The sequence below is a fragment of the Lycium barbarum genome, chromosome 11 (genome assembly GCF_019175385.1).
Source record: "Lycium barbarum isolate Lr01 chromosome 11, ASM1917538v2, whole genome shotgun sequence".
NCBI lineage: Eukaryota > Viridiplantae > Streptophyta > Magnoliopsida > Solanales > Solanaceae > Lycium > Lycium barbarum.
In genome coordinates this window covers 17,951,519-18,095,697 of record NC_083347.1, presented here as the reverse complement: position 1 = coordinate 18,095,697, position 144,179 = coordinate 17,951,519, and the positions used below count along the sequence as shown (strand labels likewise).

The following is a 144,179-nucleotide window of genomic DNA, read 5'->3' as shown; positions in this document are numbered from 1 at the left end:
TCTTTAAGTATCAATTTCCCTGGATAGATTGCAATGTCAAATCTAGCTTAAATAAGGCAATCTCAAGTGAAAGCTTCGAGAACAATGGTTACCCTGTGTATTCATTTTGTTTCCTTTTTCAGGTTTATTTTTTGTCACCCCAGCCCCAATTATGAGACGAGACAATTAAAAGATTAGAGAAATCAATCTTTTTAATCATGTGGAGGATAATATGTTCTCAACACGGGATTTAAGTGTGTACCAACGTACGACTCTATATATTGTAAAATTGCATTTTGCTCTATGTTTACCCCGAATTCGGATAATCAATTAAATTTGTAAGTAGATATAGGATATGTGCTTGAGTCTTGATGTGTGTTAGACAGAGAAAATAGATATGTGAGAGTTCTTCAACAAAAACGGCTAATGATGACAATTTGCTATGAATATAAACGTTTATAAATAATGTTGAATACTTGATGGAAGAAACACAATATAAATGGAAACGAATATCCTTGGCCGGATCAGATATTGAGAGAGATTGTTATATGAGCTCTTTTACTATAAAATGTTCTTGAAAAGTAAGGGAATCAACCCTTACAAAGGAGGGGGATGTGCTCTATTTATAGTGTGACCTCCATGGGTTCCATACAATGTGAACTAATAAAATAATAGTAATAAGAACAACTCTGAACAGATTTGGTGGGATTAGACTGACGGCGCCGTCTGACACACGCATGGTGGGTAGTTGACCATGACAGGACGCTATTGGCACGTGGCTCGCATGCAACGGCAACACGGACCAACGGCTATGCGTACCAACAGCTATACGGACCAACGGCCACGAATGCTCGGGTCACCGGACCTAGCCGTTTCAACGACGAAGAAGGCAGATCAGTTGGCGCCCCCGCTTAGCTCCGGTTCAAGCGTTACCCCGGTCAAGGGCGAATAGTATCCGGCACATTCTCATTCCTTACTCCCGCCAGTTCCTCGTTCCACCGATTTACCTCATATCCGATTTTTACCGTATACACTCTATCGAAAATCTTTTCCTAAGGCTTAATTAGTTTAGTTTGATTTGTACCAAAAAGTCCTAAAGTTTTCTAGTTACTACTTTTACCGTACCATGTTGTGATTATACATAAAATTCTGGACCAGAAGAAATCTTATCATCAAAAAAGAGAAACAAGAGTAGGTCTTTGGTGCTACGTAAACAACCAAAAATTCTGACGTGGATTTATTTGACAAAAGGTCATCAAGTAGACAGTCTCATGATTAAGAGATCGCAATTTAAATAACAGTGCATGGATTTAATTAAATATCAATGAATTTTTATTCCACAATAACTATGTAAAATGAAAATTTTAATATTTTAAAAAGTGGCTAATATTTTATGTTGAAAAAAAATCTTGAAGGATTTGTTACGAAGGGAGTCGGCGGAGAAGATATATTACACTTCAAACAAAAGCAATTTTCTAGTTTCTTTTTCCCCGTTTACTTTGTAGAGTATAAAGAAATAATTAGTAGAAAAATGAAAAGGGGAAAAAAAAAAAAAGGAAGAGGCTTGAAAATGCAGCAATAATGCATGGGGTTGCCGGTAATGGAAGTAGCATCCGTAGTACATGCAGCCATGTACCCAGTTTACTTTACTGAGAATTTGCCCTTCCAATCATCTTCTACTTCTGTTTCCCAAAAACTCCTTGATTTTGTCTTCACACAGATAAATTACGGCAGATTTTAGTGGTCCCGTTTTATATACATAAATAATGCATCAAATCAACAAGTGCAACATATATTAGTATTTTATAATCGTTTTTCAACTTAATTATGACTTTTGAGTGATTAATATTTTGTGTATCAATTTATTTGTTAATCATGATAAACTCACATACTTCATTAATATATTACATTTTATAAGACATTATTTTCTTCTTAATTTGTTTAAAATAATATTTCCTCCGGTCCATAATATTATTTGGTGTTTTTATCTTTTCATTTTAATTCAAAATAAGTGATATTTTACATAATTAATTTTTTTTTTCAAACTTATCTTTATTTACACATCTGGAAGAAGAAATCTTTCTCAATTATAATTATTTCCTATGAGTACATTAAATTGATACCCTTACTATTTCTTCAACGACATTTGATCAAATAGGAGTATGTTGAATCCAACAGATGTTTCATTTAGAATATAATAGTGCTTTGCTGCTTTGCTTAGTATAAGTGTAATTATCGTACACCTCAATTTATTATGTTCTTTATACTTAACTTATCAACTTAGAAAAATGCAAACTTAAGTAAAATAATTTATTTCTCAATTTCTAGGAATAAATAGTTTCTTAATGAGTGTGTCAAAGACAAAAATACCAAATAATATGGGCCGGTGAGAATAACACTCTTTTATATTTAATTAATTTTTATTCTATTTTTATATTATTCTTAATAATGTTTTTTTTTTATTTCCGTAAAAATGTAATGGTATGAAAAAGCCATGTATTTGCCATTTTTTCTTTTGCTCAATCAAACGCCCACATGTAAAATCAGAGTTTATTGCATGCACCAAGTTTGGGTAGATCTTCTCCGTTATATTACCCTTATTAATAAGCCGTTTCGATTTTTCACTTGGAGCCTGTTTGGCTTATTTTTTGGGATAGTCTAACTTATTTTTTTTTTGGCTTATAAGCTGAAAAGCTGTTTTCAGCTTATAAGCTGTTTTAGATAAGCTAAGTCAAATGGGACCCAATTATTTTTTTAAACTTATTTTAAACACAAAATCACTTTAAGCTGACCAGCCAAACACTCAAAAAAGCTGAAAACAACTTATAACCAACTTATAAGTCAATCCAAACGGGCTCTTGAACCCAAACTTCACTTGTCAAGGTAGAAAAGTCAAAATTTCATAAACAAAGATTTTGCATCCGCATTTACCATTTCACCCCTAGACTTTGTTTACTGTTTCATTGAATTCTTTGTTTCCAAATAGGGGGGTCACACACCCCACCTTTCTCCTATATATATTTCTGTCATTTCCCTTTCTTCAACAGAACTTCTAATCATCATTCCACAAAATTTTCTTCATCTCTCTAATTGTTCCCTTCATTTTGTTTTCTGATTTTAATCTAAAAAAACCATGCCAGAGGCTCCTTCTACTTTGTCAGATGATGGAAGTTTTGACGAAAACAAGAAAAAACTTCTTCAATTCTTTGAATACATCACTACTGATGCAGATGAAGTTCAAAAAAAGGTTCTTAATGAGATACTTTCTCGTAATATTGGTGTTGAGTACTTACAAAGGCATGGCCTTAATGGAAATACTGACTATGAAAATTTCAAAGAAATCATGCCCGTTGTCACCTATGAAGATCTCAAACCTGATATTGATCGTATTGCTGATGGTGATCGTTCATCCATCCTTTGTTCTCAACCAATTTCCGAGTTCTTGACAAGGTTAGTCCATCAATTACGTTGGTTTTGTTTTATCAAAGATACAGCTTGCAAGTATAGATATATGTTGATTGGACTAATTCTGAACTCACTGACTGATAAAAAATTCTAGATTCGCCTTGCATTAAGCATGTACCAAATGTATCTAGTTGCACTACTTGATGAGTTAAATTTGATAGTGGATATAAAGAAAGTTATCTTTCTCTATGCAATAATTGTTTTTAGACAAGTTTGTTAATGCACCAATTTTATTTTATTTTATTTTTTAATTTATAGTTCGGGCACGTCCGGGGGAGAGAGGAAATTGATGCCAACAGTTGAAGAAGAGCTAGGGAGAAGGTCATTGTTGTACAGCCTTTTAATGCCAGTGATGGATCAATTTGTGCCAGATTTGGAAAAGGGCAAAGGAATGTACTTTTTGTTCATAAAATCAGAAGCCAAAACTCCAGGTGGTTTATTAGCTCGTCCAGTTCTAACAAGTTACTATAAAAGTTCGTATTTCAAGAAAAGGCCTTATGATCCTTACACAAATTATACAAGCCCAGATGAAACAATTCTTTGTCTAGATTCATATCAAAGCATGTACTCTCAAATGCTTTGTGGCCTTTGCCAAAATACTCAAGTTTTTCGTGTTGGGGCTGTTTTTGCTTCTGGTTTTATCCGTGCTATTCGTTTCCTGGAAAAGCACTGGCCTCTTCTTTGCGACGATATTAGAACTGGAACGCTAAATTCCCAAATAACAGACCCTTTGGTGCGTGAAGCTGTGATGAAAATTCTCAAACCGAATCCCAAGCTTGCAGAATTTATTGAAACTGAATGTAGGAAAGAATCAGGGAAAGGGATTATTCCTAGATTATGGCCTAATACAAAGTACATCGATGTAATTGTGACAGGAACTATGTCACAATATATTCCGACTCTTAATTATTATGGCAGTGATCTACCACTTGTTTGTACCATGTATGCTTCTTCTGAGTGCTACTTTGGTATAAATCTTAATCCTCTTTGTAAACCTAGTGAAGTTGCTTATACCCTCATACCTACCATGGGCTTTTTCGAGTTCTTGCCCGTTGCTCGTGAGGATGAAGGGCCAGAAAAATCTAAACCATATAACAAAAATGATTTGGTAGATCTTGTTGACGTCAAACTTGGACAAGAATATGAGCTCGTGGTAACCACTTATGCAGGTAATATTACTCTCCCTGGTCCACTTTATATGACACTATCGCTCTTTAGAGTGTGAAAGAAACTTTTTGTTTAACCACTATTAGTTCAAGTACTTTTTATGTATGTAATTCCGATTTATAGTATTTTTTATGTAATGTTACATGTGAATTTTTTTCAGGATTGTATCGTTATCGTGTTGGTGACATACTGAAAGTTGCTGGATTCAAGAACAAGGCGCCCCAATTTCATTTCGTGTGCAGAAAAAATGTGGCATTAAGCATCGACTCTGACAAAACAGATGAAGTCGAGCTACATGACGCTGTTGTAAAAGCATCGACTCATCTGTTACCATTCGAAGCATCTCTAACGGAATACACAAGTTATGCTGACACAACAACAATTCCAGGACACTACGTTTTGTACTGGGAAATTAACCAAAGCTCTGAAACATTAATCCCAACATTAGTGTTCGAAGATTGTTGTCTCACGATTGAAGAATCATTAAACAGTGTTTATCGACAGTGTCGCGTTTCGGATAAATCAATTGGTCCCCTGGAAATAAAGGTAGTTGAAAATGGTACATTTGATAAGCTTATGGATTATGCTATTAGCAATGGTGCTTCAATTAATCAGTACAAAGCACCTAGGTGTGTTAAGTATGCTCCAATTATTGAGTTATTGAACGCAAGAGTTGTTTCAAGTTATTTTAGCCCAAAATGTCCTAAATGGGTTCCAGGTCAGAAGCAATGGTGCTCAAGCTAAGAGAAGTGCACAGAATTAAACTTAATTAGAAGTTAGATTAGGGAATTTAATTTCTACTGTATTGTCCAGTTTACTACTGTTTCTTTTGTTTCTTTTTTTGTGTGGGTGTTTTGTTGTTCATGTACAGAATGTAAGTTGTCTTTTATTTTTCCATGTACTTAGTATCACTAAATTCCAACAATAAGCAACATGGGGGTTGGAATTATTGGAATTCCCATCCGATTACAAACAAGTCTTAGACATTTGTGTGGGTTTAAATCATCTCATTAAGAGTAATGAGAGTTTTAAAGCTAAACTATCTCTAAATATAGAAAGATGACATTGTTTTCTAGACAAACTGAAAAACGTGTCACTTAAATTGAAATAGACGGGGTACCAAAAATTCAAATTGATCCATCATGTTCTGAATTGATTCGTATTCCATCGATGAATTTGTTTATACTACATATAAGAGAATTAAAGAAAGTAGCATCAGCAGTCGTATGTGAAATAAAATTTATTGTGGACTTAGATTTAGATTTATAGCATAGTTTGTAATTTAAAGCATGTGCAAGCACAATTGTTGCTGCATACATGTTACTCTTTCGACTGAATTAATACTCTACTACCTTAAATTAGTTGTCCAGTGACTTCTTCTTGTTATTCCTTATGATGTTGCCGCCCCGATGATTTGGTCGGTCTTCATTTGATATTTTTTGTCTTTCTTGACTTGATCTTGTATTTAAAGAGGGTTTTTTTCATCTTTGCATTAATTAGGCTAGAAGTTTTTTTTTAGGGAACACTTTATTCTTCATTGCGAGACTTTTGTGTGCAAATGTAGATTTAATTAAGTCCCAATATGAGTACCGGACCACAGATGGAAAACCCCAAAAAAAATATTACTCCTCTGTCCCAAAAAGATTGTCCTCCTTTTCTTTTTAGTCTGTCCCAAAAAGATTGTCCCCTTTCTATATTTAGAAACAATTTAACTTTATGAGATGATTTACAGTCATATAAATATCTAAGGCTTACTTTGGACTACACATTTCAAAAGTAGTCTTTTATTTCTTAAACTTTGTGTCAAGTCAAAAGAGGACAATCTTTTTGGAACGGAAGGAGTATCTTTTTTGTTCTTCTTTTACCTTAAAAGTAAAGCTAATTCTTCGATAGAGTAAATTCGGTTAAAACTCCATCTGAAATCTCCGATTTTCAACAAGATTAACATTTGTCTGAAAGTAGTGAACTTTTTGTAGTGTTTCCCCCATTTTGAACTCTTTTGTATACATCTATACTAGAATATATATACCAGACATGAAAGAGAGATGAGGAAATCAGCTAATTAACGTTTAATTGGTATAAATAAACTAATTTGAGAATGCCATTTAATTTGGATTGGGCTCCTCTGCATTTTCCCAAATTCTATCTTAGATTAGAGACACATGGCATGAGTTAAAATTAATGATTAAGATTTAATTGACTAAAGCAAGACCCTAATCATGATTTACATAATTAATAACTTATCCATAAATATATTAAACTTATATTCTCTCTCTTCCTATTTTACTTTTCCTACACAGTAAAATATATTTTCTCCTTTACCCGATTACTTTTCCCACTTAATTTTTTTCCCTACCCAGAAATAGACCCCATTATTCAATTGGTGATATTTTTCATTTTTTTCAATTATGATGCTTACTAATTCACATAATATAGACTTCATTATTCAATTGGTAATTGTATATTTCTAAAAGAGTAGTCTATACTCCAGAAAATATCACCATTAAAGAGTAGTCATAATTGAAAAAAAATGGAATATTAAAATAGGAAGAGAGAGAAAATATTTTAATATATTTATGGATAAGTTATTAATTATATAAATCATGGTTGGAGAGTCTTGTTTTAGTCAATTAAATCTTAGCCATTAATTTTAATTCATGTCATGTGTCTCTAATCTAATGTAGAACTTGAGGAAAATGGAAAGATGGGAAATGGAGAGGAGTCCAATCCGTAATAGGAAGAGAGAAGTTTTTTTAATATATTTATGGATAAGTTATTAATTATATAAATCATGGTTAGAGAGCCTTGCTTTAGTCAATTAAATCTTAGCCATTAATTTTAATCCATGTCATATATCTCTAATCTAATGTAGAACTTGAAGAAAATGGAGAGATAGAGAAATGAAGAGGAGTCCAATCCGTTTAATTTTGACTAAATTGTCTAACCTAGCTATATTGAGAATGCAAGTTTCGTGAAACCTAATGCGACATAAAAAGCATAAGCAAACCACAGATACCTAGCTCATAAGTAGGGGTAAGTTTGGCAAAAGCTTAAAGAATACGTAGATAAGTGAGATTTCTTTTAATCTGGTAATTATCATAGGTCATGATTAACGGATTCAGTGAGCTGTGTCCATCATTTGATCAACTTTAAGATACAAACGAAACACAACATACAAAATATAAATAACAAAAATGTATATAATCCAAGGACCAGCATTACATTATATGAGGCAATAAGGACAAACACCCTTTAATTTCAAATTAGGATTATTTCAACTATAATTTCCCTCTCCTTTAATTTGCCATCTTATGAAGTGGAAGCTCTATTTGTTCCGTAAGCTAGAAGGGGACAAAAAAACAGAAAAAAGAAGAGAAAAGAGTATAGGTAAGCATTATATACAACCTACTATATATGATAGATTAGGCCCTAGATTCTGTTCCCACATGTTATTAACAAAACAAAGTCTATGCACACATATAGGTGCTTGGCACACCTTTATATATGTACATAAATTTTCTTGACATTTTTTGTATGATTATGCAATATAAAAAATATTTATACGTTGAGGTTACTTATAAAATAATTATACGTAAATGAATAAATATTAATATCCACTTTGTTCCAATTAAGTGACATTCTTTCCTTTTTAGTTAGTCGAGTCAATTTTTATATTTAGTACAGTAATAATTTTATTACTTAACTTTCTAGTTTACCTTAATGCAATCGTTTGCAACCATAAAAAAATTGTATAGTTTGTTTTAGACCACATGTTTCTCAAAAGTCTTTCTTTGATAGATTTTGTGTCAACACTATCACATAAATTAGAATGGATGAAGTAATTGGTGACCTGGTGAAAAATGACGACTAATTTTCTATCACAGATTAAACTACATCAATAGAGTGAGCAAATTTTATATTTTCTCTGTATATTATAACTTAATTGAATCTTTTTTTCTAATGTGAACTTCTTTTAGCAGTTGACATTCGAATATCTAACCTTTAAGTTTTGCTTGAACAACTTTCCTTCAACTTTTTGGGAAAATATATTGTCTGATTCCAGAAAGATATGCATAATTACATCTATTATAATTGAATCTTGATCAAAAGTCTCACATCTTTTCATGCGCCAAATAGGAGTCTAAACCAATAATACATCTTAAAGCAAAGTCTCACACTACTTAGAGCCCGTTCGAATAGGCTTATAAGTTGCTTATAAGTTGTTTTTAATTTTTTTGAGTGTTTGGCTGACCAGCTTAAAGTCATTTTGTGCTTAAAATAAGCTCAAAAAAATAATTGGGCCCATTTGACTTAACTTATCTAAAGCAGTTTATAAGCTGAAAACAGCTTATAAGCCAAAACAAAAAAATTAGACTATCCTAACTTATTTTTTTTAGCTTATAAGCTGCAAACAGCTTATAGGCATAAGCCAAGAAGTAGTTTTGAATAATCAAAACTGATTCAGTAGGTAGTCACCTAATAACTAATAGTATTTCTTAATAAGGACTTACTTGAAGTGTATGAATAATTTAGTGTATTGAATATACTTGGTGTTGTAGTTTTACCATTTCTTCACGAAATGGAAAACTAGACTATTTCTATTTTTAATCGTCTTTCAGCTGGATGGTTGATGTAACTGATCACTGCAATAATGGAACTCCCAGAGAGAAAAATAGTGGCTCAAAGCTAATTGGATTTAGTAGAATCTTAACTTCCTAAGGCCCTATTTGGACATGGTTTGAAATCATGTTTGGACATGCAATTTGGATATTTTAAGGAGTATTTTCTCTTATAGACATAAAAACCCCACAAGTTGTGAAAACTATCAAAACATTCTCAATTCTTATACAATCTTACCAAATGAGCAAGTCATAGTTCATAACAAAATTAATACGCTAATTCATAACAACCGGTTCAAAATTACTACCAGAAGACCTTTCTAAAAATACAACATCAATTGATCAAATTTTAGTTCAATAAACAAAATTAAACTATGGATCTTTTTTTACAAAATTAAAAGGTTGGTAGACATAAATAAAATTTGGTGGAAGTTAAAATGATTGGTAAATGATTGATGGGAGTAATTGTTAAAAATATCTACCACGTTATGGGTCTTTTTTTACAAAATATAAACTTATGGGTTAAATTTTATATTGAAACCATGGTTTCAAACCATGCGTAAAAAAGCATGTCCAAACGCTGGTTTGAAACCATGATTTCAAAACTCATGGCCAAACGCCTACTATGTTCACAGAGCTAGCTAATAGAATAATTGTGCTTCCAAGACAAACTAGAATCAACATGGGATCAGGGGCGGATCCACACCATTCGCGAACTCACACCTTTTATTCGAATCTTGTATTTATAATGTGAAATCCTTCAAATATATAAGAAATTTAAGCTGAGAACCCAGTAACAACAGACACTGCTAACTGGAAACCCACAAACTTCAAATCCTGGATCCGCCTCTACATGGGATAATAGAATAATATTAGCCTTCATTATCGAAAATATTCAACACCTATTATTAAGAGACGATGGAAGATAATAATTGTGCTTCCAAGACAAACTAGAATCAACATAGGATAATACTAGTATATACTTATCCATATTTAAAAAAGAAAAAAAGAAAAAAAAAAGAACGAACTGTTTAGAAATTAGTTGGGCTTTAAGCCTAGTAGAATACTACAATTTGTGCATTTTGCTAGTTCCGTAGATTCCAACAATCAGTTGTAACTTCAACGAAAATGGATTTATCTGTATGGCAACGGTAAAAATTGTAGCCCACGTAGAAATGGCAAAATCAGAAAATATGATTTGTCCCATTCATTTAAATTTGGACGTATAAAGACCCATGCATTTCTATTAGCTCAACTCAAATTGATCCACCAAAATAACTTAAAATTGACTCTTTTGAACCTTGATAAAATACATAATTTTTAAATATAATATCTGACAACGAAGAAAAGAAAGTTTTATTTATTTGTTTGGTACCAAAACTGTTACACCCCGTATTCTAGAACCAAGGTTAGACACGTATCGTTAGAGTTTTAACGAAAATTTTGAAGGTTTGATAGTTTTGCGAAAATGGTTGACAGGCCTAATTCGGGCACCTGTAACGCCTTGATTAGTTGGGAATTTGGAAAAGATCTCTAGATGAAAGTTGTAGTACGTAGAAATACCTTTCCATGCATATAAGGATCAGGCCAATCGGAGATCGTAGAAAGGAGATATGATCGTCGCAAGATGACTAATAATAAGGTGCTCAAGATTGGATAGAATCGGCTAAGTTTACGGCAGGTCTTCCTTCCAGCCCAATTTCGTGAAAATCTGTTGAGTATTTGAGAAAACTTAAAATATTAAAGTTGTGGATCTTTGAAATACCTTTACAACTGTATATTATGGATCTCAAGAGGACATGTGAGTAAAACGTTATTTACTAACCTGCGACAAGCTGTGGCGCAACCTGCGTTTCGCAGGTTCTGTCTGCGGCACAACCTGTGTTTCGCAGTTTGAGCACCAAAAATCATGCCTTGCTGTCACCATCTGCGTTGGGGCTGCGTCCAGCAGGTCACGGCTACATCCCACAGGTCGTGTCGCAGGTCGTGCTCGGCTATAAAAGTACATATTGTGAAATTTTTCAAAATAATTCATTACACTTCGTTTTTGGCCTACTTTTTGAGGAGAAAAGACCCTACAACTTCCCCAAACCTCCTAAGGTGAATTCTTCCTCAAACCCCAAGTATTTTTCCATCATATTAACAGTGAATAACACCCATAGACGGATTATTAACAAGATTCTACTCCACAATCCTAAGGTTCTCAAGAAAACCCTTCTCAAGGATTCAAGTTCATATTTTTGGGATTCTTCTCCAAAAGATTTGGAGCGATTAAGGTATGTAAGACTTTCCTATTCTAATCGATTATAGCTTTGAATGAGTGATTATCGACTTTAATTTCTTCAGAGATAAGTTAATGGGTTAGTTAGTAAGAAGCGTATGAACTATTATATGGTTTGGATTGTTGACTTAGGGTTGTTGCAATCATATGGATGATGAAGAATGATGTTAATTATATCTATTTGAGGTTGTAGAATCACCTTGAAGCAAGAGGTTGGGTAACTGGATGAAGAAACACTATTAATGAAGGTTGTAGAGCTTTATGGCCACCAAGTGTTTGATAAAATGCATAGATGACCAAAACATGAGATACTTGCTACTATTGAATCCCTTTGACTTGTATTGTTATAGATTAAGGTTGAAAAGGTTGACGAAAGTTGTATCATGCTCAAAGGTCAAAGTTAAGGTCTGTGAGGCAAACGTAACTCTCTATGTTTGGGAATGTTAATGATTCTCCCTAGGCCACGTTCTTTTACAACGTTACTAATTGTCTCAGAAATATAATTAAGCTTAGTTCCTTCAATAGTTGCAAAACTTTTATTCTCTACTTTCGTAATTCGTTCATGACTTTCATTCCGAACGTTGTGAGCTCAGTACGTAATCGATATAGACTCGTGTTTGATACCCATGAGTCTCAGTCTAGAATACTCAGCATGTTTTAAAATAGTTAAAGCTTCAGGTCTCATAATCAGTTCACGAATATATGTCTCAACGAGTCATTGCTCAGTATGTTAGTGTTGTACTTTTCAGCATGATTCTCAATTCTTTTATATAAATTGTTTAATGTTGAACACCTGTGTTTTGGGCTTGAGGCCATAGTTATGTATACGTATACTTAGGCCTGAGGCCACAGACTTGTGCACTTATATTGGGCCTGATGCCACAAATTATGATTTCAGTAAGCAGGTGATTCTTCATTTCGAACAGGAAGTATTCTTATCTTTACTTTTTTTGTTCGATCACTTCAGTTATCAAATCAGTTTCAGTTTCAGTACTTACAGTTCTTTCTTTCAGTTGCTTTACATACCAATACAATTCAAATGTACTGACGTCCCTTTTGCCCGAGGCCTGTATCTCGCGATGCAGGTAACGATTTACAGGTTGACGATTCTGCTTGCTAGGACATTCTCGTATCAGCTGCTTAGTGAGCCCCAGTCCCCTTGGGATGTTATCGTACTTTCAGTCTTTATAGTATTTCAGTCGGTGAGGTATGCCGGAGGCCTTGTCCCGATAAACAGTTAGCAGTTCAGTACTCTTTAGAGGCTTCATAGACTATAGTCCAGTCAGTCAGATGTTTAGCAGCTTTTGTGTTAGCCTTGTCGGCTACTTATTTAGACTTTCAGACTTATTCAGTATTTCCGCATTTATGATATCTCAGTCAGACTTTAGTTGAACAGCACGTGTTAAGGTTATTTCTGTATTTAGTATGTTTTGATACCAAATGTTGATTCAGCCACTAGTAGGTTTGCTCGGTCACATGCAGTCAGGCACCGAATGTCGTCTTACGCCTAGGCCATGGTTCGGGGCGTGGCATAAACAAATTATAAAAGAACAATCAAAGAAAACAAAACTTCATAAGAGTTGGACAGGTTGAATTATGACCCATTATTTAGACTGTCTCGGCCGAACTCATCTCAGTCCAAGTATCTTTTAGGCAGGGTTGGACAATGACCGTTTTATTGATTCAATCTATTTTGATTCAGCCCAAACCCGGCTTATTTACAAGATAGCTTTGAAGGTGTTTTGAACTTTTGACTTTGGTTGCATCAAATCTCAATTTTTAACTTTTTGACCTTGAAGGTTAGTCTATGAGGCAAGTGGGAGTCAAAAGTTCAAAATCATCCATTTATAAAGTCATATGATAATGTCCTGGCCCAAACCGTCTATTTGGCACCCGAACTCTAGGAAAATCAACCAAATTATGTTCAAAAACTTGGGCATAAGCTTTCTTATGGAAGTAATCAATGTGTTAAAGCATGATCACCGAGTCGGAATACACGTGAAAGTTGATTTAAACTATGATAAAGAAAATTAAGCAGTGAATACATTAAAACCAAACAACAACAATGAATTCAAATGATAATGGACCGGGGAGAAGGTGTAGGAAATTAATGACAAGAAGACTTGTACAAGTTGGCTAAATCTTTGACAAAATTCATTTATTATATTCAACAGCATAGTTCGCTTTCAATCTCTTCACTCTTTGGTAGCTAAAATCGATCAAATTAAAAAACAAATGAACATGTGGACTGTAAATGGATCAAACTCATTGAATATATGTAATTGACTCTAGCTTATGTATTATTTTCTCTATAGAAATGACTTGTTGCACGCTTTGCTGTTTTATTAAATAGCCACAGACCCTTATCCATAAATGCATGAAACCAAAATCTACTACTGTTTTCATGCATGCAATGCCCCCCTATAAATTAGACAACTTTCCTTAGTTTCTTCCAATTGTCTTTGCTATATGACAAAGTGACTCACTCGTGAACCATTCCTGTCTTGTCAATATGTTGTAGTCCTTCGTGTAGATTTGTTGTAACAGCTGTAACCAGATAGATTTTTTTTCTAATTTTTTGGAAGTTGTTGTCTCATCTTAATTTTCAATATCATGAGTAGTTTATTGGATTTTTTCAATTTTTCCTAATCCATTGACCAAGTATCAATTGTATGATCAGTGGATTATTGGGATATGATGACTGGTACTCATGGGGTGGCAAAGTTAACCCAATAGAAACTTGGCCCGCCCAATCCAGCCTATCTTGATCTGACCAAATCAGCCATTTAAAAGTTGGGCTAGTTTGGACTAAGTATGCAGTCCAAACTAACCCATGTGAATCTTTTGATAATTGTTTTTTTTTGTTTGGTAACATGGAGGTCAAAAGCTACCAATGGTAAGGTACATATTGGGAGCATATTTTAGACAAATAAGTCATGACCATGCAGTTCCAAATGTCCAACCATGAGTCCATAAATTTGGAGATAATATAGAAAAGGACAATTACCCTTTCTTTTAATCTTGAAGTTACATACCAAAGTTTACTTGAACACAATCTTAGCATTACAAGATGCCTTGGAAAACCCCATTATTTGTGATTTGATTTTTTCTCTGTGAAGAGAGTCTCTTGATTTGGAAAGCTCTGCGCACAAGAACATTTCTTGCAATACTTTTCCATGCTTCAACAAGAACTTGACTAAACTAACATCACTTTCACACTCTGAGAATCCGTGAATTTTCACTACTTTAAGATGTTGAAGGAAGGAATTCATGGCATTACTTTGTGACTCCCAAAATCGTTCTTCACCTGAGTTTGACAATTGCCATAGGTCCCTATTCCATTTCTGAAACTTGGACAAGGCAAAATGTGTGAGGCCACACATCAATGTAATGAGAAATATATATCGATGGTACTATCAATGAAATTTAATTTAACCTATTGTATCGTTGCAGGGGCTAGTCTCCAAACTTAGAACTTTGCACACATTCACCCAAACAACCAAATCAACTAGAAAATGATTTAAGCTATATACACTGACAATAGTGATTTTAACTTGTGAAAGCGGATTAGTTACTATATTTATCAAATTATTAGGAGGTTTACCTGTAATTACTTAATAATGATTGATTATGTAGATATATTTTTACAGTACAGTGCGTACAATTTAAATTCACTGTAAAATGAGGCCTTAGGGTATAACTTTAATTTATGTACGTTGTCAGTGTAATAAAATTCAATACAGGCAATCGTTAATATGGTAAGACTGAGGGCCTGTTTGGATGGGCTTCAAAAAAAGCAGCTTATAAGCTGTTTTCAGCTTATAAGCTGCTTTAAATAAACTAAGCTAAACGGGCCCAATTAATTTTTTAGACTTATTTTAAGCACAAAATGACTTTAAGCTGGCCAGCCAAACACTCAAAAAAGCTGAAAACAACTTATAAGCAACTTATAAGCCAATCCAAACAGGCTCTAAGACATGTTCAAAGTACTCGGTATCCCACAACTTATGATTTTATTTTATTTTCTTTTCATTTTTATAAAGTTAGGAAATCAGCATTTTCTCTTGGAAGATTCTTTTCAGACTTTTCACCAGTCCTTTCCCCAAATTTTTACCTTTTCAGATTTCATTTCTCATAAAAGTGACGAGCCTGTTTGGATGGCTTAAAAAAAGCAGTTTATAAATTAAAAAAAATTAGGGAAAGGACACAAATGGCCACTGGGCCATAAATAATCCATGCGCTGGTCCATCTATTTTCAAACCTAAAAATTAGCCCATAAACTATTCCCATCCGATAGCCAAAATCTGTAGCAAGCCTTTAGTCGCCACAAAAGATTTAAAAAGTAGCCACTAAAGGCTGGCCGGTCCAACAGCACCGTCGCTTTTTTTTTGAAGAAAAAAAAAATAGTCAGACTTAAGGGCTGCTACAGAAAAATCAAGCTTTTTAGTGGCAATTAAAAAAGTCGCCACTAAAGGGTAAATATCCCAAAATATGTATAACATGTGTATATTTAGTAAAAAATATCCCAAAAAACTCTGAGGCGATTTTTGTATATAATATGTATCGTTTGTGTATAAAAATATGTATCAGTACCTATCTGTAATGTATAGAAACTGTATAAAATATGAATCACTAAGGTATGTATCATTTTTGTATATAATATATATCATTTGTGTATATTATGTGTATTATAGAATAGAAAATTGTTTCATTTTTGTATAGAAAGTGTATATATAATTCCAGCATGTGTATATAAACTATATCAGTCTTGTATAGAAAGTGTATCATACATATAAAAAATGTATCATAGAAACCGTATCATTGTGGTATATAATATGTATCACTATTGTATATGTTAAAAATAAATATCATATCATTATTGCATAATAAGTGTATAATAAATGTATAATTAAGGTATAATTTATGTATAATAAATGTAAGATTAATTCCAATATATGTATATAAAATGTATAATTCTTGTATATAAAGTGTATATGTAATTCCAACATATGTATATATGTTGTAGCAGCCCTTTAGTGGCGACGTTTTTAAGTGGCCACAAAAAGTCTTTTAAAAAAAAAAAAAACGTTGGGCTGTTAGGCCGGCCAGCCTTGGCATTATTTTGGGTCGACCGAACACCTAGTGGGATTAAGCCCAAACAGTGATTAATGTGGGATTAGTTTAGCTGAGTGGACATACAGTGTCCTTTTCCCAAAAAAATAAGTTGGCTTATAAGCTGCTTTTTTTAAGCTAAGTCAAACGGGCCAACTTATTTTTTTGGCTTATTTTAAGCGAAAAATGACTTATAAGCTAGTCAGTCAAACACTCCAAAAAACTGAAAACAGCTTATGAGCTGTTTTCAACAACTTATAAGCTAAGCCAAACGGGCATATGAGCCGGTTTGGATTGGCTTATAAGTTGGTCAAACCAGCTTATAAGCCATTTTTAACTTATTTGAGTGTTTGGTAAAATAGAAAACAATTTAAATTAAGTTAAAAAGTGCTTAAATAAGCCAAAATCAAGAAGTTGTTCAACCCTAACTTATTATTTTTTTGGCTTAAAAGCCATTTTGGCTTGACCAACAACATTACCCTTATATCTCTTATATTTTCTGTTAATTCCAATACTAACCTTACTTCTAAAAACCCTTTAAGCACTTTTATCTAAACACGTAACTGCTTATTTATAAAATAATTTTCAGCACTTAAAAAGTATTTTAAGCACTTATACTTAAAAGCCACTTTTTCGAGCTAATCGGGCTCTAATTTGTCTTTTAAGACGAGTTAAAGGTTGCCTAGAGAAAAAGCTTCCTTAAATCCTACACTTATCTCAACGAAAAACATGTCTTTAACTAGAACAATTAGGCTTAATTCACCTAGATAGCCGCTGGGATGGAGCCAAAGACCAAGGTACGGGTTCGGTCAAGTCCAGCAATTTTGGTCCAAATGTATTTAACTTAAGTAATCCATTAAATATATATAAATTATTAATTTAAAACTAGTAACTGGAAAGGGCTAAAATCTTGAACTCATAGATTTCAAATCCTAATTCCGCCTCTGCTTAGCCGTATCATTTACAAGGAATTTTAGCTTCTACTGTTTTATATTCTTAACAATGTAGTTTACAAATTACTTAAGATCATAGTTTCTTTTAGACTATTTTCGTCGTTTGATTTCAAGGTCTACGTACCTCGTTACTTATATCTTATATACTCTTTTGCACCAACAATATTCAATAGTGACCATAGAAGATCGATTTAACTAAGATGGAATGTTTGCTGAATGAAAAATTGCTTACCCTTCTTTGGATGTTGTGCTCATTGGTAATCTTGAGAATGAGTGTGTTAGTTGCTGGAGAACTCCTAAACAGATTTGCTAATCCTGGAATGTTGTGTTTGTGGAACCCTGTTTGCAACTCTAACGATCTCAGTTTAGTAAAAGGACGCAGAGATATGCCTGCCAAGTGATTATTCTTCGATAGAATCTGCAAGAAAATTAGACTGTTAAAATAAAAATCTTAATTTTTCACTAATAACATGATATGCGCATAATCCCAGTAAATTGCAAATAGGCATATCATATATGATTATTTCACTAATATCAATTTTAATTCTATAATGATATAACAACAAAATTGCACCCAAAGATGATTTCTGATAGACTATGTAATAGTCTATGTAAATATTGTGAATATTCTCTTCCTTATGTATAGTAATTAGGTCCTATAATTTAGCATAGTATCATTCTGATAGGAGATACCTACTTTGTATATAATGACTTTCATACATCAATACAAATCACAGATTGATTTCCTACATAGTATCAGACTAGGTTTCTCCTAAAAACCCTAGCTTCCTAAACCCTAGCCGTCCACCTCCCTCTTCTCTCCTAACCCTAGCCGTAGCCGCCACCCCTTCCTCCTCCCTCTTCTCTCTTCAATGGCTGACAACAAAAATTTTCATTCTGCTTTAACCGTCACGAATGTGAAATCTTTAATCCCAATCACTCTAGACATAGAAACCGGTCATTATCACGAATGGGCGACACTATTCAAAGTTCTAGCCCGCGTCCACTCCGTACTTGAACACATCATACCACCAACTGACACCACTGAAATCACCGCGTACAACGCAACAAAGGCGGCTAACCTTCCGCTCTGGAAACGGCTAGATGCGGTGGTCCTTCAATGGATATACGCCACCGTATCCCATGATATTCTTACCTCTATTCTCGTGGCGGATGATGTTGCAGAGAAGGCTTGGAATCGAGTTGCTCAACTTTTCCAAGATAACAAGCACTCAAGGGCAGCGTACCTTGAAACTGAATTCACCACCACAAAAATGGCCGACTTCGGCTCGGTTATGGCCTATTATAATAGGCTCAAGTCTCTCGCGGATCAGCTTGCCAACGTGGGGTCGCCGGTGTCCGACCAACGTATGGTCTTACGCCTCCTTGCAGGCTTACCGGAGACATATGCACACTTTGTCACCACCATCCAGCAGAAGGATGTGCTGCCCTCTTTTTCTGAAGTGTGCTCCAGACTCAAGCTCGAAGACGCAGCAGCCAAGGAACGTGCCCGCGATTCCAGTCCCGCGGCTCTACTTGTTGATAATGATACTCCCTCCCCGCCACCTGGCGGCAATAATAATTCAACTAACCGTCGTGATAATAATCGTGGCAGGAATTCTAACAGGAACAAGGGAAAGGGGAACAACAACAACAATAACAACCGCGAGAAATCCGGCCGTGGCGGCGGCGGACAGACCAGCAACAGCCAGTGGCCGACGGGACAGCCACCGGCAGGGGGCTACTACTGGCCTTCCTGGCCGCCCCAGCAGTGGCCAATGCCCCCCTGCCCGTATCCGACGAGACAGCGACAGCAGCGTCCCACCACACTGCGGCCCGGCAGCGGCATTCTCAGTGCGGGTCCACGACCTCAGCAGGCCTATTCCATGCATGGTCCGACCTATTCTGGGTACACTCCGACAGACGTGAAGGCAGCCATGCACACTCTGTCCATGCATCAACCGGATGATAATTGGTACATGGACACCGGAGCGACTTCCCACATGACTGCCAACTCAGGCACTCTCACGTCTTATTTTAATTTCAGCAATAATTCTGGAATCATTGTTGGTAATGGTAGCACTATTCCAATTCGAGGCTATGGTCATACATCCCTACCCCTACCTAATCCTCAATTACGTCTCTGAAATGTCTTGCATGCTCCAAAACTCATCAAAAACCTTATTTCCGTACATAAATTCACTAAGGACAATAATGTTTCTGTTGAGTTTGATCCTCTTGGGTTTGAAGGATTTACCGACGGGGAGCCGCCTAATGAGATGTGAGAGCACCGGGGAATTGTATCCTATCATTGCCACAAAATGGACCACTCCACCATCCACCTTCATTGTCGCATCACCTAGCTTGTGGCATTCCCGACTCGGCCATCCGGGAAATGCTATCCTTAGTTCTCTTCGTAGTAATGCCTTAATTGAATGTAATAGGGCCCGAACTTCTTTTTGTACCTCTTGTCCTTTGGGGAAACATGTTAAATTGCCATTTTATGATTCATTGTCATTTACTACTATGCCGTTTGATATCATTCATAGTGATTTATGGACATCTCCTGTTTTAAGTTCTAATGGGCACCACTATTATGTTTTCTTTCTTAATGATTATAGTAATTTTCTTTGGACTTTTCCAATCTATAACAAGTCCCAAGTCTATTTAATACGGACTCAATTCGAAAGAGACATTAAAAACATTCAATGTGATAATGGGTGGGATTTCTCCAATGGGCATTTTCAATATTTTTGCGCCTCAAATGGTTTAAATTTCCGATTTTCTTGCCCCCATACCTCTCCTCAAAACAGCAAAGCGGAAAGAAAAATTAAATCCATTAACAACATAGTGCGCACTCTTCTTGTCCACTCTTCCATGCCCCCCTCTTTTTGGCATCATGCTCTCCAAATGGCCACATACCTCCTTAATGTACTTCCCACCAAAGTCCTTGGGTATAAATCACCAACGCAAGTTCTTTATCAACGAACCCCCTCCTATTCTCATCTCCGGATTTTTGGGTGTCTATGCTATCCATTTTTCCCATCTACAACTATTCATAAGTTACAAGCAAGATCCACCCCGTGTGTATTTTTGGGCTATCCGTTGAATTATAGAAGATATAAATGTTATGATTTATCCACCAACAAAATCATCATCTCAAGGCATGTCATCTTTGAGGAAACTCAATTTCCCTTCTCCAAATTACACTCACCAACCCCAACTTCTTATGATTTTTTGGACCATGGGATTTCTCCATATACCCTGCTTTTTCTATCACAACCTCCTCCACCCGTCGTTCCCTCGGTCCAACCCCTCCCCCTATTGCCGAGCAACCCCTCCCCACCGCTGCTCCACCCGTGACTGCCCAACAGCCTCCCCCCCCACTGCCCAGCAGTCCAACCCTACGGTCACTGCCCCACAGCCCCTACCCCCCACTGCCCCACCCGTGACTGCCTAGCAGCCCACCCGCATGGTCACTAGAATCCAACATGGGATTTTTAAGCCCAAACAACCGTTCAACTTAAATACTTCTAGCACTCCCTCCATCTCGCCTATCCCACGAAATCCTGTCATTGCTCTAAATGACCACAATTGGAAAGCTGCCATGGTTGATGAATATAATGCTCTAATTAGTAATAAGACGTGGGAGTTGGTTCCACGTCCCACTGATGTGAATCTTATTCGTTCTATGTGGATTTTTCGTCATAAAAAGAAATCTGATGGTTCTTTTGAGAGGCACAAAGCCCGTCTTGTCTGTGATGGCAGGTCTCAACAGGTTGGAGTTGACTGCGATGAGACTTTCAGTCCGGTTGTCAAACCGGCTACTATTCGCGTTGTCTTGAGCATTGCACTTGCACACTCTTGGCCCATTCATCAGTTGGACGTCAAGAATGTTTTCCTACACGGTAATCTTAATGAGATTGTTTATATGCATCAGCCTATTGGGTTTAAGGATCCAAAGCATCCATATCATGTCTGTCTCTTGAAGAAATCGTTGTACGGACTTAAGCAAGCTCCCCGTGCATGGTTCCAACGCTTTGCAGACTATGTCTCCACTATTGGTTTTTCACATAGCCGATCTGATCACTCTCTCTTTATTTATTGTAGAGGTTCTGACATTGCTTACATTCTGCTATATGTTGATGATATTATTCTCACAGCTTCCTCAGATGCTCTCAGAAAATCCATCATGTCTCTGCTTAGTGCCGAATTTGCTATGCAGGATTTGGGCCCTCTAAGTTATTTTCTAGGTATCGCTGTTACCCGGACTTCACACGGCATGTTTCTCTCTCAGAAAAATTATGCAGTAGATATTATAGAGCGTGCGGGTATGAATGCCTGTAAGCCAAGTCAGACACCGGTCGACACCAAAGCCAAACTTGGTGCCACGGCCGGGCCTCCTTGCGATGATCCCACCCAATATCGTAAGTTGGCCGGCGCGTTGCAGTACCTTACATTCACAAGACCAGACATCTCATATGCGATTCAACAAGTATGCCTTCACATGCATGATCCAAAGGTTGCACATATACATGCTCTTAAACGCATAGTCCGATACATTCAAGGTACTATTGAGTTTGGCCTCTATCTGTACAAATCCTCCATTGCCTCTCTTGTCTCTTATACAGATGCAGATTGGGGTGGTTTTCCAGATACTCGCTGATCCACATCAGGTTACTGTGTCTTCCTTGGCGATAATCTCCTCTCATGGTCATCCAAACGGCAACCTACTATGTCTAAGTCGAGTGCCGAGGCCGAATACCGTGGTGTCGCTAATGTCGTCTCTGAGTCCTGTTGGCTTCGCAACCTTCTTTTGGAGCTCCGTTGTCCCATCTAGACGGCTACATTGGTTTATTGTGATAATGTTAGTGCCATATACCTATCAGGTAATCCAGTTCAGCACCAACGCACTAAACATATTGAGATGGACATATATTTCGTACGTGAGAAAGTTGCCCGTGGAGAAGTTCGTGTTCTTCACGTCCCGTCCCGTTACCAGATCGCAGATATCTTCACTAAAGGTCTTCCGCGCGTGCTCTTTGATGATTTCAGGGACAGTCTAAGCGTACGACAACCTCCCGCTTCGACTGCGGGGGTGTGATAGACTATGTAATAGTCTATGTAAATATTGTAAATATTTTCTTCCTTATGTATAGTAATTATGTCCTATAATTTAGCCTAGTATCATTCTGATAGGAGATACCTACTTTGTATATAATGACTTTCATACATCAATACAAATCACGGATTGATTTCCTACAATTTCTTCACATCTGTCAAGTCTTGGTGGACAAAGTTGTTGGAAGATATCAAGTAGATGTGAAATTAGTCGAATTGCGCGCAAGCTCATCCCGACACCACGGTTATAAAAGTACATACATACATATATATATATATATATATATATATATATATATATATATATATATATATATATATATATATATATATATATATATTAGATCATGGGAGATTAGAGCTCATATCTTGATAGGGACAAAATCAGGGCTCAAATCTCACTAAGGATAACACAAATTAGGTGATTGCATTTGCCTAAATCTTGATGGAGTGAGTTATTCAAGTACTATGCTAGTCGAAAATTGACAAACATCATGTAAACAAAAAACTGCCACACATCGATCCATAAAACTTAGAAGAGATCGATTTCTCACTAAATAAAAACATGAAAGTTGGTAAATCAAGTAAATAGTACCTCAACACTTTGGTTTTCAAGAACTAAAGAATGTGAATGTGAGAGCCCCGACAAGAAATCACTCATGCTCCGAAGCTTCATTGCACCAAGATCCTCCAAAAGAACAAAAAAACCAACCAATGCCTCAATTAACGAAGTTAAATTCTCCAAACAACTTTGATCCGTAATAGTATTATTCAACCATATTATCCTTTTAAGTCTCGGACAAACAATCTTAACCTCAGTACCACTGGTGTACGAATCGAAACAACTCTTGACTCTCAATTTCTCCAATTTCGGACCCGTGATGTCTAAATGCTCCAATTGAAAACAATTCTCGAGAATTAATTCTTCGAGTACACGACAACTTACGTGTAAGTACATTAACCCACTGCAACCATCAAGATTCAATTTCTGAAGCAACGGGAAAGATGTATCCGTGAATAAATCGTGTAGCGAAGGTTGCTCGTACATAATGATGCACGAAAGTGACAATGAGAACAAATTTTTGAAACCATTTTTCATTATTGACGAAGGTGGTAACCTGAACCCTGGATATTTAGACTTTAATTTAAAAACCCTTAAAGAGTCACTGTTAATAGCACTTCGAGGGAAATTAAAATAGTCATTGGTCGCAACTTCGACGTCGAGTTCTTGGACATTGTGCTTGACAGCGCCACGAATCAAGGCATTTAATCGTGAGAAACTCAAATTTGCACGAAAACGAAGGACCCTAATTCCTGAATTTTTATCGTGAAGGGACAACACTTGATCGATGAAATCAGCTCCTCCAATACTAGTCCAATTTGTGTTTTGCAATTTTTTGTTACGACGGTTTGGGCCGACTTTTGGGGTTGAGTTAGCTGATGATGAGACGTTGATCGTGGTGAAATCGAGATCTGGGAATGCGTGCCATATTTGCCTCCATCGCTTAGAGAGTACGCTAAGTTTGGCGATGGATTTAATGGGAAGAAAGAAAAGAATGTGGTGAAGAACTGCATCAGGTAGATCACTGATCCGGTCTTCACCACATGAAAAGCTCGCGTAAATTTCATCGAGAAGCCTTTTTTTCTTAACGGATCTTGTTTCCATTAAAATGTTTTTTGTGTTCTTCATCTAATGTCACATATCTGATCACCTTTTTCTTCTACAATTTAGATGAGATGTAACAGTGTCATTGGGGTTAGTTAAGTTTAGGGTTTGAAACTTTCAAAAAGAGTAACAAAAGAGAGAAAAAAAGACTTTCAAAAGAGTGAAATACTACTAGAATTCGTGCGGGAAGAACGCTTGAGTTTGTTTCGATTCAAATTGGACATTTTTCTTTAATCTCTTATCGTCTTAGTCTATTTTAAGTAGGACTTTTAATGTACGTAAAAGAAAAAAATGATACGTACATAAGTCAGGCACGAATTGATTAATTGGAACACTGCAATAGTAATAAATTTTAATGAAAAAGCTTCCCTAGGCATTTACAATGGACAGCTTATGCATGTTCCTATTTTGTATAAGAAGAATATCAAGAAAATAGCATGACTCTGTATATAAAATACCGTTATGATCATTTCATTAAACTTTCAAAGATCTCGGATCACGCATTTACGTCTCATCTCCCCCATGGGCGCCTGTCAAGTGGGTCGGGCCAGCTCGAACCCGGCCCGGTAAACCCGGCCCACCACCGGCCCGACCAAGACCCACTAAGAGGTGTAAGGGGCTGGGCTAGGTGGGATTTATTAGGGGGCTGGGTCGGACAAGGTGGACAGCCCACCAGCCCGGCCCACCAGTAGCTCGGTTGATGGCCTACCGGGGCACAGGCCCGGCCCACTTCAAATAAAAATAAAAATAAAACAAGATATGTACTACATTTATTACTAATAATAAGTATTTTAAAAACATTGTATCCCAATAAATTAGGAGTCTCTTTTTACGGAGCACTTTAGTTTTCTTTAAAATTGTATTTTAAAGCTAGACAATCTTATTTTCTCAACAAATATACCTTTGATACATTTTCAGTATATAGTATCTATTATATTGTGATAGTACTTATCTCAAAAAATATACCTTTGATAAATCATTTAGTTCAATTTCATGCTTTTCACAAGTGTCTACGCAACACACCGGTACCCCCTCCACCCCCCACCCCCCTAATAGGCTAATACCCGTCGCTCCGAACTTGTGGAGATATATGTCACCACAATGTTGACATGTAACATGCTCCTCATTTACTCACTCAAAATGCATCCACACCCACTTGAAGTTGATCTTCGAACTCGAGGAGAAGATGGAGGTGAAGTAATGTACACTAGTTGAATAGCAAATTTAGATAAAGCGAGAATTGTGTGGAAATGAAGAAGAATGGAGGGGTATTTATAGTTTGAAAATATGACCAAAGTGCAGTTATTCATAAATTTAGGGGTTCAAATAAAATTAGCCACGACTAGTTTTTTAAATTTACAATGGCTAGCTTTTTTAATTTGATGACGACTAAACTTTTTTTTAATTTAGCAATTTTATCATTAGTTGTAAATGTTAATTTTATTATTAGTAGTAAATGTAAATGTCTATTTTTGTATTAGAACTTTAAAAAAAAAAAAGGCCCACTAACTAAAACCCGGCCCGGCCCACTTGACACCCTTAGGCACCGTAACGAATTTAATTTCATCTCCTATTTTTAAGATGAATTTATGTTATATATACTGAAATTATAAAGATATTTTCTATCATTAGTTCAATTTAACCTGCAATAACTATTTATTACTCTAGTTTTCAAGTTGAAATCAAACCAGCTAGCAATGAAATTTGACCTTCTATTGTAAGTCAACTTAACCTGATGATGTAAAAAAGTTTACAAAGAGTAAACTCTAATATAATTAGATTCCGGCACGTCATATCTCAACCTTTACAACATTAATAATGAATAAAATTTCAAAATTTATGACCTTCACACCAAATTCTTAGGGAATATGAACCTTTTGACTGTCGCGCGTATTATTTTCTAACGTATATTTGTCATTTTTTGTACAGAAAAAGGGGAAGGATAGTGGTTTCTTAGATCTTTGTTTCATGTGCTCATGCTTTTGTTGGTGCTTCTTGTGATGAAATATGAATAGCATCACGATGCTCGCATAAATCTGATTGCAACTTGACTAAGATGTAAAATTGAATCCATCAAATCATCAGTGTGAAGAATTGGAGAGGTTATGCATCAAAAAAAAAAAAATCATTAAATTTTTCAAATTACTAACTTGGTATGATGCATTTTTTTTATTAAATAACTGTTTTCTTCATGTACCACTAATATAATTCGGAAGCCAAATGAATATGTAAAACTATGTGCCTAGTCAAGAACTCAAGATGTTGCAGATATTGGATAAATGTACATACCCGACTTTCTAAAATTACATTTAAGCCCACTACCTAATTGGGCCTACAAGTAGAGGTTCGTGATTGGGCTGGCGACCCAAGAGCACGTCTCCTGTACATCTTTTTTTCTTCAAAATATTGCGTGGATTGTCCTTCATACGAATAGGTCTTTAATTTTTGTCCCTCAATTCACTGGTCTTTAATTTTTTTCCCCTACTTCTTATTTAATGAAAATGTGTGGGCTAAGTACCCTTTTCGCACCATAAATTCTGGGCTCGATCCCCAGCAGACTCGAAAGGGTGAAGTTACATAGAACCTATGCCTTGTCCGGAAAAGGTTTGTGGAAATGAAGTTCTGCCTTAATTTCGCAACTATGTCTATAGGCGTAGGTTCTATGTAGTTCCATAGAAATCTTTGTCGTGTCCGACATAGTTTCTATATAGCTATATAGCGAATAGGCATAGTTTCATAAGAACTTATTATGCCTTGTCAATTTTTTATTTTTTTTTACTGAGCAGGGGTTCAAACCCAGAACCTCAGGATATTTTTGGCTACCTTTTAAGCGAAGGGAAAAATTAAAGACCTGCCTCTTTGAAGGGAAATCGTGCAAATTACCCCTTTTTTCTTTAGGGAAAAGGACATTGAGAGGCCCCCAACAAAACAAAGGCTGAAAAAGGCCCCATTTTGGGCCTAATACCGCAAGGTGGCCTTTCGGCCCAAATTAATACCAGGCGCTAGACACCCAGCCCTTCACTAAAAAAGAAAAAAAAATTGACCTTTGTGGCGACTTTAGTAGTCACTAAAAGTTCGCTGCAAAAAGAACAGGACTATTTGTAAAGTCGCCACTAAAGATCAACGAAAAAAATTCTGATCCTTGTAAAAATACATATACAATAGTGATACATATTCTATACATATATAGTATAACCATTATTGTATAGAATGTGTATCACTGCTGTATATGTATAGAAACAATGTATCACACATATAGAAACTGTATCATTATCATATAGAACATGTATCCCTAAAGTATATGTATAGAAAATATATCATTGTTGTATAATTTGTGTATAAAAAAATGTATAATCAACTTATAATTCTTGTTTAATAAATATATAATTAGTGTATACTTACTAATTATACACATATTATACATTTTTTCTATACATATCTAGTAGTGATACATTTCTATGCGACATGCTATACATATACAATATAATCATTGTTGTATCGAATATGTATCACTAATGTATATGTATAATACATTTTCTATACGTATGATACACTTCTATACAAGAATGATACAATTTATATATATATATATGCTGGAATTAGTTAGAAAATAGCGAGAAAATGAAATTATTTTGAAAAGGCTAAAAAATGACCTTTAAAATTCTTGGGCCAGCGGGTGTCAATACTTTCACCCGGATGGCCATTTGTGTCCTTTTCCCTTTTCTTTAAAGATGTTTCCGATGACAGTATTTGTGATGGGTTATTTCATAAAGAGATAATAGTCCAAAACACACCTGATAGTTCAAGTGTGTTTTGCTAAATAGGTGGTGATAATTCAAGTAGAAAATACAAACACTTGATAGGTCAGATAGAAAATTAGCAAAAATTGTGCTATTTCAGGTGTTTTTGTTTTTAACCATTATCTCTTTCATAAATATTGTCTTAAATATTAGACGATTGTGGCTAAGAGATGTCATATTTACAGAGTTTGCAAGTGAAGGATTTCATATTTGGAGTTTCAATTAGGATACATACAAAGTTTATAAACTATGAAGCAGGACCCAACGTAAACGGATCTGTGCTCCCATTGAGTCCAAGGTTCATCGCTCAAAGCCCATCGTATACTTCTGTCTTTTGATTGTTAGAACCAACACTTTTTGCTTGGACAATGTATTTTATCTTTTGGGTTCCAACTTAATTGACCCACAAAGTGGGTGTTTGATCCAAAATACCCACTAAAAAAAAAAGTTACAATACTACCTTTTGCGCAGAAATTTCCTGCGCAAAATGACTTAACAGTTAACAACGCTGTTAAGTCCTTTGGCGCAGGAAATTCCTGCGCAATAGGTAAAAATCCTTTTGCGCAAGATATTCCTGCAGGATGGGGGTTAATTATTTAGCAACCCACATCTGACAACATTAAGCTCGCTTTTATATAACTCATTTGGTTAAAAAAACTCACATTTTTAAAAATGCCTAATTCAAGATGCTTCATTAAAAAAAAATACATCATTCTTTACAATCACAAAATACTTAAGATTCATAATTCACGACAATTCGAATACATCAAAAAGAATTAAAATACATTCATAAAATCATGAGGTTCTTCAACCACGAGAGGTTCTTCCACTATGAGAGGTACTTGTACCATCATGGCTCCGTAGGTCACACAAACGCTTATCATGGCCAAACTCATTACACGTCGAGCACATTCGAGAGTATGTCATATCCGGAACATCCATTTGATTGGGAATCCGAGTTCGTGTGTTAACACTCATTTTACGGATATACTCCTTGTTAGCAATCATTAAAAATGGCTCGTTTGGCCAATAAGACTGATCACCAAGTGGGTAGAAACTATCGGCATATGCTTTAAGATAACTTTTGATGTTGTATTCTGATGCCACATAATTTGATACTGTTTTTCTCATTGCCTCGAAACACTTGATGGCTTGAGAACACGGCATGTAGTATGATTGCCACTTACCACAACTACACGTTCTTGTGCTCTCATAAACGGTATGAATGTTTCCTCTCCGACCTTGGTAATAACCCATCCTTACTTCATACACACGTTCAGTATGGTTATAATCTACCATGTTGTGTAGCACACATTTTTTCCTATGATGCTCGAACATTTTTGCAGGATTTGGCATCCATTTCCCACCATCTGCTAATATGGCTTTGGCATGTCTTGTTCTAGTCACAACCCGCTCCACAACTTTCTTGTAAGTCATTCTCACCATTGCAGTAACGGGCAGTCCCCGAAGCAGATTTTAGCAAATCATTGAATGACTCCGAGATATTTATTGTTAGCATCCCCTATCTCCTGCCTTCATCCGCATGTAATGTCCATTTGTCAACGTCGATTTCTTTAACTAATCATATTCTTCCGGCTTCACTGCCTTGATCATCTCCGTCTGCACAAGAAACTTTTTTTCTTAATGCTTTATTGCAGCCGCCCACATCAATTTGTTTAGTGTGTTGTTTCCAAATTTCGTTTGAAAAATTTCCTATATGTGCCTTAAACAAAAACAATGGTAAGCAAAGGAAGGCTGCCACCCCGCCAAATGAAACATATTGTTCAATATACCGTCATGTCAATCAGATAGTACGCATATGCCCATACGATCCTTAATAACATATCGCCTCAAATGTGTCAAAAACATCCCCCGTGTCTCGTTGCTCTCGTTAGTGGCAATGGCGAAAGCAAGAGGGAATATCGACCCATTGGCAGTCATTCCTATTGCAATACATGGTTTGAATGTCAAAAACACAAAATTGAAAATATTACCGACCACACAAAGTTGGGTGTCGAGCCTCACTCTACAATAGTACCAAGATTGAATTTTTGTAGAGCTGTCATATACCTCGGCAATTGCTTGAAAGAGCCCTCTCATGTACCATAAATCATCTCAAAAGCGCGCCTACGCCCGAGATATTCCTTTTTCTTGCTTATCGTTTTACGATATACTCCCTCAACGTTTCTTGTGCAACCTTTGATGGGGATCCTGGACGAGTTTTAAAAAATAACATTTAGCAATGATAATTTAATTGATGTCAAAATTACACTGAACTTGGTCGAATAGGTTACCTTAGGGTTTCGGCAACGTCAAACAAGTAACACTTGAGCAATTATATTTGTATCTAAATTAAAATGATCTACTCGATTCTCTTCCATATTACAAGTGTGATATAGGTGGAATTTTGTGATAATCCACATACTATCATGCCTAACAATACCCCGAAGCATCCATTGACAACCTTAATATTGTCGTCTGCAAACCAGTCTCCATATCTTTCGGGTTAAATCATCAACTCAAAACTCCCTCATTTCCTTGTAGCTATAAATGTTGACGGCCCTTTGCAATGCCTTTTTGGATTCGAAATCATGTCTTTTGCAAGGTGAACTTGATCCCTTACAAGATTGACAAGTTCTTTCCACAATTTTTGGCGAATTGGATCTTCTCTGGTGAAGATAAAGGCATCAACACGACCTTGAAGATTTTCAAGATATGGAATCATGTCAGAATACCACTGAATTGGGCTTTCGGTCATCGATACTTGTTGGTGAATTGGGCTTTCTAGCAACGGTTCTTGCTGGTTTGGCCGACTTTGCATCATTTCTACTAAATGTTGTTCCCGCATATGAGGATGAACATTAATCTCATCGTCGTCGTCATCATCGGATACCTCTGCATTCGATATATCATCGCTATCACTCGATGATATTTCTATATGATTTGGATAATCATCACCATCTAGTAAAGACCTCTTCCTACACGAAAAATAGGTAGCATATTTTAAATACGAACATCAAAATATATATGGATTATTTAATATCAAGGTGATGAACCTACCGATAATGATCAATACTGTCAGGGTTTGAAGAAAGATCGATTGCACCGAAATCAACATTTGGTACCGCTGGCGAGTTTTGTGAATAATTTTCACTACAGAGACAGTTCAAGTATTCTAAATATTAAACATCAAAACACTTATATTATTTAATTAATAAAAAGTATACCTACCGATAATAATCAGCTGCATCGAACTGGGAGGATTGCCCAATATTACTCAAATCAAGTGTAAAACCCCTAAAAAATTACCAAAAAAACATTACTATTACCATATGTATAATAAAATAAACACGTGCTACTGCATAAAATAATAATTTAAAAATGAATATTTACCAATTTTCACCGTATTTTTTGATTAAATTGCTGACTTGGAGTTTCCAGCGGCACTTGACCACTCAAAATGTCTCCATAAGAACTCAAGTCAGTATAAGTGTTACCATGAGTAGGCTGGACTTGAGGGACTTCCTCACGAGTCCTGGCCAAGACTTCACTACGACTGTGAGGTATCTTTTCAACATACATTTTAAGAACATTGAGGGTGATTAACCCCCTATATTCTTCCGGCGCACTCAAATATCCCCTCAAAGACTTATCATCATTGATAGTCCACTCTTCATAAAGCACTAAACCTTACGGTGCAATGAATATTGGATATCTGCCTATTATAGATAATGCATACTTACGATTACTTTTCATTCTTTTGTATATGGCGTTGAGTAACGTTTTGTAATTTAAGGTAGTTGTCAAATCAAGGATGTCATTCTGAAAACTCATATTTTGCACATCAAAATGTTGCGCAATATAAGTATGTCATATAAAGTGGTAAAAAGCAAGCATAGTGTTGTCAAATCAATGATTAGTATATAACATGAATGACGAACAACTAGCATTCACATTAAAATGAGCTATTATGTCAATTTGGAACCAATTTTATGATATTGGTTCTATTACATGTTTTACCCCAGCAAACATATTCGAAGCAATGGGTAGGACTTGGGAACTAAATGAGGATGATTTTAAATACTCAAATAACCCGAACCACATATACAATACTCAAATAACCCGAACCACATATACAATCAAGAATACAATAATACAATGAGAGCTGAGTGGAATTGGCGTGTTAGGGAGGCTGAAATGCTAGAACAAAACTTGAGGGCACTCAGACTCAAACGTCCAAAAAGTCGTGCTACGTCAGTGCCTCGTGGTACACCACAAGAGTTCAATTTGGTAGAATTTGGTCAACATTTATATGCCAAATTCAAATCCAAGTGGGATTCGGACTATGAGACGTCCGATGAAGATAATTCCCCCTGATCCTATTAATATTTTTTTATAATAAAGTAGTTAGGTAGGGTCATAATGATGACCCCAAGGGTACTTGGGGGATTGCAACTATATAAGTAGCCTTTCATTTGTTATTAAGCTATGATATATTCAATGTCGAGTAGTAGAAATGTAGATTGGTCGGTATTCCTTTCAAATGATTCAAGTAGCAGTGGTGATGAAAGTTCAAATCATAGCAGCTATCCGGTGAATCAAGTTATCTTGATAACAATGAATTCAAGATAGACGATTTGAAACCCACCTTCTTATAGAGTGTAATGATTATTTTTGCAATGTGAAATATTCAGATCCACGAGAATATTATTGTGGGTTACGTCGAGAATGGGCATATCGGCTTGCCGAATTAGGACGTCTTGTTCGTGACTTGAAAAATCTCAACGCTCAAACCCCATCAAGGTTCTCAATGACCATGCCTCGAACTGATCCACATTCTTGCGAGATTGTCGTACAAAGGATTAGAAAAGAAAACAACAAAATGCTAGCAAGACGTTTTAGATTTTACATGCTAAAGTTGGCCAAAGAACAAGCATCATCAACGGGTAGAGACCTAACATCTACAGAAAGAAGATATGTCTTAAGAAACTCAAAATATTGTTCTGAGGACGATATTAAGGACTTCTATTCTTATAATGATTATGGGTTATTTTGGTTCACTTGCTTAGTTTTTTTGGGTCATTTAAGTTCTGAACTCATGATTTAGTTTGTAATTTTAATTTACGATGAAGTCATCAATTTGAAGAAAATTAGTATCTATTTAATTTGCTTTGATTGTTATAGTCTGCTATTAATTTATATAAGTTTCTTAGAGTTTATAATACATAAAAGTTCGACAATTCATAATTTTAAAGAAAACACAAATAAATTAATGCATAAAAGGTGCCGATTACATAATACATGAAAACGTACAACTAGCAAAAATAAAATACGTAAAAATAACAAAAAATACATAGAAATAATAAACTTAATAAACAAAAGACATAGAAATAATATACAACAACAAGATAGCACAAATAATCTTCCAAAATTTCAGTTTTTCTTTCGAAGCATTTTTCTCGTGTTGAGTGTCTCTAAGGTTAGCCTTGAAAAAAATTTGTTTTTCTTTGGAGTCTTTTAGCAAGACCTCCAAAAGGTCAATTTTTTCTTGAGCTTCCATAAGCTTAAACTGCAAGTCAAACTTCACGGTATCTCTAGTGATACGTGAGATCACGATATCTCTATCAACAAGAGGCTTTTAAAACTTCGCCGCCACCGTTTTATCCACGAGAATGCTATCTTCCCATCGAAAATGTTTGCAACCATTCATGTCCTATAAACATTACAAGAAAATCAGTTTTTGAAAGTAAAATATGTAGATAATGTGAAAAAAAATCTAAACCTTAAAAATTTGTAAAAACACTTACTTCAGGCACTTTACAATGCCAAAAAAGATGACTCTGATTATCTTGGGTCCTTGATGTTCTTAGCTTACAATAATAATTGCATTCACAAACATCGGATTTTATAGCAAAGTTTGATGTTTCAGAGCTTTGAGACATGATTTTTAGGGGGCTAAAGTATGTTGAAAGAGTGATAATGGAGGAGGTGAAGAGTGACTTGAAAATGGTGAAGTGTTAGGGTTTATATTAACCCCTATTGCGCATGAATTTCCTGTGCAAAAAGTAGTAATGCAACTTTTTTTTAGTAGGTATTTTGGTTCACTTGCTTAGGTTTTGGGTCATATAAGCTCCGGGACTCTTTATCTTTCTTTTTTCTATTAAGTTTCTATTTATGATCACATAAATTATCATTAACCTTCTCTTTGTCTATATTCTTTTCTTTCTTTTTTTGGAAATTCAGGGAAACCCGCACCCGCCCTTTCAGGTGCATACTGGGTAACCTGCTAATTGCCCAATAGCTTGCAAACCACATAGGAAATGTAAGCCTAACTAGGCAAGCCTCGTGCGATGAGCTCTGCCTGAGAAGGCTGGTGGTGAGGGGAATCAATCCCAGGTAAGAAACCACTCAGCCGACCCTTGCGGGTAATTGTCTATGTTCTTATAAAATAGGATTTCCAATCTTGTAAATTTTTAATATTTGAAGCCAAATGCATTTTCTAAGTCAACCATTTCATAGTATATTAAGGATAATAAATTTGAGTTAAATAAATCGAAAACTTGAAAAAGAAGATATATCCACATATCTCAAAAGTCCGAACTGGGGATAAAAATAATTAACTTGAATCCTACTAATAAGAATCTTTTGGGACAAATACTAATCCAATTGAAAACATGGTTAATTATATTGTTTTAGTTGAAGTAGAAAAAAGTTGTGAAAGCTCACTGCCCTAGCTGCCCAGTTGTGTTTAAACATAATCTGTCTACTAGGAAAAAAGTGTGAAATTTGAGAATTTTTAAGTGAAATTAATAGTATTATATTTGAAATACACATTAATTTAGTATTTAAATATTTCGTTTGAAGTTCGATTTTTATAAATTCATATTTACAAGTGTGCAAAGAGTCAATATTCATACACAAAGGGACAATTCTTGGCTAGGGGTAGGAAGGAGGCTAGGTCGGCGCCATTTTTTTGGTTTGTGACTCTGACTTTTTGGCGGCCCACTATCCAATTGTAGCCAAAAAAATTCTCACAAAAATTAGTTATCAGCTGCCAGGAAGCTTATTTCTAGTTGTCTCCATCCAAAACATATACTATTAAGTCAATAAGACAAAAAAAAAAAAAAAGTAAGCTAGCAACAGGAAAAGAATAAGTTCTAAATTGTTAAAACTTTAAGAAGGCATAACTTTGTACTTGTGTGTTCAATTTAAGCGATATTTTTTATTTTGTATATTTTCCCATAGGTGGACTTGGCCCAACCCATTTCAAGAAAAGAATGAACAATTTGCACGATTGACCTTATTCAAGATGGTCTTTCATTTTTTTCCTTCGGATAAAACTCTTGAATTTTGAGTTTGAACCCTTATTTAGTGAAAAATTTTATAAGGCAGAGTTTGACTGCAAACTCTCCTTTATCATGCTGAGTTTTGCCTTCAGGCATAAGGCAAACTCTACCTTAAGGTAGAAGTTTGTATTAAGACAATTTTTTTTTTTACTCAGGTGAAATTTTACAAAACTCTACCTTAAGGCTTAACTTTTGCCCGAATAGACTTAATTTTGCTATAAAACTCTGCATTGAGACGGGGTTTGAAATTCAAGCCTCAAGATCTTAGACGAAAAGTAAAAATTAAAGACTAACAATTTGAGGGACAAAAATTAAAGACCAATGCCTTTGAAGGACAATCCGAGCAAAAAAATGGAAAGGGATCACTTTTCCCATTTAATTTACATTTTTGCTGAGTTGTATAAATCTATAGGCAAAATAATATAGTTCAAGATCGAAATGTCTGTCATATAGAGTGTCTGATATGAATGTCAATTTCAGTACATATAAAACTCAATTTAAAAAATGAAGCAAAACAACAAAAAAAGTTTACAAGGTTGCCGACCCCGGCTCATAAGGAGCCAATAGGCCTCACCCTTAATGGTCATGGCGAACCCTTCTCGGCCCCACCAGGTTGACTCTCTTACAATTACAATAACTCTACCACATTCAACGCAGTGGAGCAAGAATTTTTATTGAGGAGGTCAAGATATAAACACACAATAAGCTAATAAAATTCAACATCTACTACTTCTTCCGTTTCAAAAAAATTATCTTACTTTCGTTATTAATTTATTTAAAAAAAATTAATACATTTCTATATTTAAAAATAATTTATCTTTATAAAATAATTTACAGCTACATAAATATCCAAAACTTATTTTGAAACATATATTTCAAAAAAATTTCTTCATTTCTTAAAATATAAATAATTTTAATCTTATATATACAATATTAAATTTTTCGTGAAAGGACCCCTTCCAACCACTTCACTTCGCCCATGATTCAACGCATCATACGCAGATATGATTATTGATTATGAACCGGCTCATATTTTGATCAGCCATTAACCGAATTTTCACAGCTTTGAACCCTATTAACATTAGACGCACACTGTACAAATTGCCCACTTCTCTAAACACAGATGTAAAAATAAGCAAAAACTAGAAGAATGAAATGAATCCTGAAAGAAAAAAAGAAACAGAAATTACAAAAAAGTATTTGTATATTTGGGGCAAGAAATCAAATTCCCAATTCTTGTTTCTAGCTTTGCTATTACATTTCTCCTTCCAAATTTGAACATGAAACAAGACAAATTCAAGATCCCCAAGAAAGAAAAATCAAAGTACAGAATGAGACAGCAATTGATTTCCCTAATAATTGGACACAAATCACCTAGCTGAATTAGTCTTGAATTCTTGTTCAAGAGCAATTTCAAGCAAATCTTCAGATTCTTCCATCAATTCAGGACTCAATCTAAACATAAGTACACAAAATTCCATTTGATCAAGTGCACCATCACCATTCAAATCACCTTCTTTTAACATACTCATCAACTCATCATCTCTCAAATTTTGTAAACCAAGAAGTGCTGAATTTTTCTTCAAACTCTCAAAAGTAATAACCCCTCTTTCCTTATCCATCAATAGCTTAAAACCATTACACAACTCCCTTATTAAACCATCCCCACCTAGCTTATTTGCCATCATGGGTAACATATCTTGAAAATCATTGGTTTTTGTACCTGCCATTATGTTCTTGAAAAATAAAAGAACCTCTTTTTTCTTTTGCTCTTTTTGTTTGATTGATGATTCTTGAAGTGGGGAACAATATGTTGATCTTCTTTAATATATATAAAGGGGGAGGGGGAGATAAAGGGGTTAATTCTAGGAAAGAGGATTTTTTTTTATTTTATGTTTTGTTTTATTTTTTATTTATGGATGACAACCAAATCACAGAGATTTTAATAGCTGGTCGGCTTAGGTTCTTGCAGAATGCAATTGCCTATCTATTTCTCAGAAGAAGCCTGTCAGCCTGTCACTTTCTAAAGGGCAATTACAGTCATTTTACACATGGATTATTTTAATTATTTTATTATTAGTACATTGTCCCCTTTGACCTTCTCCATACTGCTAGGAGAATTTATTTATTTTTTTTTTTTTTAATGTTACTGTTTCCGTCCTATTTGTGTGATATAGTTTGATTAGGCATAAAGTTTAAAAAGAAAAAAACTTTTAAAATTTGTGGTCTAAAAACAAGTCATAAATATTTATGTGCCTGTAAATTATTTCATTAAGGGTAAAAGGGGAAGTTTTAAGTTAAATTACTTCTAAATATAGGAATATATTATTATTTTTTTGACAGATTTTAAAAAAAAATGTATCGCATAAATTGAGGGAGGAGATTTTTTTTTTTTTTTGGGTGTTCAAAATTGAGAAGCCAATTGGTTTGCTTTTGATATTGTTGTCTTGGTAGGCAGGGAATTGTTTAAATTGCTACGTGGAGTCACATGATTGGGATGATTATTGTTGGGTTGTGAGGGGACTTGTAAATTGTGGTGGAAACTTGGAAGCTGGAAAAGGATCTCTAGGAAAGCTCTGCCAAACTTACCTAAAATAATTTCCTTCTTTACTTCATTCATGCATATCACATAGCAGTATATTATAACTAATCAAATGATATGTTGTCAAATTTAGATTCAAAATAGTACTCCTCCATCCCATTTTATAGAACGTTATTTGATTTGACTAGATTTAAAGCTTAGGATGTTAAATTGACACGCACACTCATATAGTAGTAATATTTATAGTAGTAGAAGAAAATATTATACTTATTAAGGATATGGAAATTTAGTTGATGGAGATGACGTCACACTAAACATAAAATTTGAAAGTCGTGAAATTGTATAACAATTCAATAATATCAAAGTTTTCGGGATGCCTAATGAGGTGTTTCATATAAATTGAGATAGATGTCATGCATAGTATATGACAATGCTTTCTTTTAAGTATGAAGATATTGATAATTCTTTAAAGTTGTTAGTCAATTTCATTTAGATTTTTAAGCTACATTATATTTTAATTGAGTTTCTGAACACATGATAAATTGTTCTCATTTTTAGGTACTCAATTGAAATAGACCGTAATTTAAGTGTCTAAATAAATTTATTACTGACAAATTTAAAAGGTTGTCAATGTATTCAACCTTTGTTTAATATTATAACATCATATATCAAAAAGATATATGTATGAAAATGGTTTCCGAGAAAAAGGAGCATGATAATTCCAAACCACAAGTCAATGTAGTACTACTAAACAATTGTCCGTATCTTTATTATGTAGAAATCCTACGAGAAATTGATGTCTATTCTCAAGAAAAGAATCATGAGGATAGCTATTAGAAAGTACAATTATCTATACTTCCTGTTTTAGTCAGCCAACTACAACTACATCTACATATCCTCACTATTTAACTATATAGGCTAAATGAAGTTAAATTATATTGAGGGAATTTTATCTCAATGCATTATGAGTAAACTAAGTATCGGTTTCTGTCATGGTAAAGGTTGTTGGTAGAAGATCATTGTAGCAGTAAAAAAAAAAAAAAGGCGAATATGAGAAATAAAAGCCTGTTTTGTGCGGCTTGTTATTATCTAGTTAGAAAGGAAAAAACATTTGATAAAAGGTTGATCTTATGCTCTTTCCATCCTGTTTTATGTGACACGATTCAAAGTATGAGGTTCAAATAGTTTAATTTTTTACGTGAATTCAGACATAAAATCTTTTAAATTTTTTGAAATAAAATTTACATATTCAAAAAATACGTAAAAATACTATAAATTACAATAATTAACAAATTTAGATTATCTTTAAAAATGCGGTCAGAAAAAAACTTTTTAACTCTTCAAATAGTAATTGCAAAACTTAATGTGAACAAGTATGGTGTATTAGTTTGTAGATCAGTATAACCGTTGCTCAAATTTAATGTCGATAACAATTATGTAAAGTTAACGCCAGTTATTTCCTTAGCCTCCAAACTAACAATCCTCTAATTAATATTCTAGCTGTCTATTACCCGAACATTTACAACCAATCTCAAGAAATTCCGTTGGAGAATTAATACTGCTTCTCAGGATTATGAATAGCTTAGATTAGAAACTAACACATAATTAGAAGCAAGAATTACGTTCCGGTAATCAAACGCAAGTGTGTCTGATCAATTGACATTAGCAGAAGACTTCTCATTATACAAAGTATATCAGATTATCCAATATAACACCTGAAGAAATGGATCTTGTTGGATAATATGCACGTTAGTTAATGGACTTATATTATGGATAATATGCACAATACTAAATAAAAATCAGGACAATGATATTTTTATATATTTCTGATTTGGATAATACGTGGTGTCCTTTTAAGTGACGAAGTCTATTGTAGAAATTTATAGAAGAAAACAAAATAGAATGAGAAAAAGATTTTAGAAGTCAAAAAAAGATTGAGCCCTGCGTCTGGTAATTAGTATGACTTGGTCATCCTTTCATTTTTGTTCCAAAAAATGAGTTATTACACAAGAAAACTATACTCTTCAGTTTTATTTTATGTGGCGAGATTTAATTTTGGTTGGGAATTAGGAAATAAAATTTCAATTTTTCTTAAAATAAAATTTATCCTCGTTTAAAATTCTGAAAAAGGGTTGGATTTGCCCTTATACTCTCACAAATAACTATATTTGTCATTTGTTATATTTTTTTGCAACATATTTGTCATTGCCATCCAACTTTAAGGTTATATTTACCCTTGTACTCTTAAAAAATTACATTTATCTCTACTTTGTTAAATCCCTATGTCCCATCTTAATTTCCTACGTAACGCCTACGTGACATATTTTTTTCAAATTAAATCTGGTCTACGTTTTAATTATTTTAACCCGCTGATCCAATTAAACCCGACCCACCAACCAAAATAAATCCAACTCCCTTTCTTTTATTTCTCTGTTTACATGATAATAAAGTCATCCTTTTCGTCACGAAAGAAGAAAAGTGAGAAATTTATTAGTCAGAAAAAGGACTTGGAAGCCTCTAGAACTTTAGTCCCTTGGAATCTTAAGATTGTCAGTTGTCACACTAATTTGATTCAAATTTTACCATATTTATATAAAAATCATCATAATCTCTATTGTATAATTTTAAATTAAAATAAATTTTAAGAAGAAAAAATAAAAATGACATTAAATAAGCATAAATTATTAATTTTGATCTAAATAGTCATATGAATTTATTCCATTTAAGCTATTGTGACTAAAATAGTGTGACAAAAAGACCTTATTGTAATTCCTAGTCTTCGTGAAGACCAATTATCACTTGGGCATGCAATCTTATGGTGCAATTATTATTCTTTTCCGTGTTGGAAACTCGTTTTTCTTAATTTGTTTGCCAAAAAGCAATAAAATGAGTTGATTATAAAAGAAATTTAGATTAGGAATATTAGACCTTTTTAAAAATTACTTTAATAATGTTGTTTTGCTAAAGCACCGACCTAATTAAATTAATTAGCAACGTTTTCAGAAAAAAGAGAAGTGTCTACCGACTTCACAAAAAATCTTTTTGAGATTTAGCTGTTCATTAGTTTGGTGTTTTATTCGCTTCGCATTAGCCTTTTAATTTATTTGTTGCTATAAAAATCATTGATACTGATCCTGTTAGCATTGTTGAGTTAGGCACTTCTTTAATTAATATTATTCTTCCTTACCGAATACCATGAGAAGAAATGACATCTTACTTTTTCTAGAGTCTCCTAGCTAATTAGATTAATTAAGCACTAAAAACAAATTAAGATGCAGTGTGAGAAGATTTATGAAATTTGACAGATGTACCCACATCATAGAGATAACAAAAATAGAACTTTTAACATGTACATGTAGGCTTTTTCTACTATCTGTAAGACTGTAACTTATAGTGTTAAGATTAGGAGAAAACTCACACTGACATTAGCTGCGTGAAGCTCTTTTTTGTGAGATAAAAAAGTGAATTCACATCTTACATTTTTGGATTCATAAATTTCAAGTTTACTTTTTTATTTCACAAAAAAATGCCTAACACAATTAATGTCAGTTGTGTAAGACACATTTTAAATTTTTTCCAAGATTAGGCCTATTTCTCCGATAAAATTTGGTCATTAGTTCTGGAAGAATCAAGTTACTCCTTCCGGTTCAAAAAGAATGTCTAGTTAGCCATTTGCAGTCCCTTTAAAAAATATACTAACGTTTAGCCAAAAATAGGTAATTTGACTAAAAACCCACTAATTAAATAGGTATTGAGATTTGATCACTTACCACGTAATAAGAATAAATTTGAAAAAGTAAGATTAATTCTTTCTTAATTAGATAAGTAAACACTCTTTTTTAACCTGACGGAGTATCAACTAATTCTACCAAATCTTTTAGATATGATTTATCTCCTTTCACAGCTGGAATCGGATAATGATTAACAAGACTATGGTTGTGATAGTTAAATTCAAGTGGGGAGTGATGGACGTTCTTACGTTCAAAAATACTTAGTACTGCTTGAATTAGCATCCCCGTATATTTTTCAAACAAAAGTAAAGAATTCTCAGCGCATATAAAATAGATCAAATTATCCAGTATAAATAATATAATACCTTATGAAATGGATCTTGTTGAGTAATATGCACGTTACTTGTTAATTAAATCAGGATCCTAATCAATGACATTACTAGCCTTTTCCGGATTTTATTTTGTGTTGTGATTTCAGATGACAAGTAAACATCTTTCTTGGGGGTTAACCAGTGACTTGTAGAACGTACGTAATTATTCATTTCCTCCCGTAATAAGTGTCACTTTAGATAAAAACATACATATTAAAAAATAAATAATATAATGTGAAATTTATCAAATTAATAAATTATAATTATTTTTTCCTCTTGATTAGAACATGCACAAATAGTAAATCTTTTGACATTGAGAATCTAATAATATCAAGTTACTATGTGGCTTTTTTAATCCTAATTTTTTTCTTTAATTTGTCAGTTTTTGTCTAAAAGTAGAATTGAAAAAAACTAGCCAATTTATGTCTTGATTTTCTAAAATAACATTTATTATGTGAAAAACTTTTTAGCTAAGGTAATACATATTATGAAACGGAGGTAGTAGTAATTTAGTGTGACTTGGCCACGGTTTCATAACTGATCCGAAAATGTGTCACAAGCAACTTTACAATTTTGTTACAAGAAAAAAAAAAAACATCCTTTTCATCATAATTTCGAAAGAAAGAGAGAATTCCTAAGTCACAAAAGGACTTGGAAGCCTCTGGAACTTTAGTCGGTCAAAAGCTGCCGAATCATTTCTGCACTGCATGAAGACAAGTTTATTACTTTGCGTTGCAATCTTATTATGCAATTTATTATATTCCTTTTCATGTTGGATATCTTTTATAATTATCTACTTCCTCCATCGAATTAGTTGTCATATTTCATTTTCCGAAAGACAATTTGATTAATTATTGAAGTTAAATTGAGTTAGATTAATTCAATATTTTATATTAATTAAAATTTTGATATTAATATATTGTACAAAAAGTATTATAAGTTGTCATTCTTTTCATATTGGCTTAATATCTAGATGGACCCTTAAACTTGACATGTTTTGTAAGATAGGCATATAAACTTACAAGGTGACCAGATAGACACTTAAACTTACTCAAAGTGTATTTTTCAAGTTTTCCAGTTATTTTGAAAACAAAAACTATATTTTTCAAACACTCACAATTTTCATGGCCAAACAAGCCCTAAATATATCACAAAATATATATTTTTTAAAATGCAAAAATAAGGCAATCGCATATACATGAGACTATAAATGTGCACTTAAACCAATAAATACTCGCTAATCGCAATTTTGCAGCTTTCAATTAACTCGGTTTTTTTTTACACTTGAATAATTAAAAAACAATAACTTTAACCAATAAAAATCCTTAAAAAAAGAAATTTCAAATTAAGAAATTTCTTTTTTTTTTTAAGGATTTTCTTCTCGGCTTTACAGTTTTCTTAATTTGAAATTTCTTTTTTTAAGGATTTTTATTGGTTAAAGTTATTGTTTTTTAATTATTCAAGTGTAAAAAAAAAAACCCGAGTTAATTGAAAGCTGCAAAATTGCGATTAGCGAGTATTTATTGGTTTAAGTGCACATTTATAGTCTCATGTATATGCGTTTGCCTTATTTTTGCATTTTAAAAAAAAATATTTTGTGATATATTTAGGGCTTGTTTGGCCATGAAAATTGTGAGTGTTTGAAAAATATAGTTTTTGTTTTCAAAATAACTGAAAAACTTGAAAAATACACTTTGAGTAAGTTTAAGTGTCTATCTGGTCACCTTGTAAGTTTATATGCCTATCTTACAAAACATGTCAAGTTTAAGGGTCCATTTGGGTATTAAGCCTTTCATATTAATATAACAAAAAATATTTAAAAATATTAATCAAAATTTACATAGCTCTACTCTTGAGAAGCGAAACATGACAACTAATAAAATATATAGCTGAAATTCATGGGGTCAATTAATTCAGATGTAAAGCCTATTAAAGGATCAAAAGAGTCTCTCTCTATCTCATAATTCAAGCTCTAAATATCTGATTAATAGTGAAGTGATATCATCTCACAGCACGCTCTTTTTATGATGGTTACTCCTCCTGTTTTTTTGGGGGACCAAAAATTAATAAGCTGAAACAGTCATAGAAGACTTTAGAATTGGCTTCTACATTAAGGATCCCTTAAATGACGTTTTGCTGGTAAAGTACTAAAGTAAGTTTCCTGAAGGTTTCCGAGAAAAATTGTCCTTTCAATTTCCGTTAACTTTACAATATCTTTTTGAGACTTTCTTATACTCATCCAGAGTACTCCTTCCATTTCAAAACAAGTGTCCTTTTATTCTTTTTATTTTGTTTCAAAATAAGTGATGCTTTAGGATTTCAAGAAGAAATTAATCTTATTCTTTCAAACTTACCCTTATTTATAATCAAGAATCATTAAATAACTTTTCTTTTTCTAAGCATTAATTAGGAATAAGGTGGTAAAAACACTCCTAATTTTCTAGGAGTGAGCAATTTTTTAAAGGGTGTGAATGAGCTAAAAGAAACAGTTATTTTGAAATGGAGGGAGGATTTTTTTTTTTCTTTTTCGATTGATGCTCTGACTTGTTCTGAAGTATTTTCCTGCTATATTGATTTAACATTTAGAGATTTCAGATTATACTTCAGTGCATATAGAAGTAGTATAGTGTTGTTTTTGTTATTTTTTTGGATTTTCTTTTGATGAATTCTTACATGCAGGTTGGTATTGTGCCCCTTTTGCTCAGGGTTTTTCTGATTTATAGCTGGGTGACAGGCTACAAGCGAGTTAAATAGAAGAAGAAAAAAGTATGTTATGGCGACCTCTCTCACATTACTTGAAATGAATAATCCAACTAAATCCCGAAGCATCTCCATTATGTATTTGGAAATTAAGTTTCTCATTTTAATCAGAACTGAAAAAACATGTAAATGTAAATCAACAAAGTTAATTGGAGTTCAGAGAAGTGTAAAATAAATATTATGATTTATAAAGTAAAAGGACGAACAATGGCTATATATAAGTATATAAAACTTTGTACATGCATTGAAGACCTTTAGATATCCATTCATACAAATCTGCAGAAATATTAAATTACATACACAGTTAATGATTTGTTCAAGTAAAAGAAATTACCTGAGAAACGTTTGGGAGATTTATTTCCAGGTAATTGATAGAAGGAAATAATACATAGACAAAAAATCCTTAACAGATTTCCTGATGAACCCAATCCTAATGTAACATCGCATTGATGGTTGAAATCTGAGTAGAATCATTAGCTCATTGGTGATATTGTCATCATGCTTGAAATCCGAGTAGAATCATTAGTGCATTGGTTACTTTTTTCATGCTGCTAATATAACATTTTTCAGTTAATCGGCGACTGCTTTCAATCAGGTTCAACTCGGGTGCCATAAATGAATCACATAGTCCAACTTTTGAAAAAGTTACAACTGCTGGTTAATATGGCCATAATCCTTCACTAATGATGTTTACCATTTCTAGAGTTTCTATCCCTTAGAACTTTTTGCAATATGCATGTTGTGTAAAGACTAAGAAAACTATGATTAGTATTAATACTATTACTGAGAATTCTTATTCTATTTCATACAACCTAGGTAGGACATCTATTTTCTCAATTCAAGAAATCTCAGCTTGTATACGGTAAAAACCGGATGCGAGGCAAATCGGTGGAGCGAGGGGACCGACTGATCTGCCTTCTTCGTCATTGGAACGACCAAGCCCGGTGACCCGAGCATTCGTGACCGTTGGTCCAAATTGATCGTGGCCGTTGGTCCATTTGACCGGGGCCGTTGGTCCGTTTGATCGTGACCGTTAGTCCGGGAAATCGTGGCCGTTAGTCCGGGAAATCGTGGCCGTTAGTCTGGGAGATCCTGTCCGTTAGTCCGTTTTGGTCATGGCCGTTGATCCGGGAGATCCGTTACGCGGTTGCCACGCATCGATAGTGTCCTGCCATGGTCAACCATCAACCATGCGTGCGTCAGATCGTACGGCCAACCTAATCCCACCAAATCTGCTCAGAGCTGTCCTTTTTATTATTATTCTAATCATTTGTATGGGAAGAGGCCCATAGAAGCACCACTATAAATAGAGCACATCCCCCTCCTTTGTAAGGGTTGGCTCCTTTACTTTCCAAGAACATTTATAATAAAAGAGCTCATATACACAATCTCTCTCCCTCAATATCTGATCCGGCCAAGGCCATTTGTTTCCATTTATGTTGTGCTTCTTCCATTAAGTATTGAACATAGCTTCTAAATGTTCATGTCCATAGCAAATCGAGCAAATTATCGTTATTAGCCGTTTTATTACTAAATACTCACACGCTTATTTTTCACTATCAAACATATATCAAGATCCAAGCACATATCCTATACCCGCATACAAATTCAATTGATTTCCCAAATTCGGGGTAAACAGTTTGGCGCCCACCGTGGGGCTAGGATAATAGTGGTCTTTGATCTTGATCTCTATCTTACCCATCAAAATCAGAAACATCTATTGTCCGTCTCTGAAAAAACGGACCAAATGGCTAACAGTGGGCAATCTGGTCACGTCAACAACAACGAGATCGTGGCCGAAAATGAAGGCAGCGGGCCACGAGGATTGCCAAACCCCACTGACCCTTTAAATACTAATAATTCAATTACTTTGTCCGGGACACAAGTCCGGAAAGAACCGGATACCCCGAATGATAATATTGACTTGCGTTTAATTTTTGAAATGTTGCAGGAACAGAGAGCGGCGATTGCCGAACAGGGAATCGCAATAGCCCAGCTGCAGAACGGAGGAGATAAAACGACCCCGGAAAAGGCGAAGAGTGTTGCTGAACCCAGATGAGATGAGGCACGGATGGTTGAAAGCAATGGCTCCAGAGCTGGTCCATCCACCGAGGTTCTGAGAATGCTCGAAACGTTGGCGAAACGAGTGGACTCGACCCAAAAAAGGGTGGAGACATACAACTCTCAGGTGGATCAAATCCCTGGGGCTCCGCCTATCTTGAAAGGGCCGAATTCAAAGAGGTACATCCAAAGGCCTTTTCCTCCGAGTGCAGCTCCAAAATTGATCCCGAAGAGGTTCAAAATGTCGGATATCCAAAAATATGACGGCACAACGGACCCTCACGAACACGTGACCTCATACGCCTGTGCTATAAAAGGCAATGATATGGAAGATGATGAAATCGAATCCGTGTTGCTGAAAAAGTTCGGGGAAACTCTGTCAAAAAGAGCATTGACTTGGTACGATCATCTGCCCGAACATTTAATCACTTCTTTCGAAATGCTCGCCGATGCCTTCATAAAAGCACACGCCGGAGCCAAAAAGGTGCAGGCTCGAAAGGCGGATATGTTCCGTGTAGCCCAAAGAGACGAGGAGCTATTGCGTGAATTTGTCAACCGGTTCCAAAGGGAACGAATGGAGCTCCCCCCGGTTCCGGAGGAATGGGCCGCACAAGCTTTCACAAAGGGGCTCAATGTTCAGAGCTCGACGACTTCGTTCAAATTAAAGGAAAGCTTGCTGGAATACGAGGCTATGACCTGGGCGGATGTCCATAACCGATACGAGTCAAAAATTCGGATAGAAGATGACCAACTCGAGCTTCCCCCGGGGCCCGTAAAAATGAACAAAAGCTCGGAGAGATCACGAAAGAGTTACGAACCGGAGGCCGGACCATCGAGGGAAAGGTATCGGCCATACTCTCGAAAACCAAGCTTCAGGTCGGAAAAATCAAGGGATGGCCCGAGTCATTTCTCCGGGTGGGGGTGATAAACGGGTCGAGTCCCCGGTTCAGGTATACCACCAAGGAGTCAAACGAGGAGGCCACGGCTGTGAAACTCGATCTCACGGATGAACTCGCGAAAACGCGTTGGTCCGTATTGCAACCCAGAAGCAGAGAATGGAAAAGTACTACAATCGGAGAGCCAATTTTTGACATTTCTAAGTTGGGGACTTGGTGCTTCGGAAAGATACCTTGAGCACCAAGAATCCCAACGGAGGAAAGCTGGGTCCGAACTGGGAAAAACCGTACAAGATAACTGAGGTAACGGGCAAAGGATCGTATCAGCTGGAATCCGTGGACGGGCAGCGATTGTGCAACAACCGGAACGTGGCTCATTTGAAGGGATATTACTACTAAGGTATGGACACCTCATGTTTAACCTTTTTGTTTTTGCAGGAAGTCAAGTACCGGATAAAGTTAGGATCTAGGTCTGAAAACGCGTGTTCCACTCTTTTCCTTAATACGGTTTTGTCCCAAAATGGGTTTTTCGACAAGGTTTTTAATGAGGCAACAAGTACAACGTGTTACTTAACAAAAATAAGGACAAACGGCCGGGAACTCGGGGTCACGGCCTACGAGTGGGGACTTGATAGCGCTCGCCTGATCTTGCAGCTCGGATAAACACTAGGGGACTTATACCCACATCGAGATTTACCCCGGTTAGTGGAAAACGGAGGAGCTCAACAAATCAAGACCGGACCTTCTACATTAGGTTTCGGTGTAAGGACCAAACGATCAAAATGAATCGTGTCCCCCCAATATTTGCTACGGCAAATCAAGACCGGACCGTCTGCATTAGGTTTCGGTGGAAGGACCAAACGATCATAATGAATCGTGTCCCATTTAGCATTTGCTACGGCAAAATTAAGGCCCGGTCACCGGCCATAGCCTTCGATGTAAGGACCAAACGATCATAATGAATCGTGTCCCATTTAGCATTTGCTACGGCAAACTAAGGCCCGGTCACCGGCCATAGCCTTCGATGTAAGGACCAAACGATCGTAACGAATCGTGTCCCGTTGTATATTTGCTACAGCAAAGACAGAAGGAATTAAAATTCTCATATGTACAAACATTTTGCAAACACAAAGTTATCAAAAGCTGGTATAACAAAATCTTGGGTGTCTTTCTATTAAAAGGACTTCGCCCCGATGGTAACCGCCGTATTCCGGCACTGCCCCACTCACATACTCTATATCGAGGATTGTGCCTGAAATTCGACAAAGGCGACAAGGTCACAATGACCCAAGCCAAAGCTCGGCAAATTCCCCCAAAACGGGGACTGCTCCATCAAAAACTTTGCCAAGGTTGAAAAAATACCGACCCTAAAGAAAATGCCTATCGTAATTCGGAGACATCTGAACTTATGAAGCATCGGATAAGTCACACGGGCACGGTGAATTAACGACTATGAGTCGACCTGTCCTAAAACGGACCAACGATCATGACAAAAATAATTGCAAACATTCAAAACGAAGAAATAAGAAGGTAACGACGAGCTGACAGGGCCACCGGTTTCGGAAGTTATCCACTCCCCGTTACTCCGATAGATCGGAGATCCGGGAAGTGTGGGGCTATCTGTATACGGTAAAAACTGGATGCGAGGCAAACCGGTGGAGCGAGGGGACCGACTGATCTGCCTTCTTCGTCATTGGAACGACCAAGCCCGGTGACCCGAGCATTCGTGACCGTTGGTCCGAATTGATCGTGGTCGTTGGTCCGTTTGACCGGGGCCGTTGGTCCGTTTGATCGTGGTCGTTAATCCGGGAAATCGTGGCCGTTAGTCCGGAAAATCGTGGCCGTTAGTCTGGGAGATCCTGGCCGTTAGTCCGTTTTGGTCATGGCCGTTGATCCGGGAGATCCGTTACGCGGTTGCCACGCATCGATAGCGTCCTGCCATGGTCAACCACCAACCATGCGTGCGTCAGATCGTACGGCCAACCTAATCCTACCAAATCTGCTCAGAGCTGTCCTTTTTATTATTATTCTAATCATTTGTATGGGAAGAGGCCCATAGAGGCACCACTATAAATAGAGCACATCCCCCTCCTTTGTAAGGGTTGGCTCCTTTACTTTCCAAGAACATTTATAATAAAAGAGCTCATATACACAATCTCTCTCCCTCAATATCTGATCCGGCCAAGGCCATTTGTTTCCATTTATGTTGTGCTTCTTCCATTAAGTATTGAACATAGCTTCTAAATGTTCATGTCCATAGCAAATCGAGCAAATTATCGTTATTAGCCGTTTTATTACTAAATACTCACACGCTTATTTTCCACTATCAAACATATATCAAGATCCAAGCACATATCCTATACCCGCATACAAATTCAATTGATTTCCCAAATTCGGGGTAAACACAGCTCAGTAAGCTCCATATTGTTAATAATATTGATTTTATTTGAAATGTCTTCAGGTTGCTTCCAATAACTCTAGACGAGATAGAGTTCAAAATAACGATTTAATAATGATGGTTCCCATTCCTCAGTATTTTATTTCATGCGCTACTGCATCTGGATTATACTTAAAAAAGTACAACTTTAGTTCTTGCTTTATGGTGTCTGTTGTACTTCAGAGATATGGTAAGTTTTCAATATAGCTCCTTCTATCAGTTTCTTCACTTCTATAATATAGACATATACAACGACTACACATGTGCCACCTCTGTGTATATGTAAAGATTGTGAAGCTTCTTCCTCCTTGAATGTCGTTGACAAGGAGAAAGATAAAGTTCATCTTTTTCGAGTTTTTGGAAAAGGTTAGCCCCCTAACATGTAATGCTTATTTAGATTTGTGCGTTTATTATCCACGTACATTAATGGGCGGCTGCTTTGAACCAGGTTCAACATAGGATGCCATAAATGAATCACATAGTCCAACCTTTGCAAAAGTTACAACTGCTGGTTAGTATGGCCGTAATCCTTTACTAATGATGTTTACCATTTCTACTCTTTCCGTCCCTTAGAACTATTTGAAATACACAGGTTGTATAAATTATGAGAAAACTACGATTAATATTAATGGATTCTGCTCTAACTATCATTGAGAAGTCTTATCAATATTAGTAAAGGTTGGGTGTTCTATCATCAAGTTGTCTTTTCACAAAAATATCCTATTAAGGTGTGCAAGCTGCAGAAACATAGTGTAACCATTAACACTTCTAAATGAAGCATGAAGGAGAACTTTGATTAAAGGCCTGGAATGATTGCAATTTGGCCTTAAGTAGAGGAGTAAATTAGTACATAGAATTTAGAATCTGAAAAATCAGTTTAACATGGAGGATATGAAAAATAAATGCAGCTTCCATTGTATACCAATACTTCCCTTCCTATCTCGTATAACTTGAGGAAAAACAAAATTAAAAGCTCTTTAATTCCTTTTTGATATCAGTCTTAGATCTCTTCCTACATATAAAGTTTTTTGGATGACACTTTGTAGTTGCATTTGAAGTCGAATTACTTCAACACTAAAGTTCGTGAATCCACAAAGTGAAGCCTGTTTAAATGTTAAGATTATCAAATTTGATTTTCATAAATAAACTCCCTGAAATGCTTGCGAAACACGTGCCTAACAATAAAAGTAAGAGATTGAACTAACATATGCCTAACAATAAAAGCAAGAGATTGAACTACAAGAGTAGGCATTACACTTCTTCTTATCTTACTGTTTGAGATTGACATATTAAACGATAACTTGTAGATGAAAACAATGTAAATGATTAAACTAATTGAATTTTATCAATATTGGGAGTTGTGTGATGGTTGTCTTAATAAAGCAAGAAGAAAGATTGTTTGGATATCCTGGGAAGTTAAAAGTGTAACAAATTTTTCTTCTATGTGAACATTTTTCTTTTAAGCTTGGTTAAGAACAAGTTCATGAGGATTGAATATTTGTGATCATGTACATATCCTTATTGCTTGGACTTTAAATATTCTACGTGAAAAAATATAAAGTTACGTCTAGGGGAAATACTTTAATGGTGTTGGTAAGGCCTGGTAATGAATGAAGTATAAAGCCATTGCTCTCCACATGTAACATGTCAATCATATTATACCGTAAATATCAAAATACATTCGACTTCCTATTAAGTCTTCTCATTTTTAATTTAACTGTTTGCAAGAGGATTATTGTTACACTCCATAATAATCCGTGTTACTTGAAGTAAAACAAGAAAAAAAAATGAGTTATGAAAGTTCAAGGAAAGTTAATCGAGTTAGTAAGAATATCGTTATATATATGGTTGCCTTAAGTATCCCGAGGTGACATGGTAACCTAAAGGATTTGAAATCGCGTTATGAGTATGTATATGGGGTAATGCGAGTGACTTTTTAAAGTATTTGAGATTATTAGTAATGATATAGAGGATGGACAAAAGATATGAATATACTTTTGCGATTGGAGTTTCGTCAAAGCTTTGTGAGTTCTCTAGTTATGCTTAAGGTTATTGTGATTCTCTGGACCCTTCGAGATGTGTATATGGATTTTTATTGAGGTATATAAGTGTGTATATGTATGCATAAGAGGTTACATAAGGTTGGAAGAGGATTAGAAGTTAAACGAAATGAATCGGAACAACTTCAGTAAAATTTCGGACCCGATTTTAGTCTATATTGTAGGAGGCATATCTCCTTTAATATGAGGAGTTTTAAGGTGTTTCAAAAGCCTAAAATGAAGTTCATCGAGTCTAGTTTGTAATGCAACAAACCGCTCGTCAAAATGATATCGGGATAAGGAGATATGGACGATGCAAGTTGGGCTGGCAGGGCAGCAAGTTTGGACCCGACCCAAACACTCACATTTCGGCCCATGAGGCCCATTAAACTCAATAGATAAGTCACCACTTTGCCCTATATCATTTCACACGACCTAAAACAGATCCAAAACCCTTATTTTCTCTCCCAAACCCCCTTTCTAATTGAGCCATCATATAAGCTAAATCCTAGACCCTTGACATGATATTAGTTAAAGAGAAGTTGTAGCTTAAGTTTTTTTTTTTTGTGTTGTTAAGCAAGCAGCTGGAAAGAGGAACAAGATTCTTGAAGATTCTGATTTCTAAAGGTAATTTCAACCTCCTACTCATGTTATCAATTTGGATTAAAGGTTTAATATGGTGTATACGTGAAGGAAACGTTGATATACAAGCTAGAGAGAGAGAGAGCATAAGCCATGGCATTCGGCCATGGCTAGCAAAATTGGAGCTCAAATTTGTTGATCCAAAAATCATATTTTCTAGGTATTTCAGCCCTTAGGAAGGTGATAATAACGTGGAGAATTCATTTGGAGCAACAAGAACAAGTATTAGTTCATTTCACAAATTCTAGCTAAGTGGAAAAATCCAACTTGTTAAGGTAAGAGTTGATCATTTTTCTATGTGTTTGATGATGAAGTTGGACGTGTGGGGAATATGCAAATGTAAATTGTATGTGTGAAATTATGTATCTTGATGTTGAAGCATAGTTGTAACTTGGTAACATGAATTGCACGAATGTTGGAATGTTGTTGAAATGTTGTTGAATGCCGTAGGGGCTGTTTTTAATTGAAATTTGATGGACTGATTTGAATTAATATTTTGGTTGTTGTAATCATAGATTATGTGATGAGAATGAAGGAATTTAATGGTTAGAGTTGGAGTTAAAATTGTTGTGGGTTGTTGTAAGGATTATAGAGATAATAATGTGATTTACTTGCATATGAATAGATGATATGGTGTCGTGTGGCTGCTGTTGTATTTCCCTGAAATTTGCTGAAAAGATGGCATGAAATAAGGCGTAAGAAGTGTATATGGGCTGCTTGGTGTGTTGTAAGTGTTCGTTAGAATTTCGGGCATCGTTATGTTATAGTTTAGGAGCTGTTTTCGGCTCAATTTGGAGAAATTGTTGGATCGTTGGAAATATTATGTGAATTGTTTAGAATGTTCTTGAATGTTATTAGTATGGGTTTGGGTTAGTATTTGAATGTATAGGCGTTGATGTTGGCTTGAAGGTAAGCCGTTGAATTGAATATTTGGAAAGTTGTCGAATGATGAAAAAGAGAGTATTAATGTAATATTGTCTTTCGGATTGGTTATTAGAGTTGCTAGGTTGGTTATTGTGGTTGTTGCTGTTGATTTTGAGCGATTTAAATTCTCGGGTTGGCCTATTTACAGGGGAAATGCTGCCGAATTTTCTGTAGAATTTAATGTTAGTTTGGAATGAATGGCTTAAGTGCCTATGTTTAATATTGGATATTCGTTGGCATATTTGTAGACCTTGGGGAGCCCGAGGCGTAGATTGAGATTTACTTTAGATTGGCTATCTTGGAGTGCGTACGAGGTATGTAAAGCGCAACCCTTCTTTCTTTTGGCATGCCTTAGTTTGCAATAGGCTAGATTATAAGCCTTGAGGAAAATTCTAAGATTCGAAATCCGAGCATGTTATGAGCCTTATAAATATTCCTTGGCACTCTTATGTATGATTTGATGAAATATGAACCATTATGTCTTTGAAATAATCGCTTTCCGAACTTTGCATAAAAAGGTTTCACTTTAAAGAATTTCGTAATTTGTGAACGCCATATCTTTCACCGAAAGGCTCGGATTGCTTCAATATTTTTGTAGAAGTTTATATGGCATATAATGAGTATATTTTCCATAGGCGGGCCCGATTCGGGCAATACCCATCCGTGGGTCCCACGACTTTCCTTTATGTAATTCGGACGACTTTTGAAAGAATTTGGTATGATTATCATTTCGAATTTCAAGTATGGTCATTTACTTATATTTGAGTCTATGATAATGATTTTATGCATATGGTTACTCATGACTCTGCTCGTGCGTTCTGTTATATCTTTCGCCGGATCCCGGGCCGGTTCTGTTATCGTGCGCATTTTGATATACTCCGGAGTTATGCTGTGTTATGGTTCTCCGAGCTACTCGCTAATGAGGGTCGGGTTCCACCTATATTTGGTGTTATGTTGTGTATGACGTTATGTTGTGATGTGATATGTGACGGGGATACGGAGATTTGAAACTTTCTGGTGTTATGTTGTGTTATGGCGCCATTGACGGGTGGGCGACCATATTCTTCTGTACCCTATGCATTACTTACATATTTTTGAAAGTAAGCAAATTTTGATATGTTGGATTTGCACTTATGTTTGGTACTTCCATTTCGTTTATGACTCAGATTTGCTTTCTGTATATTCTGCTTTGCATACTCAGTACATATTTCGTACTGACCCCCTTTCTTCGGGGGCTGCGTTTCATGCCCGCAGGTACAGACGCACAGTTTGGTGATCTACCCATTTAGGACACCCTCTTCTGCTGTTTGGAGTGCTCTTCTCATTTCAGAGCACACATTTTGGTATATATTCGTTCGCTATGTATATATGTATTTGTTCAGGGGCACGGCGGGGCCCTGTCCCGCCATATGATTCGGTTTGTCTGTTTAGAGGTCTGTAGACGTATTTGTGGGTATGTGTGCCTACTTCTGTTCAGATGTGTTTGTATGACCCTATTCGTTATGGCAGCCTTGTCGGCGTGCATTTTGTATATGTTTTGGGGCCGTTGTGCCATTTGTTAGCCTTGTCGGCTTTTGATACATTTGATAGCCTTGTCGGATTTTGTTATATATATGGATATGGTTGTCCTAAAATGTGTTACGATTTGATATGTTTGTCTGTCTGGGTGCCCAAGTAGGGCACCAGTCGCGGCCCACGGGGCTGGGTCGTGACAATTATCTGAAAGGAGATGAAGAAATTTAAATCATAACCAGATTGTTGCTGCAGCAAGTGATCGAGTCAAAAGAAAAATACGAGCTCTGTGTAATGTTCCTCCTTTTTATATTTCAGGTAGGCAATTTTTCCTTTTTCCAATGTCTAAAGAACTCTATGTTTTGCATGTGTCCCTTTTACTTTTGTTTTATGTTGTTGAGTAGTATTTGCAATTTGTTTAAGTTCTTGAGTAGCATTTGCAGTTTGTGTAAGTTCACAGTAATGTAGTTTATGAGCAATAGTAGCCTCGTGAAAGACATTTAGTCCTTATAATATTTTCCCTGTAAAAATATGAAATATAAGACCGTAACTCAAAGACGGACCAAGATTTGAGAATAGTGGGGGTACTACTATTCTGTGGCTACAAAATGTCGGGAAAAACATTTTGTGCGGATACTGAAATGGGGAATCGACTTCTATCACTGGTAAATCAAACTTGAGTTGATTATGGGGCAAGGGAAGATTAATTCTTACAGTGTTTCTCTTATCTTTAACAAGCTGGAGAGGTCTCTCACGCATGTTAGTTTTGCAGTTTTGGACCTAAAGTGCACTTTTCCATTCTAATTTTCTGCAAATACTTGATAATATTGTAACACATCAAACTTTCTCTTTATTTAGCACCAAAGTCATTTTAATGATTAGGCAAGATGTCTTGCTTGGGCTCTCCTGTAATTGGCAGGTTCTAATACCTTTCTCAAGGAGTTTCGAAGGAAATTAAAGAGGAAGCGTAGTATAACGCATGCAGGTAAATGATCGATCTTCCAAGTGAAGGCTCTGTCTCATGGAAGATGAGAGCATTTGCTTCTCTTGATGGCTGGTCAAGTAACAATACTATTCTGAAGATGCCCGATAATTGGCGACTCTTTGGTCTTGAACCTTTCTGGTAGTGTTACCATAAATTTACTCTCTTTAAGAAGAGATGTGAAAGCTGCTTTTGGTTTGACATTTCTATGTTACAGTATTTGAGATCGAATGAAAATCTAAAAGAAAAAAAGAAAGGGGGTACATAGTTAGCTTGGTTATGGCGTGTCTTAATGCTCGAACAATAATTCTGGCTTGATGGCTGGTCAAGTAACAATATTGTTCTAAAGATGCCCGATAATTGGCGACTCTTTGGTCTTGAACCTTTCTGGTAGTGTTACCATAAATTTACTCTCTTTAAGAAGAGATGTGAAAGCTGTTTTTGGTTTGACATTTCTATGTTACAGTATTTGAGACCGAATGAAAATCTAAAGAAAAGGAAAGGGGGTACATAGTTAGCTTGGTTAAGGCGTGTCTTAATGCTCGAACAATAATTCTGGTGAAAGCATTATTGTAGATGCAAAAATGATTTATTTATTGACAAAAAGTTTAGAGAATGCTAGCTATGCAGTTGGACAACGAATGTTGGAACTCCTCTGCATGGAAAAAGCTATGAAAAATTCTTTTGCAGTATGGAAAAAGCTATGAAAAATTCTTTTGCAGTTTATTCTCTAGACTATTTACTTTTAACTTAAGTATAATTGGTAAATATAAAATCTGTTTTGAGCCTTGCACTTATATTATATGAGTCAAAATGATAATCAAATCTTACCTTTGATGTCCAATGCAGTAAAAAACACAAGCAATGGTGTTGATGTGTTCATATGTAGCAGTTAGACGAGATTTCAATCAATGAAGCTGATTTTGGTTGGTGAAGGCCTTTTTGGGTTAGCTCTGTTGGAAGGCAAATGTAGTGATTCAATTGAAGACATGCCTAAGTATGGACATAATGTATATGTGATATTGCTATAAAGCACATTTTATTTAATGATAAGGTTATTAATTAACAAAGAAAAATTCAAATTCTTAAAAGATGAGATCAATTCAGAAGCATTTATTTATTAGTTTTAAATATAGCAGACAGAATTCCATTGGTCTAATTTGGGACCTTAGGATAGATTTTGATTCTATCTGACAAACATAAAATTCAGTCCTTGTGTTGTATCATATTAAAATTGTTAATGTTAATTTGAAGGAATAAAAATCTAGAGCCTGCATTGACGTGTAGAACTTACTGTTGGGCATCCCTATCTAGTACCCTTTAGTTGTAAAAAGCCTGTCTAGCATTTTAGCTACTACATTAAATTAAAAAAAAAGTATTTCTACCTCCAACATGAATTAATTTCAAACTCAATTCACACATCTCATTGACTACCAATAAACAGTTAATGAAAGTACCCAGTGACCCATATAATCTAAGAGAACACATGGTTTCTAGGAAAATAAGAACTGCACTGCATACCAAACAAATCCTTTGCAAGTCATAGTGCCGGTCACTTTTCGAGGATAACAATAACAACAACATACCCGGTATAATCTCACAATTGGGGTCTGGGGAGGGTAGGATGTACGCAGACCTTACCTCTACCTTTGCGGGGTAGAGAGGCTGTTTTCGAATAGACCCTCAGCTCATTTCGAGGATACCAATATCTATTGTAAATCCATACAGAATCTGCTACAACAGGTTCACTGTAATAGGCGTGAGTCTTGTTCTTGGTAGCTTGGCTGTGGTTCTGAAAAATTGCACAAATAAACTCCGATCAGAAACTCTTAATTGCATCAGATAAGAAAGATTAAAAGTCCAACCTGTTAGCAGTGCCTTCAATATTTCCACCATCACAATTGTTATGTATATAGGCGCGGAAGGATCTTCAGTTGGAGTGTACTCAGTCCATCTGTGATGTTAATACTTCACATTTTATATCTGCTCCTATGAAAATGTCCATGTAACAGATACCAATCAAGACTTATTATAGTTCATAGTTTAATTGTACTTTTTAAACTGGTACAACGATGAAATTTGTTAACTCTTTATAAGATAGAACTGAGGGGCCTACCGAGCGTTCATAAGAATGAACATGAACAGCAAACATCATGTTCACCTTGCTCTGAACAAACCAAGACTCAAACATTACTCTCATGCTTTCACCTTCCATGTAATGGTAGTATTACTGTTATACCATGGACGAGAGAAGCAGAACAATTAGCCATGAATCTCAAAATCCCAAATTCCAACAGCATTACAATTGGTTAACTGCCGTAGAAGGATGATGCAAGGAAATTGAAATACGAACTACCAACTTTATCCATCCATAGGAATTCCATATCCATGCTTGCACATCATTCCTAATATCTGATGAAGTTTATCCTTTTTCCCCCACGCTGTGTAGGCTTTAAGTAATATCCAAAATGTTTTCTTTGAGATGTCCAAATTCACATTATCCATCTCGCTAACAACTCTCTCCATTTCAAAGAGTCGCCTTTGTGATGCATACATAACCATCTTGCAGTGGTAAAGGGACCTGCATATTTTCGAACCAGCACATTCCGCACGGCTAACAAAATTAGCAAGTTTGTCCACTGCATTATTTCGGTAGTAACTTGAAATGATGCAACGCATGACACCAACATTTGTGACGGATGTGTTACGTTTAAATGCCTCATTTATCGAATTTTTCATCTCGTCTAATAAATCCTCCTTTGCATACAAACATATCAATATGACATTCAACCAAGGCCTATAATCATCTTTAGGAATCAACCTCATCAATTCCTCAATCTTTTGAACTTTATTTACGTCAGAACTTTTACTGTAAGCACATATCATAGATCGAATTAATAGGATTCCATACTGATCAACATGACCTTTGACAAGCTCATAGATTTCTTCCATCTTATCCAACTTAACAGAATGTGCATATCCTCGAAGCATCAATAAATGGTTAGTAAGATCAGGTTTTGTACTTCCCGCCTTCATGATTCTATGCGTCTTCTCTACATCATCCCACATCCACCCTGTGATATACCCAGCAATTAAATAGTTGTACGTACTAACATTTGGGCAGATATTCAAATCATTTATTTCTCGTAAGGTTGCCTCCATGTGATCTATCAGCATCAATCTTCCCAACACCTAGATGAGTATGTTGTATGTTACAATAGTTGGAGCACATGTTGCTTCCTTCTTCAAGTCCCAAAAAACTGATTGACACTTTACAGCCAAACCATTGAGCATATATGCAGTCATAAGGGCATTATATAAAGGGGTCGACTTGAGTTGTTTGTTGGAAGCCTTCTTGAATAGTTCGGCTGCAAGATCAACATTCATTAACCTTCCAGCCACAACAATAGCCCTGGAATACTCCTCAACTGTCATGGGAGTCCAGTAATCCAATTGTCTTCTTCTCCAGTCAAAAGCCTGATAGAAAACAGTCAAAGTATGTTTCTTCCTCAACGAGAAAAAATAGCAGTGGTCATAGACTTAACATCAGCTCCTAGGTAAAAGGCATTGAGAAGAAACTATGTAATACAGTAAAGGCATACAAGACAATTCTTCAACTGCGACTAGAAGAAAAGCAAAAAATCACTGTTGATTAATCGGAAGGAGAGTTGTTTGATATTGCCAAAAGAAGAGCAACTACTCATTTTTGTTTCGTCCACAAACTCAGCTCCGTTTTATTTTTTTCACGCCTAAACTTACATAATCTAATCATAAAAGTTATACTCATGCAATAACTGTATGAGGTCCCAATTTAATTCCTCTTTGACCCCATCTCCATTCATATATTTGTTTTATAGTATTTTTCTGTCAAAAAATTGGTGGTTATCAGAGTTTTATGTAGTTTCTAACTAACAAATAATCAATATCCACCAGACAAAATAATAATCACGTCAACCATCAGTAAACAAAATTGGTTCCGTTATAATGAGGAGGATATCATATGTTGCTAAAGTACAAATATGAAGTATATTACATACAGAAAGAGAATCACCTGGAGGGCTAGTCCGGGCGAAGACTTTAGCTGCGTTAAGAGCTCAACAACCGCAGAACCATCTGCATACCTCCTAAACAATGAAACCCCTCGATTTGCTAATATTTTCTCAATCTTTTCAGCATCACCGCTGTATGCTAGCAACTCATCCCTTAAATGTGAAACCCTTCCTCTCATATCCTGTTTGACCAACGAATCAGAGTGACTCTACCTGTCTGCGAACAAACCAAATACCTGTGGCCGCGCAGGTTGGGAAGAAGGTGCCTCGCTTGCTAGTCCTCGAACCCACAACGTATTGGCTGAACCTCTTGCAATTGTGTAACACAATGAAAGCTTTCTATGATCTTCAGAAAATCTTTGGAGAACTCCAAAATAACTGACTCAATAGGGCAATTCAAGATTTCTTCTGCAATTATTTTATATCCAGACAAAAAATAAATTAAACCCCACAAACAAGCCCCAAACATCAGATAATGACCTTTTTTACGAGCTACAGATACAAGAGAATCGGAGGAAAGGAGAGAGAAAGAGGGTGAAATGCAAAAGAGCATAAACAATGACGCAGAGAGTAATAGAAGGAATCAAATACATATATACAGATGAAACATGCAAAATCAGGCACATGTAGAATTGACAAGCAAACCAAAGCTTCCCTGTGATATTCTAGCATATTTCTCACATTACCGCTGTATGCAAACTATGCAATTACCAATATGGAGCAAATAGTAAATACTACTGGACAATAAAGCTTGAAAGAACCAAAAAGGTGCACCCCGCAACTCCAGAAAAACTCTAGCAGTAGCTAAACAAAAGAGAAGTTGCATACACCATGTATCTAAAAAGCTAAACGTTGTAAAGATTCAATGAGCATTTGGCCGTGAGAATTATTCACTTCTTACCGGAATATTTTTTCACTTTATTTCAAAATCAGTGTTTGGTTATAAAATTTTCAAATCCAACTTGGAACTGGATTTCAAAGTATTATCCAATTAAATTATGGTGTGTATATTTGAGTTTATTTTTTAAGAAAATGTCACCAGATTTAGGGTGTGTTTGGTATGACAGAAAATGTCTTCCGAAAAATGTTTCTTTGTTTTGTTTGGTTGTACTTAATATAAAATGTTATCTTCAAGATAGGAGAAAATGTTTTCCATAAAAATTTGAGGGAAAACATTTCTTTGATTAATAAAAACGCACCAAAGCATTTTGCAACCCACCCCTGCACGCCCCACCCCCACCTCCAGCAATCACCCCCACTCCAAACCACACCCCACCTTCCAACACCCATCCCACCCAGGCATAGCCAAGGGGGTTATCTGAACCCCCCTTCGACAAAAATTTATATTATTTATACATAGTTAAAATTATTTTTTATGTATATTAGTACATGCTAAACCCCCTTCAACTTCTTCGTGTATTCACTTATACAAATTTTGAACCCTTTAGCGAAAATCCTGGTTCCGCCGCTGACCAACCCACCCTACTTTCGACCACCCCCTTTGAATTTTCGTTTCCATATAATTTATTACTTTTATTAAAAAAATTATAAAAAATAGAAAAAGGTTTCTTACCCCCACCACCACCACGAACCCCCCCCCCCCCCCCCCCCAAACCAACCAACAACCCTCATCCTTTTTTTTTGGTTTTTTACACCACTCCACTTCCCCGGCAGCCTATCCCAACCCGTACTCTCCACCGCCAAAAATTGCACTACAATTTTGCTTTGAGTATATGCAAATAATCTTAAAGTAACATTTTTCAACTTCTGTACTAATAAATACATGAAAATGAGCAGGAAATCACTTATTTTATTATAAAATGTTTTCGTCATACCAAACACACCCTTGAGATTTTTCTTAATCTCCAATTGTTTCTTTTCAAAAAAAAAAAAGAAAAGGACTGTAACTTACCTGACAACAAAGAAAACGGACGAGCGCAGGTGGATCAATCTCAGCGAAGTGTGAAGTGAGTGAACAAATGACGCTTTGTTTGGAATCCCACTAGGCCCCGTTTGGACATGGTTTGAAACCATGTTTGGACATGTAATTTGGATACTTTAAATTGTATTTTTTCTTATAGCCATAAAAACCTCACAAATTGTGAAAACTATAAAAACATTCTCAATTTTCATACAATCATACCAAATGAGCAAGTCATAGTTCATAACAAAATTAGTACACTACTAAAAGGTCTTTCTAAAAAATATAACATCAATTAATCAAATTTTAGTTCAATAAAAACGAAAATTTAACATGAATAGTAATGTAACTACTCTTTAATATAATCCTCCGACATATATTAAAGGTTGGTAGACATAAATAAAGGTTGATAGAAGTTAATGAGATTGATAAATGATTGATGAGAATAATTGTTAAAAATATTTACCAACTTATGAGTCTTTTTTTTTATAAAATATAAACTTATGAGTTAAATTTTATATTTAAAAAAGTTGAAACCATGGTTTCAAACCCCAAATCATGCCTTTTTGGATGATTTGGAGTTTGAAACTATAGTTTGCAACCATGAGTGAAAATACATGTCCAAACACTGGTTTGGGATCATGGTTTCAAACCATGGTTTGAAAATTGGTCATCAATTTTCAGTCATGGTTTGAAACCATAGTTTGAACCTAAATCATCCAAAAAACATGGTTTGGGGTTTGAAACCATGGTTTCAACTTTTTTAAATACAAAATTTAACCCATAAGTTAATATTTTGTAAAAAAAGATGCGTAAGTTGGTAAATATTTTAACAATTACTCCCATCAATCATTTACCAATCTCATTAACTTCCACCAACCTTTATTTATGTCTACCAACCTTTAATTTATGTGAAAATATTATATTAAATAGTAGTTACATTACTATTCATGTTAAATTTTCGATTTTATTGAAGTAAAGTTTGATTAATTGATGTTGCATTTTTTAGAAAAGCCTTCTAGTAGTGTACTAATTTTGTTATAAACTATGATTTGCTCATTTGGTAAGATTGTATAAGAATTGAGAATGTTTTGATAGTTTTCACAATTTGTAGGGTTTTTATATGTATAAGAGAAAATACAACTTAAAATATTCAAATTATATGTCCAAACATTATTTCAAACCATGGTTTCAAACCATGTCCAAACGGAGCCTAAGTCCTAACAAACGAATACAATTGCTATGTTTTGGGCTAATGGATAAGTGTTATGTTTTGGGCTCAAGTCTGAAGGGTACTGGATTTGGGCCTACACGTAAATCCAAGAGTAACGGTTTTTGTAAATTTCACGGGGTGTTCTATTTTGATCGCGCTATTTAATTAATATCCTCCTTGTGTTTTGTTTTTGCACGAATAGCCACTACTCTTCTCGCTTCTTCTTGCTCAAGCGCATATGACTGAAGTGTAGGCATATTGAAAAAAAAAGTGCACTAAATGGATTTGTTAGAATTCTTGTGTTTTTGACATATTGATGACTGAGGTGCATATATACATGAAAAATTATTTTTCACGAAAAAATTCAGACACACATGACTGAAATTTTAGCTTATTTTTACATGTACTTCAATCATGGACGACTGAAGGTCAGGCATACATGAAAAAATTCTAACCAATTTTTACACTATGTCAGTCAAAAATGTCCAAACTTTGCCTTGACAAGTCATACCAAACATCAGGCGAAAATTACTGATGTTCGATCTTCAAAAAGCTACACTTTCAGACGTGAATGTTTGAAGTTGTCAAGCTTCGGGCGCGAAGTGGATACTCGTGCAAAAAAGAACACAAGGTGAATATTACTTAAATGGCGCAATCAAAATAGGGTATTTTTGTACTTCCTCGGTGAGGCTTAAAAACTGACCACTAAAATTTATACTTTTTAAAACAGTCTCAATAATCTTGATTTTGTCTTTGATATTGATATGATTCAGTATATTTATATTTTTGGTATTCTTATAAAGTTATCTGATAGTCACACTGTTATTAAAATATTTGATTCATTATATAAAATAACAATAAGCTTTAATATAGTGCATAAAGTATATAATTCTCATGATCAAATTAGGAGGCCAAGAGAGATTGATGCGAAACTTACCAATTCTTTTCTACATGACTTATAATATCACCTGTCATAGAATGAACATGAGAATTCGTAAAAATACACATCATGCCATCTAAAATATATAAGAAGATAATGCTCAATAACAAATTTCATATAACCTCGGCCACTAAACTCAAAATAAACCTTTATATTAGGAGCTTTTTGTTATCACATGAGCAAAATAAGCAACTCTTTAGGATAAATTTCTCTGCTGCCATTGAAAAGAAAAAATGCAAACTGCAAATTATATAAAGATGTTTGGCAATTTTATATGTACATTTAGATTAGGAGAAGTTTTTAAAGTAAGCATTTGATTATAAGGAATGTATAAAATGAAGCAAAGTTTGGTCAAATTAATACTCTAGCAAATCTTAACAACTAATTATGATCAAAGTATTAAATGTTCATCATATATAAATAATGCAACATAATAATTCACAAATCAATCAATGAAAAAGAATTTGGAACTACTCAAAAGTATTTAAGAAATTATTTTGAATCTACCCCAAAATATAAGGGATCATTTTTATCGGCAATTTTAGCTTTACCTTTTATATTTACATTAACTAAATTATTATTATCTATAAAAAATATATTGTAACACTTGAAAAATATCGAAGAGAAAGTACTAAGACAAAAGAAGAAATAGAAATTAATTAAGATAATCATTGGTAGTAGAGTCGTTGTTGTACCCTACACAGTTAAATCATTCGGTAACAATCACTTTTTATATAACAATTCATTATGACAAGCAAATTTTTTTTGAATCGATTTTATATTATATTTTACTTTTCTATAAAGTCTTCTATCTAAAATAACAATATCCATCGTTATAATGATATACTTCAATTACAAGTTCTTTTGCATTTCTTTAACCTAACATTCATGTAGCTTGTTGAAATTGTCGAGCTTATATTCACCATTTTACCTCCTACTCAAACAACAAACTACCAATCTTGAAAATTTACTAATTCTTGGAGAAAAAAGAGAATTTTTTGTGCCTCTGCTTTTTGATAATCATTGATAGCAGAGTTGTTGTTGAACAATCACTTTTTATAACAACAATCCATTATAACAAGCAAATTTTCTTTTTATATATTATTATATTATATTTTACGTTTTTTATAAAGTCTTCTGTCTTTAAATAACAATATCCATCGTTATAATGATATACTTCAATTACAAGTTCCTTTGCATTTCTTTAACCTAATATTCACATTTTTTGACATTATCAAGCTTTTATTCACCATTTTACCTTTTGCTCAAGCAACAGCCTACCAATCTTGAACTTAATAATGACTCTTGGACAAAAAGAGAGTTTTTAATGCCTCTACTTTCTCAGCGAGATTCTTTATGATCAAGTTGCTTCCTAAGTTGAAATAATAAAGAGACCTTGAAAGGTGCTTCCAAGTTAAATTTTTGTGGCTCTATTATATATGTTAATGAATGCATATCAAAGACTGATAATTTCACCTTACTATGCCATTAGCACCAAGCAGAACTTAAAATATTTTCAGGGGTCATATAAAACAACCACCATTTTCTAGGCTTCTAGGCTAATATAGTATTATTCACTAATAAATGAGCAAGATTAATTTATAGTAACGTGGGATCAGCTGTTCATTTTAGTAATAGATAAGGAAAAGAGAGATCTCTAAAACATCATAAAATATGATTGTAAAACAGTTACAACATATTCTCGATTTTTTTTTCATTATTCCCAAATTTCAAAAGGCTCCTAACGTAATTGAGGGCCTGCAACTAGGGGTGTTCATGGTTAGGCAAATACACTAGTTGTAGATAAGATCGATTCAAGTTTTAGCAGATAAGAGGAAATGAAGTAACTGCATTAGGCTACCACTTTCATCTATAATTACATCAAAAAAATACCTAAAAAATAGCACATATTATTAATGATTAGTGGACAAACCCACAACAAGTGGTTGGAAGATTTATTTGTTACTAATAAGAAGTACTAATAATTATTTGAATAGCATATCTATATTTAATAGGAATAATTTTTGGGAGCCAATTTTTTAAGGCCTAAAACAAGAGCTTTACTGGCTAGGGGTGCAGCCGCCCTTGGTTGCAATAGTGCGCCACTAGTGATTTGTTATAACTTAATCATGAGTTCACAAAGTGCGCCATCAGTGATTTTGTTATATTCCAACCATAAGTTCACATAGTGCCTCTCTCTGTATTTAAGTTATTAAGATAACCAATCTCTAAAATATACAATCAACACCAAAGTTAATAGATTCATGTTCATCCATTAGGCACAATATGTGAATTTTGAAGCTTAAGGGTTTTGGATTCTGGTCCTATTATTAATGGATTCCTTAAGACAAATACAGAATTTGTATCAGAACTACGGGTTCACCTGAACGGTAAGCTATACTCTAGCTCTGCCCCTAGTGTCACGACCCAACCCCGTAGGCCGTGACTAGTGCCCGATCTGGGCACCCGAACCCATCTATCAAATATTATCTCAAATTCTATCAACTCATTCTAGTATATGGCGGAAGCCGACAAGGCTTTATTTCAGATTTAGGTAATTTTCAGAAAAATTTCGGCAGAGTTTCCTTTGTTTTACGGACTATCCAATATACCCTGCACGCAGAAAATACCAACAAAAGCCACACAGGGCTAACCAAGCAATATATAAACATATGCGGACCGGCCGCCTCGGCGTATAGGATCGCCCAAACAACATATGCGGACCGGCCGCCTCGGCGTATGGGATCGCCCAAACGACATGTACATACATCCATACAGAAAGACCCTAACCCACAAACATGTCCACAGACCTCTAAACAGACCGACAGAATCATATGACGGGACAGGGCCCCGCCGTACCCATGAACGAATATATACAAATGCACTAATAAATATATATACCAAAAGTATAAGCTCCGGAAAGAGAGGAGCACTCCGAATAGCAGAAAGGGTGTCCTAAACAGGTGGATCACCAGGCTGTGCGTCCGTACCTGCGGGCATGAAACGCAGCCCCCGGAGAAGGGGGTCAGTACGAAATATGTACTGAGTATGCAAAGCAGAAGGTACAGAAATAAATCTGAACAATAATCGAATCAGATATATAGAAAATAATACATATCAAAAAGAAAATATCAAAATGTTTATTTCCAAAGTATAAATTATGCATAGGGCACAGGAAAATGTGGTCGCCCGCCTGTCGATGGCGCCACAACACAGCATAACACCAGAAAGTTTCAAATCTCCGAATCCCCGTCACACATCACAACAGAGCATAACGCCAAACATAAGTGGAACCCGGCCCTCGAGCGAGGAGCACGGTGAACCATAATCACAGCATAACACCGGAATGTATCACAAAGCGCACGACAACAGAACCGGCCCGGGAACCGGCGAACGATATCATAGTAGGCACGAGCGGAGTAGTGAGGAATCATATGCATAAAATCATTATTATAAATCCGAAGGATAAGTAAAATAGTCATATTCGAAATCGGAATAATAATTATCACTTTTTTATTCAAAGTTGTCGGATTTACATAAAGGGTGTCGCGGGACCCACGGACGAGTATAGACCCGAACTGAGCCCGCCTATGAAAAACATACCCATTATACATCAAGCAAACTCCTATAAAAATTATTGGAGCGATCCGAACCTCTATGCGAAAAAATATGGCATTCAGAGATTACAAAATTCCTTAAAGTGAACATTTTCTATGCAAATTTCGGAAAGCGATTACTTTAAATACATCATGGTTCATATTTCATAAAAACATACATAAGAGTGCCAAAGAATATATATATGGATCATAACATGCTCGGATCTCGAATTTGGAATTCCCTTAAAGCTCTAATCTAGCCTATGTGAAACTAAGGCATGCCAAAAGAAGGAAGGTTGCTTTACATACCTCAAACGCTCTCCAATATGATCCAACTCAAGATAAATCCAACCTATGATTCGGGCTGCCCAAGGTCTACAAACAAGCCATAAAATGCCAAACATTAGCTAAAGACTTTTTGGGCATTAAATTCCAATTTCGCCCTTAATTCTACAGAAATTCGGGCAGCATTTCCCCTGTAAATAGGCTACCCCGAGAATTTAACTCACTCAAAATCAACAACAACAACCACAATAACCAACCTAGTAACATTGACAACCAATCCGAAAAGCAAAATAATAATGGTAGCTCTCTTCTACGCCATTCGACAACTTCCCAATTATTCAATTCCATGGCTTACTTTAAAGCCACAATATCGTTCGTACATTTGATTATTAACCCAAACCCATACTAATAACATTCAAGAACATTCTAAACAATTCACATAATAATTCCAACAACCCACAATTTTTTTCCATTTTTTTTTTTGCGTCACAATCCACAATATAACGATGTCATTTTCATAAAATGTACAATTCATGTCAAATGCACGACCAACCTCAAAACAGCCCGCAACAATTCACCATATCACTTTGGGACATTAAACTTTCATTTCTAAACTAGAAGTCATCACAACAATCATTAAAACGCTAAGTGACATTAGTGTGTTCTTTGGCATATAGCATGACCCATATTCATCTATCACTACACATATACATATATTGATGATTCTTAGCCATCCTACACACTACAACAATTTAACATGCTACAAGGAATTTATTCAACAACCCAATCACAATACCCATTTACACGGCTAGCACACCCATCACACAACCCACTTCCAATCATACTATATTTCATGATTTCCAACCACTATAAGATACTACAACATGAATATAACCTTCATAACACAAAAACATAATGAATGCTTACCTTCCTTCTTCAACTTTCCAATAGCCTAGGGTTTCCAAAAGATGAAAATAATGGGTTGATCGCTCCAACGATGCTTCCACGCTACTTAGGGACCTCAATATAGTGGGTTTACATCAATGGAATAATTTTAGAGGAGCTAAAAAGAGGGGATGATTTTTGGCCTTCTTGTCCGTGAGCTTCAACGGAGGGAGGTTCTTTCTCTTTTTTTTTTTTTTTTTGTTCAAGTGGAGAATGAAGTAAATGAATTGTGGTCATCTTTTTATCACTTAATGAATTGCACAATTGTCCCTTGACCCACATTAAAGAGTTGTTCCACTCAAAAGATGACACAAATTGTGTGGGCACCACAATCCACTATGCTCGGCCCACATGGAATTTGTGGATGATTTTCCACTTTCAATTTATCACCTTTTGGTCCCAAATTTTTCCTAATTGTCCCATACCAATAAATTCATGCACAACTTATATCTCAAAATAAAATCGAAGGTTAAGAATCCCGACTTTGTATCCCGAAAAAAAAAAATTTGTCCTTAGCTTATCATAAATAAATCCGGATTATTCCACTGTACAAAAATGCGGGTTCTAACACCTAGTCCGCTAATGACATTGTAGGTGGAAGAAAAACATGAACAGTTTAATCCAATCAATAATATATATTTGCATTAAACTTTTCAAAACTTCTTTGTGCCAATAGCCAAGAACTTGACATCTTGTGGTTGAGCTCAAACCGTTACAACATGGGTGGTGTTTGTGGAACATGATCATCACATCAGAAAGTCAATCTCTTCACTCTTCAATTTTCAAATATTCAGTTCATAGGCTATTCGTGAGCAGAAAGGAAACGAGAAAACATTAATTAAACATAGAAGTTCATTCTCTTCTTCCTCTTATCTAGGTATCATCGAGGTAAATGTCATCTCATTTATGGATAAATAATCTAACTGCTGAGATTGCCAGCTGCTGCAAAAAGCAGGTTCTTTTGGTTCAGAGATTGATAACGTTTCGTTGCTTAACATAACAACTATATCAGACATTGTTGGCCTATCAATTGGGATTTTCTTGAACACAAAGAAGGGCAACCAGAATCGACCTTGTTGCTTTGTTGCTGTCGCAGGTTTCCCTTATTTATCGATCAATCAACTCCAACAGTCTTCCTTCTTTCCACTTATTGTATGCCTAAAAAGCCACGTGATTTGAATGATAGATGAAAAAAAGATAAAAAAAGAAAATTAAGTTGGACTAAGTTTTCAAATGAATAAGTATACTTACCCATCCTAAGAGGGAAACGGAAACTTCAGTCACAGAAAAGTCTTGAGTTTCGTTCACCACTAAGAATTTGTAACAGCAGCACTCCACAGCTGAACACATCTGATTTCTCTGAAAATTGACCATATAGTACATATTCTGAACACATATAGCCACTGTGCCAGCATTTTCATAAATCAATCTTCGTTAGATATACAGATGTTGACACCCAATTTTGTCCCTCCTTTATTCCTATTTTTTTTTTATTTCTGTGGGCTTCTAATTTATTGGCGAGCTAAACATTTTTCACTATTAATATCGTTATTTTCATTTTTTTTTTACTATTACTAGCATCACTTTATCACAAATTTCAAAAAGGTTCGTCATCACTTTATTTTCGTTAAATTAATTATACTTTATCAAGTCCTTTATTTTCTACATATTAATCATTAATTATCATAGTATATATTGTACTAGTTATTAAATTAGAAGCCCAAAAAATAATTAATATGGAAGAGGAATTTCAGCCAAATAAATGGCCAAAACTCATCAAGCCCATTATTCCACTTACCCGGTCAGCCCATACTTTAATTAATTCAACCAGCCCATCACTCATTACTCCTCTACCCGACCAGCCCACTACCCTTTCACCCGTCCAGCCCACATATTCTACCCGACCCGGCCCAATCGTCACTTTCATCTTCTAAACTAAACAAAAACCTAATGGCAGCCGCACCTCTTTCCTCTTCTCTCTCCTTCATCCACAGCGTTTTCTCTCTCTCTCTCTCTCTCTCCCCTTTCCTCTTCCTCTCTCCTCCATTTCCAGTAAAACCCTAATCACCTTTCACCATTCAGGTCTTGTTCGCCCACTTTCGTGCAAGCCTTTTGTATTCTTATGTGAATGACGATACCCGTAGAAATCTCTGCTTTTTCAGCCATATCTGAGCCGAATCACGTGACCATCTGCTCAAAAACACTTTCAACGTTCAGATTTGAACGGTCCATTTTGACTCAACTTTGAATCGATTTCATTATCCCGCCCAAATCAAAACCCTAGACTTTAATTTTGCACCTATAAATACCTCTTTATACCTCGACCAGAGCGGGTTTTTTTTGGATAGCAAGAACCACCCAGAAATCCAAGCATTTCACGACTTTCATTTGTTTGATTACCATTCTAACTTTCAGATTGCAAAAACATTCTGTCTTGGTGGACTTTGGCCACGACAAAAATATTCGAATCCATTTGTGTGAAGTTCGATCGAGTGTAGATCGGAGACCTTGACGTCCCCAGTTCACTGCACTCGCAAGAGGAGTCTCGAATGAGACTCGACTTTGCCGCTAGATCAAACAATTGTATTACCTCCTCTCAAGTCAGCCCACCCGCAAAAAAAAAAAAAAAAAATCTGGGTCGAGGCCCATCACAGTGGCAGCGAACAGCAGCAGCCTCAAAATGGGTTGAGCCCATCAATTATATTCGCCCATCTACTTTATTTCATGCATTTAATTTGTAATTACATGACTAACATTTTACTTGTTTTATTTGCTTAGATTAGGTGAACTTTAGCGGAATTAGTGGGGTTGGTTTTAGTAAATGGGTAGGTAAGAACCAATAATTGATTCCATAGTTCCATTTTCTTCTTTTATATTAAATTATCTATAGCACCTATAATATTTATCTATATTAAAGCAATTGATTTTCAAGAGCGTGAAGCCATGAACACATATTTTGAATTATGTTTCATTCTTACTATATTGGAAATCTTAAGGTATTACTGATATATAAACATGAACTCAAATATATTTCATAAACAACTCTTCAAGTTTGAATCAATCACGTACATCTTTTAGCTAGGCGTAGTTAGTAAACATAATAAAAAGGAAAAAGAAAAATCCTATCTTGTCCGTACTCTTAAAACAAAATTAGTCAAGGCCTCCCCTTTTGAGTTATTTTCCACTATGTTTAAAACGTTACATATCCCGCGCTCTTTCAGTTTATAACTAAACTCTTTTATGTATATTATTATTTCTTACAAGTCCTATTTTAAATAGCATTCTTATATATCTATCTATAACTTTAGCAATACTTACAAAGCTATTTTCTTTTCTATAATATTAATTATACTTACACTTAGCCTAATTAATTGTAAGTCTGGTCGGTTAACCATTATTAATGGAATTTAGAGGATGCCTAATACCTTCCCTCTAGATTAGTTGAACCTGTACCTAGAATCATTTGGTTTCGTAGACTTTAAAAATAAAATCAACTTTAGATAATTACTTTAATTAACCTTAGGTGTCCTAATTCACCATAATTAATTAGGTGGCGACTCCCTAACTTTAAATAACCCCGGAATCACCGGAATGTTGTAAACTATTTTGACCCCGGTTAAAATAGGGTATAACAGCTTGGCGACTCCGCTGGGGATACTTAGGTTCTAACCATAACAGACTTAGCTTAATTAGGCTTTATGTGCTAACTTAGTTACTTTATTTGCTTAAACTGTTTTACATGCTATAAATTGCTTGCGTGATTAATTGTTTGTTTGATATAAGCTGTTTAAGTGTCACTGCTTTGATAAATTGTCATTCCGTATCACTTTCCTCCACTCCTGGAAAATTCACAAAAATTCACACACTTAACGCGGTTTCGCGGTTCGCGGCCGTACACTACAAAAATCACCCTTTAGTTGGATCGATCTTGTGGATTTAGTCGATCGGCGGTGCAGTCGACAGCCACGGACTTTCCACTCCCAAGTTGTCCACTTGGGAGAACCTTGTGTCGTAGGAAACCAACTCTTAGTCAACCTAAGATAGAGCTAAACCAACACCCTGTATTAGGAGCATACATTTCATGACCTAGGAGGTTTAATACCCTTGGTGTATTAAACCCATTAGATGACTTTACCTAAAACGTCCAAGTGGGTCCACGACCCCAAGTGACAATAATCATATTTTATGTGCATATTTGAGGGATAACTGTGCCTAAATATTGACTATTTGCTCTAATTAATTAAACTTTAGGAAGGAGGGAATGACTAACGTTTCTTGACAGGTACGGTTTGCATTGCGTACAACAAATGACGAAGATCAAGGACATCACAAATGGAGCTAGAAGTTAGACATAGGAAATTGCATTTACTTTACTTAGATTAGGAAATGCTTTACATTGTATTCATTTGGTATGTAATAAAATTACATTACTTTTGTACTTTATTTCGGGAATTAGAACTTGTTTAATTAGCCAAAAGCAATGGGATGACGTATTATGACACACTTTACCCTTCAAACAAACGTTAGGCCTACCTCTGGCGCAAAGAGGTGACATGCATATTAGGACTCGTTATTGTTTGATATACTCATTTACATTTGTTGACAACTTGTTTGACTTTACTTGATGACTTATTTGCTACATGACTTACTTAACTTTACGTGATCATGACTTTGCCTAGATGTGCTAATGAAACTAATATCATTTGCATTTTTTATGTTTCCTTTTTCTTTTATTTTATTCCCAAAAGAGTTGATTCGTGTTGACATTCGAATTGGCCGATCACCCTTACCTCACAAGGTCAAAGACGTCATCATTACCTCGACGCAGTTGGGCTGTTCAAGGAAAGAAAATCATTATGTCTGATCCAGCCGCACCTATTTTAACTGGTTTGGAAAACACCATGATCTCTAGTGATCCCCCCGAGACTTCCGAACATAGGACTACTATTCAACATGATGAACATATCGCCCGCCTGACTCAAGAGATTGAGGATCTGCGTGTAGGGACCTGACCAACCTATCTGTTACACTTCAAAGTCCACCTCCTGAACCCAGAACTGTCGCACCAAACCCACCTCGTTTTCCATCACTCGAATCTCCAGTTCCTGAACATTTTCCTCCACAAAACAATGCACCTACCAACAACAACTTCCCTCCAAGCACCCTTGCAAATCCACCAAATTTGTCATTCGTCTATACTCCTCCACAAAGTCAACCACCCACCTACACTACCTATGCTACTCCAAATCCCCCACCCGCCAATCCACCAAATCAACCGCTAGCTCACACTCCTTATATTCCTTTATCCACCAACATTAATCCACCACCTGCAACTACTCCTCTAAACCCACCAAACCAACTACCAACAAACACCACTTATAACACACCATCTCCAGTCCACAACACTCCCACTGTCCAAACTTATCCAACCCAGCATATACAAGGGGCACATTTTGTCACTCCTAATGCGCAATATATTCCTCCGGTATATGCAACTGAAACACAAGCCTTTACTAACCCAGTAACGGTCAGGTTCCAGCCTAAGGTAGATCAATGCGAGGAAATAGAAAAAGAGGCAAAAGCAAGGGCAGATGATATGTTGTTAAAAGAGATCCACAGTCTCAAAGAAGCAATGAGAAACCTTCAAGTTTCTAGGGGAAGCAAGAGTGTAGAATACGAATTACACTCGGTTCGCTGAACCCTTGGCTCAATTGTTTGAAAGACTGAAAGCAACAGGCGTGACACAACCGATTGAAGGGAAAATTCTCGATCCTACTCCAGGATGGTTTGATGGTTCCAAACGTTGTGCATACCATTCTGGAGTTGCTGGGCACAACACTGAGGATTGCTATGGTCTCAAAAACAAAATTGAAGCCTTGATTAAGGAAGGAGTGATCCAACTCACTGGAGCTCGGCCCAATGTGGACAACAATCCTTTACCTACTCACGACAATGCTAACGTGAACATGATAACTGTTGAGGAAGATGGGGATTTGAAAAGAAACATTATGCCCATTGGAAAAATGGAAAAGGGCATGTCATCAACATTTGTTGCTCCCGTGGGAACAATCCAAAAATAAGCACCAATGAAGATTGCTGCTACAACTACTCACAACACCGAGACACCGACCATCCAGGGTGCCGAACCAAGAGAAACTCTGAAGAATTGGACTTGTGCTCCGTCCCTGGTTCGCCGGGAGTCTTGGTAGATTTGAACATGTAGTGAGTTTTTTGTGATAGCACGATTTTAAAATTGAGGCTTAAATCGTGCCCCAAACTTTTGTTGCTTTGCCTCATCTTTTGGAAGCTTAAATTGCAAAAAACTATGAATGCATTTCTGATTTTCCTTAATCATCTATTATTGTTATTTTCTACTTTATTTATCAAATCTGCCCACTCTATGATTGTGACATAAAATGAACGAATGACTTACGTCTCGAGAGAGTAACCAAGAAAACTAGAGGACAAGACAAGATTCCACTTGGAAGAAATTGAAATAGTCAACAGACAACGAAGACATTAAAAGACGACATTAGATTAGACGGCCTAGTTTGCAACCTTTCCTTTAATACACTGTACGAACTACGCTGACTTGATTCCCGTGGTGGGATACGTAGGCAGCCCATATAGGGTTCGGTTACATTATAACTGAAAATCCAAAAATCCTTATGTAAGGAGAACTACACATGGCCTGATTCCCTCGGTGGGATTCATAGACTATCAACATACGGGTCAGTAATACTTAGGTACAAATCCAACAAACATTTTACCATTTACATAACAGAACTACGCTGACCTGATTCGGATACGTAGGCAATCCACATCGGGTTCGGTCCCTTTATTAGAAAATTTCAAATCATTGCTATGTACCTTCCGAACTACGTTCTGACCTGATTCCCTTGGGGATACGTAGGCAACCTATACAAGGTGCGGTCACACCGCAACATAGTTTAACATACTCCCACGAGGACAAAAATGGGGAATATTTTGAAGAGATATAGACAAAAGAACGGTTGGACATCGATAACATTAAGACTATTAGACAGGAAGTGTTATAGACAAATGACTTTCCAATTGTTTCAGAAGTGTCACAATCTGAAGTCGGCAGAAACATTTTACAACTTACATACATATATTTACATATATGTCTTTCCTTATAGACGTATATTTACGTATATATCTTTCCTTATACATATACTTACATATATACCTTTCAAATGAAACACTTTCTTTCAATTGTTTCACTACTATTCATCTATCGAGACTTGAACGGAGATCACGAGATCCAAATAAACAAGACAAATGGAGCACCGACAACGTCAAACTTCGAGTCAACACGAATTAACTTCCCCCTCCCCAAACTAAGAATTTTTTCTTTGAGCGCGGGAATTAAAAGACCACGAGACCGACAGTCAAGTCCATCAATCATGGCCGAAAACATCATTTGGCTCATTGTGGCCTCGCCTTAAAAGCCAAACAGCTTTATTCCCAACTTTATCTTTAGTTTTATTTTATTTTTATCACAATAACTTTATGACTTTATATACCTGTTTTTGTAGGTTGACAAAATTGAAGGCGAATTAAATCAGGATCACATGTCATTAATTCGCCTATCACGATACCATCAACATTATCAGCCAAATGACTATTCTATCACTTTACTCCATACTCCATCAATTATTTTATCATTCACTTTGCCTACTTTAACCACTTTACCCTGAACTTTACAGGAATCAACATTAAGTCTCCGAAGACAACCGGAGACATCATTCGGCTATTCAACCTCTTCCGCATTAGCCAAACGGCTACACTATCACTTTACTTTACCAATTATCATTTACTTTACCAACTTTAACGACTTTATCCTGAACTTTACAGGAATCAATATTAAGTCTCCGAAGACAATCGGAGGCATCATTCGGTTATTCAGCCTCTTCCGCATTAGCCAAACGGCTACACTATCACTTTACTTTACCAATTATCATTTATTTTACCAACTTTAACGACCTTATCCTGAACTTTACAGGAATTATCATTAAGTCTCCGAAGACAACCGGAGACATCATCCACTTTATCTACTTTAAACAACTTTACCCTGAACTTTACAGGAATCTACTTTATCGTTCACTTTACCAACTTTAACGATTTTACCCCGGACTTTACGAGAATTTTTATCAAGTCTCCGAAGACAACCGGAGACATCATTCACTTTACCAACTTTAATGACTTTACCCCGAACTTTACGGGAATTTACATCAAGTCTCCGAAGACAACCGGAGACATCATTTACTTTACCTACTTTAACGACTTTACCCCGGACTTTACGAGAATTTTTCATCAAGTCTCCGAAGATAACCGGAGACATCATTTACTTTAACCTACTTTAACCCGGACTTTACGGGAATTTTCATCAAGTCTCTGAAGACAACCGGAGACACCATTCACTCTACTTTAACAACTTTAACCCGGACTCTACGGGAATTTGCATCAAGTCTCCGAAGACAACCGGAGACATCATTCATTTTACTTACTTTAACCACTTTACCCGAACTTTACGGGAATTTGCATTCACATCATATACTTTACCTACTTTAACGACTTTACCCCGGACTTTACGGGAATCTTCATTAAATCTCTGAAGGCAACCGGAGACATCATTCACTTTACATACTTTACCCCGGACTTTACGAGAATCTTTATCAAGTCTCTGAAGACAATCGAAGATATCATATGGCTATACAGCCTCATTTGCATAAGCCAGCCGGTTGCACTCTTATTTTACTTTCGACTTTATCAATTACTTTATCATCCGCTTTAATAACTTTACCTTAATTTCACAGATATCATCGAGTCCCCGAAACAACCGGAGACATCGCATGGCTACACAGCCTCACCTACATAAGCCAAACGGCTATACGCTTACTTTACTCTTTATTTTATCACTTTACTTTATCATCTACTTTACCTGTTTTAATGACTTTATCTTAAATTCCACAGACATCATTTATCATCGAGTCCCGGGCGACAGCCGGAGGCCTTATTAATATCATTAAAATCTCCAAATACAATTGGAGATATTATTACATCCTCGGCATACACATCATATATTCATTCAAGTACCTGAAGACAACCAGAGACAACATTTGGCCACACTGCCTCATTATAAGCCACACGGCTTCACCTTCATTCCCACATTCATATTTATTATCATTTTACACTCTTTATAAGTTTTACATTTTCAACTTTACCCCAGACATTATTATTGATTTTGACATGAATTTCGGTTTTGACAGAAAGTACAATCTACATACAGAGACACAACACAACGTGGAACTTTATCTTACGCAATGAACTGGGGCAAAATTTGCTGAAGAGGAATATCAAACTCACAAGCAAAGGTCACAGATCTACTCTCGAACCCGACTCCGCCTACGTCCATAAACACGTGATACGTAGGTTAATTTCTCTTTCATATCCACCGCTAAAACTCTACTCAATCAACTCTTTTCACAATCTTGTATCCCTTTCTATATCCGGTCTCACCATAATTCAACGCTGGGGCAAAAGCGTAGCGTAGGTATCGATCCGTTTCTTTCAAACCACGTACAACTTGATTCTCATAGAACTCGAGATATGTGGGCAAATCGAGACCGGGTTCGGCCATAACTCCTTTCACCCCATAATATTTTCCACCAATTCTCCTAAACCATATTTTCTCAAGTTCTTTCGAGTTCGTATTCGTTGGTCGAAACAAAATTGGCTACTACGTCAACTTCTTCGCCCGAAAACTCTTACATCGTCTCCGGTCGAAGAGGGGCATCTGTTGACATCCAATTTTGTCCCTCCTTTACTCATATTTTTTTTTTATTTCTGGGGGCTTCTAAATTTATTGGCGAGCTAAACATTTTTCACTATTAATATCGTTATTTTCATTTTTTTTACTATTACTAGCATCACTTTATCACAAATTTCAAAAAGGTTCGTCATCACTTTATTTTCGTTAAATTAATTATACTTTATCAAGTCCTTTATTTTCTACATATTAATCATTAATTATCATAGTATGTACTAGTTATTAAATTAGAAGCCCAAAAAATAATTAATATGGAAGAGGAATTTCAGCCAAATAAATGGCCAAAACTCATCAAGCCCATTATTCCACTTACCGGGTCAGCCCATACTCTAATTAATTCAACCAGCCCATCACCCATTACTCCTCTACCCGACCAGCCCACTACCCTTTCACCCGTCTAGCCCACATATTTTACCCGACCCGGCCCAATCGACACTTTCATCTTCTAAACTAAACAAAAACCTAATGGCAGCCGCACCCCTTTCCTCTTCTCTCTCCTTCATCCACAGCGTTTTCTCTCTCTCTCTCTCTCTCTCTCTCTCTCTCTCCCCTTTCCTCTTCCTCTCTCCTCCATTTCCAGTAAAACCCTAATCACCTTTCGCCATTCAGGTCTTGTTCGCCCACTTTCGTGCAAGCCTTTTGTATTCTTATGTGAATGACGATACCCGCAGAAATCTCTGCTTTTTCAGCCATATATGAGCCGAATCATGTGACCATCTGCTCAAAAACACTTTCAACGTTCAGATTTGAACGGTCCATTTTGACTCAACTTTGAATCGTTATCCCGCCCAAATCAAAACCCTAGACTTTAATTTTACACCTATAAATACCTCTTTATACCTCGGCCAGAGGGGTTTTTTTTTGGATAGCAAGAACCACCCAGAAATCCAAGCATTTCACGACTTTCATTTGTTTGATTACCATTCTAACTTTAAGATTGCAAAAACATTTTGTCTTGGTGGACTTTGGCCACGACAGAAATCTTCGAATCCATTTGTGTGAAGTTCAATCGAGTGTAGATCGGAGACCTTGACGTCCCCAGTTCACTGCACTCGCAAGAGGAGTCTCGAATGAGACTCGACTTTGCCGCGAGATCAAACAATTGTATTACCTCCTCTCAAGTCAGCCCACCCGCAAAAAAATAAAAATAAAAAGAATTCTGGGCCGAGGCCCATCACAGTAGCAGCGAACAGCAACAACCTCAAAATGGGCTGAGCCCATCAATTATATTCGCCCATCTACTTTATTTCATGCATTTAATTTGTAATTACATGACTAATATTTTACTTGTTTTATTTTCTTAGATTAGGTGAACTTTAGCGGAATTAGTGGGGTTGGTTTTAGTAAATGGGTAGGAAGAACCAATAATTGATTCCTTAGTTCCATTTTCTTCTTTTATATTAAATTATAGGGATAAGGCATCATTACCCCCTCACCTAGTAGCGTTTTTGCTACGACACACCTTATCTAATGTTTGGTCCTATCACCCCCCTAAACTATTTAAAACCGTAATATTTTACCCCCTAAACGCTGACGTGGCAAGGAGAGTGTGTTTCACTCTCTTTGAGAGAGTGAGAAACATAAAAAAGGGGAAAACTTAATTGTTTTTCTTAAAAATCTGTATTTTCTTAAAATATGAATATAAATCTAGTTTTCCACATTTTAAAAAAATAATTAATTTTTTCAAAATTTTATAAAAAAATCAGTTTTTTTTTTTCAAATTTTGACAAGAAAAACACTTTTTCCGGATTTTATTTGAAAAATAAAAGTGTCATAAGAAAATGAAATCATGATCTTTTAAGACGTTTTAAAAAAATAATCAAAGCTTTCCATATTTTTAACAAATCCATTTTTCCATATTTTAAAGAAAAATCAGTTTTTTAATTCGCGTTTTCAGTTTTTTTTTTTTTTTTTTTAAAACGGGTTTTAAAAATAAATTTTTTAAAAGAAAAATCAGTTTTTTAATTCGCGTTTTCAGTTTTTTTTTTTTATTATTTAAAAAAACGGGTTTTAAAAATAAAAATTTTTTAAAAAAAATCAGTTTTTTAATTCGCGTTTTCAGTTTTTTTTTTTTTTTTTTTAAAACGGGTTTTAAAAATAAAATTTTTAAAAGAAAAATCAGTTTTTTAATTCGTGCTTTTAGCTTTTTTTTTTTTTAAACGGGTGTTAAAAATAATTTTTTTAAAAGAAAAATCAGTTTTTTATTGTTAAAAATTGACACGTAAGCTGATTTTTTTTTAAAAAAAAGAAAATAAATAAATGCACATGTGGCAAGGAGAGTGTATGTCACTCTCCCATATGAGAATGGGCATCAGCGTTTAGGGGGTAAAATATTACGGTTTTAATTAGTTTAGGGGGGTGATAGGTCCAAACATTAGGTAAGGTGTGTCGTAGCAAAAACGCTACTAGGTGAGGGGGGTAATGATGCCTTATCCCTTAAATTATCTATAGCACCTATAATATTTATCTATATTAAAGCAATTGATTTTCAAGGGCGTGAAGCCATGAACACATATTTTGAATTATGTTTCATTCTTACTATATTGGAAATCTTAAGGTATTACTGATATATAAACATGAACTCAAATATATTTCATAAACAACTCTTCAAGTTTGAATCAATCACGTACATCTTTTAGCTAGGCGTAGTTAGTAAACATAATAAAAAGAAAAAAGAAAAATCCTATCTTGTCCGTACTCTTAAAACAAAATTAGTCAAGGCCTCCCCTTTTGAGTTATTTTCAACGATGTTTAAAACGTTACATATCCCGCGCTCTTTCAGTTTATAACTAAACTCTTTTATGTATATTATTATTTCTTACAAGTCCTATTTCAAATAGCATTCTTATATATCTATCTATAACTTTAGCAATACTTACAAAGCTATTTTCTTTTCTATAATATTAATTATACTTACACTTAGCCTAATTAATTGTAAGTCCGGTCGGTTAACCATTATTAATGGAATTTAGAGGATGTCTAATTCCTTCTCTCTAGATTAGTTGAACCCGTACCTAGAATCATTTGGTTTCGTAGACTTTAAAAATAAAATCAACTTTAGATAATTACTTTAATTAACCTTAGGTGTCCTAATTCACCATAATTAATTAGGTGACGACTCCCTAACTTTAAATAACCCCGGAATCACCGGAATGTTGTAAACTATTTTGACCCCGATTAAAATAGGGTATAACACACGAGACAATGACATAAAAACTCAGAAACCACAAATCATAAGCGATTATAACTTACTATGTACCAACCACTCGGCTTGTATTGGCCTGTGTTTGATCAGTCCCAAAAATCCTTGCCATTCCAAAGTCTGATATTTTAGGGATCATCTCTTGTCTAGCAGAATGTTGCTTACCTTCAAGTCCCTGTGTATGACTTTTAATCTTGAGCATTTGTGTAGGTAAAGCATTCCTTGAGAAATTCCTTCTATTATCCCCAAACGTGTAATCTAATCGCGTGTAATCTTCAAAGAAGGGTCTAAAATAAAAATAAAAAGGAATATCCAATTAGCCAAGGGAAATAAGAAACACAAAGTTATGATTCTCACAAAGACAATAGTAATGAGTATAACCGAAAAGAAATTTGTCCAGGCTGCAAGTTGGCATATACTCATAGATCAGTATCTTCTCCTCTCCTTCAACACAGCAACCTAAGAGGCTGACAAGATTTTTGTGCTGCAATTTTGCAATTAGCTTCAACTCATTCATGAACTCCTCTAGTCCTTGTGATGACCTCCTGCTTAGCCTTTTGATGGCTGTATCTCCAAACTCTGCCAAAACACCCTAAAAAGCATGTTTAAACCTACATCTTCCATACTCATGAAAGAAAATGAGACAGATATCTCAAAATAGCATCAGTAAAATATTAACACAGAATTTAACACCTTAAACACAGGGCCAAAACCACCTTTTCCAAGTTTGTTTTCTTCGGGGAAGTTGTTTGTAGCCTCTCTTATTTTCTGCAGGCTGAACTGTAGCAACTTAATATCGCTTTTCCCAACTGGATATAAACTAGACACGGACTAATGAGAGCTTTAGTTCCATCCTTCCAGCCTAGTTTCAGACAGAAAGCAGTGTAATCAATACGAAATTTGAAAATCATTACTAGTGTTCATTTACAATTAAGAAGTATTTGACACACCTCGTCTTCTCAAGTGCTTTATTTTGAAGATAAAGGCAAAGATACCAGTAAGCACCAAGATAGAAGATATTGCAGAAGCAATTGTGGCAATGAAAATTTTGTGTCTTTGAGCTGAATCCCCAGATCTACCAACAGTTACTGCATCCAGAAGATGGAAGGTGAATAAAATTGGTTTACTAGACCAAAGACGTAAATACTCGTTAGTAGAATTGATAAGGATAGACGTGAAAATACTTGGCTCACAGCCACGAACGCGAACATGCAGAGGTCTGGCGGTGGAAGAGTTGTGGCCAAGGTCCAGTAAATCTCCAATCCTTATTAAACAGGTGCTATTTGAATATGCATTAGCTGTGCATGAACTGTTCCTAATGCACTCGGTTTCACAGTCCTTAATGCTCATTTCTCCAAAGAAGATAGTATGATCTGGTACCTTCATACTCTCGTGCTTCAAAAACACATCACTACTATCACATCCCAATGCTACTTTCCTGGCACAACCTCCATTCCATTTTCCATTTGCCCAATCTTTTGAAAATTTTGGTTCAAATCCGGTTAAACATCTGCATAATCCACTATATCTAATCTCACAGCTGTCAAATGGACCACAGTGTGCATAAAAATCACAAAGAGTTCCTGGTGCCTGAAATACAACTTTCCACGTATTAGCAATCAGAATCCATGCCAGCACCTGAAGGTACCTGCTCGGACTCAAAATGATACTTAAAGTGACTGAGCCTTTGGTGTAACCATAAATAAGAAATACTCCACTATTTCCAGAAACAACAGAAGGATACAATGCAACTCCTAGCATATTCCCTCCAGAGTATTCGTTATTGTACTCAAACCTATAAGAAATACTGTTCTGCTTCCAAATGTAAAAGGGCGGATGCCCTTCACGCTCTATTCCAAATGAGAAATTTCCCGGCTGAGGATCTTCACTACTTGTCCCTGAATTGATCAGAGTTCTTTGACCAGTAGTTCTATAACTTCTATTATAACCAAGTTTCATCTCAGGCATTAATATATCTGTAGGATGTTTAAAGGTCTCCTACAATGTATTGGACTCACCATGTCTCATGAGAACAAGATTTTCATTTTCTAACAGTGCTCCTGCAGTAGAATTTGAAGCTAATCCTGGTGTGGATGAAACATTTGATGACCAAATGAGTTTACCCTTTGCATCAAGAATCACAAAATTTCCACCAACACCAATAGTGAAAACTGCAGTACAATTCTGAGGGATTGGAGATTCTCCGTTAGCAACCCAAACAACGGTTTGTTCAGGGATCGTGTTGTACCATATGCCAAGATAGGCGAAAGTAGAATTGCCTGGAGTGAAGAAGCCTAATGCAAAGCTTCCACTTGCTGAAACCATTTTCTGATTATCAGTGATTACTTTGCCAACCCTGACACTGTCTTGGCTTGCATGACGGGTAAGCAAGAACATGAGAATACTAGTGCAACAGCCTGGACAGTATCCAACTCTATTTATTTTCCAAAGTACAGCTCCTCCTCTGCTCCTGGTTCTTTTTATTTCCCATGTTTTGCCTTTTTAGTGTTTTAGTCAAGAAAATGCATCTTGTGGCCCATGTCTCCAACTTCTACCATGTTGTACTTAAATAAGAGTATGTTCTTTAGTACCAACTCTTTTAAACAAAGATTCTCTCTCTTTTAATAGACTGAGAGGATTAAAAAGATTTGCAGTCCCTCTCTGTCAAAGTATATGCACACACAGTATTAACACGTCTCTAAATATTAGATAATGACACAAAAGATAACCTTTAGCAACACATTTATGTGTAGAAACGATATTTATTAAAACTATGATTTCATTTGTATAGAGTGTTGAAATTGAACAAAGTAGTGGTTTCCGCCCTCTCAGACTCTCTACGTGAGGGGATTTCTCAGGTCCTTTAACCGCTATCAATCCTTCAAGTATTTTTAGGTAATGGAAGAGAATAATGTCTCTCTTGGCCCCATTTCTGATTTTCTATCTCTTGTATGCATATGTTTTCCTACTTTGATATTGTCTCTGGTTGCAAGAAAATGAGAATACAAGTGGAAGAGCTAGTTAGGACAGTATCCAACTCGTGTTTCTTTCTTTTTCAGTATGTTTTGCCTTTTTAGATAAACGATTAGTTTAGAAACAGTGAACCTTGTCTCCAGTTTTTTGTCAAGTTCATCCCACATGATTCATTTAACTTTTCTTTGCCGTTGCGAAATTTCCAACAAAATTCTATCTCTAACTAATGATTGATATTTTGATGTAAGTTCTTCTCACCTTCAATACTATATGTAATTCAAGAATTACTTAATATGTTATCTCTGGTTCGGAAATTAGCAAATATTCCCTCTCTTCCAAAGTAAATGAAGGGTAAGGCTTTTGCTCACAAGCACATTCGGGCAGTTGGTATACCTTAAAAAGTTAGGATAAACTATTAATACTCGGTAAGCAGAGATCGCTGTTCCTTGGATGATCTAATTTTCCTTTCTTCTCATACATTTTAAATGGATACGTGGTTGTGCCTTAATCTATTTGATAGAAAAAAGAAATATATAAATATGCTATGGAGAAACACCTGATAATCAGAGGTTATATGTCTACTACTATGAGTATCACTTGATTGAATAAATTTAAGAGATGAACACAATAAATTTGGACCGGAATCAGATATTTGGGAGAGAGAGAGAGAGTTTATATATTTTTTGCTATTACAAGAGTTCTTGACATGAGGAAGCCAACCCCTCAAAAGTGGGCAATGACCCTTATTTATAGTGTTGCTTCATGGGCTTCATGGGCTTCATACAATATGAGAAACTAAAAAATAAAGAAAAACTCTGAAACAGATTAGGTTGGGTTAGGTTGGCCGTACGGTCTGACACCCGTACGATTGGCAGTTGAACATGGCAGAACGTTATCGACGCGTGGCAGTCGCGCAACGGATCTCCCGGACCAACGACCACGATCAAACTGACTAACGGCCACAATCAAACGGAGGAACGACCTTGATCAACCCCGGAGGAACGGCCTTGATCAAACGGAGGAACGGCCATGATCAACTCGGCTATGGGAAAACCCGGACCAAATAATGTCCTTCCCTCTCTTCCTTCGATCTCTGGTCATACTGGTTTAACACACATCCGGTCCTGATTCTCGAGGCTAAAAGAGTCGAGGAAGAGGCTAAGGGTGCCCTCGGGTCTGACTCCGACGACTCTGAGCGGACAGTGTCCGAACCCTCCGGATCCAGCCATGCCGGATAGATTAGGGCCTGTACTTAGCCTTTTTATTTTTTGCCTTTGTAGGAGTCTCCGATGTAAAATCCTTCGTATAAATAGAATATGTATTTTCCTTGATTCTTTACTTTGTTTGAATGTTTGTTGTGACTTCCGACCGAATATCGGCTGTGCCTAAATATCGGCTTTTCTCTTCATCTGGTACATTTTGTCCGGGAATTTTATGCATTTTTTGCCCGTGGGACTTATCTTATGCTTTGTGAATTCAGACGTCTTTGAATCACGACGGACATTTTTAGGGCCGGTATTTTTCGGCTACCTGAATCTCAGCCTTAGCTGAATTTTGATGTAAAAAGTCCCTGTTCGTGGGATTAATGATTTTGGCTCGGATCACTATGACCTTGCTGTTTTTGTCGAATTTCGACCGTAGTGCCCGGTATCGGGTATATGAATGAAGTAATGCCGAAATACGGCGGTAATCATCGGGGTAAAGTACATCCGAGATATCGTTATCCAAACTTTTGATAATTTTTGCATTGCAAGTATTTATATACATGAGAATGAACTTTTCCCTTCTGCCTTTGCCGTAGCAAATACTAAATGGACACGATTCATTCTGATCGTTTGGTCCTTACATCGGAACCTAATGCATAAGGTCCCGTTCTTGGTTTTGCCGTAGCAAATATTGCGTGGACACGATTCATTTTGATCGTTTGGTCCTTACATCGGAACCTAATATTTTAGGTCCGGTTTTATTTTGTTGAGCTCCTCCGATTTCCGCTAACCGGGGCAAACTCTGGAGTGGGTATTATAGTCCCCTAGCGCTTATCCGAGCTGCAAGATCGGGTGAGTGTTATTAAGTCCCCACTAGTAGGGTGTGACCCCGAGTATCCGGACATTTGTCCTTTATCTTCGTCGAGTAACACGTTGTACTCGTTGCCTCATTAAAAACCTTGTCGGAAAACCCATTTTGGTTCAAAACCGTACTAAGGTAAAGAGTGCAACATGTGTTTTCAGATGTAGATTATTTTCTTTACCCGGTACTCGACTTCCTGCAAAAAAGAGAGGTCAAATAGAAAAACACGAGGAGTCCATACCTTAGCAGTAGTATCTCTTCAGATGAGCCACATTCCAGTTATTGCGCAACCGTTGCCCGTCCATGGATTCCAACTGGTACGATCCTTTACCCGTTACCTCGATTATCTTGTACGGTCCTTCCCAGTTCGGACCCAGTTTTCCTTCGTTGGGATTTTTGGTGTTCAAGGTAACTTTTCGAAGCACCAAGTCCCCAACTTGGAAATGACGAAAATTGGCTCTCCGATTGTAGTACTTTTCCACTCTCTGTTTCTGGGCTGCAATACGGACCAACGCGTTTTCGCGAAGTTCATCCGTGAGGTCGAGTTTTACGGCCATGGCCTCCTCGTTTGACTCCTCGGTCGTATATCTGAACCGGAGGGTCGGTTCGCTAACTTCCATGGGAATAAGGGCTTCATCCCCGTAGACCAACGAGAAAGGAGTTTCCCCCGTGCTTGATTTCGATGTGGTTCTGTAAGCCCACAACACCTCCGGTAATATTTCCCTCCAGTGATGCTTTGATGCTTCAAGTCTTTTCCTCAGATTTTGGATTATTGTCTTCTTCGTGGATTCCGCCTGTCCGTTCGCACACGGGTGATATGGAGTTGATACAATTTTCTTGATCTTCAACCCTTAGAGGAAATCGTTAACTTTGCCGCCCACGAACTGAGGACCATTATCACAAGTTATCTCGGCAGGGATGCCGAAACGACAGATGATGTGATCCCATATGAAGTCAATGACTTCCTTTTCTCTGATTTTTTCAAAGGCCTGCGCTTCAACCCATTTGGAGAAATAATCAGTCATAAACAAAATAAAACGGGCTTTACCTGGTGCCCATGGTAATGGATCGACAATGTCCATTCCCCACTTCATGAAAGGCCAGGGTGACACCACCGAATGCAGCAACTCCCCGGGCTGATGAATCATCGGAGCATGTCTCTGACACCCGTCACATTTTCGGACAAAATTCTTTGAGTCTTCCTCCATCCGGCTCCAATAATAACCGGCCCTGATAATCTTTCGGACCAGAGCATCAGCACCGGAATGATTGCGGCATGTTCCTTCGTGCACCTCCCTCATCACATACTCCGTTTCTCCGGGACCCAAACACTTGGCCAGGGGCCCGAAGAAAGACCGTCGATACAATTAGTCGTCTACCAAGCAAAAACGCGCAACTTTGGTCCTTAATGACCGTGATTTTTTTGGGTCATTCGGGAGCTTTCCATCACGCAAGTAGTTGGTGTACTTGTTGCGCCAATCCCAAGTTAAACCCATTGTGCTTATTTCGGCATGTCCGTTTTCTATCGCCGTGTTCAACAAGTGCACCGTAGTCCCGGGGTTGATTTCTTCCCCTTCGACCGAAGATCCCAAATTCGTCAATGCATCGGCTTTGCTGTTCTGCTCCCTCGGTATATGTTGTATGGTCTATTCTTTAAACCGGTGTAGTACCACTTGGATTTTTTCCAGATACCTCTGCATCCGTTCGTCCTTGACCTCGAAGACGCCGTTCACCTGGTTTACGACCAAGAGTGAATCGCACTTTGCCTCGATTATTTCGGCACCCATACTCCGAGCTAACTCCAAACCTGCAATCATAGCCTCATACTCGGCTTCATTGTTAGTCAATTTAACAGTTCTAATGGATTGTCGAACGGCATCCCCGACCGGGGTTCTAAGGACAATTCCTAGCCCGGAACCTTTAAGGTTCGAGGCCCCGTCCATATGTAGCGACCAAATACCTGGGGCTTTCCCCGAGGTTAGCAGAAGTTATTTCTCGACCTCGGGGACCATAGCCGGGGTGAAATCTGCCACAAAATTGGCCAAGATCTGGGACTTGATGGCCGTTCGAGGTTTGTATTCGATATCATATCCGCTAACTTCTACGACCCATTTAGTTAGTCTACCCGATAATTCCGATTTATGCATGATGTTTTTTAAGGGATAAGTAGTCACTACACATATCGGATGGCATTGAAAGTAAGGCTTGAGCTTTCTAGAAGCACTTACCAATGCCAATGCCAATTTTTCCAAGTGGGGATAACGAGTCTACGCATCCCCCAAAGTTCTACTTACATAATAGATAGGGAATTGCGTACCTGATTCTTCTCGGACCAAAACGCCGCTTACCGCTATCTCGGAGACAGCAAGGTAGAGAAAAAGCGGAGGGCTGGACAAGTATCTCTTTAATTCTTGTAAAGCTCTTTGGCACTCCGGTGTCCAAACGAAGTCGTTCTTCTTCCTCAGTAAAGAGAAGAAACGATGACTCTTGTCCGAGGATCTCGATATGAAGCGACTCAACGCCGCTATCCTTCCGGTGAGCCTCTGTACTCCTTTGACGTTATTCACCACCTCGATATCCTCGATGGCCTTGATCTTGTCCGGGTTGATTTCGATCCCCCGGTTTGACACTATGAAACCCAAAAATTTACCGGACCAGACCCCGCAGGCACATTTTTCCGGGTTGAGCTTCATGTTATACTTGCGGAGCACGTCGAAGGTTTCCTGCAAATGTTTTAAATGGTCCTTTGTTTCCAGGGACTTGACCACCATGTCGTCAATATAAACTTCTATTGTTTTCCCTATTTGTTCTTCGAACATCCCATTAACTAGGCGTTGGTAAGTTGCGCTGGCATTTTTTAATCCAAAAGGCATGACATTATAACAGTAAGTCCCATATCGGGTAATGAAGGATATTTTCTCTTGATCCTCCGGGTGCATCCGAATTTGGTTATACCCGGAGTAGGCATCGAGAAAACTTAACATCTCATGCCCGGCCGTTGCATCGATCATTCTATCGATGTGAGACAACGGAAATGAATCCTTCGGGCATGCTTTGTTTAAATCCTCGTAATCAACACACATTCGAAATTTATTACCTTTCTTCGGCACCACTACTACGTTAGCTAGTCAGTCCGGGTACTTTACCTCCCGGATAGAGCTTATTTTCAAAAGCTTTGTTATCTCGTCTTTTACGAAGGTGTGTTTTGCTTCCGCCATGGGCCTTCTCTTCTGCTTCACCGGGGGAAACTTCTCGTCTAAGCTGAGCTTGTGAGTTGTTACTTCCGGTGGTATACCTGTCATATCTATATGGGACCACGCGAAGCAATCTGCATTAGCTCGAAGAAATTCAATTAACTTGTTCCTGAGCTCCGAGGTTAACCCCGTGCCCAGGTATACCTTTATGTCCGGTAGGTATTCGAACAAGATGATCTGCTCCAGCTCCTCTACTGTTGACTTGGTCGCATCCGAGTCATCCCGCATGACGAATGACCTGGGTACATCGAAATCATCCTCTTCATGCCCTGGGTCCAACCCCGTGTGCTTTGATTGCTATTTGGCGTTCGGTCCTCCGGTTGGATCTTCTTCCTTGTGATCCGATTTTTTGGGCTGAGGTATCGCCTCCTCGACCGCGAACATCTCCCTTGCAACGGGTTGTTCACCTCGGATGGTTTTTATCCCCTCCGGGGTTGGGAATTTCAGTAACTGATGCAATGTTGAGGGCACGACCCTCATGCTATGTATCCAAGGTCTACCCTATTATACCCTATTTTAATCGGGGTCAAAATAGTTTATAACATCCGGGTAATTTCGAAATTTTTTAAAGTTAGGAGTCGCCACCTAATTTTTTATGGTGAATTAGGACACCTAAAGTTCATTAAAATTATTTTCTAAAGTTAACTCCGTTTTACTGTCTACGAAACCTAAAGATTCTAAGTAAGGGTTCAATTAGTCTAAAGGGAAAGTATTAAACATCCTTTAAGACCCATTAACAATGGTTAACCGACCGGACTTATGTTAATTAATTAGACTAGAAAAATACCAATTTTACATTTTAAATATTTAAGAAAATAGCTTGCAAATATTATTAAAGTTATAAATGGAAATAGATATATACTATTAAAATAAACCTTGTAGGAAAAATAATAATTTGCATAAAAGCTTTAGTTATAAGTAGACTAAAGAAAGTACGGGATTGAGCCATGTTTGAAATATATTTGAAACAACTCAATGATTAGATATTAATTGATTTTAGCAAAAATATAGTGAATGACTAGATAAATGGCTAGTGTAAATTTGAAAGTAACTTTATAACTATTCCCAATGTTTCCCTTCCGATCTGATCTCGGTATATTATTAATGGTTAATTTGCAGCATTTTAAAAGGTTTATTAATTCATTCTTTTCAATATTTCAACATTCCTAAGTCATATGCACTCAGCACATATACATATATAATGTAGCGTGCACAGGTCATCAGTGGAGGCCTAGGTGTGATGTTAATCCTTCTTTGGAGTTAACAGCCTTCTTAGAGCCATAATATGAACTAAAGTAATTCTATATTATACCGAAATAATGTCCAACTAGCCTAATTGATCAAAAGAAAGTTCTCCTAGACTCATGAAAGAGACCAAAGTATTTTCACTATTACCAAAGCAACATCCTAATTAGACTACTAAAACAGGTTTAAAATCAACAGTCTTAAACCAAACACATATGAGAAAACAAGCAATTAATCAATCCTAATGCAATTGACGTCTTTATGCTCCCCTCTTTTAATTCTGCTGGATGTTTTCGAGAGGGGAGTGAATCCAATGCGGAATGAATGAGGGTTCTGAACCTAGCGGCAATATCAAGTCTCAAAATGAGACTTCTTGTGGCAACGAAAGTCTTTGACGAAGACCCCAATTGCTCCCGAAGTGTACATGTCAAACAAAGAAAGAAAATGATGAAAATTAGAAAGAAACCCGATTAAAACAATTATGGAGGATAAAGGAGAAATTTAAAGGACTTATGCTAAGAACCAGTACTTTTACAAATCACGCTAATCAAACGACGGAGATGCTTAGCTAATCATTAACCAACTGAAAGAGATTCGGTATTTCGTGAACTGGTATTTTCTTAAGCTAAAACAGGGAGCAACTTTGATTCATTAAATATAAATGCCAAATGATGTACTTTACACGTCTTTAAGAAAATAGAGATGGCAAACCATTAAACTCCACCGCTAACAATTAACATGATTCTTCAGTAGTGTATATCACATAGTATTAACACACACCACATATCTTTACAACAGCCCACCTAATTGATTGTGCATTACATTAATACCAGTCACCAAATCCGACAATATAAATGCCACAGCCACAAACTTAACAGAACAGTAGACACCAAAACCGAATAGGATAGTTAACAACAGTAGCTTCATAAAGCGTAGAGCCCTTTTAGACAAGTACAAAAGACAGCTACAAAGGCCGATCCCTATTTAGTGTTACCAAACTTCTCAACGAATTGAAGGAAGAATTCCACACGCAAACCAAATATTTCAAACAAAAACCCATATGTTTATGAGAATTCCCTCACTAGACAAAATCTTAGAGCTGGAATCAGAAGCAAAAAGCAGAGTATTTTCACTATTCCGAATTTGATCGCAGATAGACATACAAAATTTCTTTCTTAGTATTATTATCTTTACTCGGCTTGGGTTAGGATTTTAGCTTAAATCGGAAACTATGTTGAGGAACACTATTCAAAGGGCACACAACAATTATAACTGAAAGAAAAATAGCAATTACAGGTTCACCCAAAAAAAAATATCCAAACTTGTCTTCAAAACATATATTAAATTTCTCTAGAATCTAGAGCAAATCTCAAGTTCAAGGTCACCCCTTGTTCTTGTTATATCCAGTAATGAACAGGCCTAGATCATATAACGACAAGCATGAGGGGTGTTCGACGTCTATTCTCGCAAACAGGTGTCCAAATATCAATACATGCATCAAATACACGACACTAACATTCCAAAAGGGAATGAATTTACAAGAGAGAACTATGATTCATGACTCTATCCCAAACGGGCAGGTTCATTACACTAACCAAAAAAAAAAAAAAAGATTGTAGCTAATATTCACTGACCTTTTGTGCGTGCAGTGAACTGAGTGTCGATGGTCTCGGATTTATCCTCGACTCCAAAGTAAAAGCCGAATTTATAAAAAAAAATGAATAATTTAACACTCCAAATGAGTGTTTTCAGATATAGTGATAGAAATATGAATACTTCAAGAGGGGTTAGGTAAATTGAAAGAACTCTCCCCTCAGCTGAAGATTTAGAGATGTATTTATAGGGTGATTTTAGGGTTTCATTTGGGCGGGCTGTTGAAATCTAAAATTCGAAATTGAGTCAAAGAAACCTGCTAATCCGAACGTTGAAAGCCCTTCACGTGACTTGCTTCAGATGTTTGCCCGAAATGGACCGAATTTCTGTTCTTTGTGAAGCTGTTGTGGTTGAAGCGAGGAAAGGGAAATCTCTGCCATTTCAACGACAGGACAGACGCAGGTAAAGCAGATATGGGACAAATTTTGCGTGGAAATGGCGTGGGCAAAGCTGTTCAACAGCTAAAGAGACTGTTTTTTGCTAGAAATGGGGGGAGAGAAGAGAGAGGGAGGAGAAGAGATTGAGGGCTGCGGCTTGAAGAGAGAGACAGAACCCTATGTTTTTCATTCGAGAAAAGGACAAACATATCCAGGTTTAAAATAGTCCCTTAACTATGCACTTAACGATTTTAGTCCTTTAAGTTTGTTACAAGTTAACAAAAACGGTCCCTTAACTATGAGAGTAGGTTCAAAATAGTCCCTTAACTATGCACTTAATGGTTTTGGTCCTTTAAGTTTGCCATAAGTTGACAGTTTTAGTCTCGACAAAATATTCATCGAACTCTATTTGTTAGATTTGACGAGAACTATGAAAAAAAGGGAAAATTAGTGAGAACTCTAGATCGGTCAAATAACTCGGGACAAACTGACGGACGTTAGTCGGTTATAGGAAAAAACTGAGGAAAAACCTACAGACTTGATAATGTCAAAAAATAGTGTCTCGGAGCACAAAGACCGACGGATTCTGTCGATTAAAATCGAGGGAGTCCATTCGCTAAGTAAAATACATTAGATTCGTTTTTACTGAAAACTAGAGAAAACTAAATACTTCCAGTGTAGTGATTCTTTTTTTTTTAAATAGTTTCCGCGCATTTTTCCTCAAAAATAACCGATGGACTTCCGTTGGTTTTCGTAAAAAACAATAAAAATAAAAATAAAATAAAATAGTGTCCCTCGATTTTATCCATCGGTTTCCGTCCATCGTTTTTTTCGCTTGTTTTTGGTAGTGACAACTTTTTTAGTTTCTGCTATTTCTAATTTATTTCTAAAGTCTAGTGTATTTTATTTAGTCGATGGATTCCCTCAGTTTTAATCGATAGAGTCCGTCGGTCTTTGTATTTCTAGACACCATTTTCTGACATTATCAAGTCTGTAGGTTTTTTCCTATAACCGACTGACGTCCGTCAATTTTGTCCCGAGGCATTTGACCATTTCTTTAATAATGTGTACCTCTAGATGTGAGTTCTCGCTAATTTTTTCCTTTTTTTTTTACAGTTCTAGTCAAATCTAACGAACAGAGTTCGATGAATAGTTTGTCAGAGACTAAAACTGTTAACTTTTGGTGAACTTAAGGAACAAAACCGTTAAGTGCATACTTAAGGGACTATTTTTAACCAACCCTCATAGTTAAGGGACCATTTTGTCAACTTATGGCAAACTTAAAGGACCAAAACCGTTAAGTGCATAGTTAAGGGACTATTTTGAACCTACTCTCATAGTTAAGGGACCATTTTTGTTATCTTGTAACAAACTTAAAGGACTAAAACTGTTAAGTGCATAGTTAAAGGACTATTTTGAACCTACTATCATAGTTAAGGGACCATTTTTGTCCTTTTCTCTTTTTCATTCTTTTGAATGGACCGGGTCGGGCAAATGGGTAATGGACTGGATTATTTGTTGGGCCGGTCCATTAAATGAAATAATGGTGAGCTGAGTTATTTTAAAAGGTAATAAGCTGGTCATTTGGGCGCTCGACCCGTTTATCACCTCGATCGGAGAAATGGCTCGGGCCAACCCTAGATTTCTCCGACCTAAAGCTTGGCTTCTCCGAATGGGAATATGGCTGATACCTTTCCCTCGACGATCTGGCCTCCGGTTCATGATTTTTCCTTGGTCTCTCAAAACTTTTGTTCATATTTATTGGCCTCGGGGGAAGCTCAAGTTGATCATCCTCCACCCGAATCTTCGACTCGTATCGGTTATGGACATCAGCCCATGTCACAGCCTCGTACTCCAGCAAGCTTTCCTTTAATTTGAACGAAGCCGTTGAGCTCCGAACATTGAGCCCCTTTGTGAAAGCTTGTGCAGCCCATTCCTCCGGAACCAGAGGGAGCTCCATTCGTTCCCTTTGAAATCGGTTGACAAACTCATGCAGTAATTCATCGTCTCTCTGAGCTATACAGAAAATATCTACCTTACGGGCCTGCACCTTTTTGGCACCGGCGTGAGCTTTTATGAAGGCATCGGCGAGCATTTCGAAAGAAGTGATTGAATGCGCGGGCAGATGGTCGTACCACGTCAATGCTCCTTTTGACAGAGTTTCCCCGAACTTTTTCAGCAATACCGATTCAATTTCGTCTTCCTCCATGTCATTGCCTTTTATAGCGCAGGTGTATGAGGTCACGTGTTCGTGTGGGTCCGTTATGCCGTCATATTTCTGGATATCCGGCATTTTGAACCTCTTCGAGATTAATTTCGGAGCTGCACTCGGAGGAAAAGGCCTTTGGATGTACCTATTCGAATTCTGCCCCTTCAGCAAAGGCGGAGCCCCCGGGATTTGGTCCACCCGAGAGTTGTATGTTTCCACCCTCTTCTCGGTCGAGTCTACCCGCTTTGCCAAAGTTTCGAGCATTCTCAGAACCTCGGTGGAGGAACCAGCTCCGGACCCATCGCTCTCAACCATCCGTGCCTCATCTCTTCTGGGTTCAGCAACACCCTTCTCCTCCTCCGAGGTCGTTTTATCCCTTCCGTTTTGCAACCGGGCTATTGCGATTCCCTGTTTGGCAATCGCCGCTCTCTGTTCCTGCAACATTTCAAAAATTAAACGTAAGTCAATATTATCATTTGGGGTATCCGGTTCTTTCCGGCCCTGAGTCCGGGACAAAGTAATCGAATTGTGTGTATTTAAAAGGTCAGTGGCCGGCTGGGCGGCATTCTCCTAGTCCACGGTGTTTTGACGGTTGAGGCCCTCCCTCGAATTAACGGGGTTAGGGTCAGCAGGGTTTGGTAATCCTCGTGGCCCGCTGCCTTCATTTTCGGCCACGATCTCGTTGTTGTTGACGTGACCAGATTGCCCACTGTCAGCCATTTGGTCCGTTTTTTCAGAGACGAACAGAAGATATTTTTGGTTTTATGGGTGAGATAGGGATCAAAATCAAAGACCACTATTATCCTAGCCCCACGGTGGGCGCCAAACTGTTTACCCCGAATTTGGATAATCAATTAAATTTGTGAGTGAGGTATAGGATACGTGGTTGTGCCTTAATCTATTTGATAGAAAAAAGAAATATATAAATATGCTATGGAGAAGCAACTGATAATGAGAGGTTATATGTCTACTACTATGAGTATCACTTGATTGAATAAATTTAAGAGATGAACACAATAAATTTGGACCGGAATCAGATATTTGGGAGAGAGAGAGAGAGTTTATATATTTTTTGCTATTATAAGAGTTCTTGACATGAGGAAGCCAACCCCTCAAAAGTGGGCAATGACCCTTATTTATAGTGTTGCTTCATGGGCTTCATACAATATGAGAAACTAAAAAATAAAGAAAAACTCTGAAACAGATTAGGTTGGGTTAGGTTGGCCGTACGGTCTGACACCCGTACGATTGGCAGTTGAACATGGCAGGACGTTATCGACGCGTGGCAGTCGCGCAACGGATCTCCCGGACCAACGGCCACGATCAAACGGACTAACGGCCACAATCAAACGAAGGAACGGCCTTGATCAACCTCGGAGGAACGGCCTTGATCAAACGGAGGAACGGCCATGATCAACTCGGCTATGGGAAAACCCGGACCAAATAATGTCCTTCCCTCTCTTCCTTCGGTCTCTGGTCATACCGGTTTAACACACATCCGGTTTTTACCGTATACAAGTATATAAATGAAAACACTGAGACAGGTAGCCAAACTTTTTAAGCTTCAACTACCACAGAATTCTTATCCCCCATATTCTCATTGACTAAGGATATTTACATTTGCAATCATCAAGTTTCTTTTTTCTTTTAAGCAGCTTTTCACTCTGTAAACTAGAGCGTTACTTAACTTTGTTATTTGTTCAATCTCCAACTACATGGAACTGCTCTTTGCATAAACCAAAATTCTTTCATTACGAATTTGACCAAAATTTAAGCAAAGTGAACATTAAAAGCAAGATGATCACAAATTTGATACAGTGGAAGAACAGAAAAAAAAAAAAAAAAAAACAAGACACCAGAACCTACACTTTTGTAGGTTCAATGGTTAAGGACCTTATTGTCTGGTACAAGTAAAACCCCAAAAGATTTTTGAAGTAAAACTCTCCAGATTAGTTTATCCCAAAGTTCTCCCAAACTGGAGTCCCTATCAAGGGAGATATCAAACATCTCTTCTATCTACAAATACAATTGAGGTGGTTCTATGCTAACTACAAAAAAAGGAAAACCAAATCCACTTATCGAGGTTTCGGCAAGGTAATTGTCATCTCATTTATGGATACATCACGTAACTGCGGAGATTGCCAGCTGCTGCGAAAAGCAGGTTCTTTTGGTTCAGGGATGGGTATAGTTTCATTGCTTAACATGACAACTATATCAGACATTGTTGGCCTATCAATTGGTATTTCTTGAACACAAAGAAGGGCAACCAGAATGGACCTTGTTGCTTTGTTACTGTCGCAGGATTCCCTTATTGATGGATCAATCAACTCCAAGATGCTTCCTTCTTTCCACTTATTCCATGCCTAAAGTTCAAATGAGTCGCCCCATAAATAAAAAAGGAAAAATATTGAAAGAAAACAAAACGTGGACAAAGATGCCAAAATTGTCAGTATTCTTACCCATCCTAAGAGGGACACAGAAACTTCAGTCATGAAAAAACCTGAGTTACGCTCACCACTCAGAATTTCTAACAGCAATACTCCAAAGCTGAATACATCTGATTTCTCTGAAAATTGGCCATATACTACGTATTCCGGAGACATATAGCCACTATGCCACATTTGTATAAATCAGTCTTCATTAGATATACACGAGGCAAAAACAAAAAAAAGGCTAGTAAAGTTCAGGAACCACAAATCATAAGGGGTTACACTTACTATGTACCAACCACTCGGTTTGTATTGGCCTGTGTTTGATCAGTCCCAAAAATCCTTGCCATTCCAAAGTCTGATATTTTAGGGATCATCTCCTGATCTAGCAGAATGTTGCTAACCTTTAAGTCCCTATGAATGACTTTTAATCTTGAGTATTTATGTAGGTAAAGAATTCCTTGAGCAATTCCTTCTATTATCTTGAATCGTGTACTCCAATCTAGAATAACTTTTAGAGAAGTGTCTAGAATAAAAATGATTATCTCATTAGCCAAGGGAATTGAGAGGAATAAAATTTTAAGTCATGCGAGTCTTAAAAATTGTAGAAGACCAACCAAACAGAAATTTGTCCAAGCTGCAATTGGGCATATACTCATAGATTAGTATCTTCTCATCGCCTTCAACACAGCATCCCAAGAGGCTGACAAGATTTTTGTGCTGCAGTTTTGCAATTAGCTTCAATTCATTCATGAACTCCTCCAGTCCTTGTGATGACCTCCTGCAAAGTCTTTTGATGGCTACGTCTCCGAACTCAGCCAAAACCCCCTGAAATAGAATGTTTAAATCCACATTCTCCACACTCATGAAAGGAAAATGAGAGGGATATCTCAAAGTAGCATCAGTAAAATATCAACACTGAATTTAGCACCTTAAACACAGGGCCAAATCCACCTTCTCCAAGTTTGTTTTCTCCATGGAAGTTGTTAGTAGCCTCTCTTATTTTCTGCAGGCTGTACTGCAGCAGCTTCATATCGCTTTCTTCAGCAGAATATAAACTAGACACGGACCTAATGAGAGCTTTAGTTCCATTGTTCCAGCCTAGTTCAAACAGCAATCAGTAAAGAAAACCAGTGTAATCCATACAAATTTTGATTCAGTACTAGTGCTAATATACAATTAAGAAGTACTAGACAAACCTTGTCTTCTCAAGCTCTTTCTTTTGAAGATAAAGGCAATAATACTGATAAGAACCAAGATGGCAGATATTGCAGAAACAATTGTAGCAATGAAAATTCTGTGTCTGTGAGTTGAATTCCCAGATCCATCATGTGTAACTGCATACAGAAGACAAAAAGTAAATAAATTTAGTTTAATAGACCAAAGATGTAAACAATCGTTGTTAGTAGAATTGATAAGGATAGAAGTGAATATACCTGACTCAGAGCCAAGAACCCGAACATTGAGAACTCTGCCGCCAGTATAGTTATGGGAAAGGTCTAGTAAATCTCCAAACCAAATTAGACATGTGCTATTTGAATAACCATAAGCAGAGCAGGAGCAGTTCCTAATGCACTGAGTATCACATTCCTTAATGCTAATATGTCCTAAGGAAATAGCATGGTCCGGAAACTTCATATTCTGATGTTTCAAGAACTTGTCTCTGCCATCACAACCCAATGCTACTTTTCTCACACAACCTCCATTCCATTTCCCGTTTGCCCAATCTGTCGAGAATCTTGGGTCAAATCCAGTTAAGCATCTGCATGATCTACTTGATCTGACCCCACAGCTGCCAAATGGACCGCACTGCGCATAACGTTCACAAGGAGCTTGTGGTACCTGAATTAAAACTCTCCACTTATTAGCATATTGGGTCCATAACAGTACCTGAAGGTACCCACTAGGAGCCAAAGCGGCCCTTAATGTTGTCAAGCCTTTGGTGTAACCATAAGTCATAAATACTCCATCATTTCCAGAAACAACAGAAACATACCATGCAATTCCTAGGAGATTCCCTCCAGCGTATTCATTACTATCATCCAACCTATAATAAATACTGTTGTGCTTCAAAACGTAAAACCGTGAACTCCCTTCAGGGTCTATCCCAAAAGAGAAATTTCCAGGCCGAGCATCTTCGTTACTTGTCCACGAACTGATCATGATTCGTTTGTCAGTTTTTCTATTATAACCGAGTTTCATCTCAGGCATAAATGTATCCGTAGGATGTTCAAAGCTCTGCCACAATATATTCGACTCACCATACATGAGGACAAGATTTCCAGTATCTAACAGTGCTCCCACAGTAGAGTTTGAAGTTAATAATTCTCCTGTGCTTGTGGATGAAACATTTGATGACCAAATGAGCTTATCCTTCTCATCAAAAAGCACTAAATTCCCGTCATCGCCAATAGTGAAAACTGCAGTAGAGTTCTGAGGGATTGGAGATTCTCTATTAGCAGTCCAAATGACCGTTAATTCAGGGATAGTATTGTACCATATGCCAAGGTAAGTATTTGTAGAATTACCTGGAGTGAAGAAGCCTAAGGCAAAACTTCCACCAGCTGAAACCATTTTTTGATTACCAGTGATTGATTTTCCCTCCTTGATATTTTCTTCACTTGCAAAAAGAGTTAAACAAGAACAAGAAAATACAAGTAAAAGAGCTAGGACATTTTCCAACTCCATTATTTTTCCTGGTACAACTCCTTGTTTGCTCCTGTTTATTTCTTTGTCCCACCCTTGTCCCTCTTAGTAATTTAGCCAAGAAAGTGCACCAATTCTCCCACTTCTATCAAGTGGGATTTAAAAGAGAGAACGTGCTTTACTACCACTATTTTTTAAACAAACATTTTCTCTCTTTTATAAGATTGAGAGAATTTAAGATTTGTGGTATCCCTTTCCTTAATATGACCTTTAGCAACACATTAGAAACTGTATCTGTTACAAATATTCTTTGAATCTCCTTTATGCAGTTATCTACCCACTTTGTTTACTAGGAAAATTAGTTGAACTGGATATTTAGCTTTTTTGTGTATATATTATCAAAACCGACCATTTATTTTATGTGTCTGTTCTCACACTGTATAGTGTAGACAGATTGGTCAAAAGAGTTAGAAAGGTCTTAGGGCACTAATTACCTTAAAATATTGAATGAGTGCTCAAATGATTTCTATAGGATCCAGCGGCCAAGAGAACTACATAATCATGAATCTAAACAAACAAACAAAAAAAAAAAAAAAAAAAAAAACAAAGAAGCTTCTTTTTAGAATTTTGTTAATGTTGGATTTCTATTTATCTTCCAAAATGTGACAACCATTTGCTCCCGTGTCAGCTTGTTTGACCAAACTTCTAAAATAAACTTATTTTAAAAAATGTTTTTTTCAAAAGTACTTTCGTCGACAAGCAATTTATGGTTGGCTAAGTTTTTAAAAATTGTTTTTATATGTATTTTTCTCAAAAACACTTTTTTAAAGGGAAAAGAGTCAAAATTACCCATCTACTTTGTTTTATTGGCTACAAATATCCTCCGTTATAAATTTAAGTCATTTATGCCCCACCCATTAGTAAAGTGTTCAAATATGCCCAAAACAGAAATCTCCAAACCTCCAAAATAACCTGATTTCATGTTTTTAACCCGCTTCATATTTAAACCCGAGTCTAACTTAATTAATAACCCATACATTTGATTGAGGAAAGCAAAAGTCTTAGAAGCCATTGATGGAACCCAATGAAGCACGATTATGGACATCTTTTAAAAAATGAAATGGAGATTCTAAAAAGTTAGTGCTAGGCGGGGCCCCAAGATTGAGAGATAGGGAGAGGAAATTAATAAATGTGGGAATTTCAGTAATATACAATTTAGCACATAAAATTACTTTTGCGTAGCCATATTTTTAAATTACAAACCTATGATCCAACAAATTATGGCCGCAGCTTGTATATACAGCATTATACAATAATGTACAACTTTATACACCTACTGTAGACAATTTATAAACCTTGTATAAAAATGTATAATAACGTATAAGAGTTGTTTATACACACTTCTACATTGTTATGCAGTGTTATACAGTGTTTATACAGTGTTAAAAGTGTAACATAATGTATGTGTTTTATGCACATTTTACCCTTAAAAAAACACCAACATTAAAAAGAGATTTGGAAGGAAAAATAGCATCTTGGAGTTTGATATGAGGGGGAAGGGGGTGACTATCTCGGGTAATTATTTAAAAAAAAATGGGATGAAGGCTGCAAAATGTAAAAAAAAAAAAAAAAAATTATGGCCATTTCGGGTAAATACTTTACCCAAAATGCCATAGAGTGTTATTTGCCCTAAATACTGTGGAAATTCCATTAGCCGGCAATATTTTTTGGATGAGAGAAATGGCTGCTGCTCCATCCATATCTCTCTCCTTCTTTGTAATTAATCTCAAATCACCTAGAAATCTATCAATTACACACATTTTCTTCCACTAGAAAGTTCCACAATCACATAATTCACGGCCTTCATCTACCAATTTCATCCAAAACTATCCTAAATTTGGAGAATTTAGATGAAACGACCGATCAAATCCTATGGGTTATAAATAAGTTGGGTCGGATTTAAATAATAGAGCGGTTTAAAAAACATGAAATGAGGTTATTTTGGGCGATTTGAGGATTTCTGCATAGATAGGATATATTTAAACACTTTAACTGACGGGAAGAACATAAATGACTCAAATTTGTAACAGATGATATTTTTAACATTAAAACAAAGAAAAGGGGTATTTTTGACCCTTTTCCCTTTATCTACAAACTATTTTTTTAACTTTTGAAAAACAGCTTCTGTTATTCCTTAAAATACTTATTTTCTCCTAAAAATTTAATCCAATACCTCATTTTTTTTAAAATAAGCATTTTTTAAAGAAAAAAATAGACACTTCTGCCTCCCAAAGGCTTGGCTAAATAGGCTAAATAGTGTTCAGCCATACCTTTATATGAAGCAAGAAAGAGTAGATGACTGAAGCTCTCCCCCATAACAATGATCCATTCGGTGTGTGAGACGAGAACATATTGCACGGTTCCGGATGCTAATACATACTTAGAATCATTTAAAATTACCTAGTGATGATCATCTTAATCAATTAAATGTCTCAATTTGGTCACAAGTGTTGATGTGATAAACTTTTTTTTTTTAGTTTTATGATCTTTCTACGAGAGATCTTCATTTTTTACACATAGATATCTGAAAAAACATATAAAAATTTTTAAAAAGACATTTTCTTCTATTTAAATTGTAAAGGGACAAAAGATCTATTTTCCTCCAAATTATGTGTCTCACAAATTAACAGTTAGGAATTATCCATATTAATTTTTCATTTTTTATCTGAAAAACACCTAGAAAATTCAACCATCTCTTCCCCGAGTCACGTGATCGGAAAAATTTGGCTACTCCGGTCAGAACTCTTATCCCCTATCAACATTCAAACCAAAAATCAAAACTCACTTCAAATTCTAACTGATTATAAATAATAGAAATCTCAAAAGAACATGAAATTTCAAACTTAAAAATGTAAACCCAAATCCAAAATAACAGATGTGTTATAAAATCAAGCTAAAAGAATAACAATATGAAGCAAGAAAATAGACAAGAAATGTAGAGAGCAGGAGAGAACTTTATTCATCCTTCCAAGTTTTGTTCAAGTGTACAACCATTACATACAATCTAGCTATTTATAGGAATACATTGAGAACACCAAAGGGCATGCATAAACATGACATTAATCCTTGAGAATGTGGGGGAAGATTATGGGGGTGTGGGAGATCAATGAGGAGGTAGTGAAGGTGTAGCATTAGTACACATAATGGTAGCTATTACACCTAGAAGTTATGGACATCCACATAAATAATATATTTACAACACTCCCCCTTGAATGTCCGATAATGTGCCTCGTTAAAACCTTACTAGAAAAAAAACCTGTGGGAAAAACTCTAATGAAGAAAAAAGAGTACACTTATCTTGTAATACGCATTGTTTGTTGCCTCGTTAAAAACCTTGCGAGAAAAACTCAGTGGGACAAAACCTTGGCTAAGGAAAAAAGAGTGCGGCGTGTATTATAATCCCCCTGATTAAAATATCCTTTAATTCATGGAAACGACACATCCAAATCTTGTATACCGGTTTCTCACATCCGGCAAATTATCAACGAGTGTATTTGTTGAACATCTATTTCACATTGCTCTTGAAGATCATGTCTGGAAAAGAACTTTGACGAAATGTGTTGTATTCTGTCTCCTTTGTTATATCCTTATCAACGAGTGTATTTGTTGAACATCTATTTCACATTGCTCTTGAAGATCATGTCTGGAAAAGAACTTTGACGAAATGTGTTGTATTCTGTCTCCTTTGTTATATCCTTCTTTCAATTGAGCTATGCAAACTTCGTACAATATGATTGAAATCTTCATTACCAAATAAACACCATATTATTGCAAACTGTGTTGAATTATTGATCTCAGCCAGACAAGCATTCCTGACTTGCTTTGTAAGTAGCTATCACCTTGGCAGGACTTAAATAAGTATCAATAATTGACTCCCATGTAGAGCATCATATTGTTCAGTATCCTTACATGCAAATCAGTAACTTTCTTGAAAACCAAACTTCATGTAATAATAAAAATAATGCCCTGCATTTTACATAACCAATAAACCTTGATATAGATTTGATAATATTTATTAGGATAAACAAATCTATATCAATAATTTCTTTTGTGGTATATAGGCCGAATTATATTTATTATATCTAGCGACATCACAACCATCGGGGTACTCAATGGAATCGCTTTAACCCATATAAAGATTTGCTGAAGCTTTATTTTCGTAAACCTTATATGATTCAGACCAATTTAAATCCCTTCGGATTTTCTTTCATTGTCTATATAGCCAAAAGACAACAATTCATTATACGCATATCAAAATTTTCATGTATTGCCAGACTAATCTAAAACCTCATTGCATTCACCACAGGAGAACACATCTCCATACAATAATGCCAGGATTTTTGCAAAAAACTTTTCTGCCACAAAAGGCACAAGCCGTACTTTAAATCTTACAGCTTTATTTTTCCATTTTACCTTTGCACAAGAATCCATTTATACCCCACTGGCATTATACCTTGAGGTCCTTGGACTATAAATCCAAAACATTACTTTTCCAAGTGAAACAAAATATACTTGAATTGCGTAGTTTATTATTATATCTGTCCACATTATTTGAATTCAAGATCCTCGTCACCATTTATAATGTTAAGCTCTACATTGTATCGTTGATACCGTCGACGGCCAGTTCACATCAGTTTCAATGCGACATAATTTATCGAGATCTCTTCACTTTTCATCATTTTCAGGTACCTGAACCTTTCCTAAGGTTTTATGAAGTATTATGTCGTGGTGCTCTTTTAAAGCACTTGCCTCATTATTATGACCATCTTGATCATTTGCTCCTCTCCTTTTTCAAGGAGTTTTACCTTTGGAACCGATTGTCGCCATGGACACATCCTTTAAGGACTTTAATTCTAATTGGAGCATTTGCAGCAAAAATATAATATTCACTTTTGGGTCAGCAAATGCGTCTGGCAATTCACTTGAATTATCTTTTAAACGAGGATCATATCAGTGATATTTCATCAAGTAAAACATATTTTCTAGCTGCTTATCATCTCTCCCCCTAATGTTAGAAAATCTAACATTTACCTCCAACCTTATTTGGGGACCCACCTTTGTGCGTTGTGGTGGAGCAATATAATTAACTCATATACCGCACATTCAAAATTTCAGATGGAAATTATTTGGTTCCTAACCCTGAACCAATTATGACAGGGGAACTTAATAACTTGTTGGCTTGATAAGTACAAGTGTTGCTTCATATTAAATAACATATCTCATACCAAATTTCTTTTTGGGAGTTTTGTTCTCATAACCGTTTATCTATAATTAGAGGCATACAATTTCTGCTAAACCAACTTTGATATAAATCAGCATTATCAACATAATTTCATAGTTTGAAACTGTGCTCTTAATATAAAAATTTGAGCAAACAATCTTGCAAAAACCAAATTGCAAGTTGATACCCAATGCACATGTGATCATAACATAGATGCATTTATTAAAATCATATAATAGTAAACCGGTCCACATGGCAGGTGACTGGACCCATATATATATATATATATATATATATATATATATATATATATATATATATATATATATATATATATATATATATATTACCTTTTATACGTTCCAAAAATCAGGGGATACAATCTCTATCATTGCTGGTATAATAATCAATTTGGCATCACGAGAACAAGCAACACAAGAGAATTCATGAAGAATTTTCTATTTCTTCAAGATATAACCATATGAATTCTCAATAATTTTCGAATCACATTTGAACCGGGATGGCCAACCGGTCAAGCCAAATTCTATAGCATGTGATTCCATCATGCCTATATTTACGTGGTACAAATTCAAAGGAAAAACTGGTAACATTTCATATACATTTTGTTTACCCGTGTAGTTGTAGTAAATATGAAGATATTAAACCTTCCCATAATTTATAGTCTCAATATAATTCATATATTGTCAATGCCTTTGAAACTTAAAAAGTTTCTTTTGAAACTTACCACAACACCAATATTATGAACAATTACATTCGTCCAGGTAGTAACAAAGTAGCTTTTCCAGAGCTCCAAATTAATTATAAACTACCGCATATTTTATAATACCTTTCATATGGTGAACATCTCCTTTGAGGGAGTAATTGTAATTATGGCCGTGGCCAAAATCTTTATAAGCAAGACTTATTTCTTACTTTTAACCTTTGGTAATTAATGATAAGACATACCATAATATTTGTGACATACTAAAAGTACGTGACCAATGATCGTTTATGTCAAAATACAAATTTTCTTATTTCTCTCAAACCTCCCGTGGAGGTGAGTTGTGGTATTTATTCAACCATACATGAACACGTCCTTAGCCACAATTTTACATAATTCACTTTTACAATGGGCGAGCATTCACGCTGCTTATCACAAGTCACATTCTCTTCAAGGAATGGACTATAATCATATATAAGCAATTCATTAATTTTCATTATAAGCCATTGTCTTTATCATATTCATAGACTCATCTCGACATCACTTTGAAATTGTATTCCTTTCTTTTGATGGAGGATTTATAAAATTTTATCAAATTGGGTCGCACGACAACTGCATGCCCAATGACCTGTCATACCATATTGATGGCAAATATTACCTTCTTCTTTAGAAGAACCACTTTGAGAACCCATAATGTTCTTCCTCTTATATTACCACAATGATGATTAACATTATTTTGTCATTTGTCACGCCCACTTTCATTCGTTTAACCACTTGTTCTCATTTAGAATTATTATGCATTACTACCACATTCCCCTCATGGAATGGAGCATATCAAGTGAGATAGGTTCAAGACTTTTCATCAGAAGCACTTTATTCTGCGTTAGTCATCATTATATCATCACTATGGTGTATTAGGACTTAAACCCAATGTCTTATCCATTTAAAGGCGTTTTAGGCCACAATGTGATGGGACATGAACCCAATATCTTATATTGTCATCATAGTGCACTGGGACTCAAACCCGATATCTTACCCTCTTAATGCGATGGAACTTCAATCCACCGTCTTACCCTCAACCAATGACATAATAGGCCAAAATATAATAGCGCTCGCCCTCGAATCATTGAAATATTACTACTTACGGTGGCCACAACTTTCTTAGTTAATGCATAATTTAAAGCAAGGCAATGGTTGTATTCTTCTGATAAGCTCATGTGCTGATCGAGAAAAAAAATAAGGTTAGCTGAATCTTTTTTTTTTTTTTTGGCAGGTAAACATGAAAACTTTCTTACTGTGGTTAGCATACGTTATTCATCTGTGTAAATCAAATTCAAAGTAAATACATACCAATCTTTATTAACATGTATAAGCCACTATAGACCACTAACAGACATATGCAATCATTTCAAATGAATATGCATGAATAAATTAAGTCATAAGAGACGTTACCAAATAAATTGTTAGGCAGAAAGCACTTTCATTTTTCAAGTAATTATGGGCAGTGAAAAATATTTCATACCTTGAACGTGAGGAGGAGAATTATTCAAGCTTTCTCCTAAAATAACTTCATGGATGTTAGATTCAATATCTCACAACACTCTTAACCTTTTAATCAATATTTTATAAACCACAAAATACATGCACTACAAAGAAAAATTGAAATAACAAAAAATAAACATTTACATGACCAAGAAAATCAAACCAATCGACAAACAAAAAGTTAAAACTAATTATATTGTGGTAATATCTTTATATTATTTGATATTATTTGGTAGCATATTTGTAGGGAGATAATTACCATATATTAGTTAGTTTCCTTGTTTCATTAGGATCTTAGTTTCCTTGTTTCACTAGGGTTCAAGATTGTATCCTATATATATTCTCTCTTGGTTAATGAATGGAATAAGTCAAGATTGTGTAGTTTCTACATGGTATCAGGCCACACGTTTTTTTTCTTCTATTCATCGTAAATTTCCATGGTCGGTGACACCATACCTCCTCCACCACCACCCAAAATTGAGTCTAATTCTCCCTATTTTCTCGGTCCTCAAGACCGGCCCGGGGACTATATCACGCCTACTCGTTTCAAGGGCGCATCAAATAACGCTGTCGTCGGTCAGCACTTTACTTCCGATCAATGGAAGGCTATTACGGGATTTTTTGGTAATGCTACAATTCCCGAAAATCGCTTGAATGGTAAGTTTGATGTTTTTTCTTGGATTATTGACACTGGTGCTACTCATCATGTTACCGGTGAGAAATCTTGGTTGTTTGATGTCCATACTGTTGATTGTCCTATTGGTTTGCCTAATGGTGAAAATGTGCTTGCTTCTTTGGAAGGTTCTGTTCGACTGTCAGATAAAATCACCTTACATCATGTCCTTTATGTGCCTTATTTACGTTGCAACTTACTCTCCGTCTCCCAACTTACTGACAATTTACATACTATTGTCTCTTTTAATTCTTATGTGTGTGCTATTCATGACCCACTGAAGGAGCTGATTGGAACGGGAGTTAGGAGGGACGGACTATACTATTTTAGCAAATCGGACGGACTATACTATTTTAGCAAACCGGACGTGGTGCAACATGTGTCTACTGTCGTGGCAACGTCTGCATTGGAATTGTGGCATCGACGATTGGGGCATCCTTCCGAGAGAGTAGTTAAGTTGCTTCCTCATGTCAGTAGTGATAAGAGTATTTTAGCAAAGGATTGTGAAGTGTGTTTACGTGCTAAGCATCCTAGAGACAAATTTCCTTTAAGTGATAATAATGCATCTAGAATATTTGAGAAAATACATTGTGATTTGTGGGGCCCATATCGCCATGTTTCGTCATGTGGAGCTCGTTATTTCTTAACAATTGTTGATGATTTTTCCCAAGCTGTTTGGATTTACTTGTTGGTTGATAAAACAAAAGTGTTTCCGATGTTTATGGCTTTTGTTGCTATGGTTGATCGACAATTTAATCAAACAATTAAAGTTGTACAAAGTGATAATGGTACAAAATTTAATTGTTTGATCGATTATTTTTCCGCCACTGGTATTTTGTTTCAAACATCTTGTGTGGGTACTCCACAACAGAATGGGAGGGTAGAGAGGAAGCATAAACATGTGTTGAATGTTGCGAGGGCTCTCAGATTTCAGGCCAATTTGCCTATTTTTTTCTGGGGTGAATGTGTTCTTGCTGCATCTCATCTCATAAATCGTACCCCCACACCCAAATTGGAAAATAAAACACCTTTTGAAATTTTATTCAATAAACCTCCTTCTTTTGATGCTATTCGTACTTTTGGGTGTTTGTGCTTTGCTTATAATAAAAAAACTCAGGGTGACAAATTTGCTAGTCGGAGCAGAAAGTGTTTGTTTGTGGGATATCCATTTGGTAAGAAGGGGTGGCGGTTGTTTGATCTTGATACGAAGGAATTTTTTGTCTCTCGTGATGTAAAGTTTGTGGAGGATGTGTTTCCTTTTGCTTGTCCGGAAGATGTTAATATTTCGTCTAGTTTTTTTGATGAGGGTGCTGAAATTGATCGTGATTTTATGGTGTACGGGGATGAATTAGGGGGCGAAGTTGATAGTTCGGAGGCTGCCGAGCAGCAGCCGCAAACTACTGCCCAACCAGCGCCTGCTGGCAGCCAGGCCGAGCTGCAGCCAGCGGCCACTGTCCAGCCCGCTGGGAACCCAACGCCAGCTGGCAGCGAGGCTGAGCGGCTGCCAATAGCCACTGCACAGCCCGCTGGCAGCGAGAGGGGGCAGCAACATCATACCCAAGTCACGAATGTGGAAGGTGGCTTGGGGTGTGGTTTTCAGGAGAAATTTCCCTCTGTTGTGCTTCGTGATTATGTGACACACTCAGTTTTTGCTAATAGTCCGTCCCCTACAACTCCTGTTAACAATCAATCCTCAGGTACTCCCTATCCTTTGGCACACTATATTAATTGTGACAATTTTTCTGTAAATTATCGTAAGTTTCTTGTAGCTATTATTTCGGGTAAGGATCCTAAGACCTTCAAAGAAGCCATGAAACACGAAGGTTAGAGACATTCAATGAAAGAAGAGATACGTGCATTGGAAGACAATGGTACATGGATTTTGGAACATCTTTCTCCGGGTAAGAAAGTACTTGGTAATCAGTGGGTGTACAAGACCAAGTTTTTGTCAAATGGAGATGTGGAACGGCTCAAATCGCGCTTGGTTGTGTTGGGAAATCATCAACAAGCGGGGATTGACTACAATGAAACTTTTGCTCCGGTCGCCAAGATGACTACTGTTCGAGCCTTCCTAGCCATTGCAGCATCCAAATATTGGGAACTTCACGAAATGGATGTTCGTAATGCCTTTTTACATGGTGACCTTGATGAGGAGGTGTATATGAAGCTCCCTCCCGGTTTTGAAAGTCCAGATCCTACGTTGGTGTGTCGTTTGCACAAATCGCTGTATGGGTTGAAACAGGCCCCTAGATGTTGGTTTGCAAAATTGGTGACTGCTTTGAAAGGGTACGGTTTCCTTCAATATTATTCTGATTATTCTCTTTTTACATTTACTAGAGGGAATATTCAGATTAATATCTTGGTTTATGTTGATGATCTTATTATTTCTGGGAATGATTCCGCTGCACTTGCAACTTTCAAAGCCTATTTGAGTGATTGTTTCAAAGTGAAAGACCTTGGGTCTCTCAAATATTTTTTGGGTATTGAAGTAACTCGTAGTTCATCAAGGTTGTTTTTGTGTCAACGCAAGTATACTCTTGATATTATCACTGAAGTAGGATTGTTAGGTGCAAAGCCAAGTGGGTTCCCTATTGAGCAAAATAAAAAACTTGGCCTTGCAAATGGAGATTTGTTGTCGGATCCGGAGGTCTACCGTAGATTAGTCGGGCGTTTGATTTATTTGGGGGTCACTCGACCGGACTTGGCATATTCTGTTCATATTTTGTCTCAATTCATGCAAGAACCCCAAATTGAACATTGGGAAGCGGCCTTACGAGTGGTCCGTTATTTGAAAGGCACACCGGGACAGGGTATTTTGTTACGTGCCGACAGTGAGTTGACTTTGCAGGGATGGTGTGATTCTGATTGGGCGGCTTGTCCGCTTACTCGTCGTTCGTTGATAGGTTGGCTAGTATTTCTAGGTAAATCTCCCATCTCTTGGAAGACAAAGAAGCAGCACACAGTTTCTAGATCTTCTACAGAGGCTGAATATAGGTCCATGGCTGTGGTCACTTGTGAGTTGAAGTGACTGAGAGGTCTGTTGTTGAGTTTAGGTATACAACATCCCAAGGCGATCAAATTGTTTTGTGATAGTCAGTCCGCTTTGCACATCGCAAAAAATCCGGTTTTCCATGAACGAACAAAGCACATTGAGGTAGATTGTCACTTTGTTCGTGATGCAATTAGTGAAGGTTTGATTTCTCCGTCACACGTTTCAACATCTTCACAATTGGCAGACATTTTTACCAAAGCTCTCGGCAAAACTCAGTTTGAATTCTTGCTTTCCAAGTTGGGCATTTTTTATTCCCATGCTCCAACTTGAGAGGGGGGGGGGGGGGGGGGTATTGCGGTAATATCTTTATATTATTTGATATTATTTGATAGCATATTTGTAGGGAGATAATTACCATATATTAGTTAGTTTCCTTGTTTCACTAGGATCTTAGTTTCCATGTTTCACTAGGGTTCAAGATTGTATCCGATATATATTCTCTCTTGGTGAATAAATGGAATAAGTCAAGATCGTGTAGTTTCTACAAATTACTTGCGGGTTTTGCCACTTTACTGTTTGTCATGGAAATTAGTGTCTCAGCCTTCTTGTATTCATTCCTTTTATTTATGAGTTTTTCATCTATATGTTTAAACCCAAAAGACCGATGATAAAATCTTGTGCCCATACAACTTGAAATAAATGAATTGTTCTCTCCAATTTCTTAAGACCACCTCAACATTTGCATAAAAAATAGACTAGAAATATGTGACAAACATTTATAGATGATGACTATAACTAGTCAAACACAGAGATCCCAGAGAACATAAATTAGTAATACTCATTTAAGAAAGAGGAAAAAAAACAGTAGAAGGATATCACCTGGTCGAATTCAAAGAGTTGAAATTTTATAATTCAACCAACGGTGAAGAAGAGAAACACACCACCTCACAATCTAGTCGCCGAGTTAATCTTACCTTTAATTTGTGAGCCTCGTGCTGATAACGTGTTGTAAAACCAAGCTAAAAGAGTAACAATATAAAACAAGAAAGTAGACAAGAAATGTAGAGAGCAGGAGAGAACTTTATTCATCCTTTCAAGTTTTGTTCAAGTGTACAATCATTACATACAATCTAGCTATTTATAGGAATACATTGAGAACGCCAAAGGGCATGCATAAACATGACATTAATCCTTGAGAATGTGGGGGAAGATTATGGGGGTGTGGGAGATCAATGAGGAGGTAGTGGAGGTGTGGCATTAGTACACATAATGGAGGTCATTACACCTAGAAGTTATGGACATCCACATAAATAATATATTTACAACAGGATGATATTTTTCTTTTTATTTGTATATATTTTACTAACAGTTGGAAGGGGGGGGGGGGGGGGGGGTTCTATTTTAGATTAAAAAAAAAAGTGTTAAAAGTGTTTTTTTTAAAAGGTACACGCGTCATTGGTTAATTCGTCCATTTACTACGAGCCTATTTGGATTTGCTTATTTTAGGTGTTTTTAAGCCAAAATAGTTTTTAAACACTTTTGTACTGTTTGAGTAAAATAAAAAAGTGTTTTTACGCACTTATTTTTAAGCCAAAATAGAAAAAATAAGTCAAAAGTCATAGGCTAGAATTTCTAGGTTATGGCTTTTAACTTATAAGTCAAAAGCCATAAGTCTATCCAGACGGGCTTTACGTCACCTGCGATTGGGATTTTCGTGTGAGATGTGCTGGACCGAGGTGTCTTCGAAACACTTGTATTAAGTTAAAGCATCTAAATAATTACTGGTAAGTTTTAGTGTCAAACTGACTGCTGAAGCCAAGTTTGAGTGCAGGTAGGTGTATGTATTTTGCCTTTAAACTTTAACCTTTCGATTATGTTTTTCCTTTCCAAGATAATAGCAACCTTCTGACAAAAACTCAGGTGCCCGACTAGATGTGTTGCTCGGCGCCATTAAACTCGAATTCGTGGAGGCTCGAATTTGAAATTTCTGATTAAAAATAAAGAAATACTTATCACTTCACCAAAAGTCTTGGTACCTTAAAAAGAGTTGAAACTAATAATATGAAGAAGTCTTAAATAATTTTTTGGGGTTCTTATGCAAATGTACAATCCAACAAACAGTTTACACCCTGGATAGTCCTATAATTATTTAACTTGGACTAGCCAACATATGCTTACATTGAATTTCAAGAAGCCAAACCTCTTTCAATGTTAATCTTACCTTCTTCCCCTGAGCCAGCGCAAAATTCTCTTTATTTTTTCATTATCCATTTTTTAAATCTATATAACATCATGATGTATAACAATGTATATACACTTTTACACATTATTAGATAATATGTATACACCCCTACACACCATTATACATTATATATACACTCTTATCGATAATGTATCTATTTTATATAACCATTAATAAACAGTGTACTATGTTTAAACAATGTATCCACGCTATTATATACAAAATCAAAGGTACTTTAGGTCGTTTTCTTCATCAATTTTTCAGGTGCTCGAAATGATTCAGACCATTTTTCAATTGCCACCAATATATTTTCCAAAGTAGATTTCCAGCTCTGGAATAGCTCAAAGCTTTGAGACCCAAAAAATGATGGCCTTCATATTTATGATTTTCATCTACAATAGTCACCTAGCGTAACCCAACTCAATCAAGTCTCAACCGAACCCACATTTTTTTTTTAAAGAATCGCAACTAGGCTTTACACCTAGCTGCTTCTTAGTATTAATAATAAATAAAATCCAACAAGAAATAATCGAACCCACACTTCAGAATGACTTCCGAGCGTGTAGCGAGATTTGAGTTGAAAGAAAAATTTCAAAACATGCGGAAATTGGGCTAAAGCTACTAAAAATAAGGAAGTTGGGCCAAAGTTGGTAAAGTAGATGACCGGGTCATTTGCACTTTTGTCCTTGTTTTGTGTTGGTCTTTAATTTTTGGTCCTTCAAATGGGTTGGTCTTTAATTTTTGCCTTCCAAAACTGAACTTATGCCTAAAGGGGCATACGTTACGCATCATAATATTCACAAGTTATGACAACGCCTAAAAAACCTTATGCCTCGCTAGGCATGAGTTCGATTTTGAAGGGAAAAAATTAAAGACCAATCCATTAATGGGCAAACCGTGCAATTACTTCTAACCCAAATGGTGTTTGGTCGTAAGAATATATATAGGGTATATTTGTAAAATATGACGATACTTTTTAGTTTACAAAACATAGCAATAGATTCCGTACAAAATATATACGAAAAGTTTCGCTCAAGGCTTAAAAATTTCACTCAAAATTTTGTGTATGAAAACTGTATATCCCACTCAAGACTAAAAATTTTCGCTCAAAATTTTGTGTATGAAAACTGTATATCTCGTTCAAGGCTTAGATTTTTCACATTTTACGTGTATGAAAACTATATAAAAACGGTATGAAATATATATTTAACTATATAAAATTTGTACAAAGTTCATGTTAGGTTTTTGAAAATTTAATACAACTACAACGGCATTGTATATAACTTTCATACAATATTAATACAAATTTGAATCTCGCTTCGAAATTCAAATGAAATTAATACAATTATAATGTATACAACTTTCATATAATACGGCCCACAAACAAGGTGGAGTTAGTTATGCAGAGGAGTAGCAACCAACATATCAGGCTATGTTTACAGCAGTCTGCTTTTGCAATATGGGATAACATACAGTTAGGCTATGCATGTAAATTTCAACAACAACAGTGTAGTCATGGCAAAAAATTTCTTGGTTAAAATTGTTTCAGCCGCACAAAATTCTTCATAATCAACAGTTATTGTCTTCAGATCTACGCATATTCTTGAATTACCATAACTTTACAAAAAAGATGGATTAAAAGCCTTTCCCATAGCTGGGAAGGTTGAAAGTAGCAAGAAACCAAAATTTTCCAAATCATCATCCGATGCTAATAGCCATAACAAAAGCTTAACATCAATTCTTAACTACACACATGCCGGAAAATCTGATGGATGGTGGTGGCCATCGAATTCCTTATCCCGTCCTGTCGTTCCTGAATTCACCCCACTAAACCCACTCCAAAAGCCGGATCTGACTCCTGCAAGTGGGTGTTGCAATGCTCATTAACGTGATGGAAGGAGGAAGAGAAGTGATAAATGGGTCAGATTGGGGAAGGAAATAGTGGAGCGGCTCTATTATCAGAGGAAACAGAAAACGGGGAAAAGGGGAAGGGAGGGTGGGACGGCTTTGTTCGGGAGGAAAAGAGAACACTGAGAAGGGGAAGAGAAGGGTGGGCTTTAAATTTTCTAAATCTGGTATGTTGTGTAATTAAGTTAATATGTTCTGTAAATAAGAAAAAATATCCTTATGTTTTGTAATATAGAGTTTTAAGTAGTATTATTAGGTCATTTTTCCTTTTTTTTTTTTCATTATTTTGGGCTTTAGCATATTTGGAATGAGGGTTAGCTGAAAAAGCAACATTTTTTTGCATGGATTGCCCTTCTTTTGGGGTAGTCCTTAATTTTTGTCCCTCAAATTGCTGGTCTTTAATTTTTGTCCTTCGCTTAAAAAGGTAGCCGGAAATATCCCAAGATTCTGGGTTCGAACCCCCACTCAGAAAAAAAAAATCGCAAGGCAAGACTTTGCAAAAGTCTGCCGCACAAGGCAGACTTTTCCTTAAAGCATAACTAATAAGGCAAACTCTGCTGTCTCCGGCAGACTTTTTGCAAAGCCTTGCCTTGCAACTTTTTTTTTAAATTTTTTTTTTATGACTAGGCCGGGATTCGAACCCAGAACCTCAGGGTATTTTAGGCGAAAGACAAAAATTAAACACGAGCAATTTGAGGGCAAAAATTAAAGACCACCCCCAATAAAGTACAATCGTGCAAATTGCCCACAAACCAATACATGTGTTTTACGTAATGCGGTGGGAAGGCATGAGGACACAAAGGGAAATCTATGAAATGATGAGGGTATTAAAGAAATTAAAACTGGCTATATTCTTAATGCAACACATAGTATAATTTTTGCAGCATCCTTCAGAGGAAATGAGATCTCTTGGTCTCTTACAATTTGAATAGAAAAAAATGACCTTTTCAAATTTCTTATATGTTTTTTTCAGATAGCTTATGTATAAAAAATGGAGATCTCTTGTAAAAAAATCATAAAACTAAATAAAAATTTTAAAGGGCTAAAAAATCATTTCTCCCTCTCATATATAGTACTGTAGAAATATATCTGCTAAAAGAACCTCATCACAAAGGTGTGGCTTCATTTGCTTGCATTTAATGAATGTCTTAATTTAATTATTTAAATCTAAGTCATTAAGTCTATTTGAATTTTAGGTTAGAATCTTAATCATTCGGATCTTATTCATTAAGTGTTTTTTTAATGTTACAACTTCTTAATGGGTCTAGATAGATCTGAATGATTAAGATATGCAACAATCTTAATACTGCTAATATGCATATTCAAAGCAGTTCATTAATTTCATTCATTTGTTGCGACAGCCATCACCACAACTATCAACTACAGCCGTTGCAGCCCATAATATCAACTACCACCACACACCACTCACAACTAGGGGCGGAGCCAGTCCATCGGATGTGGGTTCGGCAGAACCCAGTAGCTTTTATCCGAACCATGTATTTGTATTAACAATTTTGTCAAATATGTACAAATTATTAATTAAGAACCCAATAACTTTAAAGAATTAGAACCCCGAACCCACAAGCTTCGAATCCTGGTCCCGCCTCTGCCCACAACCACCATTTTCAACCACAACTGCTATCAATTACTACAATCTTTCGTCACCACTGCACCACTAGCCACGATTTACAATCATCACCATTAATCACCACTACTACAACGACCAACAATCACCACCATTAGTCATAACTATATCGGCAACCACCCTTATCATTCACCACTAATATTAGCTATCACTATCATCCACTACAACTATCAACCACTATTGCCAGTCACAACAACCACTAGCTACTACCGACAATACTTTTATTAGCCAACACAATCCCAAATCGACACGCCACCCACAACTACCATCGTTAGCCATCGCCACCACCAACCACCATGTAATTTTAAAAAATATTTTATTAATATAATATTAGATTAATTTAGTATTTTATTGAACTTATATTTTTTAACTTTTGAATAAAGTAAATTTTATACATTAAAACGATGAATAATTAAAAAATAAATAGTCTTAATGATTTGGCATTCGGATTTTAATATAATGTCTTTATATTCAGGTGTGTATTCAGATTCAGACATCTAAATTTTAATGTACATTTTAAAATGAAAATGTATATTACGATTCAGGCGTGTTAATAAAAAATAAATGTGGACTAAGTAGAGTAGACCATTTTGGATTCTGTTTGATCATTAATGAAATCCCTATGGTTGGACTTACTTGGGATTTTATCACAAAATTCAACCCCCACCTCCACCCCCAAAAAAGAAGGAACAAAAAAGGAAAACAAGGTAGAAACCAAGTAAGACCATCTCACTCCTATATTGGAAGCTAAATTGGCTCCTCAATATGCAGACATGGTTTGTAAGATGAGAAGCTTTGTTTCTCCTCGTGGAACATGGTGTAATCCTAGTACACAATTCACTAGACTTATATTATTCAGTCATACTTTAAATAACGCGTAAATTATTGGCACATAAATTTTAAGGTTGATAATTTAACCTGCATATGATAACTACCAGTAGTAAAATAAGTTATCAACATATATTTGCAAAAAATTCGTCGAGTATCATATCAAAATATAAATTTGATCAATTTAGTGAATTTGAACTCTTAAAATTCGTAAAAGGTATTAAAGTTCGTAAAAATTAAAAACTATGTAACATTGTGTAACAGATAGATTTGTCAAATACTTTGAGAAGTTCCAAGTCACAAAAAGTGTGTACGTATATATTTTGGGATTTAGGGAAAACAAGTTTTTTTCTTAATCCTTATCTTTATGAGTCTCGCAATTCTTTTGTTTAAAAGTTGTATTTCATATTTTCTATCTTATATAACACTATTTGCTTTTGGCAAACGGTCTCTTCTTTATTTAATCTTTAAAATTTGTGAACTTTGTTACCTTTCTAAACATGTAAATATTTGTCTACAAAGAAAAATATACACAAATTTAAATGATTCGATCCTCAAACACCAAAACCACCAGTACTTGTTTAACTGAAAAATATCATTGTATGTATTAACTGATTCTTGAGTCACAAATATGATGCTGAAATGTAGAAACTTAAATTCTACATTAAGCTATCGTTGTCGAATTAGAGAGAGATTTTTAATTTCTACAAAAATAATGGTGGCAAACATAGTTACTCCCTTGGCCTAATTAACGTGTCCAACTTTTCTTTTTAATTTTTTCCCAAAATAAAAGTCATAGTAATTTCTTATTTACTGACAATTCAATTTTAAACTTCCATTTTATCTCAATGAGATAAATTTATAGCGACACAAATGTTTATGACTTAAGGTGTGTTCGGTAAGAAGAAAATATTTTTCATGAAAAATGTATTCTTGGAAAATGTTTTTCAAGAAAATAAGTAGGATACATTTTTCAAGAAAATAAGTAGGATACTTACTTATATTCTTGTGTTAGGTAATAAAGCAAAAAATATTATTTTAAAAATATCTGTAAATAATTTAAACAAATACTATAGAAGGTGGGGTTTGGGGTAGGGATGAGGGGTGGTGGAGATGGGGGCTTTTGAGATGGAGGTCTTGAGGTGTGTTGGAGGGCGGAGAAGACACAATCAATGTGAAATGTCACTTGTGGAAATTGTTTTCTCTACTTCTACTGGGGAAGTTCATTTCCTCATTTTGACGGAACTTATTTTCTTAATGAAAATGTTTTCCAGAAATTTCCAGAAACTTATTCTTTAGTTTCTACTAGCGATGAAGTATTTCCTAGGTTTGGTCGCTAATAATAAGGATCGTTTTGGATCCTAGCAGTGGCGGATGTAGATAGAGCCGAGGGGGTTCATCCGAACCCCCTTCGGCGAAAAATTACACTGTATATATAAGGTGAAAATTATTTTTTTATGTATATATAGTAGACGTTGAACCCCCTTAGCTTCTTCATTTATGACTTCTTTATATTTTTGAACCCCCTTGACATAAATCCTGGCTCCGCCACTGGATCCTAGTGGGATCTATAAGGCGCTGGTAAGGATTCAGAATAATAGTAATTGGAGTATTAGATATCAGGAAAAGTTAAGTGTGCAGTTTATGCCTATTGTGGTCCATTTGGCAGTTGCGGGATCAAAAGTGGACAATGCAGCTGTTTAACTGGATTTGAACCAAGATTTCCCATATAGTTGGAAACTGAGAAGTGGAATGGAGTTTGTATGAGAAAAGTAGCAGTGGAATGTGATGGTGGAGATGGGTTCTTGAAACGCGAGAATATGAAGTTGCCAGATCATGCTATCTCCTTAGGAAGTATGAGCATTAAAGACTGCGAAATGCGGTGCATTAGGAACTACTGCTCCTTCTCAGCTTATACTTATTCAGAAAAAGGCTGTTCAATATGGTTTGGCGATTTACTGGATCTTGCAGATCACTTAAACGATGGTAGAGCTCTCTATGTTCGAGTTCCTAGATCTGAGCTAAGTATGTTTACTTTTAATCTTATCAAGTCTACTAACAGTCAATGAAAGATTGATCTGATTAATGTATTTTGTATAGTAGACCAAATTTATTTACTTTTCGATCGTGTTGTAGATGCAGTTACTGATGGTCTATCTGAAAATTCAGCCCGAAGATACAAAATTCTCATTGCAGAAGTTGTTTCTGCGTTATCTGCAACCTTGCTTCGTATAATTATTCCTCTTTACTTCAAAAGAAAGCTCTTGAGGAAAACAGGTGTGTCTAGTATTTTTTCTAATAAATTAGCACAAATTTAGTATGGATTACACTGGTTTGCTTTACTGATTGCTGTTTGAAAGTAGGCTGGAAGAATGGAACTAAAGCTCTCATTAGGTTGGTGTCTAGTTTATATTCAGTTGAAAAAAGCGATATGAAGTTGCTGCATTACAACCTGCAGAAAATAAGAGAGGCTACTGACAACTTCCATGAAGATAACAAACTTGGAGAAGGTGGTTTTGGCCCTGTGTTTAAGGTGCAAAATTCGAAGTTTTTATGTTCATATTTAATTTCATTAATATATAGAGAAATGTGGATTTGAATATCAATTCGTTTCAGGGGTTTTTGGCTGATTTCGGAGAAGTAGCCATCCAAAGGTTAAGCAGGAGGTCATCACAAGGACTGGAGGAGTTCATGAATGAGTTGAAGCTAATCGCAAAACTGCAGCACAAAAATCTTGTCAGCCTCTTAGGATGTTGTGTTGAAGGGGACGAGAAGATACTTATCTATGAGTATATGCCCAATTGCAGCCTCGATAAATTTCTTTTTGGTTCATCTTCCAATCCTTAATACTCATTAATATTATTATCTTTGTGATTTTTGTTTTTGCATTTCCCTTGGCTAATTAGATATCCATTTTTGTTTTAGACACTTCTCTGAAGGTTACACTAGATTGGAGTACACGTTTGGGGATAATAGAAGGAATTGCTCAAGGAATGCTTTACCTTCATTCACAGGGACTTAAAAGTAAGCAACATTCTGCTAGATCAAGAGATGATTCCTAAACTATCAGACTTTGGAATGGCAAGGATTTTCGGGACTGATCAAACACAGGCCAGTACAAACCGAGTGGTCCGAACATAGTAAGTATAGCCCCTAGTGATCTGTAACTAGTTATTACTATGCTGTTGCCTTTTGTGTATCGCTACTGATTTATGCCAATATTGCGTAGTGGTTATATGTCTCCAGAATACGTAGTATATGGCCAATTTTCGGAGAAATCAGATGTATTCAGCTTTGGAGTGTTGCTGTTGGAAATTCTGACTGGAGAATGAAACTCGGACTTCTCCATGCAAGAAATCTGTGTGTCCCTCTTAGGATGGGTGAGTATACTCTGCACATTTGGAAACTGAAGAGTCCAATTTATTTGTCTTTCTTTCTTTATCTTTTTTTTCATTTATCTTTCAAATCACGTGGCTTTTCAGGCATACAATAAGTGGAAAGAAGGAAGAATGTTGGAGTCGATTGATCCATCAATTAGGGAAACCTACGACAGTTACAAGGTCAATTTTGGTTGCTCTTCTTTGCGTTCAAGAAATTCCAACAGATCGACCAACAATGTCTGATATAGCTGCCATGTTAAGCAACGAAACAGTGTCAATCCCTGATCCAAAACAACCTGCTTTTGGTAGAAGCTGGCAACGTCAACAGTTAAATGATTCTTCCAAAAATGAGATCACAGTTAGTTTGCCTGAACCTCGATAGGAGAAAAACGACCTTATTTCTTATAGTCGGAGGTCGAGCTAACTTTTTAGTTTATGCGTTTTGGATTTTCGAAAAGTCAGCTTATTGGGTTCTGGATGGCTAAAGCTATTGAGTTCTGCCAATCGACTAAGCAAAACTATAGCTGCACCATTCCTTATAGTAATAAGTTTTCTTGGTCAATAAAGGAGATATTCGAGGAGTTCCTTTTTGGAAGAAGTTTAATTGTAAGGTAGAGAGTTTTACTTTAATACACTTCAAGTAATTTTACGACTTTCTTACTACACTGTCTGTAGGCTTTGGAAAGACGGGCGGAACTTATTTGTGCAATCTCTTAATTAATTCATAATTAAAGATCTTATGCTAAATTGCTCATATAATTTGAAAGGTAAAAACTTATCTTCCTGTGGTGTTTATATTACACCAGTGAATGCATGATATGTGTCTTTTATGCACATATTATTCACTTAAATATAGTTAAATGTTGGAACTGAACCAAGATTAGTAATTCAAAATTGTCTAAAATTTGATATTTGTTGGTTTATCTAATTTATCTAAATAGCATTTGTAGGCAAAATCTTGTAGAAATAGATTTTCCAATTCCTAGTCAAATTTGTTTTACAGTTATAAATTAGGGTTTGCTGCATATTTTCTTAGGTTGAGAGGTAGCTCGGATGTAGTAAAATTTATGAGCTTGTAAGTAGTTGACAGTGGCGGACCTAGAATTTTCACAAAACAGGTTCAATATATTAAAAAAGAATGGGCTGAGTTAAGAAAGGATTGCCCCCTCTGTTGTAGATCAGTTTCGAACTCACTTTGCCACTGGGCTGAGCGCTGCAATCGTTTAATGTGTCTACTCAGCCAAACTGATCCCACATTTAACCACTGTTTGGGCTTAATCCCATGTCACGACCCAACCCCGTAGGCCGTGACTAGTGCCCAATCTGGGCACCCGAACCCATCTATCAAATATTATCTCAAATTCTATCAACTCATTCTAGTATATGGCGGAAGCCGACAAGGCTTTATTTCAAATTTAGGTAATTTCCAGAAAAATTTCGGCAGAGTTTCCTTTGTTTTACGGACTATCCAATATACCCTGCACACAGAAAATACCAACAAAAGCCACACAGGGCTAACCAAACAATATATAAACATATGCGGACCGGCCGCCTCGGCGTATGGGATCGCCCAAACGACATGTACATACATCCATACAGAAAGACCCTAACCCACAAACATGTCCACAAACCTCTAAACAGACCGACAGAATCATATGACGGGACAGGGCCCCGCCGTACCCATGAACGAATATATACAAATGCACTAATAAATATATATACCAAAAGTATAAGCTCCGGAAAGAGAGGAGCACTCCGAATAGCAGAAAGGGTGTCCTAAACAGGTGGATCACCAGGCTGTGCGTCCGTACCTGCGGGCATGAAACGCAGCCCCCGGAGAAGGGGGTCAGTACGAAATATGTACTGAGTATGCAAAGCAGAAGGTACAGAAATAAATCTGAACAATAATCGAATCAGATATATAGAAAATAATACATATCAAAAAAAAATATATCAAAATGTTTATTTCCAAAGTATAAATTATGCATAGGGCACAGGAAAATGTGGTCGCCCGCCTGTCGATGGCGCCACAACACAACATAACACCAGAAAGTTTCAAATCTCCGAATCCCCGTCACACATCACAACACAGCATAACGCCAAACACAGCATAACGCCAAACATAAGTGGAACCCGGCCCTCGAGCGAGGAGCACGGTGAACCATAATCACAGCATAACACCGGAATGTATCACAAAGCGCACGACAACAGAACCGGCCCGGGAACCGGTGAACGATATCACAGTAGACACGAGCGGAGTAGTGAGGAATCATATGCATAAAATCATTATTATAAATCTGAAGGATAAGTAAAATAGTCATATTCGAAATCGGAATAATAATTATCACTTTTCGTTTCAAAGTTGTCGAATTTCAAAAAGGGCGTCGCAGGACCCACGGACGAGTATAGACCCGAACTGAGCCCGCCTATGAAAAACATACTCATTTTATATCATACAAACTCCTACGAAAATTTCAAAGCAATCCGAGCTTTTCTGAGGAAATTATGGGCGTTTGAAGTTTTGGAATCGCTAAAGAATGAACTTTAAAACATAAATCAGCTTTCATGTAATCTTTACAAATTATGGATTCCAAGAACATAAGGATCAATGTTTTGCCATGACAAGGCAAGGATGCCAAAGAACAAATGCGATTCATAAACATGCTCGGATTGTGAGAATAGAGTTTCCTCGAGGCTTACATCATAGCCTATTTTAACTAAGGCATGCCGAAGAAGGAATAATACTTTACATACCTCAAACGCTCTCCAATACGATCCAAACTCAAGCTAAATCCAACCTATGATTCGGGCTGCCCACGATCTATAAACAAGCCATAAAATGCCAAACATTAGCTAAAGACTCTTTGGGCATTAAATTCCAATTTCGCCCTTAATTCTACAGAAATTTGGGCAGCATTTCCCCTGTAAATAGGCTACCCCGAGAATTTAACTCGGCCGTATCAATCAACAACAACAACAACAACCAACCTAACAACATTAATAATCAATCCGAAAGGTAATACAACAATAATAGCTCTCTTTTCCATCATTCATCAACTTTCATAAATTCAATTCGACGACTTACCTTCAAGCCAAAATCGACGCTTATACGCTCACATACTAACCCGAACCCATACCAAAAAACATTTCAAGACATTCTAAGCAATTTATACAATTTTTCCAACAATCCATAAATTTTCCCAAGCTACCCGAAACAGCCCCTAACCGAGACAGCCCCCCTAACGTTTTCTTCATTTCCAAATCATGGTTCGTATCTACAATTTACATTCTAACAATGCTATTTTCATCAATACACAATTTACATTAAATGTACAACAACTTCCAAATCAGTCCGCAATATTTACAACATCAATTTGAGTCAATAAACTTTCATTTCCAACACAGAATTCATGGCGACGACGGCTAAACAATAAGCGATACTAATTCAATTCTTGGCACATAAGGTGACCCATTTTCGGCTAACACTACACATATACATATATGAATGATTCTCAATTGTTCTTCACCTTACAATGATCATAATCAACTAACTAGGCATTAATTCATAATTTCAATCACAACACAACAACACCCATTTACACGGCTCAAGCTCCACATACACAACTCACCTCCAACATTTCATATTTCATGATTTTCCTCCATTATAACATACTACAAGATACAAACAACCTTTATAACACAAAAGCAAGATCAACTCTTACCTATCCTCTTCAATTCCACAAAATGCTAGGGTTTCCAATGGATGAAAAATAATGGGTTGATCGCTCCAACGAAACTTCCACGTTACTTAGGAACCTCAATATAGTGGGTTTACATCAACGGAAATTTTTTGGAAGAACAAGAAATGGGAGTTGATTTTCTCCCTTGTTGGCCGAGAGCCTCAAGGGGGTTTTTCAGCTTTGCCCTTTTTTTTTTTCAAGTGTGGGGAATGAAGTAAATGAAGTGGAAAGAAAATGTGGTCATCTTTTAATACTTAGGTGAATTGTACACTTGCCCCTTGGCCCACACTAATGTGTTGTCCCAATTAAAATTGAACACCATTTGTGTGGGCCAACCATGGAAATTGTGGATGATTTTTATCTTCCAATTTTTCTCACTTTTGGTCCCGAATTTTCTTAATTGTTCCATACCAATAAATTCATGCACAACTTATATCTCAAAATAAAATCGAAGGTTAAGAATCCCGACTTTGTATTCCAAAATAATTTTGTCCTTAGCTTATCATAAATAAATCCGGATTATTCCACTGTACAAAAATACGGGTTCTAACATCCTTCCCCCCTTTAGAACATTCGTCCTCGAATGTCAGATTAACCTTACCGGTCATACAATAATTTGGGGGAGTTTCCTTACTAACTATCACAACAATACAATCATTGATCAACGATTCATTTATCAAACAACATAGTCAAATAGAGAATTGGATTACCTGTAGGCTCTGAAAATAAATGAGGATACTTCTTCTTCATATGCTCCTCAGCTTCCCAGGTCATTTCCTCTCGGTTATTGTTCCGCCACAGCACTTTAACAGAAGCCATATCTTTGTTCCGCAACCTTTTTACCTGGCGATCCAATATGGCTATAGGCTGCTCCTCATAAGATAGCTCCTCTGTGACCTGAATGTCATCTACAGGAAAGACTCTGGAAGGGTCACCAATACACTTACGAAGCATAGAAGCATGAAATACCGGGTGTACCGCTCCTAAGTCAGCTGGAAAATCCAATTCGTAGGCCACCTTGCCTATTTTGCGAATAATCAGATAGGGCCCAATATATCTCAGACTGAGCTTTCCTTTCTTGCCAAATCGCATAACACCTTTCATTGGTGACACTTTCAGGAACACCCAATCGCCAATCTGAAACTCTAACGGTCGACGTCGCTTATCGGCATAAGATTTCTGTCGGCTCTGGGCTGCCAACAATCTTTCTCGAATAAGTTTCACCTTATCCACGGCCTGCTGGACCACATCTGGGCCAATCAACTCAGTCTCCCCAACATCAAACCAACCGATCGGTGATCTACACTTCCTGCCATACAAAGCCTCATATGGTGCCATCTGAATACTGGAGTGGTAGCTGTTATTATACGCAAACTCAACAAGCGGTAAATGGTCGTCCCAGCTACCCCTGAAATCAATAACACAGGCACGCAACATATCTTCCAATGTCTGAATAGTGCGCTCGGCCTGTCCGTCGGACTGGGGATGGAAGGCTGTACTCAGGCTCACCTGGGTCCCCAATCCCTCCTGAAACGATCTCCAGAACTTACCTGTAAACTGGGCACCTCTATCGGAAATAACAGACACAGGAACTCCATGAAGTCGTACAATCTCCCTGACATAAAGCCTGGCATAATCCTCAGCTGAATAGGTGGTCCGAACCGGAAGAAAATGGGCTGATTTCGTCAGCCGATCAACAATAACCCAAATAGAATCATACCTTCGTGGAGTGTGAGGTAGACCTGTAATAAAGTCCATATTAATGATCTCCCACTTCCACGTCGGTATCTCCATCTCCTGCAATATCCCACCGGGCTTCTGGTGCTCAATCTTAACCTGCTGGCAATTTGGACACTGAGCAACGAACTCTGCTATATCTCTTTTCATACCGTCCCACCAATATAGGCATCTGATATCATGGTACATCTTCGTCGACCCTGGGTGAACAGAATATCGGGCGTAATGTGCCTCGCCCATTACCTGTCGCCGCAACCCTGCAACGTCAGGTACACACAATTTGCCTCTGTGAAATAACACTCCATCAGGTGAAATCTCAAACGGAGTCTTCTCCTGTGCCTGCGTTGCGTCTCTGTACTGTGCCAGAATAGGATCCTCATACTGATGCCGCTTAATATCTTCTGTAATAGAGGACTCAGCAATACCTCGAACAGAAACCCCAACATCTCCAGAATCAGCCAAGCGAACTCCAAGACTAGCCAACTGATGAATATCGCGAACCATTTCTTTACTCTCTGATGGCACGTCTGCTAGGCTGCCCATAGACTTGCGGCTGAGTGCATCCGCCACAACATTAGCTTTCCCAGGATGGTAGAGAATGTCAACATCATAATCTTTCAGCAACTCTAACCACCTCCGCTGCCGCAAGTTTAGCTCCCTTTGCCTAAAGATGTACTGAAGGCTCTTATGATCTGTATAAATGTCAACGTGAACCCCATATAAATAATGTCTCCACATCTTCAAAGTATGAATGACCGCAGCCAGCTCCAAATCGTGAGTAGGATAATTCTTTTCATGTTTTCTGAGCTGCCGGGAAGCATAAGCTATCACCCTGCCGTGCTGCATCAACACACATCCCAAACCAATACCAGAGGCATCACAATAAATCACATACCCATCTGGACCCTCCGGAAGAGTCAGGACTGGAGCCGTAGTCAACTTCTCTTTCAGCAACTGGAAGCTACGCTCGCAAGCATCTGACCACTGAAACTTAGCTCCCTTCTAAGTCAGCCTTGTCAAAGGCGCTGAAATGGAAGCAAATTTCTCCACGAATCTCCGATAATAACCAGCCAATCCCAGAAAGCTACGCACCTCTGTCGGCGTCGTAGGTCTAGGCCAATTCTTTACGGTCTCGATCTTCTGGGTATCCACCCGGACGCCATCAGCCCCAATAATATGTCCCAGAAATGCCACTGAAGATAACCAGAATTCACACTTAGAAAATTTAGCATATAATTCCTCGTGCCGAAGTGTGCCAAGTACCATACTCAAATGGTCCGCATGCTCTGCCTCTGACCGAGAATAAACCAGAATATCATCGATAAATACGATCACAAACATATCCAAGAACGGTCTGAATACCCGATTCATCAGGTCCATAAATACTGCTGGGGCATTTGTCAGCCCAAAAGACATAACTCTGAACTCATAGTGCCCATATCGGGTCCTGAATGCTGTCTTGGAAATATCAGCCTCTCGTACCCGTACCTGATGGTAACCCGATCGCAGGTCTATCTTCGAGAAGTACCTGGCACCCTGCAGCTGATCAAACAAATCATCAATCCTGGGGAGGGGATATTTATTCTTGATGGTTACCTTATTCAACTGCCAATAATCAATGCACATCCGCAGCGAGCCGTCTTTCTTCCTCACAAATAATACCGGAGCTCCCCAGGGTGACGCACTAGGCCGAATGAAACCCTTCTCCAATAAATCTCTCAGCTGCTCTTTCAATTCTTTCAATTCTGCAGGTGCCATTCTGTACGGAGGAATAGAGATAGGTTGAGTGTCTGGCAACAGATCAATAGCAAACTCTATCTCCCGTTCGGGAGGAAGACCTTGAAGCTCATCTGGGAATACATCTACAAATTCATTAACCACTGGGACTGACTGAAGAGTCGGTGCCTTTGCCTCTAAATCATGAACACGGACCAGATGATAAATATACCCCTTTCTGATCATTTTCTCAGCCTTGAGGTATGAAATAAACTTACCCCTCGGCGATACTGTATTACCTGCCCACTCTATAACTGGCTCCCCTGGGAATTGGAATCGGACTATCTTCTTTTGACAATCAACATTAGCATAGCAAGAAGCTAGCCAATCCATACCCATAATCACGTCAAACTCGATCATATCTAACTCCACCAAATCCGCCTTAGTGCAGCGGCCACAGATAATCACGGAACAATCTCTATAAATCTGATTGGCTATAACAGAGTCCCCTACTGGTGTAGCTACCTCAAAAGGCTCTATCGGTTCGGATGCTATCCCAATTGTATCAGCAACGAGTGGAGATATAAATGATAATGTAGAACCAGGATCAATCAATGCATACACATCACGAGAGAAAACCAGTAATATACTTGTGACGATATTAGGCGAAGCCTCCTGGTCCTGTCTGCTGGCTAAGGCATAAATGCGGTTCGAAGGACCGCTAGAACCTGAAGCACTGCCACGACCTCGACCGCGTCCCGCCGGTGCAGGCATACCTCGCCCCGCAGGGCGTGCAACTGATGGAGCAGATGATGAACCAGCGGCTGACCCCGTCGGCTGAGCCACACTACCAGAACCGCTCGCCAACGGACAATCTCGCATACGATGGCCCTGACCACCGCATGAAAAACAGGCTCCAGTAAGTCGATAACACTCTCCCAGGTGCGATTTCCCGCAATGGGAACAACGGGGCCTGGGTGGTCTGGACTGGCTGGGACCTCTAGCTATCTGTGACCCTGATGCTCTGGAGCTCTGACCGGCCCCAAACTGTCCTGCACTGTCAAATCTCCTACCGGCTGGCTGTGTACCCCGGCCTGACGGAGGAGGATGTCTGCCTGACTGCTGCTGCTGAGGCTGTCCGCCTCGAGAATCTACAGAATAACCTGCGAATCTGGCCCTCTTGGGCGGCCTCCTGTCCCGATCTCTGCTAGAATAATCAGCTCTATGTCGGTCCTCCATACGCAGGGCATAAGCCTGTAGTCGGGCAATATCCATGTCTGCCTGCAATGCCACCGCCATACAGCCATCAATCAAATAGCGGTCTAACTCCATCACGTATCTGTGCATCCGATCGGCCATATCTGCTACTATGGCAGGTGCATACCGGGCCAAAGAATCAAACTCCATATTATACTCACGGACGCTCCGACCCCTCTGCTGCAGATGCAAAAATCGGTCAACCCGCGCCTGCCATAACTCTGGGGCAAAAAGTGGTGAGTGAAAGCAGTCACGAACTCGTCCCAAGTAGCTGGGGTAGCACCCTCACCCCTGGATAGCTCCCAGGACTCATACCAGTGAGCAGCAACATCCCGTAGTCTATGCGAAGCCAACTCAACAGACTCAGTCTCTGAAGCCCTGACCAAATCTAGTGAGCGCCGCATCCCCCGAATAAAGTCATGGGGGTCCTCGTCGGGCTTAGACCCGTAAAACTCTGGAGGGCCACATAATAGAAACTCTCGAACCCTCAGGCTGTCACGCCTATCGTCATCATCGTCATCTCTCCGCCCGCGTCTGCGAGCCTGTCCCGCTACCAGAGTGGTCAATAACTGCACAGTCTCTCTCAGTGTCCTGTCCTCCGCCCCTGGCTGAGGAGCTGGAGGCGCGGGAGCTGGAGCCCCTGGAGCTAATGGTGAAGCTGCTCCAGACTCCTCTGACGATGAAGACGTAGCAGAGTCGGCTGGCCGGGACGTAATATCACGCATCATCTCAGCAAGGGTCCGAGTATCCTTCTGAGCCCGGCTGGTCTCTCCTACTACGCCCTTTTTCTTCTGGGCGGCCGTCGCCTTTTTCGGAGGCATCACTGAAAGAAAAACAACAACAGATCAGAACAGAATCATCCTAATAGCACAGCTCTATCGCACGATCTAAGATTCAAAGAAAGGAAACATCCTAAATGTCCTGTAGCTTCCTGTTTATAGATGTGGTGCACAACACACCGATAAACAAGACTCTACTAGACACGGTCTGTAGACATTCCGAGGACAAACCGCTCTGATACCACTTCTGTCACGACCCAACCTCGTAGGCCGTGACTAGTGCCCGATTTGGGCACTCGAACCCATCTATCAAATATTATCTCAAATTCTATCAACTCATTCTAGTATATGGCGGAAGCCGACAAGGCTTTATTTCAAATTTAGGTAATTTCCAGAAAAATTTCGGCAGAATTTCCTTTGTTTTACGGACTATCTAATATACCCTGCACGCAGAAAATACCAACAAAAGCCACACAGGGCTAACCAAACAATATATAAACATATGCGGACCGACCGCCTCGGCGTATGGGATCGCCCAAACGACATGTACATACATCCATACAGAAAGACCCTAACCCACAAACATGTCCACAGACCTCTAAACAGACCGACAGAATCATATGACGGGACAGGGCCCCGCCGTACCCATGAACGAATATATACAAATGCACTAATAAATATATATACCAAAAGTATAAGCTCCGGAAAGAGAGGAGCACTCCGAATAGCAGAAAGGGTGTCCTAAAGAGGTGGATTGCCAGGCTGTGCGTCCGTACCTGCGGGCATGAAACGCAGCCCCCGGAGAAGGGGGTCAGTACGAAATATGTACTGAGTATGCAAAGCAGAAGGTACAGAAATAAATCTGAACAATAATCGAATCAGATATATAGAAAATAATACATATAAAAGAAAAATATATCAAAATGTTTATTTCCAAAGTATAAATTATGCATAGGGCACAGGAAAATGTGGTCGCCGGCCTGTCGATGGCGCCACAACACAGCATAACACCAGAAAGTTTCAAATCTCCGAATCCCCGTCACACATCACAACACAGCATAACGCCAAACATAAGTGGAACCCGGCCCTCGAGCGAGGAGCACGGTGAACCATAATCACAGCATAACACCGGAATGTATCACAAAGCGCACGACAACAGATTCGGCCCGGGAACCGGTGAACGATATCACAGTAGGCACGAGCGGAGTAGTGAGGAATCATATGCATAAAATCATTATTATAAATATGAAGGATAAGTAAAATAGTCATATTCGAAATCGGAATAATAATTATCACTTTTCGTTTCAAAGTTGTCGAATTTCAAAAAGGGCGTCGCGGGACCCACGAACGAGTATAGACCCGAACTGAGCCCGCCTATGAAAAACATACTCATTTTATATCATACAAACTCCTACGAAAATTTCAAAGCAATCCGAGCTTTTCTGAGGAAATTATGGGCGTTTGAAGTTTTGGAATCGCTAAAGAATGAACTTTAAAACATAAATCAGCTTTCATGTAATCTTTACAAATTATGGATTCCAAGAACATAAGGATCAATGTTTTGCCATGACAAGGCAAGGATGCCAAAGAACAAATGCGATTCATAAACATGCTCGGATTGTGAGAATAGAGTTTCCTCAAGGCTTATATCATAGCCTATTTTAACTAAGGCATGCCGAAGAAGGAAGAATACTTTACATACCTCAAACGCTCTCCAATACGATCCAAACTCAAGCTAAATCCAACCTATGATTCGGGCTGCCCACGATCTATAAACAAGCCATAAAATGCCAAACATTAGCTAAAGACTCTTTGGGCATTAAATTCCAATTTCGCCCTTAATTCTACAGAAATTTGGGCAGCATTTCCCCTGTAAATAGGCTACCCCGAGAATTTAACTCGGCCGTATCAATCAACAACAACAACAACAACCAACCTAACAACATTAATAATCAATCCGAAAGGTAATACAACAATAATAACTCTCTTTTCGATCATTCATCAACTTTCATAAATTCAATTCGACGACTTACCTTCAAGCCAAAATCGACGCTTATACGCTCACATACTAACCCGAACCCATACCAAAAAACATTTCAAGACATTCTAAGCAATTTATACAATTTTTCCAACAATCCATAAATTTTCCCAAGCTACCCGAAACAGCTCCTAACCGAGACAGCCCCCCTAACTTTTTCTTCATTTCCAAATCATGGTTCGTATCTACAATTTACATTCTAACAATGCTATTTTCATTAATACACAATTTACATTAAATGTACAACAACTTCCAAATCAGTCCGCAATATTTACAACATCAATTTGAGTCAATAAACTTTCATTTCCAACACAGAATTCATGGCGACGACGGCTAAACAATAAGCGATACTAATTCAATTCTTGGCACATAAGGTGACCCATTTTCGGCTAACACTACACATATACATATATGGATGATTCTCAATTGTTCTTCACCTTACAATGATCATAATCAACTAACTAGGCATTAATTCATAATTTCAATCACAACACAACAACACCCATTTACACGGCTCAAGCTCCACCTACACAACTCACCTCCAACATTTCATATTTCATGATTTTCCTCCATTATAACATACTACAAGATACAAACAACCTTTATAACACAAAAGCAAGATCAACTCTTACCTATCCTCTTCAATTCCACAAAATGCTAGGGTTTCCAATGGATGAAAAATAATGGGTTGATCGCTCCAACGACACTTCCACGTTACTTAGGAACCTCAATATAGTGGGTTTACATCAACGGAAAAATTTTAGAAGAAAAAGAAATGGGAGTTGATTTTCTCCCTTGTTGGCCGAGAGCCTCAAGGGGGTTTTTCAGCTTTGCCCTTTTTTTTTTCAAGTGTGGGGAATGAAGTAAATGAAGTGGAAAGAAAATGTGGTCATCTTTTAATACTTAGGTGAATTGTACACTTGCCCCTTGGCCTACACTAATGTGTTGTCCCAATTAAAATTGAACACCATTTGTGTGGGCCAACCATGGAAATTGTGGATGATTTTTATCTTCCAATTTTTCTCACTTTTGGTCCCGAATTTTCCTAATTGTTCCATACCAATAAATTCATGCACAACTTATATCTCAAAATAAAATCGAAGGTTAAGAATCCCGACTTTGTATTCCAAAATAATTTTGTCCTTAGCTTATCATAAATAAATCCGGATTATTCCACTGTACAAAAATACGGGTTCTAACATCCCACTAGGAGTCCGATCGGCCCAAATTAATGACAAAAAATGGCCGGCCCACCCAAAATAATTCCAAGGCTAGCCGGTCCAACAACCCAGGCGCTTACAAAAAAAAAAAAAAAAACCTTTTGTGGCGACTAAATCGCCACTAAAGGCTGCTACAGAAAAATCAGGTTTTTTAGTGGCAATTAAAAAAGTAGTGTAACACCCCAGGCCACCACATGTAGAAATTGTCCGCTTTGGAGCCTTTGCCCCTCACGGTTTTAAAACGCGTCTATAAGGGAGAGGTATCCAAGCACTTATAAAGCACTCTTCGTTCTCCTCCCCAACCGATGTGGGATTCGCCTAAACCGATGTCGGATTCGCCTTAGGCAAGCCTTACACTCGCCCTCCTTGGGACTCAGCGTCCTCGCTGAGGTTTGCCCCACCACCGGCCCTGTCATACCCCTTTTTAACCGGAGTTAAATTAGAAGTACAACATATTGGTGATTCCTGTTTTTTTGTTATTTTAAGGAGTCGCCACCTAATTATTTACGGTGAATTAGGACACCTAAAGTTTATTAAAGTAGTTATCTAAAGTTGATATTATTGTAAAGTCTACGAAACCAAAAGATTCTAGGTAAGGGTTCAATTAGTCTAAAGGGAAGGTATTAGGCACCCTTTAAGACCCATTAACAATGGTTAACCGACCGGACTTATGATTAGTTAGGCTAAATGTAAATAAAGTATTATAGGAAAGAAAATAGCTTTGTAAATATAACTGAAGTATAACAGTTTTATATAAAAAGAGTATTTCCGATGTTATTTAAAAATACGACTTATAAATGTTGTTAAAACTTTAAACGAAAGTATAATGATGTTGTTTAAAATAGTACTTATAGAGGAGATTCAGCAAACGTGAATTTTAGGTGAAAGATTATATTGTATGAATATTGTGATGTAAAAAATCTAAACTTGTTTTGTAAATAGGATGTGAAAGAAGCGGGTTTCCTTTCTCTTTCTTTATTAACTTTATTTGACCATTTTCGGCTAAAATACATATAATCGGGTAAATTTGAAAAAAAGTTCATAAAATATAATCGAATTCATATTTTATGTGTTAGTGACGTTTTAAAATTCCTAAACTAATGAGAAGGTAAAATAATTCCTTCAACCCAAAGATACATAGGCATGCTGTTTGAAAGTCAATTACTCAAATAAATGTTATAGATACTATGAATAGTTTTAAAAATAGAAGTGAATGTAATTTGTGGAATTAACTACTCATTGCTAAACTACAACCCTTATTATACTAGAGTTTATCTAAGTTAATAAAATAAGATGTTAGTCCTACAAAGCAAAGAAAATACACAATCATAAAAATAAGGAAGAGAGTAGAGGAATAAATGAGTTTGGCCCATTTATTATGGGCTCAACTGCTGAACTGTTCACGTTTATTGGGCTTCAGCCCAGTAAATTTCCTTATATGGCTGCTACGGGCTGTTTCTGTCTATTGGGGCTTTGACCCAGATTTTTGTTTTCTATTTGTGCTGCGAACAGAGGCCGACTCGAGAAGAAAGATTGTTGTTGGGTTTTGGCCCAACACCAAATGCGGGAGATGACATTGAGTCTTAAAGTAAGACTCTTCGACTCCGGTATGTACATGTAAAAAAGAAAAAGAAAAGAAAAAATAGGATTAGAGCGGTGGCATGATTCGAGATTTTATAATTGGCAATTAATCATAACAGCAACTTCAATATCCAAATCCAAAACAGGTGACTGGTCATACGTTCATGCACATAATCGAACAACAATACACTTGCAGTGTAGGGACAAAAAAGATGGACAGGCAGAAAACATGAGATGCCTTACAGGACTTCATTTTCACTATTATATTCTGTGAGACAAATAAGGTGTGAGGGAGACGATAATCTTTCTACATGCTTCCTCATTCATGTTGGGTCATTTGTAGCAGTTGGGTAAAATGAAGGTGCCAGACAGATAGTATTCTAATCCAGTAGCCATGAACAGTTTAGGCACAAAACAGCCAACATTTGATCGAATAAGACAGGATTGTGACATTTAGGCATACTAGTAAGCCGTAGTGATCCTCTCTTTCGTACAGATCCAAACATGTATTTCATAAGAGCGCATGTTCATCGAATTTATGCAATGCCCTCAGGTGAGTACAAACAGATCCAACTCATTAAGAAATGATCAAATAGTACATAGCTAGCACGTTCGTTTGATAAAGAAACTTCAACATTATCACCAGACTCAAGAGGTTACTTGCATGGGTTTAAAATTGCTAAAGCTGAGTTTTCAACAGAACTGAATCATAGCAACAGTGAAACTTAAATAAGTAAGACCTTTGTTTGGACAGAGAGGACCGAATCAAATGTAATTTTGGATGTGAAATAGGCCAGCCCAAGAAATGGAAAATCAGCAGATTTAAATAACATAAGGCATGACCCATCCTTCTTATTTATCTTAGTTACTGGACTGAAATCAGTGACAAGGTATTTAAGTATAATAAAGTATGTGAGTCAATGATAGAAGCAGGTATCCAAACACCATATCAACCAAACACATCCTTCATGGTAAATATGTCATTTTTTAGCACAGCCGAAAGGGAAAGGGGAAGGGATGGTGCAGTTACAGATCTGAAACTAACAAAATCAAGTGAAAACCCTTTAATCCCAGTAACACACCAGCAAATATCCCATAGACAAGATTCAGGACACATAGAAATTTTGGAAAGAACTAGGAAATATGCAAATGATATAAAGGGACTGACTTAGCATATGATTAATTGACACAAGAATAACAATTTCCATTGAACTTAGCAAAAGGATTCAACAGGTGTAAGGTCAGGCATTTTAAAGTCAAAACCTATATGTGGATCTAAACACATAGACACATAAACATACTCATTGATCAACAAGAGAGTGGGGAAAGGACGAGCCCACACGAGCAAATTCAAAATGTGCAGAAAGAGGGAAGAAAACTCATGGGCATCTCATATATTCCAAACTAAAACAAATATGCCAAAGCAAATACAAAACACAATTACATGCATAACCAGAGAGAATACCCAGGTATCTTGACATGCTTCAAAAATAGATAATCAAGTGAACATGCATATTTGGCATTCCCATTTCGACATGTTAACTAGATGCAGCAACTTCACCATTCTTACAGGTTCGAACGAATGTCCTCTAAAGGCGTATACTCATATGATTCATACAATTCTTATAAGTAAACTTAAAAAGATTCAACTCAACAGGGAGCGATCATATAGCGTGTTTTATCAATAGGAAACCTCAAATATTTTTTTTCAGAATTAAGCATAGTCCCTGCATGTATTTGAAGGTACTGAAGTTGGATCTAAAGTGTTGTTCAACCTTATTAACATGTTCTAAAATCTGTAATATTGATACTAACAGTACGTTAATTGCAGAGGCTTCATAGTTTGAGCATGAGTCATTCGGATGAATACACAAGTAGTCTTTTTTACTTAAAGTACCAGATCAATGTCATTCTAATCCTAATGAATGCAGTTTAGGCCCTATTTTTCATGAACCAAACAGGATTGAACGTCTCGACCCAAACTCTAATATATGACACTGAAACTAAACCCAAAACTGACCTGTTTACCACATTTCTCATGGAACAGAACTGAAACCAAAGATGAAAGGGAAAGAAATTTGAGCTAGGCATCAAGGAATAAAGGAAAACACACCCATACAAACATTGCCACTTCCCTATATAACTAAATTCAGGCAACCAAACACACCACAAGTCACAGACCAAGATTATTTATTTGGATTAAGCGAGTGATCATTATGAATTGAACTAGTAGCAAATAAACCACATGCGGGCATTTAGATTTTACACACACATACGCAACCAACTGACACATACTAACCTATCGCAAAATAATTGTCATTAGTCTAAATCTGATTTTGCCAATTTAAGCCCAACTATTGCATGCTAACATAGGTGGATAAACTGAAACAGAACTAACTTGTATGCTAGTCCACATCAAAGCCAAATCAACCAACTAATTTATACCCTAGACATATATGAAACTTCACAAGCCTAATCCAAACAGAAACCAACACAACATCTATTACCACTAACAGCTATTAAACTAATCCATCAGCTAACTAATAAGTGTATAAACATATAAAACACATAAGATAGCAGGAAACATTTAATTCACCGATAGATACATAAAGCAGAGATGTTTACTGACCTTTTGTTGGTGCAGTGAATCGGGGGCGTCGAGGTCTCGGATTTACTCTCTCGAATGGACAGATTCGAAGCCCGAATCGCAAAATTAAAATGTCTTTGTTGTAATTAAAGTTCTTTTGCCGAGCGGCGACGACAGTTGATTGAATTGTGAAAACTTAACTTTTCAACACAAAAACTCATAAACTTAATCACTTTCTGATTTAAGAAAAGAAAAAGGGTTCAGGACCAGATTTTGAAAAATTAAAAGAAAATCCAAGACTTTTAGAAAAATCGAAATCTGGTCAAGACTTGTTGGAGATTCGAACGTTGGAGGAGTTTTGGGATTCAAGATTTTGTTTTCTCGATCTTGACCCCGTTTCTTGCTCGTTCAAAAATCCCCCTTAATGTTGAGTAATTTCGTTGTTTTTATAGAAAATTATGAAGAGAGAGAGAGGAGGCGGGACAGAGGAGACAACGACGTGGAGTGGAGAGTGGGGTCGTCGGTGAGTGGAGGGGAGCGTGTGTGGGGAAAAGGGAAGAGGAGCGGCGGTAGTGGGGTGAGTGAGACGAGGGAGATGAGGCGGAGGAAAGGGGAAAAAGAAAGAAAGAGAGATGAGGGAGGCGGAAAAGAAGAAGAGGGAAAAGAGAAGGGGAAAGGGGTTAGGGTTAGGTTTAGAAGAAATAGGTGGGCTGGACCGGGTCGGGTGAATGGGCTGGTCAGGTCCGAAAATATGAGCTGGGTATTAAAATGTGGGTTGATTATTTGGGTAGGGGAATAACATTGTATTTGTATTTTGGGCCATTAATTTGGCTGAAAATTGTTGATCCTTCCTCCGCTATTTAATTATTTTGGGCTTCCAATTTAATAACTGGTATAATATATATTATGTAAAGACAATAAATAATTAATATGTAAAAAATAAATATTTTGCAAAGTGTTGTCTTGTAATTAATTTAACGAGTCCAAACCCGAAAAAAAATGAAATGATGACGAATCATCTAAAATTTGTAGTAAAGTAATACTTGTAATGTCGAAAATAAAAGTAATGATATTAGTAGTAGTGACCATAAAATATTGTAAAAAAATAAAGTATTTAGCTCGTCAGTAAATTTAGAAACCCGAGTAAAATTAAATAAAAGAGGGACAAAATTGGGTGTCAACAGATGCCCCTCTTCGATCGGAGATGATGTAAGAATCTTCGGGCGAAGAAGTTGACGTAGTAGCCAATTTTGTTCCGACCGACAAATATGAATTTTAGAAAATATGGGTTAGGAGAATTGGTGAAAAATATTATGAAGGCAGAAGGAATTGTGGTCGAACCTGTTGAGCGAATGTTATTTATGGATTTATAAATTTTTAAGGGTTGGGGACAGGTGACGAGAATGGAACATATGCTTATAGCCTCCTAATTATATATGTGGTGCACAACACACCCATAAGTAGGACTCTACTAGACACGATGTAAATTCTTCAAAAAAAATGCCCCAGTGTTGAGTTATGGACGCACTGGGGATGTAGATAGGAATATGAGATTGTGAAAAGAGTAGATTTAGTAGAGTTTTAGCGGAGGATGTGAAAGAGAAATTAACCTACGTATCACGTGTTTGTGGACATAGGCGGAATTGAGTTCGAGAGTAGATCCGTGACCTTTGCTTGTGAGTTTGATATTCCTCTTCAGCAAATTTGCCCCAGTTCACTGCGTAAGATAAAGTTCCACGTTGTGTTGCGTCTATGCAGGTTGTACTTTCTGCCGAAACTGAAATTCATGTCAAAATTAGTAATAAAGTTGAAAGCGTAAAATTATAAAGAGTGTAAATGATAGTAAATATGAGCGCGGGAATGAAGATGAAGCCGTGTGGCCAATGTTGTCTCTGGTTGTCTTCAGGGACTTGAATGAATGCGTAATGCGTATGCTGAGGATGTAATAAGGTCTCTAGTTGCGGTTGGAGATGATAGTAGTAAGGCCTCCGGCTATATTCCGGGACTTGATGATGTCTGCGAAATTTAAGGTAACATTGTGAAAGTAGGCAAAGTAGATGATGAAATAAAGAAATGAAGTATGGAGTAAAATAAGTGTATAGCCGTTTGGCTTATGCAGGTGAGGCCGTGTAGCCATGCGATGTCTCCGGTTGTCTTCGGGGACTCGATGATATGTCTCCGGTTGTCTTCGGAGGCTTAATGATAATTTCTGTAAGGTTCAATGTAAAATCGTTAGCATTGGTAAAGTGAATGATAAGGTAGAGAGTAGTGTCATAGTGTAGCCGTCTGGCTTATGCATATGAGACTGTATAGCCGAATGATGCCCCCGGTTGTCTTCAGAGACTCGACGCCAATCCTGTAAAATTCAAGATAAATATGTGAATTCTTATTTTAGGGTTGAATGACCCAATATGTCCTATTTTAGGGTGGACGAACCCAAGTATCCTATTTTAGGGTGGAAGAACCCGATATCCTATTTTAGGGTGGAAGAACCCAATATGTCCTATTTTAGGGTGGACGAACACAATGTATCCTATTTTAGGGTGGAAGAACCCGATATCCTATTTTAGGGTGGAAGAACTCAATATGTCCTATTTTAGGGTGGACGAACCCAATGTATCCTATTTTAGGGTGGAAGAACCCGATATCCTATTTTAGGGTGGAAGAACCCAATATGTCCTATTTTAGGGCGAACGAACCCAAGTATCCTATTTTAGGGTGGAAGAACCCGATATGTCCTATTTTAGGGTGGACGAACCCAAGTATCCTATTTTAGGGTGGAAGAACCCAATATGTCCTATTTTAGGGTGGACGAACCCAAGTATGTCTCCGGTTGTTTTCGAAGACATGATGCATATGCCGTGTGAGGCATTTAAAGAAATGATATCCTATTAAAGGCGGACGAGCCTAAAATGTCCTATTTTAGGGTGGACGAACCCAAGCATGTCTTCAGTTGTTTTCGAGGACATGATGCATATGCCGTGTGAGGCATTTAAAGAAATGATATCCTATTAAAGGCGGACGAGCCTAAAGTGTCCTATTAAAGGCGGACGAGCCTAAAGTGTCCTATTAAAGGCGGACGAGCCTAAATGCTGTGCGTTTGCGAACAATGATGTTGTCCCTTTGTCGGGCATTTGAAAGTAATAATGCAATGCGATGCGGTGCCTTTGCAGTGCGGGCATTTGAAAGCAGTAGTGCATATGCAGTGCGATGCTTTTGAAGAAATGATGTCCTATTAAAGGCGGACGAGCCTAAAATGTATAGTTATCCTCGGGGTGTGATATTGATGCCTCCAGCGGTCTTGGGAGATGCCTTCAGCTGTCTTTGGAAACTTAACAATGATTCCTGCAAAGTTCAGAGTAAAATGGTTAAAGCTGGTAAAGTATATGATAAAATAATTGATAAAGTATGGAGTAAAATGGTGGAATATCCGTCTGGCTCATGATGTTGATGGTATCGTGACAGGCCAAATTTAGGGCACGTAATCCTGATTTAATTCGCCTTCAATCTCGTCAACCTACAAAAACAGGTGTATAAAGTTATAAAATTATTTTGATAAAAAATAAATTAAAAGATAAGGTTGGAAGTAAAGCCGTATGGTTTTTGAGGCGAGGCCACAATGGCCCTGATTGATAGACTTGACTGTTGATCTCGCGATTTTAAGTTCCTGCACTCAAAGAAAAATTCTTAGTTTGGGAGGGGGGGAGTTGATTCGTGTTGACTCGAAGCTTGACGTTGTTGGCTGCTCCATTCGTCTTATTTGTTTGGATCTTGTGATCTTCGTTCAAGCCTCGGTAGATGAACAATAGTGAAATAATTGAAAGAAAGTATTTCATTTGAAAGGTAGGTATGTAAGTATATGTATAAGGAAATGTAACTATACGTATATAAGTTGTGAAATATGTATATGTATGTATGTAAGGAAAGATATATATGTATATGTAAGTTGTAAAATATTCTGCCAACTTCGGATTGTGACACTTCTAAAGTAATTGGTCTATAATACTTCCTGTCTGATAGCCTAAATATTGTCGATGTCCAACCGTTCTTTCGTCTATATCTTTTCAAAATATGCCCCAGTTTTGGGTTCAAAAGGGTAATGTAAACTTATGTTTTTGTGTGACCGAACCTTATATAGGTTGCCTACGTATCCTTCCAGGGAATCAGGTCAGAACGTAGTTCGTAAGGTATATAAGAATGGTTTAAAATTTTATAATAAAGGGACCGAACCCGATGTGGATTGCCTACGTATCCCATCAAGGGAATCAGGTCAGCGTAGTTCTGTTATATAAACGGTAAAAGGTTTGTTGGATTTTATCTAGGTGTGACGGATCTGTATGTTGATAGTTTACGAATCCCGTCGAGGGAATCAGGCCCCTATGTGGTTTTCCTTGTATAAGGATTTTTTTTTGATTTTCTGTTATAATGCAACCGAGCCCTATGTGGGCTGCCTACGTATCCCCCCATGGGAATTAGGTCAGCGTAGTTCGTATGCATGCAAAATCTTTTGATTTTTTGTTCTAAATACAACCGAACCCTATGTGGGCTGCCTACGTATCCCCCATGGGAATCAGGTCAGCGTAGTTCGTATGCATGCAAAATCTTTTGATTTTTTGTTCTAAATGCAATCGAACCCTATGTGGGCTGCCTACGTATCCCCCATGAGAATCAGGTCAGCGTAGTTCGTATGGGGTTGTTAAAGGAAAGGTTGCAAACTAGGTTGTCTCACCTAACGTCGTCCTTTGATCTCTTCTTGGATTGCTAGCTTTCAGGCTTATGTTATCACCTATCGGCTATTTCAATTCTTTTGAGTGGAATCTTGTCTTGTCCCCTAGTTTCTTTGTTATTCTCTTGGGATGTATGTTGTCTTATTCGTACATTTCATGTCACAATCGTAGAGTTGACAGTTTTGATAAATAAAGTAGAAAATAGATGATTAAGGAAAATCAGAAATGCATTCATAGTTTTGCAATTCAAGCTTCCCCAAGATGAAGCAAAACAAACAAAATTTTGTGTACGGTTCAAGCATCAATAAAAGAAAACGAGTTC

The 144,179-nt window shown here is 36.8% G+C and overlaps 5 protein-coding genes, 1 long non-coding RNA gene and 2 pseudogenes across 11 annotated transcripts; 3 read left to right on the top strand and 5 right to left on the bottom strand.

The window, feature by feature from the left end:
- The first annotated feature begins 3,028 nt into the window (after positions 1-3,028).
- LOC132618910 (indole-3-acetic acid-amido synthetase GH3.6-like) lies at positions 3,029-5,566 on the top strand. Its single transcript, XM_060333904.1, has 3 exons — positions 3,029-3,429; positions 3,703-4,613; positions 4,772-5,566. Exons 1-3 carry the CDS (start codon positions 3,113-3,115, stop codon positions 5,353-5,355), a joined length of 1,812 nt encoding a protein of 603 aa, XP_060189887.1. The 5' UTR covers positions 3,029-3,112; the 3' UTR covers positions 5,356-5,566.
- Positions 5,567-14,399: 8,833 nt separating this feature from the next.
- Positions 14,400-24,387, bottom strand: LOC132619043 (putative F-box/FBD/LRR-repeat protein At4g03220). Its single transcript, XM_060334025.1, has 3 exons — positions 23,293-24,387; positions 17,809-17,994; positions 14,400-14,855 (listed from the first exon to the last, which is right to left on the bottom strand). The coding sequence occupies exons 1-3, from the start codon at positions 24,385-24,387 to the stop codon at positions 14,553-14,555; spliced, it is 1,584 nt and encodes a 527-aa protein (XP_060190008.1). The 3' UTR covers positions 14,400-14,552.
- A 12,265-nt stretch (positions 24,388-36,652) lies between these two features.
- LOC132618689 (calcium-binding protein KRP1-like) lies at positions 36,653-37,376 on the bottom strand. Its single transcript, XM_060333703.1, has one exon. It carries the CDS (start codon positions 37,237-37,239, stop codon positions 36,880-36,882), a length of 360 nt encoding a protein of 119 aa, XP_060189686.1. The 5' UTR covers positions 37,240-37,376; the 3' UTR covers positions 36,653-36,879.
- Positions 37,377-52,556: 15,180 nt separating this feature from the next.
- Positions 52,557-56,903, top strand: LOC132619295 (uncharacterized). The gene is made up of 4 exons (XR_009574657.1): positions 52,557-52,973; positions 53,149-53,263; positions 54,161-54,226; positions 55,167-56,903. It is a non-coding gene; the product is annotated as an uncharacterized LOC132619295 (long non-coding RNA).
- Positions 56,904-57,850: 947 nt separating this feature from the next.
- LOC132619033 (pentatricopeptide repeat-containing protein At2g30780-like) lies at positions 57,851-61,659 on the bottom strand (annotated as a pseudogene).
- Positions 61,660-66,988: 5,329 nt separating this feature from the next.
- Positions 66,989-94,165, bottom strand: LOC132618222 (receptor-like serine/threonine-protein kinase SD1-8). Of its 6 annotated transcripts, none has more exons than XM_060333284.1 (9): positions 83,595-94,165; positions 83,361-83,498; positions 83,104-83,272; positions 82,792-83,002; positions 82,461-82,697; positions 70,607-70,714; positions 70,428-70,513; positions 68,435-68,500; positions 66,989-67,519 (listed from the first exon to the last, which is right to left on the bottom strand). In XM_060333284.1, the coding sequence occupies exons 1-3, from the start codon at positions 84,376-84,378 to the stop codon at positions 83,172-83,174; spliced, it is 1,023 nt and encodes a 340-aa protein (XP_060189267.1). In that variant the 5' UTR covers positions 84,379-94,165; the 3' UTR covers positions 66,989-67,519; positions 68,435-68,500; positions 70,428-70,513; positions 70,607-70,714; positions 82,461-82,697; positions 82,792-83,002; positions 83,104-83,171. The 6 variants fall into 6 exon arrangements, with proteins under 6 accessions (XP_060189267.1, XP_060189265.1, XP_060189264.1 ...); XM_060333282.1 differs by having other exon boundaries at positions 70,607-70,758; positions 82,792-82,989; XM_060333281.1 differs by having other exon boundaries at positions 82,792-82,989.
- A 3,862-nt stretch (positions 94,166-98,027) lies between these two features.
- Positions 98,028-103,799, bottom strand: LOC132618219 (G-type lectin S-receptor-like serine/threonine-protein kinase At4g27290). The gene is made up of 7 exons (XM_060333277.1): positions 100,054-103,799; positions 99,817-99,954; positions 99,549-99,718; positions 99,235-99,445; positions 98,906-99,143; positions 98,648-98,798; positions 98,028-98,551 (listed from the first exon to the last, which is right to left on the bottom strand). The coding sequence occupies exons 1-7, from the start codon at positions 101,303-101,305 to the stop codon at positions 98,264-98,266; spliced, it is 2,448 nt and encodes an 815-aa protein (XP_060189260.1). The 5' UTR covers positions 101,306-103,799; the 3' UTR covers positions 98,028-98,263.
- A 12,831-nt stretch (positions 103,800-116,630) lies between these two features.
- LOC132619501 (receptor-like serine/threonine-protein kinase SD1-6) lies at positions 116,631-122,857 on the top strand (annotated as a pseudogene).
- The last annotated feature ends 21,322 nt before the right edge of the window (positions 122,858-144,179 follow it).

Excerpts from the sequence above, each read along its gene's own strand:
- LOC132619043 (XM_060334025.1), bottom strand. The coding sequence starts at position 24,387 with ATGAAGAACACAAAAAACATTTTAATGGAAACAAGATCCGTTAAGAAA. Across the intron at positions 17,995-23,292 it reads TTGAAAACCAAAGTGTTGAG|ATTCTATCGAAGAATAATCA; the intron begins GTACTATTTACT and ends ATTTTCTTGCAG. Across the intron at positions 14,856-17,808 it reads AGCACAACATCCAAAGAAGG|AAATGGAATAGGGACCTATG; the intron begins GTAAGCAATTTT and ends TCCAAGTTTCAG.
- LOC132618910 (XM_060333904.1), top strand. The coding sequence starts at position 3,113 with ATGCCAGAGGCTCCTTCTACTTTGTCAGATGATGGAAGTTTTGACGAA. Across the intron at positions 3,430-3,702 it reads ATTTCCGAGTTCTTGACAAG|TTCGGGCACGTCCGGGGGAG; the intron begins GTTAGTCCATCA and ends TTTAATTTATAG. Across the intron at positions 4,614-4,771 it reads CGTGGTAACCACTTATGCAG|GATTGTATCGTTATCGTGTT; the intron begins GTAATATTACTC and ends AATTTTTTTCAG.
- LOC132618219 (XM_060333277.1), bottom strand. The coding sequence starts at position 101,305 with ATGGAGTTGGAAAATGTCCTAGCTCTTTTACTTGTATTTTCTTGTTCT. Across the intron at positions 99,719-99,816 it reads AAAGAGCTTGAGAAGACAAG|GCTGGAACAATGGAACTAAA; the intron begins GTTTGTCTAGTA and ends TGTTTGAACTAG. Across the intron at positions 99,144-99,234 it reads CTTGGACAAATTTCTGTTTG|ACACTTCTCTAAAAGTTATT; the intron begins GTTGGTCTTCTA and ends TTTTTATTCTAG.
- LOC132618222 (XM_060333284.1), bottom strand. The coding sequence starts at position 84,378 with ATGCCTGAGATGAAACTTGGTTATAATAGAAGTTATAGAACTACTGGT. Across the intron at positions 83,499-83,594 it reads CGTTCGTGGCTGTGAGCCAA|TAACTGTTGGTAGATCTGGG; the intron begins GTATTTTCACGT and ends TTCTGGATGCAG. Across the intron at positions 83,273-83,360 it reads AAAGCACTTGAGAAGACGAG|GCTGGAAGGATGGAACTAAA; the intron begins GTGTGTCAAATA and ends GTCTGAAACTAG.
- LOC132618689 (XM_060333703.1), bottom strand. The coding sequence starts at position 37,239 with ATGGCAGGTACAAAAACCAATGATTTTCAAGATATGTTACCCATGATG.